The sequence below is a fragment of the Ranitomeya variabilis genome, chromosome 1 (genome assembly GCF_051348905.1).
Source record: "Ranitomeya variabilis isolate aRanVar5 chromosome 1, aRanVar5.hap1, whole genome shotgun sequence".
Classification (NCBI taxonomy): domain Eukaryota; kingdom Metazoa; phylum Chordata; class Amphibia; order Anura; family Dendrobatidae; genus Ranitomeya; species Ranitomeya variabilis.
Window position 1 is genome coordinate 328,536,950 of NC_135232.1, and position 144,179 is coordinate 328,681,128.

General features: G+C 47.0%; 2 protein-coding genes across 5 annotated transcripts; one reads left to right on the top strand and one right to left on the bottom strand.

The window, feature by feature from the left end:
- Window positions 1-21,664: 21,664 nt before the first annotated feature.
- On the bottom strand, window positions 21,665-31,255 carry DAD1 (defender against cell death 1). The gene is made up of 3 exons (XM_077298683.1): window positions 30,853-31,255; window positions 25,561-25,715; window positions 21,665-21,833 (listed from the first exon to the last, which is right to left on the bottom strand). Exons 1-2 carry the CDS (start codon window positions 31,061-31,063, stop codon window positions 25,585-25,587), a joined length of 342 nt encoding a protein of 113 aa, XP_077154798.1. The 5' UTR covers window positions 31,064-31,255; the 3' UTR covers window positions 21,665-21,833; window positions 25,561-25,584.
- A 12,443-nt stretch (window positions 31,256-43,698) lies between these two features.
- ABHD4 (abhydrolase domain containing 4, N-acyl phospholipase B) lies at window positions 43,699-93,406 on the top strand. Of its 4 annotated transcripts, XM_077298701.1 has the most exons (8): window positions 43,764-43,885; window positions 75,057-75,323; window positions 76,762-76,850; window positions 77,708-78,080; window positions 80,279-80,433; window positions 86,838-86,949; window positions 87,032-87,218; window positions 91,021-93,406. In XM_077298701.1, the coding sequence occupies exons 3-8, from the start codon at window positions 76,811-76,813 to the stop codon at window positions 91,108-91,110; spliced, it is 957 nt and encodes a 318-aa protein (XP_077154816.1). In that variant the 5' UTR covers window positions 43,764-43,885; window positions 75,057-75,323; window positions 76,762-76,810; the 3' UTR covers window positions 91,111-93,406. The 4 variants fall into 4 exon arrangements, with proteins under 4 accessions (XP_077154809.1, XP_077154816.1, XP_077154822.1 ...); XM_077298694.1 differs by lacking the exon at window positions 75,057-75,323 and having other exon boundaries at window positions 43,699-43,885; XM_077298707.1 differs by lacking the exons at window positions 43,764-43,885; window positions 75,057-75,323 and adding an exon at window positions 44,030-44,291.
- The last annotated feature ends 50,773 nt before the right edge of the window (window positions 93,407-144,179 follow it).

Here is a 144,179-nt window from a genome sequence, read left to right on the forward strand (position 1 = left end):
TTTAGCTGGAATACCCTTTTAAGACATAAAAACAATGGAGGTTCACACATATGCAATGTTTATCCATGTTTTACTCAGTATTTTGTCTCTTACATCAATTAAGGGGGGTTTCCCATGAACAAAGTTTATTTTAATCATTACATCGTGGAATAATAATAATTTCCACAATTGGATGTGTGTAAATAAAATGTCCCTGTGCTGAGATAATCTTATAAATGTGCCCCTGCTGTGTACTGTGTAATGGCTGTGTCTGACCGTACAGGAACATGGTCTGATCACACCACATCTTTTGGGCAGGAGGGGATCTTTTTTTTAGGTAAAACATTGCTTAAAAACAGGCAGGAAAATGTTTTGCTTCACAAAAAAAGAATCAGCTGTAATCCCCTGCTGTAATGTCTGTATTCTCGCTTCCTTTCCCCCTGCCCAGGAGCTGTGGTATGATCAGGTTCCTGCACGGTCAGACACAGCCATTACACAGTACACAGCAGGAGCACATTTATAAGATTATCTCAGCACAGGAATTTTTTTAATACATCCAATTGTGAAAATTATTATTATTGCAAAAGCTATAAATTAAAATTAAAACTTTATTCATGGAAAAACCCCTTTAAAGGGAACCTGTCACTAGATTCATGCAGCACAAAACTTGGGCAGCACGATCAGAGCCCAGCTGTGGGATCGCAGTCAGGTATGTTTTACTCTGGAATACCATGGGGCTTCAGAGAAGGCATAGTTTGAAAGGCTAATCAGGGACTTTGGGGAGAGATTTGACTAGTCCGGCCTGTGGCGGGCTTCTTTCCACTCTACGCTAGTTGACTGACTGTTCTCTCCTACATGTGTATTGGACTATTTAGGTCTCTCCCTATAGTCCCCGGTTGGTTGCTCAGACTATGTTTTTGCTGAAATGTTGAGTAATTTTGTAGAAAATCGTACCTGGCTGCAATCGTGACAGGTCCCCTTAATGGATCAGTTTTACTTATTGTTGTAAGCCAAAGCCAGAAATGGATCCTAAACACACAAAAATATAACACAAATATACTGTTTCAGTTTCTTGAATGCACTCCTGATTTTGGCTTACAAAATAGAGTACACATATCAGAGAATCGCCTTCTTGCTGCATTTCCCTCTTTTCAAGATTAAACAAATTGCTGAAGTGTCCGAAGATGTACACATAGAAACACCAAACTGTAGTATACTGTATATTAAAAAAATACATTTTACATTCAGTTGAAACAGAAACTATTACCTAGTGCACCTGTTATTAATACAGGCCGGAGCAAGCAATGTAACACTCTAATGGTTCACTATGACTTTATGCTGTGGAAGATGAACCTCCTTTTCAGACCATGAGGCGCTACACAAAGTGCAACTGAACTGCCTTGTTCCACAATTTATAAAGGAATGTTGAACAGGATCCCTTAAAGGCAGACTACCTCGGACACATAGAACTCATAGAGTAGCATTACACAGATATATATTGTCAATAAAGGTTTTCAACCCCTTTACGACCTTTTACATACCTATTTGTCATGGTCGGAAAGGGGTTCCTGACCAATGACGTACAGCTATGTCATGGCGAGCATGTGGACAGAGCTCCTTAAGTGATAGCTGAGCTCCAGCTGTAAAAGCCAGGGGTGGTTCCTGCACTGCCGACAACTGTTTAACCCCCTAAATGCCACAATTGATAGTCATCGTATCATTCAGAAGATTAGGGGAGGGGGGCTCCCTTACCATTTGATCACCAACCCCGTGACACAATTGTGGGGTGCCGATGGTAGTCATGGCAAGCCTAGATCACATGAAGACCTCTGGGTTAGTCTGAAAGGCGTTCTGCCAATGTAACACTGACAGCTATAATGCATTGCAGTGCTTGATGCAATGCATCATACCAGTGACCAAAGTAATAAAAGTTAATGTCCCAAAGAGGGAGTAGGTAAAAAGTGAAAATAAAAGTAAAATAAAAATGTAAAAATATAAAAGAAAAACATATTACAAAAGATGTAAAAAAAACAATGAATTTTTTTTTTTCCAATAAATACATATATTTATGGAAAAACACAAAAGTACACATATTTGTTATAATCGCATCCGGAAAGACCTGATCTATAAAACAGTGACACTGGTTAAACCCTTCAGTGAACACCGTGAAAAAAAATGTGCCAAAAAAATAATGTTTTTTCATTATATCGACGGAAAAGGTAGAATAAAAAGGTGATTGAAAAGTCGAATGTAAACAAAAATGGAATCACTGAAAACAACATCTTGTCCAGCAAAAAAAACAAGCTGCCATACAGCTCCGTCAGCGTAGAAATAAAAAAGTTATAGCTCTCAGAATAAAGTGATGCAAAAACATTTTTTTTCCTATGAAATAGGTATTTTTCTGTATAATCGGCAAAACATAATAAAACATATAAATGTGGTACCGCTGTAATTGTACTGACCCAAATAAAAAAGGTGTCTTACAACATTTACAATATGGTGAACGGCATAAAAAAAAAAAACACCAAACAAACAATTCCTGAATTGCTGGTGTCTGTTCATTCTAAAAAAAAAAGCAACTTTTACTGTGTTCTAGCAGCCAAACATAAAAGAACGAAATAAATCTGATATCGCTGTAATCGCACCGACCCAAAGAATAAAGTCGCCTAATCAGTTATACCACACGAGGAACGGCGTAAAAAATATGCTGAGCGCTTACACTGGAGTTTCCGTGTAAATCTTCAAAATACATGATTCAGACAGAACCTCTGGCGGAAGATTCCCTATAATGAGGCAGATGGAGGCACTGTGGATGCCATAGGACCTGTGATCTGGTGGTGTAAGTCTTTTTAGGAATCCATAAAAGTGTCGTTGGACACAGTTTTCTGCACCTCTGAAAAAAAGGAAACCGCTGAACAGAGGCCAGACGGAGTCCAGAGTAACTCTGCTGCCTCACTATAGTGAATGGATCCCTCGGAGGTCTCATCTGAATCACGTCACTGGAAACTTAATCGCTAAAAATGAACTGGAGTATAACTTGCTATGCATGTAAAATAGGAGCATGTTCACACTGGCCAATAAACAGACAAAACCTAGGACAGAAACAAAATTAACATATACCCTGCTGAAAGTAAATAAGTAAAAGCAATAGTGCATATAAATAACGTAGAGTACTTGGTAAACACCGTTTTTTATATAAAAAAAGCGTAAAAGTCATCCCACCATTGTCAAGTACTCAAATTGTGAAGGTCCTAACCTCTGGTATTAACACCTTACCATGTATCAATGTGACATCCATTGTGAATAAGCTCCTGCCCGTCCCTTATTCACAATGCGTTCACTTTGGCACATGGTAGCACAAAGGCTCTGGAAAAGCACTGTGGCTCCTCACCACCCCAAAAGAAATCCATCAAATTTTGCATTCCTAAATCCAAATGCCCCTTACCCTTCAGAGCCCCACGGTGTTCCTAAGCCACATTAACATCCACATATTTGGCATTACTGTAGCGATGAGAGCCCGCTTAATTTATGCTTGTTGTCTCCAGAGATATGAGCTGGGCATAATGTACGGGCACTACAATGAACTGGGCGCTGTCCGACTTGTCATGATATGGATATGTGGCACCACAAGATTAACACTTTGATTTTACAATTATGCTGGCAACTTTCCCTTAACATTGTGGTTGCTAGAAATCAGTGTTACATGACGAATGCTGCAGTGTAATTAGGTCATTGGGATAAATCCTACTGTCAGGTTCCCTTTATACAAATACAGTATATCTTTACTAATTGAAAGTGTGTACGATGTGGATATTCTTGTGAAACATGTTGATATTAGAGGCGTGTGATGTCATTTCAGAGTAGGATGGAGGAGAGGCTAGATCCTTATTATTGGGGCAGTTAGTAAATTAATTATGCTTGTGCTTGTATTACTCAAAATATAAAACCTTGGCAGCCCGAGGAAGGCCATACTCATGCCATAACTACCCTCCCTTCTGAGTCTCCCCCACACATGCACAGTCTGCTCGGCTGTTTATCCATGTGTATTCAATAGGGAGAGAAGAGAAAGCCGCTCGCAGACAGCCACCATGACGACTTATCTCAAGAACCAAAGGGTTGGGAGATTACATTCAAGCTACCCGTCCCAGTTGTTATCCGGGAAGATTTGAGAAGCCTCCACCTACATGATACTTTACTCCCATTCCACCCACATGGGCCGGTAAGGTAAACTTTAATCTAAATGTATGGTATTGGGGGCCTTATATTTTTAAGGAAAATTCTAAAGTGTCATCATGAAAGTCGAAAACAACAATAAAATATTTATTTTACTAGAAATACATTTTTATTTTAAACAACAATTTAGTAATGTCCACATCAGACTGGTATGTTGCACACAATGTATGTGGGTGGTGAGCTACAAAAACAAGAACTGCAACAAATTAGTGAATAAAAGAAACAGAATTTTAACAAAGTGTAAGTCCAAATTCAGATGTCCTTTTATCATGGTCCAAGTATGGACTGCGATGTGTGGACTGACCGGTCACATTCAGGTTGGGAGACCCACAGCCAGTCCAAAGATCGTGGTCCGTACTCAGACTGTAATATATGGATGTCTGAATTTGGCTTTAGTCCGGCTTTAAAAGTCCAAGAAACAAAGATGGTGCTCGGATCACAATATTCAGCTCAACCGCCCCTTCTCCTCACCGGAGCTAGCTACGTCCTATGGACGGTAATTCACATCTGTATGAGAGATGCGGCTGCTCTCACTTCCTCCGGATGTCTTGATTTGTCCATAGGAGAGTAGAGGAGAGAGAGGCCAGTGCTGATTGTCCACAGAGATTGCGTAACATTGTTATGTCACCCGTTCCCCCGGAGAGCTAGTGCCGACACTGCTGGAACGGCGCAGGAGGAAACACTACTGGAGAGAATTAAGTTAATTTTCTCCTCGCAGCGTTAGGCTAAGTGCGGGTGCCAGGCAGGAAAATAACGCAATTAGCCTGCAGATTTACCTCATATCTGCAGGTTAGTAGCATTTTTTTCTGAAAGAAACAAAGACATCAATAAATTCTTTTTGTAGAGGATGAAATATTCCTACATACTAATATGGCTAGGGATGATAGTGGGGTGACAGGAAATGTATTTGCAGAGATTAAGTAAAAGGGTTATCTGGTAACAAGAAGTTATCACCTCACCATAGGATAGGCGTCCAACAGTTGAGACCTCCACCGATCGCCAGGATAGGGCATGTGCTCAGGGCATCGGTGTGTGTGCAATTTCTTCTCTATGGGATTACCTTAGAACTGGTTATAGCATCCCAACCCCACTGTTCTAGAGGTTATCAACTATTCTGTGTTTTTACCAATAGAACAGTGTTGATGGCAAAGTTGGGTAATGAAATAGGCCTGATATCAGTGTTCAGGCTCGCTCACACAAGCGTATACATCAGTCAAGTCCTATTCGATGTTTTATCGGATAGCAGTCTGTCCAATGTCCATTGCTGATCAGCACTTTTTTTTTCTCAGCATCATGTGAGTTGCTGCGCAAATCAGCTCTCACCCATTCACGTCTATGCGTTCGAGGAAAACATCGGACTGCACTGGGGGATGACATCAGAATGCAGTCTGATGTCCGCACGCTCACACAAATGGAGAATCGGATCAAATTCTGATCAGTTTGATCTGAGTGTCATTAAGATAATTGATCCTATTCACTCACATGCATCAACGCTCAGGTGACCCCGGTCTTAGGCTAAGTTCACATTAGCGTCGGGCGACGCAGCGTCGGGCACCGCAGCGTCGCCGCATGCGTCATGCGCCCCTATATTTAACATGGGGGCGCATGGACATGCGTTGCACTTGCGTTTTGCGATGCATGCGTCACTGCGGCGCACGCGTCCGGGCGCAGAGGACACAGCAAGTTGCATTTTTGCTGCGTCCAAAATCAACCAAAAAAAGGACGCATGCATCGCAAAACGCAGCGTTTTGCATGCGTTTTGCTGCGTTTTTGTTTGCGTTGTGCGTTGCGGCGCCGACGCTGCGGCGCACAACGCGAATGTGAACATAGCCTTAGAAGGCAGCTAGGATCTTTACAGTGAGTCACATTAATTGTATGCAGACTAGATATGTCTACCGGCATTCACAATTATTAAACTGTGTGTTACGTTAAAGGGGTAGTCCAACATAAAAAGGGTCTGTGAAGGTATATAATGGTATAAAATAACAAATAAGGATGATTGTCATCAGATGTGGTAACATCATCCCTTACACACATCGGAACAGCTAGAGCAATTATATGACACACTTTAATAGGGCCCCTACTATAATGCGCTATTTCTAATGCTATGAACGCACATAAAAGGACTTATGTCCTATGTATTTGGAATACATGCATTATTTGGCATCTGTGAGCTGTACCCTGTGAATACAGTAGTTGCTGTCTCAGTGTTAAATGTGGTTATATCATTTTTCCACACAAGATTTGTTTTTTGAAGCTCATTACATATAGATATCCGGTGTGTTGAACGCCCGTGTCCACTCCATGACGTGGAACTTTCCGCTTAGACACTTCCTTGTTTCCACTGCTTAAAAATAAAAAATAGGTCAAGATTGGCGGTTTTGTAGGGGCGTTATGCAGGTGCACAAGACCAAGCCATTGTTCAGTCAACCGCTCCATGACAAAACTAGGCCGCCTTTGAAGCCTCTCTCAATTTGTCGGCCACATCCTCTTGAAAGTTGCAGATTTAGAAATACAGACTAAACAGTCAGATGTGATCAACAGGATGCACGTCATAGGCGAGCGCACGAGGCAGGTGGGCAACCACAAGGGCAGAGAAGTGTGCCATGACGTATGTGTGGTAAAGCCGCACGTAGTGAGGTGAGAACCTGAAACAATGCTATAGTGTAATGTTACTCGCGTCACAATCACCATGGCGATAACTCGTGTGAATAGATGAATAATTAATGTATACATGTAAATACACAGCAGAACAAGTCGGCCATCTTCAGAGGAAGCATATAGAAGTCAATGCTGAAGTATGTCAGGGACAAGATGGCCTGTGGTAAATGTGCGCAGAACTAACATCATAGATGTGACAGAGCAGTGTAACGTTTGGTCACATTAGCAAGCTTGGTCTATGGTGATGATAGAGTTAACTGTAAGGGAAGGAATATTTTTAGCTGCCTCTTTCTTTTACAGACTAGCTGCGGTTTATGCTTTTATAGCGCTTGTAGTGAAATGACACCTGCGCTACAGGTCAGACCAAGTGGTGGGCAACACCGCCACCTATACTTCTGAAAGGGAACTGCAGGATGGGTTCCCTGTCTCCATACTGCTGTATGGTAATAGCACGTGCCCGGACTGCCAGTGTGCGGGTCCTGGGCCTCAGCCACAGATAGGCAAGGGAGATTATGCTCCTGCAAAGCAGCACAACGATCTGAGGAAACCAGCTAGTTACCGGATGGATTCCATGTCCTAAAGGCTTTTACACAGTTTGGCCTAATTCACACGTCTGTGTTGCACGTAAATATTCTATCCGTTTTTTTCACGGATTCAACACATACTCATAATAATCTATGCTGCTATTCACATGTCCATGTTTTTTTAAAAGACTGTGTGTATGTGCAAAACTCACAGAGGCATGAAAATGGCTAATACAAGCCTATAGGTCCATGAAAAACATGTACCGTACATGGATGGCGTCTGTGTGACATCAGTGTGCTATCCATATTTATCATTGCAAAGAAGGAATGCAGAAGCTTACTAATTTATGTCTTTATCCACACTGGAAAACACTGATGGTAAAAACGGACACAAGGACCACACACTGATGGTACAAACAGACACACTAAGGCTATGTGCACAAGTTGCGGATTTTTCTGTGGGTCCGCAGCAGCTTTCCATGCATTTACTGTACAATGTAAACCTATGGAAAACGCAATGCGCAGTGCCCATGCTGTGGAAAAACCGTGCGGAAACGCTGCGGGTTACATTCTGCAGCATGTCAATTCTTTGTGCGGATTCCGCAGCGGTTTACACCTGCTCCATAATAGGAATCCGCAGGTGTAAAACCGCAAGTGGAATCCGCACAAAATCCGCATAAAAACCGCGGTAAATCCGCAGGTAAAACGCAGTGCCTTTTACCTGCGGATTTCTAAAATCTGCTGCGGAAAAATCCGCAGAGCTCCTTTCTACGTGTGCACATACCCTGATGGTAAAAACAGACACACTGATCCATAACATTTATGACACACTGATCCGAAACACTGATGGCACCGGTACCATTTTTTCATGTTCATGTTTAAACATAAACATGAGGCCTTAGGCCACCTTCACACATTCAGTATTTGGTCAGTATTTTATATCAGTATTTGAAAGCCAAAGTCAGGAGTGGAAGAATCAGAGGAAAAGTATAATCGAAACACGTCACCACTCCTGGTTTTGGATTACAAATACTGGGGTAAAATGCTGAATGTGTGAACGTGGCCTTTGTGTTTGCATGTGGTCCGTTTTTTAAGGACCGCAAATTTAGACACATGCAGACCCATTGTATTCAATGATAGTGTGCACATATCAGGTTTTTCACACAAACCGTGTGTGCGTTTGAAAAACCTGCAGATATGTCAGTTTTTTATCAGCAGCACGAACAATATGCGTGCTGCACACATGTCTACTGATGACACATACCGGCACCTGTGAAGAAGCAGTACAGTTTGCACTGTTCCCAGGTGTTGGCTGCTGAAGGCAGCTCTCACCATTGTCACCTGGTCTCCCTGTGATCAGTGCGACAATGATGGGAGTTGTATTTGCCTCACTGAAAATTATCATGCTACTGGTGACGTCAGTGATGTGAATGGAGTTCATTGGCCTTATTAACGTCACCGCGAGACACTGATGCTGCGCTATCAGGTGCAGATCAGCGTCTCTGCTGGAAGGCAGACTGATCAATCGCATCATGCCCACATTCAGCCTGGCATCTAGATGTAGCGGAGCTAGACTCGTCATGGGACAAATGGATTATCTTCACGTCGGACAGAGGAGAAACATGGTTGTTTATTTTTTTTAACAGGGGACATGGGCTTCAATGGATTTTAGGCGTAAAGTTGAGTATAACTTGTTTTTAGTTTTAAATATATGTGTAAAACAGGGTGTTGAGTTTTATTTCAAATAAAGGATTTTATTTTTGTTTGTGCTTATTTCCAAACTTACTATGGGGTTAATAATAGGGGTGTCTTATAGACACCTCTCTATTGCTAACCATTGGGCTTGATGTCAGTTGCCAATTCAAAGCTAACATCAATCCCAACCCTATTACCCCACTTGCCCCCACACTAAGTCAATTGGGAAGAGCAAGGCTAAGCGCCAGATTTGGCACATCTTTTGAAAGCGCCATTTCTGGGGCAGCTGAGGGCTGCTGTAGGTAGTCTGGTAGGGCAATATCTCTGACCCCTTGCCAGGCTATTAATATCAACCCACAGCTGTCTAGCGTAAATGTTGCATTTTTTTCTGCGACTTTTTTATTTGCATGAAAATACCCCAAACCAATATTCTCTAATTGTCCCTTTTTATGCATTTTCCCCTTATTTTTGGTGTAGATTTGAAAGGGTTTTTAATAAAAGTTTTGACTTTGCACTTAAAACCACCACTGTGTTTTTTATGCCTTTATTCAGTCTCCCTATGGAAGCCTGTAGTGAAACAATTCACTAAAACACACATCTGAACTGTGTCTATAGCAGCACAGGGCGGACAAGTTTTCATGACATCGCATCAACTTTGCTTGGACAGTTTACCGCATCGGATTTTATGCTGTAAAATCGATGCGGATTTTATTTTATTAGCATTTTTGCTAAGTTGGAACATGGCCTAAGCGGGATAAAATCACAAACCTTTTTAAAACCTACAGAAGAGGCCAATTGATTTCTTTGAGGCTGTATTTACAATCTAAGATATATAGATCTTGTACGTGTTGGTAACGCAGAACTGAATTCTAGAAATGGACTTCCCGTTTAAGTGTTGTGTAGGGAGCTTCTTCACTTTTTAACGGATTTGTTTTCTCAACTAAATTTGTTTTGTGTCCAGAAATTGTATAAATGTAATTTTATGTACAAAAAGCTTTGCAATTTTCCAGATTTCAGAATGTAACCCTAAGGCCATGTTCGCACTTTGCGGTGTGCTCTGCAGGTTTATCCCGCAGCGGAATTGATAAATCTGCAGGGCAAAACCGCTGCGGTTATCCCTGCAGATTTATCGCGGTTTGTTCCGCGGTTTCCGCTGCGGGATTACTCCTGTACTATTGATGCTGCATATGCAGCAATATGCAGCATCAATAGTAATGTAAAAAATAATAAAAATTGGTTATACTCACCCTCCGATGTCCGGATCTCCTGGGCGCTGCACCCGGCGGTCCGGTTCCAAAGATGCTGTGCCGAGAAGGACCTTCGTGACGTCACGGTCATGTGACCGAGGCGTCATCACGGTCATGTGACCGTGACGTCACCGCAGGTCCTGCTCGCACAGCAAACCGAAGACCGGACGGCCGCAGGCAGCGCTGAGAGGTGAGTATATCATTATTTTTTATTTTAATTCTTTTTTTTTTACACTATTTATGGTTCCCAGGGCCTGGAGGAGAGTCTCCTCTCCTCCACCCCGGGTACCACCCGCACATTATCCGCTTACTTCCCGCAACGTGGGCACAGCCCCATGCGGGAAGTAAGCGGTTCAATGCTTTCCTATGGGTGCAGAATCGCAGCGATTCTGCACAAAGAAGTGACATGCTGCGGGTTTTAAACCGCTGCGTTTCTGCGCGGTTTTTCCCGCAGCATGTGCACAGCGGTTTGCGGTTTCCATAGGGTTTACATGTTAATGTCAAGGTGAAAATGTATTTTCTTATATACCTTTGTACTTTTATATAAATCTTTATACTCTTTTTGTACTGCTATACTCTTATACTGAGAAACAATAAGTTTTTCCTATCTGCTAGCTAATGCAAATGTAATTGTATTTAAAAATGGTTGCCAGTGTTCAGTTTCGTTTCAGGTTAGTGACCGAAGGGTTAAGTCATTTCTTTGGAAATCGAAACTTAAGGAATGTGAAGAAGAGGAGGAATCCACCAGGAGACGTTCGACGAATCAAAAGGACTGAGCACTAGGCGTATACTGCTTAAACCCCACCTATTGCATTCCCTTTTTAGTATTGTGTATTGGAGAATAAAGTTAGTTGCTGCTCAGCTCCTCACTGAGGTGAACGCAAGAGCATCAGCAAAGATTGAATCAGCTACGTGTCTGAATCATTTCTTTTTCCGGTACCAGAAGTTCTGCGCTCACATTACAATTTGGAATGACTGGTGAATGAGGAGTAATTGTCGTTTTACGACCCCGACATTAATGTAAACGCTATGGAAACTGCTGCGGACCCGCAGCATCAAAATCGCCGCGGATCCGCGGTAAAAACTGCATAGTGTGAATATGGCCTAAATGTTCAGTATTAAAAGAAAAAAAAAAAAAAAAAAGATGAAATTGCTTTATTTTAGAGGCCCTGAAAATAAATCGTGATTCCTGGGAATCTACTCTAATCCTTGCACTGTTTGATATAATTCCTCACCATGTTTTGTGTGTCCATTTCTTACGGAAGTGCACTATATATCTGTATACGATTCATCTGATAATACACGGAGGCTGAAATCCTGATTCATTGGCAGAGGGAACAGCCATGAGACATGCAGGTGCGGACAGTCAACCATATTATTCGAGCACACCGAAGTTACTCGATTAGCACCCGAACATGCTCCGATAACACCTTATCTGAGAACGTTTGCTCATCACTTGTGCACAGCACAATGGAGAGACCAGCTATCCCAGGGTTAGGCAGCCGCAACACAAGTCACATAGCCAAAGATTTCTGCTACATCATAGTATAGTGCAAGTGAATGAGATGACACTGAAACCTACAAGGTAGCACAATTTGCAAAAAATCCAATTATTTTTGACTTTGCAACTTGTTTGTCACGGAACCTTGAAGGTAATGCAACCCCAATCACTCGCATTCCACTGCAAAATAGCAGCAGCATAAAGCACTATTTGGCGTTGAAACCTGTGTCACGGCCAGTTAGTGTGCAGCCCGTCTTATGGAAGACAGCTCAATCTCTACTCGCTTCCAGGGGTTAATTTCTTCAAATATGATGTGCTTGGAAAACTTGGTGGCTACAGATCACAGTCTCACACTCAACTAGGTATCTTTGGACCAGATTTAAAGGGGATATCCAAAGCTTCTGCTTCAAGAGGAGAGAAACGCTACTAAGGTGCTATCTACTGGCCTCTCGCATAACTGGCATGAGTCATGGACCTGGCTATAAATTAAAACAGGACGCATACACAATACCTGCCAAGAATTGGAAACCGTCAAGATCAGCAGCTCCGTTCGCACCCAGGAATGAGAGGCACTCGATTGCTCCTTTATGGAAACCATGCATTTCTTTATGTGGATTATTTGGCTCCCTTTTGAGGCATAGAGGTTGCGGGCGCATCCCCTCATCAATATACTGGACTTACATCTACAGTATGGGCAATGCGTTCTATGCACCTAGAGGCCTAAGATTGATACTACTTGTGCAGTTTTGGCTAATAAGAGTAAACGTGTCCCCATACTAAAATACCTAAACACAGGGAAGCACAATCTTAGGAAAAACCTGCTTTAATTAACATATGCTAAGTTAGGCAAATTTTGTTTTACATGCCATGAGAAAAAAAAAAACTACAATTAGACATACCGGTAATTCGGTTTCTAGGAGCCTTCCACGACGACTTACGGAGGTTGCCTCTTTGCCCTGATTGGGAACAGGAAATATGGAGAGGTTAAAAGGCCCTCCCACTTGCCAGTGACTTATAACTGAAAACCATAGCACTGGTTTACCTTTGAATCCCAGATTTTTATCCAGGAATATAGGGAGGGAATAAGCTCCGTCGTGGAAGGCTCCTAGAAACCGTATTACCAGTAAGTCTAATTCTATTTTCTCTAGTCACCATCCACGACGGCATACGGAGGAATACCAATTAATTTGGCGCTAGGGAGGGACAACGGCATGGAGAACTTTCCAGCCGAAGACTAAATCTTTATTGGGCAATATGTCCAATCTATAATGCTTGGAGAAAGTATGTAATGAAGACCACATAGCTGCCCTGCAGATCTGTTCTGCGGATGCGCCTGCTCTTTCTGCCCAGGAGACTGAAGTGGATCTGGTTGAGTGGGCCTTAATCCCTACTGGGGGTGTCTTCTCTTGAGCAAGATATGCTTCTGCTATAGCTCTCTTTATCCAGTTGGAAATAGTACTTTTCGCTACTTTTTTCCCTTTATTTTGTCCAGAGAGATGGACAAATAGATTTTGATTGATTCTGCAAGAGCTGGTTTGCTCTAAGTAATATAAGTACAATACGTCTGACATCAAGAGCATGGAATTTTTCTTCTTTCGGATTTGCTGGATTTTGACAGAAAGACGGTAGGACAATTTCTTGGGAGCGGTGGAATTCAGAGACTACCTTTGGAAGAAAGGAAGGGTCAAGACGAATTACTATGGAGTCATCCCTAATAGACAAATAGGGCTCTCTTATTGATAGGGCTTGGAGCTCTCCTACCCTCCTTGCCATGATTACAGCCACCAGAAAAATGGTTTTGTAGATAAGGTTTTGAGGGGAACAAGAGGATAAAGGCTTAAATGGTGGACCTGTCAGCCCCTGTAGTACTAGGATAAGGTCCCATAAGGGAACCATCAACTGTGTTCTAGGGTTCATTCTGCGGGCTGACGTCATGAACCTCTTAATCCACTGATGACCTGCCATCCTCCAATGGTAACTAGGATGGTGCTCAGACCTGTATTATTTCATGCCAAAAAGAAGTCAATGGTCAAATGGTAACAAATACCTCATTCAATAGATATATCATTAACTCCCCCATCAGGCACATAACCAATCATATAGTACCCCCAATCTGATATCTGGATATCCTATATCCAGGCGGCATGCGGCATCAATACCATCGCTTCCTCCTGATGAACCGTGAGAGCGGGGAAACGCGTTGAGGAGAGACCGGCATACGCTAAGTTCACCCTTACTTTTTATCCTATGATTTTTTCCAATGGCCGCTCTTTCATGCTTTATCAGATTGGGGGTACTATATGATTGGTTATGTGCCCGATGGGGGAGTTAATGATATATCTATTGAATGGGGTATTTGTTACCATTTGACCATTGACTTCTTTTTGGCATGAAATAATACAGGTCTGAGCACCATCCTAGTTACCATTGGAGGATATCATTAGTATAAGGGGGACTATTTGTCAATTATATATGCGTTGTGCCAAGAATTCTATTATATGGAGGTACCTATTCAGGTCCCGATTATGGTTTATATCATATAATTTATTATTTTTTTCACTACTGCACTTTCCCTATATCAGTGATGGGCAACCTTTTGAGCTCGGTGTGTCAAAATTCGCCAAAAAACCGAGCATAACTTGGGTGGTGTGTCACCTTGATAAAAAAAACATAATTTTGCGACATGTATAGTTTAAATAACAAATATGTATAATTAGAATTAACTTACCTGCTTAGTGACTTCTTTGTTCATCCGTCAGTTGGTTTCTTTTGTTGGTCTTGCTATTATTTAACTTGTGTGGGGTGCCGTGAACTAAGATAAGTGAGGGGGAGGGGGAATTCTTCCAGTGATGGCGAACCTGTGGCACTCCAGCTGTTGCAAAACTACAATTCCCATCATGTCTTCACAGCCAAAGCCTTTGCTTTGAATGGCCAGCCATGATGGGAATTGTAGTTTTGCAACAGCTGGACTGCCACAGGTTCGCCATCACTGATGCCTCCCTCTCACTTATCTCAGTAATGGCCAATGACACCCCACAGTTCACTGGATGATGGTTGCTGTAGTAGTCACAGGGCCTCCAGACAGCAATCACAGGGCCTGAGTCCAGACAGCGATCACAGGGCCTGAGTCCAGACAGCAATCACAGGGCCTGAGTCCAGACAGCAATCACAGGGCCTGAGTCCAGACAGCAATCACAGGGCCTGAGTCCAGACAGCAATCACAGGGCCTGAGTCCAGACAGCAATCACAGGGCCTGAGTCCAGACAGCAATCACAGGGCCTGAGTCCAGACAGCAATCACAGGGCCTGAGTCCAGACAGCTATCACAGGGCCTGAGTCCAGACAGCTATCACAGGGCCTGAGTCCAGACAGCAATCACAGGGCCTGAGTCCAGACAGCTATCACAGGGCCTGAGTCCAGACAGCTATCACAGGGCCTGAGTCCAGACAGCTATCACAGGGCCTGAGTCCAGACAGCTATCACAGGGCCTGAGTCCAGACAGCTATCACAGGGCCTGAGTCCAGACAGCTATCACAGGGCCTGAGTCCAGACAGCTATCACAGGGCCTGAGTCCAGACAGCTATCACAGGGCCTGAGTCCAGACAGCTATCACAGGGCCTGAGTCCAGACAGCAATCACAGGGCCTGAGTCCAGACAGCAATCACAGGGCCTGAGTCCAGACAGCTATCACAGGGCCTGAGTCCAGACAGCTATCACAGGGCCTGAGTCCAGACAGCTATCACAGGGCCTGAGTCCAGACAGCTATCACAGGGCCTGAGTCCAGACAGCTATCACAGGGCCTGAGTCCAGACAGCTATCACAGGGCCTCCAGACAGCTATCACAGGGCCTCCAGACAGCTATCTCCTCAGGCCTCAGAAGTGCAGCCTGGGACTTCTGGTCGGTGCAGCCTGGGACTTCTGGTCGGCGCAGCAGGGAGCAGCGCAATGTCGCCCAAACAACACAGATCCGACGCAGAGGCCTGGGACTTCCGGGAGCTGCGCCTGGCCTACCGGAAGTCCCAGGCCTAGACGCTCTGCACCAGAGCTCTGTTGTTTGGACCCACAGACCTCCTGCATGGCATCCGATCCGATAAAAAATCGGATCGGATGCCATTGTTTAGCATTCCGATACCGCAAGTATCGGGTATCGGCCGATATTTGCTGTATCGGAATTCCGATACCGAGATCCGATACTTTTGTGGTATCGGGTATCGGTATCGAAACAACATTAATGTGTGTAAAATAAAGAATTAAAATAAAAAATATTGCTATACTCACCTCTCCGACGCAGCCTGGACGTCCGCGAGGGAACCGGCAGCGTTGTTTGCTTAAAAATCGCGGTTTTCCTTCCTTACTTGAAGTCCCGGCTTGTGATTGGTTGCGTGCCGCCCATGTGACCGAGACGCGACCAATCACAGCAAGCCGTGACGTAATTTTAGGTCCTTCAGGATTTTAAAATTACGTTCCGGCGTTGTGATTGGTTGCGTGCGGTCACATGGGCGACGCAACCAATCACAACGCCGGAACGTAATTTTAAAATCCTGAAGGACCTAAAATTACGTCACGGCTTGCTGTGATTGGTCGCGTCTCGGTCACATGGGCGGCACGCAACCAATCACAAGCCGGGACTTCAAGTAAGGAAGGAAAACCGCGATTTTTAAGCAAACAACGCTGCCGGTTCCCTCGCGGACGTCCAGGCTGCGTCGGAGAGGTGAGTATAGCAATATTTTTTATTTTAATTCTTTATTTTACATATTAATATGGTTCCCAGGGCCTGAAGGAGAGTTTCCTCTCCTTCAGACCCTGGGAAAGAAGCAATTTCTATGGGGCCGCGGCCGGCGGCCGGCGTGTCATTGAAAATGACTACGCGTGTCAGCACTGACACGCGTGTCATAGGTTCGCCATCACTGCCCTATATTGTTTTCCTACCTGCACTGAGAGGGATATCGCAGGGGAGATAGGGGCAGTCTGCGTTGAGTGGGGGCGCCAAAAATCGTTTCTTAGGGTGCCAACCTCCACAGACAGGCAGGTGTTAGCAGTAGGTATATCTAGGACCTTAATAGGCTATTTTATATATTTTTGTGACTATTTTTTTCTCTATATTGGGTCTGGTTTTATATTGGTATACTATTAAAAGTGAAGTTTTAAGGGGTTATATGTACGTCATATTTCTGATTTTCCCCAACAATATTTAGTTTACGTTTAGCAACTCAGAGAGTGCGCCTGGGTGTTGGAATAGCCTTTCAAATGGACTGCTGTCAGTGACAGTAGGTATTTCTCTGTCCAGGAGCATATTCGGGTGGAGACGCTTTTTAAGTTGTTGAACTTTGTACTGCCCTGATGTCTGATATGAGCAACTGCAGTCATATTGTCCGAATATACTCGAACATGTTGCCCCATGATAAGCTGACCTGCTGCTAGAAGTGCCTCCTCTACAGCTTTCAGTTCTCTGAAGTTGGATGACTTCCTGCCCATTGCCTGGTCCCAGAGTCCTTGCAACGGGATGTTTATCATAGCTCCCCAGCCCCTCTTGCTGGCATCTGATGTGATTGTAGTAGTTAGAGGAACTTGAGTCCAGCTGACACCTTTGCAAAGATTTTTTAGGTTTATCCACCAAGCCAGGGAGGCTCTGACTCAACTCGGCGTGTATAGCCTTTTGTTTAAAGAGCTGGGATGGCAGTTCCAGTTCTCTAGAATATGAGCTTGAAGGACTCTGGAGTGAGCCTGAGCCCAGGGTACTGATTGGATGCAGGCTGTCATGGAACCCAGGAGCGTCATGTCTTCCGAGTGTAGGAGACCTCATGTCTCTGAATCTCTTGAACTTTGTTATTAAGGTTAGACGGTGGTCCTCTGGAAGAAAAGACATTTGTTTTGCACAGTCCAGGAGAACCCCCAGGAATTTCTTGGATTTGGAGGGCCATAGCTGGGATTTTTTCAGGTTCGGGACCCACCCTAGGGATGTTAGAACATCGAGTCTTTGATACGTGAGACTCTAGGATCGTCTTGGTGGGGGCCACTATCAGCAAGTCATCCAGGTAAGGCACTATACAGATGCCTTGGTTCCGGATGAAGGACACTACTTCCGCCAGTATCTTGGAGAAGACTCTTGACGCCGAGGAGATTCCAAATGGAAGGACGATGAACTGATAATGTTCTATTAGTTGCTTCCCTTGTACCGCAAACATGAGATCTTTTCGGTGTCTCGGGTGAATTGGAATATGAAAGTATGCATCCTTTAAGTCGATGGTCGGCATGAAGGAGTGAGGACCTATCAAAGGAATGGCAGATTTTACAGATTCCATTTTGAATCTGCGGTATTTTACATGTCGGTTGAGTACCTTCAAATTTATGATACGAGACTTGCCTGAAGGCTTAGGTACAAGAAATAGTCGAGTCATGTCCCAGACCCCTTTCTGATTCTGGAACTTGAGATATTACATTTGATCTTGTCAGGTCTCTGAGACCTACTAGCAATGCTGTTCGGTCTCTTAGGGAGGTGACCTTCAGACCCCGTGAAGGGGAGGAAATGAGCTCTATTAACAGACCCTCTTTTATGACATTGAGGACCCAGTGGTAAATGATGATATTTTGCCACTGAGAAAAGAATTTTAAGAGTCTCCCCCCACTGGGTCAGAGTCACCGCTTCTCCTGTTGGGGGATAAGAATATTCTTTCCTCCACCCTTTGGAGGCTTGGGGCTGTGAGGGACGAAAAAACCTTTTCTTAGGGGGTTTTTGTACTGAAAGAGCATTTTTCTTGTCTGTGGCTTTGTCCAAGATCTCGTCTAGAGAAGGCCCAAAGACAGTCTCCTTTAAAGGGTATGGCACATAATTTGGCTTTGGAGGTGATGTCACCAGACCACATCTTGAGCCAGAGGGCTCTCCTAGCCGAATTAGTTTGTACAAGTGACCTAGAGGCAACTGATGGTTTCCATGGAGGCATTCGCCAAAAAAACAGTACCCCTAAGAAGGCTGGGTAGAGTCCAGCAGTTCACCTCTGGAGGTACCCTGGGATATATGGGACTCTAGCTCCCCTAACCAGTGGGAGAGGGCTCTAGCAACACAGGTTGAAGCAATATTAGCTTTTAAGGCTACCGTAGAAGTCTCCCATGATTTTTTCAATAGACTTTCTATCTTCCTGTCCATCGGATCCTTCAGTTGTGAAGAATCTTCAAATGGAAGTGCGGTTCTTTTTGCAACTCTCGCCACCTGTGAGTCCACTTTGGGAATGTCCCATTTTACAGAATCCCATTCTAAGGGGAATCTGTGCTTCATCTCAGAGGGAATGCTGAGGCGTTTTTCCGGCAGCTCCTACTCTTGAGAAATCATGTCGAGTATATTTAGAGTGTTTTGGGAATCCTACACGTTTCCCCTTGGTACACGTTTCCCCTTGGTTATGCCGCCAAACATCTGGTCCTGAATGGACTGGGGTTCTGACTCTTCCTCCAGCCCCATAGTGCTGCGTACTGCAGATACTAGCTCCTCAATCCAATCCGAGGAAAAGATATTTCCTGGTTTCAGAGGCTATGGGTGACATGGTTTCCTCCTGCCTACCAGAGGGTGAAGCATAGGAGAGATCAGACTCGGACTCAGTCCTCAACCTGAATCTTCCTTTTCTTCCCTGGAGAAGGTGGTGGAGGGGTAAAAAGCCACCAAGGAAGACTGCTCCTCTTGCTTAACTAGCGAGCGGATCTCTTCCAAGAGGGAGGGTTGTTCTGCTCTATTTTGTCAGTACATGATTGGCAGAGTTTTTTTTATCCCATAATGAGGGCAATTTAATATTGCAGACGGCGCACTTTTTCTTTATAGAAGCTTTAGGGGTAGACTGGCCTCCCTGGAATGAGAGAGCAGTGTCAGAAAAGAGACACACTAGGTTATCTATCTAAGGACCCCCATCCCTGTAACACTTACTGTGGCAGCACTGGGCTCTGCAGGTGCAGGGCAGGTAATGCCTTCCATACTGAAAGACAGTCTTACCTGTGGCATCTTCAGGCAGGTTTTATACTAAAAGTAGCAGGCCCCCCAGCGACGATCGGGTTCCCTCCTCCCCCTCCTGGGTCCGAGAGTAGAGGAACTGCGTCCTGTACGAGGCGCCGCCGACGGAAGTGCTGCATAGCGCAAAGACCCAGAAGTGATGCGCGCGATCACCTCCTGGACGCCGGCTGAGCACGTGGAGGGAGAGGAGACCGGAGAGCTCAGGGAGGACTCCGGTCGGGATCGCTGCCCTGCTTTACGTTCGAGGGGGTGCAGGAAGGCCAGGAAGAGGTCCTGAGGTTACCGCAGCACGAAACGACGGGAGCAGCAAAAGGGGGAGACGAGACGCGACCACATGCTGCCCGGCAGGAGAGGCAAAGCCTAGAATAGTAATGTAGTTGCCAGCCACCAAAGCACATGGAACCTCTCTGTCCCATGGGGAACAGGAAAGACACTGGCAAGTGGGAGGGCCTTTTAACCTCTCCATATTTCCTGTTCCCCATCAGGGCAAAGAGGCAACCTCCGTATGCCGTCGTGGAAGGTGACTAGAGAAAAAGATGTTGTCCGAGCCCACTAGTTTTCGAGCACGCCAAAGACAATGTTCGAGTCCCAGGGGCTGTTAGGCAATTTCTGCATGTGTTGCAACTGTCGAACAGCCACGAGACATGCAGCCGCAGGGACTCGAACATAGATTATCTTCAGCGAGCTCAAAAACTACTAGCACCCCACCCAACTGCTGATCACTAGTCACGACTATAGTACAAATCTCCGCTACAGTCAATCACTGAGCTCAGCGGCTAGTACCATCTACATGGCAGAACTGCTAAGCTGATTGGCTGCAGCGGTGACAAGCTTTGCAGTCATGATATCACCGCTGCAGCCAATACACAGATTAGAACAGCGCTGGACCCGGGGAGGGAGATTACCATTTGATTTTATTATCTTTAACACCGTTGGTCAATAGAAGTCAAAACCATAAAAGTGGAAAACCTCATTAAAGCAAGATTTATATTTTGACATGCTAGGGTCTGACATACTCACATGGAAGTGTGCATTGTCCTGTGCCTATTCTACATATAGACCATAGTACACTGCGATAATATAGTGGTAGTAAGACACAAGGCTACGTTGCCACGATGAGTATTCGATGTTGAAGATTTTCTGGAACATTTCTGCATCAATTTGGTAAATTTGGCGACTTGCGGGCTTTTTTCTTTTACATACATTTTGACTCTGCGTTTGTCTTTTGTTGGTATATCAGGTTGTAAATAAAGCTGCTAGGTTTTTGATACTTTCTGGTATTTGGCGGTGTAAAGTCATGTGTGGATTACATGTGTTTCTAGTGCTTTTTCGCAGTGGAATCGCACTAAAAACACGTCTTTTTGCCTGCAGATTTTTCACATTTACTCTTCTGAAACTGTCAAGACGCTGTGTTTATTATGCAGCATCCAAAACTTACCAAAAACTCAAAGAAAAAACAAACACCTTAGTATTGGAATTTGAGGTTATCCTGCGGAATAAAGACAAGGTCTTCATTACCTGTGTCCATCTTTAGGCCTATAGTAACCTTAAGGTCATACATAAATGTTCTAGATATGGCTTCCTACCATTCACTATACTTGCCTGACCAACCCCTCTCCGAGAGGCTGCGGCTCTCCATTAGCCATGGTGAGGACATATCAGCTAATATTTCTAGTGATATCTAATGCAATATATAAAACATTCCTTTCCTGATGATGGCCGCCTCTCAGGTAACTGAAGTAATGGCGGCCAGGACCCTATATACAAACTTACTGCAGCTGTAGAACTATGTACACAGGACCCCCGAGTGTGGCAATAACAGGACAACAATGTAAGAAAGTCACAGATTTATTAACTATGTCATTTTTTATCACAGACTGGGGCTCCAAGTCATGTTCTTGGGGAGGCAACGTAGTATGAGGTCACAGAAAAATAATAATAATCCCGATGTCCAGCAATGTGTAAAATGCGTCCATTCCAATGAGGCAACAGTTCTAGAAACTAAAAGAAAAAACACAAAGAGTTACTGGGTTAAGAGCTTCAGTGTGGACATTTGCAATGCAAAGAGACTGCAGAAATAGACCCACCCCCCCTTCCAAAAAAAAAAAAAAAAGCTTCCACATATATTAGGTCATCGGCCAATCCCTGCAGTTTCAGCCAATAAGGGTCAAACTGCTCTGAAATTTGTCCTGGGCTATGAGGACAGCAGAGTGCTGGAGAAATGAAGGTTTACTGCACAGAGAAGGCAGACATTCATTGCAAGGTAGAGAAACATCGCCCTCTACTGGCTCAATCTAGTACAGTAGGAGAAAATACCAGCCGTTATAAACTAAAAGAGCCACCTTGTGCAGTAGTAATGCTGCATTCTGACAAGGTGGCTCTTTTAGTTATTGGTGCAGTCAAAGCAGAAATAAAGCGTTTTATAATTTCGCAAAAATACCTGTCTTTAGCCCTGGAGGCAGGTCTTAACCCCCCTGCTGCACACGCCACACTGCCGTCACTCAAGGCTTCTTCGGCGCCGGGCGCCGCCCCCTCCGCGCTGTTTTCAAATCAAATCCGGCGCCTGCGCTGTTTTGTTCTGCCTGGGGCAGGCGCAGTGAACGCTGCCCGTCTGACCTCCGATGCAGTCTCGCAGACTGCGCCTGTGCGGCCGCCCAGCTTGTGAATCCCAGCCCTGCAGTGTGCATAATGCATAACACACTGCGGGGCTGGGATTCACCGGATTTGATTTGAAAACAGCGCGGAGGGGGCGGCGCCCAAGAAGCCTTGAGTGACGGCAGTGTGGCGCGTGCAGCAGGGGGGTTAAGACCTGCCCCCAGGGATAAAGACAGGTATTTTTGCGAAATTATAAAACGCTTTATTTCTGCTTTGACTGCACCAATAACTAAAAGAGCCACCTTGTCAGAATGCAGCATTACTGCTGCACAAGGTGTCTCTTTTAGTTTGAAACGACATGGGGGGGGGGGGGTGACAGGTTCCCTTTTAAGTATGAATATTCCCTCTTCAAATGAGCATTTCATGGTCTGTACATCTCCTTACACTGGAATGTCACTCTCCACAAGGAGACGTTAACCCTTAGACCCAAGTCAAACAAAAATGAACACAGCAGCACATGTGCATGAATCTAGCCAATGTGAAAACACAGGCATTGAATATTCAATACAGATTATACTTCTCAAAAATATTTTTTTCGCAAATTGTTTCAAAATTTTTTTTTTTTTTATAAAACTTACAGTAATAGATGAAAATGAAGGTTCTTAGTGCATATTATTTCTCTTTTTTTTTTTTTTTTAACCAAAATTACTGTTTTGTTCACCTTGTTTTGTCATTTGTTCCCTAGATTGGCACCAATTAAAATAACAGTGCAAAAAAATAAGAGAAAGGTTTTTCTTTTTTTTTTAATTAAGGGGCTGTCCAATTCAAAAGATATATACTTTATTATGCTTAAAATAGCAAGTTCAGTTATCAAAGGTGCATTGAGCTTAAGGTATCCACAGTTTTTTTTAACTGGACAGACCCTTAACCCCCTCACGACATGCCCCGTACTAGTAATGCGCACGCATGTCGTGTCTCCCCCCTCCGGCGCTGAGCCCACATCAAAGTCGCGAAATGTTAGCTGTTTTGTACAGCTGACATGTGCGTGCAATAGCGGCGGGTGGAATCGCGATCCACCTGCCGCTATTAGTTAAATGCCGCTGTCAAACGCTGACAGCGGCATTTAACTACCGCTTCTGGTCCTCGGGCCGGGAATGCACGCATCGCCGACCCCAGTCACATGATCGGGGGTCTGCGATGCTTCAGCATGACAACCTGAGGTCTCCTTGAGACCTCTATGGTTGTTGATGCCGGCTTGCTGTGAGCGCCACCCTGTGGTCGGCGTTCATAGCAAGCCTGTAATTCTACTACATAGCAGCGATCTGATGATCGCTGCTATGTAGCTGAGCCGATCGAGTTGTGCCAGCTTCTACCCATGGAGGTTATTGAAGCATGGCAAAAGTAAAAAAAAAAGTTTTAAAAAAAAAAAATGAAAAAAATATTAAAAAATATAGTAGGCCAAGTTCACATTGCGTTAAAGTAGCCCGTTCAAAACATGCGTTAAACGGGCTGCGTTAACGCAAGTGCCGAAATGTGATCGCGCTAGCAGATGCTCCATCTGCGCTAGCGATGACGGACCCAGAAACGCTGCAGCCCACGTCCGAAGGTCCGTCACTCAATGACGGCATATCGCTAGCGCACGCCCATTTTGGGCTTGCACTAGCGATGCGTCCGACATAGGGCTTAATGGCGGCGTTAACGGACTGCCTATAACGTAAACGTGAACCCAGCCTAAAAGTTTAAATCACCCCCCTTTCGCCCCATTCAAAATAAAACAATATATATATATAAAAAAAAAAAAAAATCAAACATACACATTTGGTATCGCCGCGTTCAGAATCGCCCGATCAATAAAAAAAAAAAAAAAAAATTAACCTGATCGCCATACGGCGTAGCGAGAGAAAAATTAAAAAAGCCAGAATTACGTTTTTTGGGTCGCCGCGATATTACATTAAAATACAATAAAGGGCACGATCAAAAGAACGTATCTGCATCAAAATGGTATCATTAAAAACGTCAGCTCGGCATGCAAAAAAGCCTTCACCTGACCCGAGATCATGAAAAATGGAAACGCTACGGGTTTTTGCAAAGCTTGGAATTTTTTTTTCACCACTTAGATTATAAAGAACCTAGACATGTTTGGTGTCTATGAACTTATAATGACCTGTAGAATAAGAATGGCAGGTTAGTTTTAGCATTTAGTGAACCTAGCAAAAAAGGCAAACAAAAAATAAATGTGGGATTACACTTTTTTTGCAATTTCACCACACTTGGAATTTTTTTCCCATTTTCTAGTACAAGACATGGTAAAACCAGTGGTGTTGTTCAAAAGTACAACTCGTCCCGCAAACAATAAGCCCTCACATGGCCATATTGACAGAAAAATAAAAAAGTTATGGCTCTGGGAAAGAGGGGAGCGAAAAACGAAAATGCAAAACCGATAAAGGGCTGCGTCTTGAAGGGGTTAAAATGGGTGTAGTTGAAAAAATAGGGTCACTTTGATGTGGTTTCTACTGCACTGTGCTACCCAAGTGGCTGTGCCAACGCAGCATGGTGCCCAAACAACAAACAGAAAAACAGACAAATAGTGGTCCTTCCTTCTGGTCACTGTCGTGCCAAACTGCAGTTTACACCAATACTGGTATATGAGGCCCAGCTTTGTGTGTCTGTCGTGGCATCTATTTGTACCTGCTTATCGCAACTGTACCCGTTTGGATTGTCCCGAGGGTAAGTCAGCATACAGGCACATGTGAAGCAACAACCCCAGCGCTGATCTGACAGATGTTGGGGCTGGCTGCAACATTCAGCATCGTTCCATTCTACAATGCAGCCAAATTCAAGCTCCATGTGTTGTCAGGGAATGAAAACATTCGTGTCTACAATGAGCTGAACACCACGTCACGCCCCACTTACATCGATGCGAGGATTACTATACCAGATTTCATACAGTAACTAACTCTGCCCCTGTGTGAGCAGGTCATCTTCAGGATTCACCATGTACATGTGTTTCCATAAGTCAGCAATCAGATCTTGGATACAGTGAGGAATTAAACCAGAAGTTGTAAGTAATCTATCAACCAGCGTTGGATTAAAGGCAATGTAGTGCACCGGCCAAAGTGCAGAATATACCAACCTCAAGACACAGAAGAAAGGAAACTCATCCAACAAAGTTGATGACGACTAGATGCAGGATGGTGTTGGCAAAAAGGAAGTCTGCAAAGGCCCTTTCTGGAGAGATGCCCAAGAAGTCTCCTTTATTCTGGGGGTTGATCTGGATCCTTAAGCACACTGCAGGAAGAACAAGATGTTAACACCTGAATTACACAATAATACTTATGATACGATTTTCATCAGGGGTTTTAGACCCATTTTTACGAGTGGCAGAAAGTTTCTGCTGGGACTTTGGCAGGAAATCAGTGACAAAATCTTTGCATTGCTGTTAATAGACTTCAATGGAGACTGCAGTGTACACACACCACAGGGCTGCTTCGCCTCGGCTGTTCCTTCACTCTATTACTGTGGCCGTCTCATGTTCATGAATGGTAACCAGCCACATGTGCAGTCTAACAGCAGCGGTCGGTCTCCTGAGCTCTATGATGTAACTTGCAAGCGCTCCTCTGAAGTTACAGCAGCAAAGCACACAGTTCAGACTAGCGCTACAATCACGTCACTGGTCCAAACTGTCAGTCTTCAGGAGCGCAACACCCCGATCAACCAGGAAACATAGGAGCGATGCCCTGCTGAAGATGAACCCCCCTGAAAGACAATTATGGGAGTGTACAGGATTTATCTAATATATAATTGTCTAAGGGTCACTTCCGTCTGTCTGACTGTCTTTCTGTCCCGGAAATCCCGCGTCGCTGATTGGTCGCGGAGCAGTCCGGACGAGAATTAGTCCCTCCCTACTCCCCAGCCGTCAGTGCCCGCTCCATACTCCCCTCCAGTCAGCGCTCACATAGGGTTAATGGCAGTGTTAACGGACAGCGTTACGCCGCGGGTAACGCACTCTGTTAACGCTGCTATTAACCCTGTGTGACCAACTTTGCTATACACTGCGCGGGCTGCGCTATACACTGCGCGGGCTGCGCTATACACTGCGCGGGCTGCGCTATACACTGCGCGGGCTGCTATATACTACATGGGCAGTGTTATATACTAAGTGGCTGCTATATACTATGTGGGCAGTGTTATATACTGCGTGGGCTGTGTTATATACTGTTTGGTACATGGCCTGTGCTATTTACTATGTGGCTGCTATATACATACATATTCTAGAATACCCGATGCGTTAGAACCGGGCCACCATCTAGTATCTTAATATTTGGATTGAGGCCTACCAGACATTTTACCATGCTGTCAGTGACATAGTGCTGCCCAGTACACCCCTACATTGGGCCATTTCTCAGGCGAGATTATTCAGAAATGTCACCTTGAATATTTTCACTTCTTTATACCTTATGCATAAGATCAGTGAAAACATGCCGATTAGTGGGGGTCTAACCCCCGAGACCCTACTGATAGCAAGAACAGGGTTCTGCTGCAGAGGTCCAGCATGTGCACAACAGCTCCATTCATTCTCAGTAAGCCTGCCAGGAATAGAGGGGCCTGTACCCACTACCTCCAGCAAAGCGCCATCGAGAATAGTAAGCCTGCCAGGAATAGAGGGGCCTGTACCCCCTACCTCCAGCAGTGCCATAGAGAATAGTAAGCCTGCCAGGAATAGAGGGGCCTGTACCCCCCTACCTCCTGGAGTGCCATAGAGAATAGTAAGCCTGCCAGGAATAGAGGGGCCTGTACCCACTACCTCCAGCAGTGCCATAGAGAATAGTAAGCCTGCCAGGAATAGAGGGGCCTGTACCTCCTACCTCCAGCAGTGCCATAGAGAATAGTAAGCCTGCCAGGAATAGAGGGGCCTGTACCCACTACCTCCAGCAAAGCGCCATAGAGAATAGTAAGCCTGCCAGGAATAGAGGGGCCTGTACCCACTACCTCCAGCAAAGCGCCATAGAGAATAGTACGCCTGCCAGGAATAGAGGGGCCTGTACCCCCTACCTCCTGGAGTGCCATAGAGAATAGTGAGCCTGCCAGGAATAGAGGGGCCTGTACCCCCTACCTCCAGCAGTGCCATAGAGAATAGTACGCCTGCCAGGAATAGAGGGGCCTGTACCCCCTACCTCCAGCAGTGCCATAGAGAATAGTGAGCCTGCCAGTAATAGAGGGGCCTGTACCCCCTACCTCCAGCAGTGCCATAGAGAATAGTGAGCCTGCCAGTAATAGAGGGGCCTGTACCCCCTACCTCCAGCAGTGCCATAGAGAATAGTACGCCTGCCAGTAATAGAGGGGCCTGTACCCCCTACCTCCAGCAGTGCCATAGAGAATAGTAAGCCTGCCAGGAATAGAGGGGCCTGTACCTCCTACCTCCAGCAGTGCCATAGAGAATAGTAAGCCTGCCAGGAATAGAGGGGCCTGTACCCACTACCTCCAGCAAAGCGCCATAGAGAATAGTAAGCCTGCCAGGAATAGAGGGGCCTGTACCCCCTACCTCCTGGAGTGCCATAGAGAATAGTGAGCCTGCCAGGAATAGAGGGGCCTGTACCCCCTACCTCCAGCAGTGCCATAGAGAATAGTACGCCTGCCAGGAATAGAGGGGCCTGTACCCCCTACCTCCAGCAGTGCCATAGAGAATAGTGAGCCTGCCAGTAATAGAGGGGCCTGTACCCCCTACCTCCAGCAGTGCCATAGAGAATAGTGAGCCTGCCAGTAATAGAGGGGCCTGTACCCCCTACCTCCAGCAGTGCCATAGAGAATAGTACGCCTGCCAGTAATAGAGGGGCCTGTACCCCCTACCTCCAGCAGTGCCATAGAGAATAGTAAGCCTGGCAGGAATAGAGGGGCCTGTACCCCCTACCTCCAGCAGTGCCATAGAGAATAGTAAGCCTGCCAGGAGTAGAGGGGCCTGTACCCCCTACCTCCAGCAGTGCCATAGAGAATAGTGAGCCTGCCAGGAATAGAGGGGCCTGTATCCCCTACCTCCAGCAGTGCCATAGAGAATAGTGAGCCTGCCAGGAATAGAGGGGCCTGTACCCCCTACCTCCTGGAGTGCCATAGAGAATAGTACGCCTGCCAGGAATAGAGGGGCCTGTACCCACTACCTCCAGCAGTGCCATAGAGAATAGTACGCCTGCCAGGAATAGAGGGGCCTGTACCCCCTACCTCCAGCAGTGCCATAGAGAATAGTAAGCCTGCCAGGAATAGAGGGGCCTGTACCCCCTACCTCCAGCAGTGCCATAGAGAATAGTACGCCTGCCAGGAATAGAGGGGCCTGTACCCCCTACCTCCAGCAGTGCCATAGAGAATAGTAAGCCTGCCAGGAATAGAGGGGCCTGTACCCCCTACCTCCAGCAGTGCCATAGAGAATAGTACACCTGCCAGGAATAGAGGGGCCTGTACCCCCTACCTCCAGCAGTGCCATAGAGAATAGTAAGCCTGCCAGGAATAGAGGGGCCTGTACCCCCTACCTCCAGCAGTGCCATAGAGAATAGTGAGCCTGCCAGGAATAGAGGGGCCTGTACCCCCTACCTCCAGCAGTGCCATAGAGAATAGTAAGCCTGCCAGGAATAGAGGGGCCTGTACCCCCTACCTCCAGCAGTGCCATAGAGAATAGTGAGCCTGCCAGGAATAGAGGGGCCTGTACCCCTACCTCCAGCAGTGCCATAGAGAATAGTACGCCTGCCAGTAATAGAGGGGCCTGTACCCCCTACCTCCAGCAGTGCCATAAAGAATAGTAAGCCTGGCAGGAATAGAGGGGCCTGTACCCCCTACCTCCAGCAGTGCCATAGAGAATAGTGAGCCTGCCAGGAATAGAGGGGCCTGTACCCCCTACCTCCAGCAGTGCCATAGAGAATAGTACGCCTGCCAGGAATAGAGGGGCCTGTACCCCCTACCTCCAGCAGTGCCATAGAGAATAGTGAGCCTGCCAGGAATAGAGGGGCCTGTATCCCCTACCTCCAGCAGTGCCATAGAGAATAGTACGCCTGCCAGTAATAGAGGGGCCTGTACCCCCTACCTCCAGCAGTGCCATAGAGAATAGTGAGCCTGCCAGGAATAGAGGGGCCTGTATCCCCTACCTCCAGCAGTGCCATAGAGAATAGTAAGCCTGGCAGGAATAGAGGGGCCTGTACCCCCTACCTCCAGCAGTGCCATAGAGAATAGTGAGCCTGCCAGGAATAGAGGGGCCTGTACCCCCTACCTCCAGCAGTGCCATAGAGAATAGTGAGCCTGCCAGGAATAGAGGGGCCTGTATCCCCTACCTCCAGCAGTGCCATAGAGAATAGTACGCCTGCCAGTAATAGAGGGGCCTGTACCCCCTACCTCCAGCAGTGCCATAGAGAATAGTGAGCCTGCCAGGAATAGAGGGGCCTGTACCCCCTACCTCCAGCAGTGCCATAGAGAATAGTAAGCCTGCCAGTAATAGAGGGGCCTGTACCCCCTACCTCCAGCAGTGCCATAGAGAATAGTAAGCCTGGCAGGAATAGAGGGGCCTGTACCCCCTACCTCCAGCAGTGCCATAGAGAATAGTGAGCCTGCCAGGAATAGAGGGGCCTGTACCCCCTACCTCCAGCAGTGCCATAGAGAATAGTAAGCCTGCCAGGAATAGAGGGGCCTGTACCCCCTACCTCCAGCAGTGCCATAGAGAATAGTAAGCCTGGCAGGAATAGAGGGGCCTGTACCCCCTACCTCCAGCAGTGCCATAGAGAATAGTGAGCCTGCCAGGAATAGAGGGGCCTGTATCCCCTACCTCCAGCAGTGCCATAGAGAATAGTAAGCCTGCCAGTAATAGAGGGGCCTGTACCCCCTACCTCCAGCAGTGCCATAGAGAATAGTAAGCCTGGCAGGAATAGAGGGGCCTGTACCCCCTACCTCCAGCAGTGCCATAGAGAATAGTAAGCCTGGCAGGAATAGAGGGGCCTGTACCCCCTACCTCCAGCAGTGCCATAGAGAATAGTGAGCCTGCCAGGAATAGAGGAGCCTGTACCCCCTACCTCCAGCAGTGCCATAGAGAATAGTGAGCCTGCCAGGAATAGAGGAGCCTGTACCCCCTACCTCCAGCAGTGCCATAGAGAATAGTGAGCCTGCCAGGAATAGAGGAGCCTGTACCCCCTACCTCCAGCAGTGCCATAGAGAATAGTACGCCTGCCAGGAATAGAGGAGCCTGTACCCCCTACCTCCAGCAGTGCCATAGAGAATAGATGGAGCGGTGATGACATATAGGGGGGTCCCAGTAAGCACGCGCCTATCCCGACTACACCTGCACTGGGGGAGCACAGAGCGCTGTAATGTCAGTGACAGGCGACATGCAGGACCCCCATAGGGATAATGTATGGGGGCACATACACGCCCGACCTCCCAGCACTGCACCTCTTACCGCCCAGGATGAAGGAGCCCACGCAGGAGGTGAAGCCGGACAGGAAGGAGTTGAATGGGAAGGTGCCCACCAGCAGGCAGTACAGGAACTGCATGGCGCCGGTCAGCAGGATGTACAGCAGGTAGGCGTCCAGCAGCTTCAGCCGCTGAGGAGTGGAGCCGACATACTCCTCCAAGAAGCGGGACACCACGGACACCACCGACACCGACATGTCTGCAGGAACGGAGGCGGAAGCTTCCCGCCGGAAACCCGCTCCAAAGAGACGTGGCGGTGCCGCAGTGCGGTGACGTCATCAGCGCCCGCCGGAAGGGAACGTCAGCGGCTGTCAGGTGGACGGTAAACACGCGTGGCCGCCCGGGAGACCCAGTGACCCACAGCCCCCGGGAGACCTGTGACTGTAATCGTCATGTGACTGGCTGTGCTGGCGGTATGTGCCCTGGCTGCCTGGTGGTCGCCTGGAGACCAGGACCCCCGAGCCCTAATCCCACAGGACTGAGAGCAGCAGCGGGGACCTCACTGTTAACCCCTGAAGGGCCAGGCAGTTTCTAGTAACTGTCCTTCTCAGTTTTCCCACCACATGGCCGCATGTAATCTGCAGGACGTTTTGTGCAGTTGCATGTCACCGTTCACTTTACAATAGAAGGTGCTGAAAAATGGGAAAAAAAAGTCTAAGTAGGAAGAAATGCAATTCCTCCATTATTTTTTATTTCATGCTCATGGCGTTCATTGTATAGTGAAAGCCAGCGCGCCGCTCGGTTCTCCAGGTCCGTGTGAACACGGCCATACAACACAGAGGTTTTTTTATTATTTTTTTTGTGATTAAAAAATTCAGAACTTTTGTAAAAAAAATAAAAAGTTGTCATTTATTGAGTGAGAGCCATAACTGTTTTTATTTTTTTAAAGTTTTGTGTGGGGAGCTGGTGTTTTATTGTTACCATTTTGCTGTGAATGATATCACTTTTTTTGTAAAATATGAGTCACCAGTATAACTGGCATTTCAGTTTTCTGTGTGTAAAATGCCGAGTGGCGCCAAGTATTACAGGGTTAATATAACTGCTGTGAAAACAACAATCACCACCTAAGATTGTATTTAACAGAAAAACAGCCTAAAAGGATATACAAATGTATAGCTCAGTGTTTGCGCTGATGCAACCCTATAAGGATAGGATCAGCTGTGACAGTCCATGAGATACAAATGAAAATAGTCAATCAATAAATAAAATAACCGCTATGGTAGTTCATGCAATAGCTAAAATGGCTCCTTCCATAGATTTTCCTTTTGGTGCTGTACCATGAAAAACTTAAAGTTGATAAAGTTCTTACCCGGATAGGAAGTCCGCACAGGTGAAGGAATACTTTGCTGAAAACTGCGGTCCAAGTGTTCGGCTAGCAAGCGATAGCTGCCCCGGCCGGTGACAGCATATCGCTCCTCTGAGCCCCACATGTGGCGGCGTTCAAGCAGGCAGGCACCCCTGAGAACGACGCTGGAGTAGGTAGGACCTGCGTGCCGGAGTGAGCAGCGTGACCGCGCACGTGACCAGAGGCTAGGTACGGATGGCGGTAGGGACAAACAACCAACGCGTTTCAGAGACGTCTGTCTCCTTCCTCAGGGATGGCCCCTGCCCCCTAGTGGCAGTCCTTATATCCGCCATCCGCACAGAAGATCACTGAAAGCCAAACAGTTCGATACCACTGTTCAGTCCTCTATGGATAATGGTGTCCAGAACAAAAATCCATCTTGTCTCAGCTCTCGACATGGTTTTAATAAAATTTCCTCCTCTCCAGTGTGGATCTATTTTCTCAATGCCTACAATCTCCATATGTTGTGTTATTCCATTATGGTATTCAATGAAATGCTTTGAAAGGGGATGACCTAAATTTTTTTTCTTGATGTTTCGAATATGCTCACTAATTCTTACTCGCAGGGGTCTTTTAGTGTGCCCAACATATACCTTTTTGCATGGGCATGTTATGGTATAGATGACCCCTGTGGTGGAGCAAGTAATAAATTCCTTGATGATAAATTCGGTGTCATCTTTACAGAACTTCATTTGTTTCCGTGTTTGGACCTGTTTACACATATTGCATTTTTGACACGGAAAAAAACTTTCAAGATATCCTGGGAAAGAGTGGTTTGTTTAAGATTAAATTTATTTTGTATCGTGGGGGCGATTACATTGCCCAAATTGCGGATTTCCCAAAAGGAAAATCTATGTTAACCCTGAAGGAGCCATTTTAGCTATTGCATAAACTACCATAGCGGTTATTTTATTGATTGACTATTTTCATTTGTATCTCATGGACTGTCACATCTGATCCTATCCTTATAGGGTTGCATCAGCGCGAACACTGAGATATACATTTGTATATCCTTTTAGGCTGCATTTCAGTTTTCTATCTTTACAGTGTGGGTTTATTAAATATATTGATAGATTTGACTTTTACAGATGAGGCAATGACAAATGTTTATTCATTTGTTTGTACACTGTGTTCCAAATTATTATGCAAATTGGATTTAAGTGTCATAAAGATTTAATTGTTTTGTTTTTCAAATAAACTCGTGGATGGTATTGTGTCTCAGGGCTCAATGGATCACTGAAATCAATCTTAAACACAAGTGATAATTGGTTTTCCAGGTGATTCTAATTAAAGGAAAACTACTTAAAAATGATGTTCCACATTATTAACCCCTTCACCCCCAAGGGTGGTTTGCACGTTAATGACCGGGCCAATTTTTACAATTCTGACCACTGTCCCTTTATGAGGTTATAACTCTGGAACGCTTCAACGGATCTTGGCGATTCTGACATTGTTTTCTCGAGACATATTGTACTTCATGATAGTGGTAAAATTTCTTTGATATTACCTGCGTTTATTTGCAAAAAAAATGGAAATTTGGCGAAAATTTTGAAAATTTTGCAATTTTCCAACTTTGAATTTTTATGCCCTTAAATCACAGAGATATGTCACACAAAATACTTAATAAGTAACATTTCCCACATGTCTACTTTACATCAGCACAATTTTGGAACCAAAATTTTTTTTTGTTAGGGAGTTATAAGGGTTAAAAGTTGACCAGCAATTTCTCATTTTTACAACACCATTTTTTTTTAGGGACCACATCTCATTTGAAGTCATTTTGAGGGGTCTATATGATAGAAAATACCCAAGTGTGACACCATTCTAAAAACTGCACCCCTCAAGGTGCTCAAAACCATATTCAAGAAGTTTATTAACCCTTCTGGTGCTTCACAGGAATTTTTGGAATGTTTAAATAAAAATGAACATTTAACTTTTTTTCACAAAAAATTTACTTCAGCTCCAATTTGTTTTATTTTACCAAGGGTAACAGGAGGAAATGGACCCCAAAAGTTGTTGTACAATTTGTCCTGAGTACGCCGATACCCCATATGTGGGGGTAAACCACTGTTTGTGCGCATGACTGAGCTCGGAAGCGAAGGAGCGCCATTTGACTTTTCAATGCAAAATTGACTGGAATTGAGATGGGACGCCATGTTGCGTTTGGGGAGCCCCTGATGTGCCTAAACATTGAAACCCCCCACAAGTGACACCATTTTGGAAAGTAGACCCCCTAGGGAACTTATCTAGAGGTGTGGTGAGCACTTTGACCCACCAAGTGCTTCACAGAAGTTTATAATGCAGAACCGTAAAAATAAAAAATCACATTTTTTCACAAAAATTATTTTTCGCCCCCAATTTTTTATTTTCCCAAGGGTGAGAAGAAATTGGACCCCAAAAGTTGTTGTACAATTCGTCCTGAGTACGCTGATACCCCATATGTGGGGATAAACCACTGTTTGGGCGCATGGGAGACCTCGGAAGGGAAGGAGCGCCGTTTGACTTTTCAATGCAAAATTGACAGGAATTGAGATGGGACGTCATGTTGCGTTTGGAGAGCCACTGATGTGCCTAAACATTGAAACCCCCCACAAGTGACACCATTTTGGAAAGTAGACCCCCTAAGGAACTTATCTAGAGGTGTGGTGAGCACTTTGACCCACCAAGTGCTTCACAGAAGTTTATAATGCAGAGCCGTAAAAATAAAACAAAAATTTTTTCCCACAAAAATTATTTTTCAGCCCCCAGTTTTGTATTTTCCCGAGGGTAACAGGAGAAATTGGACCCCAAAAGTTGTTGTCCAATTTGTCCTGAGTGCGCTGATACCCCATATGTGGGGGGGAACCACCGTTTGGATGCATGGAAGGGCTCGGAAGTGAAGGAGCGCCATTTGGAATGCAGACTTAGATGGAATGGTCTGCAGGCGTCACATTGCGTTTGCAGAGCCCCTAATGTACCTAAATAGTAGAAACCCCCCACAAGTGACACCATGTTGGAAAGTAGACCCCCTAAGGAACTTATCTAGATGTGTGGTGAGCGCTTTGACCCACCAAGGGCTTCACAGAAGTTTATAATGCAGAGCCGTAAAAATAAAACTAAAATTTTTTCCCACAAAAATTATTTTTCAGCCCCCAGTTTTGTATTTTCCAGAGGGTAACAGGAGAAATTGGACCCCAAAAGTTGTTGTCCAATTTGTCCTGAGTGCGCTGATACCCCATATGTGGGGGGAACCACCGTTTGGATGCATGGGAGGGCTCGGAAGGGAAGGAGCGCCATTTGGAATGCAGACTTAGATGGAATGGTCTGCAGGCGTCACATTGCGTTTGCAGAGCCCCTAATGTACCTAAACAGTAGAAGCCCCGCACAAGTGACCCCATTTTGGAAACTAGACCCCCCAAGGAACTTATCTAGATGTGTTGTAAGAACTTTGAACCCCCAAGTGTTTCACTACAGTTTATAACGCAGAGCTGTGAAAATAAAAAATATTTTTTTTCCCACAAAAATTATTTTTTAGCCCCCAGTTTTGTATTTTCCCATGGGTAACAGGAGAAATTGGACCCCAAAGGTTGTTGTCCTATTTGTCCCGAGTACGCTGCTACCCCATATGTTGGGGTAAACCCCTGTTTGGGCACACGGGAAAGCTCGGAAGGGAAGGAGCACTGTTTTACTTTTTCAACGCAGAATTGGCTGGAATTGAGATCGGACGCCATGTCGCGTTTGGAGAGCCCCTGATGTGCCGAAACAGTGGAAACCCCCCAATTATAACTGAAACCCTAATCCAAACACACCCCTAACCCTAATCCCAACAGTAACCCTAACCACACCTCTAACCCTGACACACCCCTAACCCTAATCCCAACCCTATTCCCAACCGTAAATGTAATCTAAACCCTAACTGTAACTTTAGCCCCAACCCTAACCCTAACTTTAGCCCCAACCCTAACTGTAGCCTTAACCCTAGCTCCAACCCTAGCCCTAATGGGAAAATGGAAATAAATACATTTTTTTTTTTCCCTAACTAAGGGGGTGATGAAGGGGGGTTTGATTTACTTTTATAGCGAGTTTTTTAGCGGATTTTTATGATTGGCAGCCGTCACACACTGAAAGACGCTTTTCATTGCAAAAAATATTTTTTGCGTTACCACATTTTGAGAGCTATAAATTTTCCATATTTTGGTCCACAGAGTCATGTGAGGTCTTGTTTTTTGCGGGACGAGTTGACGTTTTCATTGGTAACATTTTCGGACATGTGACAGTTTTTGATCGCTTTTTATTCCGATTTTTGTGAGGCAGAATGACCAAAAACCAGCTATTCATGAATTTCTTTTGGGGGAGGCGTTTATACCGTTCCGCGTTTGGTAAAATTGATAAGCAGTTTTATTCTTCGGGTCAGTACGATTACAGTGATATCTCATATAATTTTTTTATGTTTTGGCGCTTTTATATGATAAAAACTATTTTATGGAAAAAATAATTATTTTTGCATCGCTTTATTCTCTGGACTATAACTTTTTTATTTTTTTGCTGATCATGCTGTATGGCGGCTCGTTATTTGCGGGACAAGATGACGCTTTCAGCGGTACCATGGTTATTTATATCTGTCTTTTTGATCGCGTGTTATTCCACTTTTTGTTCGGCGGTTTGATAATAAAGCGTTTTTTGCCTCTTTTTTATTTTTTTTTCTTACGGTGTTTACTGAAGGGGTTAACTAGTGGGCCAGTTTTATAGGTCGGGTCGTTACGGACGCGGCGATACTAAATACGTGTACTTTTATTGTTTTTTTTATTTTATTTAGATAAAGAAATGTATTTATGGGAATAATATATATATATTTTTTTTCATTATTTTGGAATATTTTTTTTTTTTTTTTTTACACATTTGGAAAAATTTTTTTTTACTTTGCCCCAGGCGGGGACAATACAGATCAGTGATCTGCCAGTTTGCATAGCACTCTGACAGATCACCGATCTGAGAGAAGTGCAGGCTGCTTCACAGTGCCTGCTCTGAGCAGGCTTCTGTGAAGCCACCTCCCTCCCTGCAGGACCCGGATCCGCGGCCATCTTGGATCCGGGTCTGGAGCAGGCAGGGAGGGAGGTAAGACCCTCGCAGCAACGCGATCACATCGCGTTGCTGCGGGGGGCTCAGGGAAGCCCGCAGGGAGCCCCCCTCCCTGCGCGATGCTTCCCTGCACCGCCGGCACATCGCGATCATGTTTGATCGCGGTGTGCCGGGGGTTAATGTGCCGGGAGTGGTCCGTGACCGCTCCTGGCACATAGTGCCGGATGTCAGCTGCGATAGGCAGCTGACACCCGGCCGCGATCGGCCGCGCTCCCCCCGTGAGCGCCGCCGATCGCGCTGGACGTACTATCCCGTCCGTGGTCATGGCGGCCCACCCCACCTCGACGGGATAGTACGTCCGATGTCAGGAAGGGGTTAAGCAGGTCACAGTTTTCAAGTAACATGGGAAAGGAAAAGGATCTCTCTGCTGCTGAAAAGCATCAAATAGTGCAATGCCTTGGTGAAGGGATGAGAACATTAGAAATTTTCCAAAAACATAAGGGTGATCATCGTACTGTTAAGAGATTTGTGGCTGTATCTGAGCACAAATGTGTTTGTGCTGATAAAGGCATAATGAGGAAGGTTTCTGCCAGGCAAGTTCATCGGATTAAGAGAGCAGCTGCTAAAAAGCCAATACAAAGCAGCAAACAGATATTTGAAGCTGCTGGTGCCTCTGGAGTCCCTCAAACCTCAAGGTGTAGGCTCCTTCAAAGGCTTGCTGTGGTGCATAAACCTACTATTCGGCCACCCTTAAACAGTGTTCACAAGCAGAAATGGTTGTATTGGGCCCACACATACATGAAGACTAATTTCCAAACAGTCTTGTTTACTGATAAGTGTTGAGCAACCCTGGATGGTCCAAATGGATGGAGTAGTGGATGGTTGGTGGATGGCCACCATGTCCCAACAAGGCTGCAACATCAGCGAGGAGGTGGAGGAGTCATGTTTTGGGCCGGAATCATGGAGAAACAGCTGGTAAGGCCCTTTAAGGTTCCTGAAGGTGTGAAAATGACCTCTGCAAAGAATATAGAGTTTCTGACTGACAACTTTCTTCTATGGTCTAAAAAGCAGAAACGTGCCTTCAGGAGCAAAATCATCTTCATGCTGACAATGCCCCATCTCATGCTGCAAAGAACACCTCTGAGTCATTGGCTGCTATGGGCATAAAAGGAGATAAACTCATGGTGTGGCCACCATCTTCCCCTGACCTCAACCCTATAGAGAACCTTTAGAGGATCATCAAGCAAAAGATCTATGAGGGTGGGAGGCAGTTCACATCCAAACAGCAGCTCTGGGAGACTATTCCAACTTCATGCAAAGAAATACAAGCAGAAACTCTCCAAAAACTCACAAGTTCAATGGATGCAAGAATTGTGAAGGTGACATCAAAGAAGGGTCCTATGTTAACATGTAACTTGGCCTTTTGGGATGTTTTGGCGTTAAATAGCTTTTTGTTCAGTGAATGTGACCTCCTAATGCTGCAAATTCCACAAATGAGCGTTTTCAGTTCTTTAGAACATAGCAAATGTTTAGAAATTCTACTGTGCATAATAATTTGGAACAGTGCATTTTAAGATTTTATTCATTTTGGAGATTATACTGTTATCATTGGGAGGTTTCTTCAATAAAATTCAATGTATAATCTAACGGGTGATGACTTCTATTAGACTGACTGTCATTTGCACCGACCATTTAGGAAAATCCGATAAAAATGTAATTTGCATAATAATTTGGAACATAGTGTAATCAGAGAAAAAGGATGATTAAAATTCTTTATATTTTTAAAAATGAGTTTATTTTTTACTTTTTCATCAGTTCAGGGACTTGAACCTGTGACCCTTTGATCAATTCAGTATTTTCTTGCTGAAACGTCTGCATGGTTTCTGCATCTCTTGGCAGCAAAAACACTGCTGCAAAAATTTGCGTCTTGCCGCGATCTTTGGTGTGTTTTTGTACCACAATGAAGGCTTTTCTGAGCTGAATAAATATATTTTAAAAATTTTTTGAAATATAATTTCTTGGTTCAACACCTTTTTCATGATAATGCAGCAGCATCAGGGTAACGGGATTAGGGTTGGTGTCAGTAGCTGTCATTGACACCAAGCCCTAGGCTTACTAATGAAAAGGAGTCAGCCTCACACCCTCATTACTAAGCCAATAAGTAAACACACACATTGTCACCAGCCTATGTAGGAGTGTTAACAGAACGAACCTATATAGGCTGTAACCAAACAGCAACTCTTAATTAAAAAAAAAAAATAGTGTGGGCTCCCGCATAATTTTCATAACCAGCAGAGGGAAAGCCGATGGCTGAGCGTTGATGTTAATATTCTGGGAAGGAGCCAATAGCCATAAAGGTTCCTAGGCTATTAATATCAGCTCACAGATGTCTGCTTAGTTTTTACTGGCTAGTTTACTGGGGGATCCCAGAAAAAACAGGATCCCCCCAATAAAATCTAACCAGCAAAGGCTACACAGACAGCTGTGAGCTGATATTAATACCCTATGTAGGGGCCATGGATTTGTTCCATCCCTGACTAAAAACATTAGCTCTCAGCCGCCCCAGAAAAGCAAATCTGGCACTTAGCCTCGCTCTTCCCATTTGCCCTGTAGCTGGGGCAAGTGGGGTAATGGTTGGGGGGTTGATGTCACCTTTGTATTGCAGGGTGGATTGATTTAAATCACGCCGATTTAAATCATGATTTAAATCACGATTTAAATCAAAATATTTTTTTCTATTTAAATCGGATCGATTTAAATCATGATTTTAATCATGATTTAAATCACTGATTTAAATCAAAAGGTTTTTTTTAATATAAATCACAATTAAAATGAGAAGTGAGAGCAGTGCGCATGTGCGCCCATAGTTACACGGACGAAACTAGGGGCAACGATCTAACGCCAGGGTGAGGGGGGGACCCCAAAGTAAGTAAAAATCTTTTTTGTTTTACTATATGGCAATAGGTAGGTGTTTAAAAGCAGCATGTCTTGATTGTATAAACTATTAATAGCCTCCACATTTTGTTCATACTGCCCCTTTAATTCCACACTTCTAGCTTGGTTTCACTTTTGGTTTAGTTTCTTTTTCCATTCAGTTGACATGCCCAAACATGCAAGAGCAAAGTGCAAATACTGTCAAAAGGATATCCAAGGACTTGTTTGCCGTTTGAAATCACATTATGAAAACTGCAACCAGAAGGGAAATGAAGATGTTGATAGTGAAGTGTTTCTTTGGTCATCTTCATCACCGCACTTCTCATGATGTTGCCTCATTCACGCCACCAGGCCTTGCATCTCTTTGTTGCATCGTTTGCATTTTGCACGCATGCCTGCCTTACCGATAGGCGAAGGAGCTTCATTAAAATATTCCCAAACTGGGTCTCTTTTACGGCCTGCTGCCATTATAAGGAAAGAATGTAATAAACCTCAGATCGTACACACAAACAGATCCAGACTTGTCTGTCTGTGGCTATGCTGCAGTATTGTGCTCAAAGTTTCACTTTCATTTTTTTGTCTGCTTGCCCTTCCTCCTCAAAACACTTAGATTCACATTCTTCTTGTGTTGTGCAGATCTATTCCACTCCAAACAATCAGAAACATATTGTCTAACTTCTTGGACTTGGCACTGAAGGGGTTGATTCTGTATTCATAGGTTTGTAGAACAATAGGATTAAGGTCTTTTTCTCAACTCTGTTCATGTTGTAACATTTTTGCCATGAAGAAGAGGCTGGGACCTCTGCGGAGTCAAATTCAGTTTTGAGAACTGCGTAAGTAAAGCGAGCGTCTGTGATAATATAGGAGAGAAACTGCCCACTAATCCTACAGAAACCTCTGGAAGAGCATGGCATTGTGAATGTTACACATATACAGCCTTTATTCTACTGAGTTAAACAACTCAGCTTTATCTCATGATGGAAGAACCTTTGGATGGTAAAATATTTTCCTCAAAAAGCAGTTTATTGAAAAAAATCCGATTTAAATCAAAAAAATCCGATTTAAATCAAAAAAATCCGATTTTTTTGATTTTTTTTAAAAAACATTGATTTTTATCCACCCTGTTGTATTGTCAGGTGACATTAAGCCCACAGGCCAGTAATGGAGAGGCGTCTATAAGACGCCCCATTACTAACGCAATAGTGATATTTTAAAATCACATACGCCCAGAATAAAGTCCTTTATTTCAAATGACACCGATTATTGAAACTAAATTAAATAGAAACTCACCGAACGCCTAATCCACTGAAGCCAACGTGACATATTCCTTTAAGTACCGGACTTGGTGCCGAGTACCCCACGGCCCTGGCGGGCGTTCCAGCTCCAGTGTTTGCGGAAGCGAGCCGGAGGTCACTTTTCAGTGTAAGTGTATGAGAGCCAGAATGAGGCCAGAACGATGCTCTCATAGACTTACACTGAGAGCTTCAGACTGTTACCTCTGAATTCCGTGTAGTCAAAATTCACAGCACTCTCAATAGTCCACGTGATGCAAAGAAATTTTGTTTATTTAAGACCGTGAAAACGGGAAAAAGGCGCAAAAAAGGTGATAATATTACTAAGCGACTGCTCAAATGTAGACGTTTCGACAAGTCCTGGATCTTATTCATTATGGCGCTGAAAGATTAAATGAGTGACATATTTATAGACACATAATGTAGTGCAGAAAGAGGACTGGAACTTAATTGTGAGGTAAAAAGACACAGTTCATACATAAAACACAGTCCCAATCTTTATGCATGTTATCAGCATAACAATGATGTAACCTGGAGATGTATATGGGAGACTGGTTATGTATAAAGTAGGAGGGGGGATATACATGTCCAGAATAATATGAGGGATAAATGGCTGGCCGCTGCGGCCGACCTGTATGTATAAGGACATGTTGTGATGAAGAATGCTTGTGGACTTGTTTGTCGCTGGAGATAAGGAGAGCTGCACTATAAACGGAGGTATACTTCAGTATGTCCGCCCAGGACACTATACTTATCTTATGTACTCAGTCCTGCTACCTTCAAGAGTTATAGACTGTGGGCCTTTCGGCTAGGCGTCCTCTTCCAGGACCCGTCTCCATTAGATCCCTTCTGTCTCTGGATCTTGCTATCTCTTTCCTTCACTCTCCTCTCACTTCAAGGACACCCAGAATGCAGCACTGATTACAATGGACCTTAGGTCCTCTTTCTATGCAATCCAGCCCTATCAGAGATTCCTTAACCTTCAGATGGCCCTTCTCACTATGGGCTAGTTCCAGCCATTAAATGGAATCTGTCACCCCTTGGACGCATTTAAGCCATTACTATGGGCAAACAGGTAATAGAATGGATAAAATATTCTTACCTGTCTGCCTCAAAGCTGCGGGGGAGTTGTGGAGAAAATAATCTTTTATGTTATGTTTCTTCCAGGCTCCAGGGCATGTGGTGTGTGGAAGACATCTCTGCCTCCTTTCATTATCATACCACCCTGCACTCGCGCGGTTCTAGGTGCCCTATCCGCCATTCCCTGGGCAGTGTCTTTTGATTCGCCGGTGCCTGCACAGAAGCAGGATGAAGACACTGCCCACAGAAGGGCGGATAAGGCACCCAGAACAGTGCGAGTGCAGGGCGCAGGATTACGGCGCCACAACATGCAACAAAAATTGCCCACTTTGTGGCCAGTTCTGATGCCCAGAGCGCGTTTGGGCCAGGCTGTCTTGACCTAAATTTGATGTGAGGGTGTCACTGTGTACTGGTGGTGTGAGATCAGCGGCCAAGGTTATTTAACCCCCCTATAGCACCTTCAGGTGCACGTTGATGCCTATTTTATACTTTTGGTAGCTTCTGTCACGTGCATTCACATTAGGGCTCCGGACTGTAGTATTATTATAGTTCTGAATAAAGCTGCTTTCACACATCAGGTTTTTGCCGTCAGGCACAATCCAGCGAATTTTGAAAAAATGGGTCGGGCAAAAGTCGTCGCCAAACTCTATCCCCAGGTAAAAAAAAAACAAAAAAAAAACAATCCAGCAAAGAACGGATCCGTCGCATCAGTTTTTCACAATTTGCGCTGGATCCATTTTTTTCTAAATTTGCCGGATTGTGCCTGATGGCAAAAAACTGATGTGTGAAAGCAGCCTAAAAATCAACCTCAGCATAAGAATGTCATCAGTGTTTGCTTCCTGGGCACAGATGCCCCTTCCCATAACAGACCCCACCATGCCTCACCATGACAGACCCCACCATGACAGACCTCACCATGACAGACCCCACCATGCCTCACCATGACAGACCCCACCATGCCTCACCATGACACAGCAGGATCCAGCAATGACGCAAGGAGCAGAAACAACACCGCCCCCTCCCTGACAGCTTGTGTAACTCTCTCCGCCCCGCCCACACTGGCCCCGCCCACTCCTGCTCATTACCTCATTACACTACAGACAACGGGCAGATTCCCTGATGTGGGCGGCGGCATCTCCTAGACACGCCCTCCACCCTGATAGCACCGCCCCTACTGTCATAGCCTTCCCGCAGGCTCCGCCCTCCGCAGTCAGATCGGTCGGTCCGGTGAGGAGCAGCGTTTATCACGGCCGTGTGATGCCCGGACTCCAGGAGAGCGACCCTGTGATGGCCGAGCAGCTGGAGGAGCGGTGAGTGGCCGCGGCGGGCGGCACATGGACAGTAATGGAGGCCGCACCGTACACAGGTCGGGCCTCAGTGTGTAAACAGCTACAGGTGGCTGATGCCTGACTGCCAGGAAACTACAACTCCCAGCAAGCACTGGGAGACCGCCTGTGCCTTCCCCGGCTGGCCCTGCGTCGCCCTGTCATTGCTGCCTGCTGGAACCCTCTTTGTAGTCAGGGCAGGCACGGCCATTGCGGAGCGGGCAGGATGGGGTTACATGTAGAGGCACCTGCATAACTGGTCCGACTCCCTTCAGGGGAGCTTCACTAAGGTTTCACCAGAGGTAGACAGCCCCTTTACCGGCCCCATGTCCCCTGTTACCGAGAGCGGAGACTCCGTGGTGTAATGTGGGCGGCCAGCACCTCGGACAAGGCAAGTATTGTGCCCCTAACCCTGGAGTCCCGCCCCGAGTGGCCCATTCAAGTATGCGCCCTTAAAGGGAATGTGCTGTGTCCCCAATTACATAACCTGCAGACTAATAGCGTTACACTGCAGTCCGGTCACTTAAGAGGCAATTTTATTCCTCCTTGTGGGCTATCAGTCAGTGGTGGGGCGTGCTTACATACACTGCTCTCTGTGTGCCCAGCTATCAGTCAGTGGTGGGGCGTGCTTAGATACACTGCTCACTGTGTGCCCAGCTATCAGTCAGTGGTGGGGCGTGCTTACATACACTGCTCTCTGTGTGCCCAGCTATCAGTCAGTGGTGGGGCGTGCTTACATACACTGCTCACTGTGCCCAGCTATCAGTCAGTGGTGGGGCGTGCTTAGATACACTGCTCACTGTGTGCCCAGCTATCAGTCAGTGGTGGGGCGTGCTTACATACACTGCTCACTGTGTGCCCAGCTATCAGTCAGTGAGGGGGCGTGCTTACATACACTGCTCACTGTGCCCAGCTATCAGTCAGTGGTGGGGCGTGCTTACATACACTGCTCTCTGTGTGCCCAGCTATCAGTCAGTGGCGGGGCGTGCTTACATACACTGCTCACTGTGCCCAGCTATCAGTCAGAGGCGGGGCGTGCTTACATACACTGCTCTCTGTGTGCCCAGCTATCAGTCAGAGGCGGGGCGTGCTTACATACACTGCTCACTGTGTGCCCAGCTATCAGTCAGTGGTGGGGCGTGCTTACATACACTGCTCACTGTGCCCAGCTATCAGTCAGAGGCGGGGCGTGCTTACATACACTGCTCTCTGTGTGCCCAGCTATCAGTCAGTGAGGGGGCGTGCTTAGATACACTGCTCTCTGTGTGCCCAGCTATCAGTCAGTGAGGGGGCGTGCTTAGATACACTGCTCACTGTGTGCCCAGCTATCAGTCAGAGGCGGGGCGTGCTTAGATACACTGCTCTCTGTGTGCCCAGCTATCAGTCAGTGAGGGGGCGTGCTTAGATACACTGCTCACTGTGTGCCCAGCTATCAGTCAGAGGCGGGGCGTGCTTACATACACTGCTCTCTGTGTGCCCAGCTATCAGTCAGTGGTGGGGCGTGCTTAGATACACTGCTCTCTGTGTGCCCAGCTATCAGTCAGTGGCGGGGCATGCTTACATACACTGCTCTCTGTGTGCCCAGCTATCAGTCAGTGGTGGGGCGTGCTTAGATACACTGCTCACTGTGCCCAGCTATCAGTCAGTGGTGGGGCGTGCTTAGATACACTGCTCACTGTGCCCAGCTATCAGTCAGTGGTGGGGCGTGCTTAGATACACTGCTCACTGTGTGCCCAGTTATCAGTCAGTGGCGGGGCGTGCTTACATACACTGCTCTCTGTGTGCCCAGCTATCAGTCAGTGGCGGGGCGTGCTTACATACACTGCTCTCTGTGTGCCCAGCTATCAGTCAGTGGCGGGGCGTGCTTACATACACTGCTCTCTGTGTGCCCAGCTATCAGTCAGTGGTGGGGCGTGCTTACATACACTGCTCACTGTGCCCAGCTATCAGTCAGTGGCGGGGCGTGCTTAGATACACTGCTCACTGTGTGCCCAGCTATCAGTCAGTGGTGGGTCGTGCTTACATACACTGCTCACTGTGTGCCCAGCTATCAGTCAGTGGCGGGGCGTGCTTACATACACTGCTCACTGTGTGCCCAGCTATCAGTCAGTGGCGGGGCGTGCTTAGATACACTGCTCACTGTGTGCCCAGCTATCAGTCAGTGGCGGGGCGTGCTTAGATACACTGCTCACTGTGTGCCCAGCTTTCAGTCAGTGGCGGGGCGTGCTTAGATACACTGCTCACTGTGTGCCCAGCTATCAGTCAGTGGTGGGGCGTGCTTAGATACACTGCTCACTGTGCCCAGCTATCAGTCAGTGGTGGGGCGTGCTTAGATACACTGCTCACTGTGTGCCCAGCTATCAGTCAGTGGCGGGGCGTGCTTAGATACACTGCTCACTGTGTGCCCAGCTATCAGTCAGTGGTGGGGCGTGCTTAGATACACTGCTCACTGTGCCCAGCTATCAGTCAGTGGCGGGGCGTGCTTAGATACACTGCTCTCTGTGTGCCCAGCTATCAGTCAGTGGCGGGGCGTGCTTAGATACACTGCTCACTGTGCCCAGCTATCAGTCAGTGGTGGGGCGTGCTTAGATACACTGCTCACTGTGTGCCCAGCTATCAGTCAGAGGCGGGGCGTGCTTACATACACTGCACACTGTGTGCCCAGCTATCAGTCAGTGGCGGGGCGTGCTTAGATACACTGCTCTCTGTGTGCCCAGCTATCAGTCAGTGGTGGGTCGTGCTTACATACACTGCTCACTGTGCCCAGCTATCAGTCAGTGGCGGGGCGTGCTTACATACACTGCTCTCTGTGTGCCCAGCTATCAGTCAGTGGCGGGGCGTGCTTACATACACTGCTCTCTGTGTGCCCAGCTTTCAGTCAGTGGCGGGGCGTGCTTACATGCACAGCTGGGCACACAGAGAGCAGTGTATGTAAGCACGCCCCACCACTGACTGATAGCTGGGCACACAGAGAGCAATCAGTCAGTGGTGGGGCGTGCTTACATACACTGCTCTCTGTGTGCCCAGCTATCAGTCAGTGGTGGGGCGTGCTTAGATACACTGCTCACTGTGTGCCCAGCTATCAGTCAGTGGTGGGTCGTGCTTACATACACTGCTCACTGTGTGCCCAGCTATCAGTCAGTGGCGGGGCGTGCTTACATACACTGCTCACTGTGTGCCCAGCTATCAGTCAGTGGTGGGGCATGCTTACATACACTGCTCTCTGTGTGCCCAGCTATCAGTCAGTGGTGGGGCGTGCTTAGATACACTGCTCACTGTGTGCCCAGCTATCAGTCAGTGGCGGGGCGTGCTTAGATACACTGCTCACTGTGTGCCCAGCTATCAGTCAGTGGCGGGGCGTGCTTACATACACTGCTCTCTGTGTGCCCAGCTATCAGTCAGTGGCGGGGTGTGCTTAGATACACTGCTCTCTGTGTGCCCAGCTATCAGTCAGTGGTGGGTCGTGCTTACATACACTGCTCACTGTGTGCCCAGCTATCAGTCAGTGGCGGGGCGTGCTTACATACACTGCTCACTGTGTGCCCAGCTATCAGTCAGTGGTGGGTCGTGCTTACATACACTGCTCACTGTGCCCAGCTATCAGTCAGTGGCGGGGCGTGCTTACATACACTGCTCTCTGTGTGCCCAGCTATCAGTCAGTGGCGGGGCGTGCTTACATACACTGCTCTCTGTGTGCCCAGCTATCAGTCAGTGGCGGGGTGTGCTTAGATACACTGCTCTCTGTGCCCAGCTATCAGTCAGTGGTGGGGCGTGCTTACATACACTGCTCTCTGTGTGCCCAGCTTTCAGTCAGTGGCGGGGCGTGCTTACATGCACAGCTGGGCACACAGAGAGCAGTGTATGTAAGCACGCCCCACCACTGACTGATAGCTGGGCACACAGAGAGCAATCAGTCAGTGGTGGGGCGTGCTTACATACACTGCTCTCTGTGTGCCCAGCTATCAGTCAGTGGTGGGGCGTGCTTAGATACACTGCTCACTGTGTGCCCAGCTATCAGTCAGTGGTGGGTCGTGCTTACATACACTGCTCACTGTGTGCCCAGCTATCAGTCAGTGGCGGGGCGTGCTTACATACACTGCTCACTGTGTGCCCAGCTATCAGTCAGTGGTGGGGCGTGCTTACATACACTGCTCTCTGTGTGCCCAGCTATCAGTCAGTGGTGGGGCGTGCTTAGATACACTGCTCACTGTGTGCCCAGCTATCAGTCAGTGGTGTGGCGTGCTTACATACACTGCTCACTGTGTGCCCAGCTATCAGTCAGTGGTGGGGCGTGCTTACATACACTGTTCGCCCAGCTATCAGTCAGTGGTGGGGCGTGCTTACATACACTGCTCACTGTGTGCCCAGCTATCAGTCAGTGGCGGGGCATGCTTAGATACACTGCTCACTGTGTGCCCAGCTACCAGTCAGTGGCGGGGCGTGCTTAGATACACTGCTCACTGTGTGCCCAGCTATCAGTCAGTGGTGGGGCGTGCTTACATACACTGCTCACTGTGCCCAGCTATCAGTCAGTGGCGGGGCGTGCTTAGATACACTGCTCACTGTGTGCCCAGCTATCAGTCAGTGGTGGGGCGTGCTTACATAAACTGCCCAGTGTGTGCCCAGCTATCAGTCAGTGGTGGGGCGTGCTTAGATACACTGCTCACTGTGTGCCCAGCTATCAGTCAGTGGTGGGGCGTGCTTACATACACTGCCCAGTGTGTGCCCAGCTATCAGTCAGTGGTGGGGCGTGCTTAGATACACTGCTCACTGTGTGCCCAGCTATCAGTCAGTGGTGGGGCGTGCTTACATACACTGCCCAGTGTGTGCCCAGCTATCAGTCAGTGGTGGGGCGTGCTTACATACACTGCTCACTGTGTGCCCAGCTATCAGTCAGTGGTGGGGCGTGCTTACATACACTGTTCGCCCAGCTATCAGTCAGTGGTGGGGCGTGCTTACATACACTGCTCACTGTGTGCCCAGCTATCAGTCAGTGGCGGGGCGTGCTTACATACACTGCTCTCTGTGTGCCCAGCTATCAGTCAGTGGTGGGGCGTGCTTAGATACACTGCTCACTGTGTGCCCAGCTATCAGTCAGTGGTGGGGCGTGCTTACATACACTGCTCACTGTGCCCAGCTATCAGTCAGTGGCGGGGCGTGCTTAGATACACTGCTCACTGTGTGCCCAGCTATCAGTCAGTGGTGGGGCGTGCTTACATACACTGCCCAGTGTGTGCCCAGCTATCAGTCAGTGGTGGGGCGTGCTTAGATACACTGCTCACTGTGTGCCCAGCTATCAGTCAGTGGTGGGGCGTGCTTACATACACTGCCCAGTGTGTGCCCAGCTATCAGTCAGTGGTGGGGCGTGCTTAGATACACTGCTCACTGTGTGCCCAGCTATCAGTCAGTGGCGGGGCGTGCTTACATACACTGCTCACTGTGCCCAGCGATCAGTCAGTGGTGGGGCGTGCTTACATACACTGCCCAGTGTGTGCCCAGCTATCAGTCAGTGGTGGGGCGTGCTTACATACACTGCCCAGTGTGTGCCCAGCTATCAGTCAGTGAGGGGGCGTGCTTACATACACTGCCCAGTGTGTGCCCAGCTATCAGTCAGTGAGGGGGCGTGCTTACATACACTGCCCAGTGTGTGCCCAGATATCAGTCAGTGAGGGGGCGTGCTTACATACACTGCCCAGTGTGTGCCCAGCTATCAGTCAGTGGTGGGTCGTGCTTAGATACACTGCTCACTGTGTGCCCAGCTATCAGTCAGTGGTGGGGCGTGCTTACATACACTGCTCTCTGTGTGCCCAGCTATCAGTCAGTGGTGGGGCGTGCTTACGTACACTGCTCTCTGTGTGCCCAGCTATCAGTCAGTGGCGGGGCGTGCTTACATACACTGCTCACTGTGCCCAGCTATCAGTCAGTGGCGGGTCGTGCTTACATACACTGCTCACTGTGTGCCCAGCTATCAGTCAGTGGCGGGTCGTGCTTACATACACTGCTCACTGTGCCCAGCTATCAGTCAGTGGCGGGGCGTGCTTACATACACTGCTCACTGTGCCCAGCTATCAGTCAGTGGTGGGGCGTGCTTACATACACTGCTCACTGTGTGCCCAGCTATCAGTCAGTGGCGGGGCGTGCTTACATACACTGCTCTCTGTGTGCCCAGCTATCAGTCAGTGGTGGGGCGTGCTTACATACACTGCTCTCTGTGTGCCCAGCTATCAGTCAGTGGTGGGTCGTGCTTAGATACACTGCTCACTGTGCCCAGCTATCAGTCAGTGGCGGGGCGTGCTTAGATACACTGCTCTCTGTGTGCCCAGCTATCAGTCAGTGGCGGGTCGTGCTTACATACACTGCTCACTGTGCCCAGCTATCAGTCAGTGGTGGGGCGTGCTTAGATACACTGCTCACTGTGCCCAGCTATTAGTCAGTGGTGGGGCGTGCTTAGATACACTGCTCACTGTGCCCAGCTATCAGTCAGTGGTGGGGCGTGCTTAGATACACTGCTCACTGTGTGCCCAGCTATCAGTCAGTGGCGGGGCGTGCTTACATACACTGCTCACTGTGCCCAGCTATCAGTCAGTGGTGGGGCGTGCTTAGATACACTGCTCACTGTGTGCCCAGCTATCAGTCAGTGGCGGGGCGTGCTTACATACACTGCTCACTGTGCCCAGCTATCAGTCAGTGGTGGGGCGTGCTTAGATACACTGCTCACTGTGCCCAGCTATCAGTCAGTGGTGGGGCGTGCTTTGATACACTGCTCACTGTGCCCAGCTATCAGTCAGTGGTGGGGCGTGCTTCGATACACTGCTCACTGTGTGCCCAGCTATCAGTCAGTGGTGGGGCGTGCTTACATACACTGCTCACTGTGTGCCCAGCTATCAGTCGGTGGGTCGTGCTTACATACACTGCTCACTGTGTGCCCAGCTATCAGTCAGTGGTGGGGCGTGCTTACATACACTGCTCACTGTGCCCAGCTATCAGTCAGTGGTGGGGCGTGCTTAGATACACTGCTCTCTGTGTGCCCAGTTATCAGTCAGTGGTGGGGCGTGCTTACATACACTGCTCACTGTGCCCAGCTATCAGTCAGTGGCGGGGCGTGCTTACATACACTGCTCACTGTGTGCCCAGCTATCAGTCAGAGGCGGGGCGTGCTTACATACACTGCTCACTGTGTGCCCAGCTATCAGTCAGTGGTGGGTCGTGCTTACATACACTGCTCACTGTGTGCCCAGCTATCAGTCAGTGGTGGGTCGTGCTTACATACACTGCTCACTGTGCCCAGCTATCAGTCAGTGGCGGGGCGTGCTTACATACACTGCTCTCTGTGTGCCCAGCTATCAGTCAGTGGCGGGGTGTGCTTAGATACACTGCTCTCTGTGTGCCCAGCTATCAGTCAGTGGTGGGGCGTGCTTACATACACTGCTCACTGTGTGCCCAGCTATCAGTCAGTGGTGGGTCGTGCTTACATACACTGCTCACTGTGTGCCCAGCTATCAGTCAGTGGTGGGTCGTGCTTACATACACTGCTCACTGTGCCCAGCTATCAGTCAGTGGTGGGGCGTGCTTACATACACTGCTCTCTGTGTGCCCAGCTATCAGTCAGTGGCGGGGCGTGCTTACATGCACAGCTGGGCACACAGAGAGCAGTGTATGTAAGCACGCCCCACCACTGACTGATAGCTGGGCACACAGAGAGCAATCAGTCAGTGGTGGGGCGTGCTTACATACACTGCTCTCTGTGTGCCCAGCTATCGGTCAGTGGCGGGGCGTGCTTAGATACACTGCTCACTGTGCCCAGCTATCAGTCAGTGGTGGGGCGTGCTTAGATACACTGCTCTCTGTGTGCCCAGCTATCAGTCAGTGGTGGGGCGTGCTTACGTACACTGCTCTCTGTGTGCCCAGCTATCAGTCAGTGGCGGGGCGTGCTTACATACACTGCTCACTGTGCCCAGCTATCAGTCAGTGGCGGGTCGTGCTTACATACACTGCTCACTGTGCCCAGCTATCAGTCAGTGGTGGGGCGTGCTTACATACACTGCTCACTGTGTGCCCAGCTATCAGTCAGTGGCGGGGCGTGCTTACATACACTGCTCTCTGTGTGCCCAGCTATCAGTCAGTGGTGGGACGTGCTTACATACACTGCTCTCTGTGTGCCCAGCTATCAGTCAGTGGTGGGTCGTGCTTACATACACTGCCCCGTGTGTGCCCAGCTATCGGTCAGTGGCGGGGCGTGCTTAGATACACTGCTCACTGTGCCCAGCTATCAGTCAGTGGTGGGGCGTGCTTAGATACACTGCTCACTGTGTGCCCAGCTATCAGTCAGTGGCAGGGCGTGCTTAGATACACTGCTCACTGTGCCCAGCTATCAGTCAGTGGTGGGGCGTGCTTAGATACACTGCTCTCTGTGTGCCCAGCTATCAGTCAGTGGCGGGGCGTGCTTACATACACTGCTCACTGTGCCCAGCTATCAGTCAGTGGTGGGGCGTGCTTACATACACTGCCCAGTGTGTGCCCAGCTATCAGTCAGTGGTGGGGCGTGCTTACATACACTGCCCAGTGTGTGCCCAGCTATCAGTCAGTGAGGGGGCGTGCTTACATACACTGCCCAGTGTGTGCCCAGCTATCAGTCAGTGAGGGGGCGTGCTTACATACACTGCCCAGTGTGTGCCCAGCTATCAGTCAGTGGTGGGTCGTGCTTAGATACACTGCTCACTGTGTGCCCAGCTATCAGTCAGTGGCGGGGCGTGCTTACATACACTGCTCACTGTGTGCCCAGCTATCAGTCAGTGGCGGGGCGTGCTTACATACACTGCCCAGTGTGTGCCCAGATATCAGTCAGTGAGGGGGCGTGCTTACATACACTGCCCAGTGTGTGCCCAGCTATCAGTCAGTGGCGGGGCGTGCTTACATACACTGCTCACTGTGTGCCCAGCTATCAGTCAGTGGCGGGGCGTGCTTACATACACTGCTCACTGTGTGCCCAGCTATCAGTCAGTGGCGGGGCGTGCTTACATACACTGCTCTCTGTGTGCCCAGCTATCAGTCAGTGGCGGGGCGTGCTTACATACACTGCTCACTGTGTGCCCAGCTATCAGTCAGTGGTGGGTCGTGCTTACATACACTGCTCACTGTGTGCCCAGCTATCAGTCAGTGGTGGGGCGTGCTTACATAGACTGCTCTCTGTGTGCCCAGCTATCAGTCAGTGGCGGGGCGTGCTTACATACACTGCTCACTGTGTGCTCAGCTATCAGTCAGTGGTGGGGCGTGCTTACATACACTGCTCACTGTGCCCAGCTATCAGTCAGTGGCGGGGCGTGCTTACATACACTGCTCACTGTGCCCAGCTATCAGTCAGTGGTGGGGCGTGCTTACATACACTGCTCTCTGTGTGCCCAGCTATCAGTCAGTGGCGGGGCGTGCTTAGATACACTGCTCACTGTGTGCCCAGCTATCAGTCAGTGGCAGGGCGTGCTTAGATACACTGCTCACTGTGTGCCCAGCTATCAGTCAGTGGTGGGGCGTGCTTGGATACACTGCTCACTGTGTGCCCAGCTATCAGTCAGTGGCGGGGCGTGCTTGGATACACTGCTCACTGTGTGCCCAGCTATCAGTCAGTGGTGGGTCGTGCTTACATACACTGCTCACTGTGCCCAGCTATCAGTCAGTGGTGGGTCGTGCTTACATACACTGCTCAGTGTGTGCCCCGCTATCAGTCAGTGGCGGGGCGTACTTACATACACTGCCTAGTGTGTGCCCAGCTATCAGTCAGTGGTGGGTCGTGCTTAGATACACTGCTCACTGTGTGCCCAGCTATCAGTCAGTGGCGGGTCGTGCTTAGATACACTGCTCACTGTGTGCCCAGCTATCAGTCAGTGGCGGGGCGTGCTTGGATACACTGCTCACTGTGTGCCCAGCTATCAGTCAGTGGTGGGGCGTGCTTACATACACTGCTCTCTGTGTGCCCAGCTATCAGTCAGTGGCGGGGCGTGCTTAGATACACTGCTCACTGTGTGCCCAGCTATCAGTCAGTGGCTGGGCGTGCTTAGATACACTGCTCACTGTGCCCAGCTATCAGTCAGTGGCGGGGCGTGCTTAGATACACTGCTCACTGTGTGCCCAGCTATCAGTCAGTGGTGGGGCGTGCTTACATACACTGCTCACTGTGCCCAGCTATCAGTCAGTGGTGGGTCGTGCTTACATACACTGCTCAGTGTGTGCCCCGCTATCAGTCAGTGGCGGGGCGTACTTACATACACTGCCCCGTGTGTGCCCAGCTATCGGTCAGTGGCGGGGCGTGCTTAGATACACTGCTCACTGTGCCCAGCTATCAGTCAGTGGTGGGGCGTGCTTAGATACACTGCTCACTGTGTGCCCAGCTATCGGTCAGTGGCGGGGCGTGCTTACATACACTGCTCACTGTGCCCAGCTATCGGTCAGTGGCGGGGCGTGCTTACATACACTGCTCACTGTGCCCAGCTATCAGTCAGTGGCGGGTCGTGCTTACATACACTGCTCACTGTGCCCAGCTATCAGTCAGTGGTGGGGCGTGCTTACATACACTGCTCACTGTGTGCCCAGCTATCAGTCAGTGGCGGGGCGTGCTTACATACACTGCTCACTGTGCCCAGCTATCAGTCAGTGGTGGGGCGTGCTTACATACACTGCTCACTGTGTGCCCAGCTATCAGTCAGTGGCGGGGCGTGCTTACATACACTGCTCTCTGTGTGCCCAGCTATCAGTCAGTGGTGGGGCGTGCTTACATACAGTGCTCTCTGTGTGCCCAGCTATCAGTCAGTGGTGGGTCGTGCTTACATACACTGCCCCGTGTGTGCCCAGCTATCGGTCAGTGGCGGGGCGTGCTTAGATACACTGCTCACTGTGTGCCCAGCTATCAGTCAGTGGTGGGGCGTGCTTACATACACTGCTCACTGTGTGCCCAGCTATCAGTCAGTGAGGGGGCGTGCTTACATACACTGCTCACTATGTGCCCAGCTAGCAGTCAGTGGCGGGGCGTGCTTAGATACACTGCTCACTGTGTGCCCAGCTATCAGTCAGTGGCAGGGCGTGCTTAGATACACTGCTCACTGTGTGCCCAGCTATCAGTCAGTGGCGGGGCGTGCTTGGATACACTGCTCACTGTGCCAAGCTATCAGTCAGTGGTGGGGCGTACTTGGATACACTGCTCACTGTGTGCCCAGCTATCAGTCAGTGGCGGGGCGTGCTTACATACACTGCTCACTGTGCCCAGCTATCAGTCAGTGGTGGGGCGTGCTTAGATACACTGCTCACTGTGCCCAGCTATCAGTCAGTGGTGGGGCGTGCTTAGATACACTGCTCACTGTGCCCAGCTATCAGTCAGTGGTGGGGCGTGCTTCGATACACTGCTCACTGTGTGCCCAGCTATCAGTCAGTGGTGGGGCGTGCTTACATACACTGCTCACTGTGTGCCCAGCTATCAGTCGGTGGGTCGTGCTTACATACACTGCTCACTGTGTGCCCAGCTATCAGTCAGTGGTGGGGCGTGCTTACATACACTGCTCACTGTGCCCAGCTATCAGTCAGTGGTGGGGCGTGCTTAGATACACTGCTCACTGTGCCCAGCTATCAGTCAGTGGTGGGGCGTGCTTAGATACACTGCTCACTGTGCCCAGCTATCAGTCAGTGGTGGGGCGTGCTTAGATACACTGCTCTCTGTGTGCCCAGTTATCAGTCAGTGGTGGGGCGTGCTTACATACACTGCTCACTGTGCCCAGCTATCAGTCAGTGGCGGGGCGTGCTTACATACACTGCTCACTGTGTGCCCAGCTATCAGTCAGAGGCGGGGCGTGCTTACATACACTGCACACTGTGTGCCCAGCTATCAGTCAGTGGCGGGGCGTGCTTACATACACTGCTCACTGTGTGCCCAGCTATCAGTCAGTGGTGGGTCGTGCTTACATACACTGCTCACTGTGCCCAGCTATCAGTCAGTGGCGGGGCGTGCTTACATACACTGCTCTCTGTGTGCCCAGCTATCAGTCAGTGGCGGGGCGTGCTTACATACACTGCTCTCTGTGTGCCCAGCTATCAGTCAGTGGCGGGGTGTGCTTAGATACACTGCTCTCTGTGTGCCCAGCTATCAGTCAGTGGTGGGGCGTGCTTACATACACTGCTCACTGTGTGCCCAGCTATCAGTCAGTGGTGGGTCGTGCTTACATACACTGCTCACTGTGTGCCCAGCTATCAGTCAGTGGTGGGTCGTGCTTACATACACTGCTCACTGTGCCCAGCTATCAGTCAGTGGTGGGGCGTGCTTACATACACTGCTCTCTGTGTGCCCAGCTATCAGTCAGTGGTGGGGCGTGCTTACATACACTGCTCTCTGTGTGCCCAGCTATCGGTCAGTGGCGGGGCGTGCTTAGATACACTGCTCACTGTGCCCAGCTATCAGTCAGTGGTGGGGCGTGCTTAGATACACTGCTCACTGTGTGCCCAGCTATCAGTCAGTGGTGGGGCGTGCTTACATACACTGCTCACTGTGTGCCCAGCTATCAGTCAGTGAGGGGGCGTGCTTACATACACTGCTCACTATGTGCCCAGCTAGCAGTCAGTGGCGGGGCGTGCTTAGATACACTGCTCACTGTGTGCCCAGCTATCAGTCAGTGGCAGGGCGTGCTTAGATACACTGCTCACTGTGTGCCCAGCTATCAGTCAGTGGCGGGGCGTGCTTGGATACACTGCTCACTGTGCCAAGCTATCAGTCAGTGGTGGGGCGTACTTGGATACACTGCTCACTGTGTGCCCAGCTATCAGTCAGTGGCGGGGCGTGCTTACATACACTGCTCACTGTGCCCAGCTATCAGTCAGTGGTGGGGCGTGCTTAGATACACTGCTCACTGTGCCCAGCTATCAGTCAGTGGTGGGGCGTGCTTAGATACACTGCTCACTGTGCCCAGCTATCAGTCAGTGGTGGGGCGTGCTTCGATACACTGCTCACTGTGTGCCCAGCTATCAGTCAGTGGTGGGGCGTGCTTACATACACTGCTCACTGTGTGCCCAGCTATCAGTCGGTGGGTCGTGCTTACATACACTGCTCACTGTGTGCCCAGCTATCAGTCAGTGGTGGGGCGTGCTTACATACACTGCTCACTGTGCCCAGCTATCAGTCAGTGGTGGGGCGTGCTTAGATACACTGCTCACTGTGCCCAGCTATCAGTCAGTGGTGGGGCGTGCTTAGATACACTGCTCACTGTGCCCAGCTATCAGTCAGTGGTGGGGCGTGCTTAGATACACTGCTCTCTGTGTGCCCAGTTATCAGTCAGTGGTGGGGCGTGCTTACATACACTGCTCACTGTGCCCAGCTATCAGTCAGTGGCGGGGCGTGCTTACATACACTGCTCACTGTGTGCCCAGCTATCAGTCAGAGGCGGGGCGTGCTTACATACACTGCACACTGTGTGCCCAGCTATCAGTCAGTGGCGGGGCGTGCTTACATACACTGCTCACTGTGTGCCCAGCTATCAGTCAGTGGTGGGTCGTGCTTACATACACTGCTCACTGTGCCCAGCTATCAGTCAGTGGCGGGGCGTGCTTACATACACTGCTCTCTGTGTGCCCAGCTATCAGTCAGTGGCGGGGCGTGCTTACATACACTGCTCTCTGTGTGCCCAGCTATCAGTCAGTGGCGGGGTGTGCTTAGATACACTGCTCTGTGTGCCCAGCTATCAGTCAGTGGTGGGGCGTGCTTACATACACTGCTCACTGTGTGCCCAGCTATCAGTCAGTGGTGGGTCGTGCTTGCATACACTGCTCACTGTGTGCCCAGCTATCAGTCAGTGGTGGGTCGTGCTTACATACACTGCTCACTGTGCCCAGCTATCAGTCAGTGGTGGGGCGTGCTTACATACACTGCTCTCTGTGTGCCCAGCTATCAGTCAGTGGTGGGGCGTGCTTACATACACTGCTCTCTGTGTGCCCAGCTATCGGTCAGTGGCGGGGCGTGCTTAGATACACTGCTCACTGTGCCCAGCTATCAGTCAGTGGTGGGGCGTGCTTAGATACACTGCTCACTGTGTGCCCAGCTATCAGTCAGTGGTGGGGCGTGCTTACGTACACTGCTCTCTGTGTGCCCAGCTATCAGTCAGTGGCGGGGCGTGCTTACATACACTGCTCACTGTGCCCAGCTATCAGTCAGTGGCGGGTCGTGCTTACATACACTGCTCACTGTGCCCAGCTATCAGTCAGTGGTGGGGCGTGCTTACATACACTGCTCACTGTGTGCCCAGCTATCAGTCAGTGGCGGGGCGTGCTTACATACACTGCTCTCTGTGTGCCCAGCTATCAGTCAGTGGTGGGGCGTGCTTACATACACTGCTCTCTGTGTGCCCAGCTATCAGTCAGTGGTGGGTCGTGCTTACATACACTGCCCCGTGTGTGCCCAGCTATCGGTCAGTGGCGGGGCGTGCTTAGATACACTGCTCACTGTGCCCAGCTATCAGTCAGTGGTGGGGCGTGCTTAGATACACTGCTCACTGTGTGCCCAGCTATCAGTCAGTGGTGGGGCGTGCTTACATACACTGCTCTCTGTGTGCCCAGCTATCAGTCAGTGGCGGGGCGTGCTTAGATACACTGCTCACTGTGCCCAGCTATCAGTCAGTGGTGGGGCGTGCTTAGATACACTGCTCTCTGTGTGCCCAGCTATCAGTCAGTGGCGGGGCGTGCTTACATACACTGCTCACTGTGCCCAGCTATCAGTCAGTGGTGGGGCGTGCTTACATACACTGCCCAGTGTGTGCCCAGCTATCAGTCAGTGGTGGGGCGTGCTTACATACACTGCCCAGTGTGTGCCCAGCTATCAGTCAGTGAGGGGGCGTGCTTACATACGCTGCCCAGTGTGTGCCCAGCTATCAGTCAGTGAGGGGGCGTGCTTACATACGCTGCCCAGTGTGTGCCCAGCTATCAGTCAGTGGTGGGTCGTGCTTAGATACACTGCTCACTGTGTGCCCAGCTATCAGTCAGTGGCGGGGCGTGCTTACATACACTGCTCACTGTGTGCCCAGCTTTCAGTCAGTGGCGGGGCGTGGTTACATACACTGCCCAGTGTGTGCCCAGATATCAGTCAGTGAGGGGGCGTGCTTACATACACTGCCCAGTGTGTGCCCAGCTATCAGTCAGTGAGGGGGCGTGCTTACATACACTGCCCAGTGTGTGCCCAGCTATCAGTCAGTGGTGGGTCGTGCTTAGATACACTGCTCACTGTGTGCCCAGCTATCAGTCAGTGGCGGGGCGTGCTTACATACACTGCTCTCTGTGTGCCCAGCTATCAGTCAGTGGCGGGGCGTGCTTAGATACACTGCTCACTGTGCCAAGCTATCAGTCAGTGGCGGGGCGTGCTTACATACACTGCTCTCTGTGTGCCCAGCTATCAGTCAGTGGCGGGGCGTGCTTACATACACTGCTCTCTGTGTGCCCAGCTATCAGTCAGTGGCGGGGCGTGCTTACATACACTGCTCTCTGTGTGCCCAGCTATCAGTCAGTGGTGGGGCGTGCTTACATACACTGCTCACTGTGCCCAGCTATCAGTCAGTGGCGGGGCGTGCTTAGATACACTGCTCACTGTGTGCCCAGCTATCAGTCAGTGGTGGGTCGTGCTTACATACACTGCTCACTGTGTGCCCAGCTATCAGTCAGTGGCGGGGCGTGCTTACATACACTGCTCACTGTGTGCCCAGCTATCAGTCAGTGGCGGGGCGTGCTTAGATACACTGCTCACTGTGTGCCCAGCTATCAGTCAGTGGCGGGGCGTGCTTAGATACACTGCTCACTGTGTGCCCAGCTTTCAGTCAGTGGCGGGGCGTGCTTAGATACACTGCTCACTGTGTGCCCAGCTATCAGTCAGTGGTGGGGCGTGCTTAGATACACTGCTCACTGTGCCCAGCTATCAGTCAGTGGTGGGGCGTGCTTAGATACACTGCTCACTGTGTGCCCAGCTATCAGTCAGTGGCGGGGCGTGCTTAGATACACTGCTCACTGTGTGCCCAGCTATCAGTCAGTGGTGGGGCGTGCTTAGATACACTGCTCACTGTGCCCAGCTATCAGTCAGTGGCGGGGCGTGCTTAGATACACTGCTCTCTGTGTGCCCAGCTATCAGTCAGTGGCGGGGCGTGCTTAGATACACTGCTCACTGTGCCCAGCTATCAGTCAGTGGTGGGGCGTGCTTAGATACACTGCTCACTGTGTGCCCAGCTATCAGTCAGAGGCGGGGCGTGCTTACATATACTGCACACTGTGTGCCCAGCTATCAGTCAGTGGCGGGGCGTGCTTAGATACACTGCTCTCTGTGTGCCCAGCTATCAGTCAGTGGTGGGTCGTGCTTACATACACTGCTCACTGTGCCCAGCTATCAGTCAGTGGCGGGGCGTGCTTACATACACTGCTCTCTGTGTGCCCAGCTATCAGTCAGTGGCGGGGCGTGCTTACATACACTGCTCTCTGTGTGCCCAGCTTTCAGTCAGTGGCGGGGCGTGCTTACATGCACAGCTGGGCACACAGAGAGCAGTGTATGTAAGCACGCCCCACCACTGACTGATAGCTGGGCACACAGAGAGCAATCAGTCAGTGGTGGGGCGTGCTTACATACACTGCTCTCTGTGTGCCCAGCTATCAGTCAGTGGTGGGGCGTGCTTAGATACACTGCTCACTGTGTGCCCAGCTATCAGTCAGTGGTGGGTCGTGCTTACATACACTGCTCACTGTGTGCCCAGCTATCAGTCAGTGGCGGGGCGTGCTTACATACACTGCTCACTGTGTGCCCAGCTATCAGTCAGTGGTGGGGCATGCTTACATACACTGCTCTCTGTGTGCCCAGCTATCAGTCAGTGGTGGGGCGTGCTTAGATACACTGCTCACTGTGTGCCCAGCTATCAGTCAGTGGCGGGGCGTGCTTAGATACACTGCTCACTGTGTGCCCAGCTATCAGTCAGTGGCGGGGCGTGCTTACATACACTGCTCTCTGTGTGCCCAGCTATCAGTCAGTGGCGGGGTGTGCTTAGATACACTGCTCTCTGTGTGCCCAGCTATCAGTCAGTGGTGGGTCGTGCTTACATACACTGCTCACTGTGTGCCCAGCTATCAGTCAGTGGCGGGGCGTGCTTACATACACTGCTCACTGTGTGCCCAGCTATCAGTCAGTGGTGGGTCGTGCTTACATACACTGCTCACTGTGCCCAGCTATCAGTCAGTGGCGGGGCGTGCTTACATACACTGCTCTCTGTGTGCCCAGCTATCAGTCAGTGGCGGGGCGTGCTTACATACACTGCTCTCTGTGTGCCCAGCTATCAGTCAGTGGCGGGGTGTGCTTAGATACACTGCTCTCTGTGCCCAGCTATCAGTCAGTGGTGGGGCGTGCTTACATACACTGCTCTCTGTGTGCCCAGCTTTCAGTCAGTGGCGGGGCGTGCTTACATGCACAGCTGGGCACACAGAGAGCAGTGTATGTAAGCACGCCCCACCACTGACTGATAGCTGGGCACACAGAGAGCAATCAGTCAGTGGTGGGGCGTGCTTACATACACTGCTCTCTGTGTGCCCAGCTATCAGTCAGTGGTGGGGCGTGCTTAGATACACTGCTCACTGTGTGCCCAGCTATCAGTCAGTGGTGGGGCGTGCTTACATACACTGCCCAGTGTGTGCCCAGCTATCAGTCAGTGGTGGGGCGTGCTTACATACACTGCTCACTGTGTGCCCAGCTATCAGTCAGTGGTGGGGCGTGCTTACATACACTGTTCGCCCAGCTATCAGTCAGTGGTGGGGCGTGCTTACATACACTGCTCACTGTGTGCCCAGCTATCAGTCAGTGGCGGGGCGTGCTTACATACACTGCTCTCTGTGTGCCCAGCTATCAGTCAGTGGTGGGGCGTGCTTAGATACACTGCTCACTGTGTGCCCAGCTATCAGTCAGTGGTGGGGCGTGCTTACATACACTGCTCACTGTGCCCAGCTATCAGTCAGTGGCGGGGCGTGCTTAGATACACTGCTCACTGTGTGCCCAGCTATCAGTCAGTGGTGGGGCGTGCTTACATACACTGCCCAGTGTGTGCCCAGCTATCAGTCAGTGGTGGGGCGTGCTTAGATACACTGCTCACTGTGTGCCCAGCTATCAGTCAGTGGTGGGGCGTGCTTACATACACTGCCCAGTGTGTGCCCAGCTATCAGTCAGTGGTGGGGCGTGCTTAGATACACTGCTCACTGTGTGCCCAGCTATCAGTCAGTGGCGGGGCGTGCTTACATACACTGCTCACTGTGCCCAGCGATCAGTCAGTGGTGGGGCGTGCTTACATACACTGCCCAGTGTGTGCCCAGCTATCAGTCAGTGGTGGGGCGTGCTTACATACACTGCCCAGTGTGTGCCCAGCTATCAGTCAGTGAGGGGGCGTGCTTACATACACTGCCCAGTGTGTGCCCAGCTATCAGTCAGTGAGGGGGCGTGCTTACATACACTGCCCAGTGTGTGCCCAGATATCAGTCAGTGAGGGGGCGTGCTTACATACACTGCCCAGTGTGTGCCCAGCTATCAGTCAGTGGTGGGTCGTGCTTAGATACACTGCTCACTGTGTGCCCAGCTATCAGTCAGTGGTGGGGCGTGCTTACATACACTGCTCTCTGTGTGCCCAGCTATCAGTCAGTGGTGGGGCGTGCTTACGTACACTGCTCTCTGTGTGCCCAGCTATCAGTCAGTGGCGGGGCGTGCTTACATACACTGCTCACTGTGCCCAGCTATCAGTCAGTGGCGGGTCGTGCTTACATACACTGCTCACTGTGTGCCCAGCTATCAGTCAGTGGCGGGTCGTGCTTACATACACTGCTCACTGTGCCCAGCTATCAGTCAGTGGCGGGGCGTGCTTACATACACTGCTCACTGTGCCCAGCTATCAGTCAGTGGTGGGGCGTGCTTACATACACTGCTCACTGTGTGCCCAGCTATCAGTCAGTGGCGGGGCGTGCTTACATACACTGCTCTCTGTGTGCCCAGCTATCAGTCAGTGGTGGGGCGTGCTTACATACACTGCTCTCTGTGTGCCCAGCTATCAGTCAGTGGTGGGTCGTGCTTAGATACACTGCTCACTGTGCCCAGCTATCAGTCAGTGGCGGGGCGTGCTTAGATACACTGCTCACTGTGTGCCCAGCTATCAGTCAGTGGTGGGGCGTGCTTAGATACACTGCTCACTGTGTGCCCAGCTATCAGTCAGTGGTGGGGCGTGCTTAGATACACTGCTCACTGTGCCCAGCTATCAGTCAGTGGCGGGGCGTGCTTAGATACACTGCTCTCTGTGTGCCCAGCTATCAGTCAGTGGCGGGTCGTGCTTACATACACTGCTCACTGTGCCCAGCTATCAGTCAGTGGTGGGGCGTGCTTAGATACACTGCTCACTGTGCCCAGCTATTAGTCAGTGGTGGGGCGTGCTTAGATACACTGCTCACTGTGCCCAGCTATCAGTCAGTGGTGGGGCGTGCTTAGATACACTGCTCACTGTGTGCCCAGCTATCAGTCAGTGGCGGGGCGTGCTTACATACACTGCTCACTGTGCCCAGCTATCAGTCAGTGGTGGGGCGTGCTTAGATACACTGCTCACTGTGTGCCCAGCTATCAGTCAGTGGCGGGGCGTGCTTACATACACTGCTCACTGTGCCCAGCTATCAGTCAGTGGTGGGGCGTGCTTAGATACACTGCTCACTGTGCCCAGCTATCAGTCAGTGGTGGGGCGTGCTTTGATACACTGCTCACTGTGCCCAGCTATCAGTCAGTGGTGGGGCGTGCTTCGATACACTGCTCACTGTGTGCCCAGCTATCAGTCAGTGGTGGGGCGTGCTTACATACACTGCTCACTGTGTGCCCAGCTATCAGTCGGTGGGTCGTGCTTACATACACTGCTCACTGTGTGCCCAGCTATCAGTCAGTGGTGGGGCGTGCTTACATACACTGCTCACTGTGCCCAGCTATCAGTCAGTGGTGGGGCGTGCTTAGATACACTGCTCTCTGTGTGCCCAGTTATCAGTCAGTGGTGGGGCGTGCTTACATACACTGCTCACTGTGCCCAGCTATCAGTCAGTGGCGGGGCGTGCTTACATACACTGCTCACTGTGTGCCCAGCTATCAGTCAGAGGCGGGGCGTGCTTACATACACTGCTCACTGTGTGCCCAGCTATCAGTCAGTGGTGGGTCGTGCTTACATACACTGCTCACTGTGTGCCCAGCTATCAGTCAGTGGTGGGTCGTGCTTACATACACTGCTCACTGTGCCCAGCTATCAGTCAGTGGCGGGGCGTGCTTACATACACTGCTCTCTGTGTGCCCAGCTATCAGTCAGTGGCGGGGTGTGCTTAGATACACTGCTCTCTGTGTGCCCAGCTATCAGTCAGTGGTGGGGCGTGCTTACATACACTGCTCACTGTGTGCCCAGCTATCAGTCAGTGGTGGGTCGTGCTTACATACACTGCTCACTGTGTGCCCAGCTATCAGTCAGTGGTGGGTCGTGCTTACATACACTGCTCACTGTGCCCAGCTATCAGTCAGTGGTGGGGCGTGCTTACATACACTGCTCTCTGTGTGCCCAGCTATCAGTCAGTGGCGGGGCGTGCTTACATGCACAGCTGGGCACACAGAGAGCAGTGTATGTAAGCACGCCCCACCACTGACTGATAGCTGGGCACACAGAGAGCAATCAGTCAGTGGTGGGGCGTGCTTACATACACTGCTCTCTGTGTGCCCAGCTATCGGTCAGTGGCGGGGCGTGCTTAGATACACTGCTCACTGTGCCCAGCTATCAGTCAGTGGTGGGGCGTGCTTAGATACACTGCTCTCTGTGTGCCCAGCTATCAGTCAGTGGTGGGGCGTGCTTACGTACACTGCTCTCTGTGTGCCCAGCTATCAGTCAGTGGCGGGGCGTGCTTACATACACTGCTCACTGTGCCCAGCTATCAGTCAGTGGCGGGTCGTGCTTACATACACTGCTCACTGTGCCCAGCTATCAGTCAGTGGTGGGGCGTGCTTACATACACTGCTCACTGTGTGCCCAGCTATCAGTCAGTGGCGGGGCGTGCTTACATACACTGCTCTCTGTGTGCCCAGCTATCAGTCAGTGGTGGGACGTGCTTACATACACTGCTCTCTGTGTGCCCAGCTATCAGTCAGTGGTGGGTCGTGCTTACATACACTGCCCCGTGTGTGCCCAGCTATCGGTCAGTGGCGGGGCGTGCTTAGATACACTGCTCACTGTGCCCAGCTATCAGTCAGTGGTGGGGCGTGCTTAGATACACTGCTCACTGTGTGCCCAGCTATCAGTCAGTGGCAGGGCGTGCTTAGATACACTGCTCACTGTGCCCAGCTATCAGTCAGTGGTGGGGCGTGCTTAGATACACTGCTCTCTGTGTGCCCAGCTATCAGTCAGTGGCGGGGCGTGCTTACATACACTGCTCACTGTGCCCAGCTATCAGTCAGTGGTGGGGCGTGCTTACATACACTGCCCAGTGTGTGCCCAGCTATCAGTCAGTGGTGGGGCGTGCTTACATACACTGCCCAGTGTGTGCCCAGCTATCAGTCAGTGAGGGGGCGTGCTTACATACACTGCCCAGTGTGTGCCCAGCTATCAGTCAGTGAGGGGGCGTGCTTACATACACTGCCCAGTGTGTGCCCAGCTATCAGTCAGTGGTGGGTCGTGCTTAGATACACTGCTCACTGTGTGCCCAGCTATCAGTCAGTGGCGGGGCGTGCTTACATACACTGCTCACTGTGTGCCCAGCTATCAGTCAGTGGCGGGGCGTGCTTACATACACTGCCCAGTGTGTGCCCAGATATCAGTCAGTGAGGGGGCGTGCTTACATACACTGCCCAGTGTGTGCCCAGCTATCAGTCAGTGGCGGGGCGTGCTTACATACACTGCTCACTGTGTGCCCAGCTATCAGTCAGTGGCGGGGCGTGCTTACATACACTGCTCACTGTGTGCCCAGCTATCAGTCAGTGGCGGGGCGTGCTTACATACACTGCTCTCTGTGTGCCCAGCTATCAGTCAGTGGCGGGGCGTGCTTACATACACTGCTCACTGTGTGCCCAGCTATCAGTCAGTGGTGGGTCGTGCTTACATACACTGCTCACTGTGTGCCCAGCTATCAGTCAGTGGTGGGGCGTGCTTACATAGACTGCTCTCTGTGTGCCCAGCTATCAGTCAGTGGCGGGGCGTGCTTACATACACTGCTCACTGTGTGCTCAGCTATCAGTCAGTGGTGGGGCGTGCTTACATACACTGCTCACTGTGCCCAGCTATCAGTCAGTGGCGGGGCGTGCTTACATACACTGCTCACTGTGCCCAGCTATCAGTCAGTGGTGGGGCGTGCTTACATACACTGCTCTCTGTGTGCCCAGCTATCAGTCAGTGGCGGGGCGTGCTTAGATACACTGCTCACTGTGTGCCCAGCTATCAGTCAGTGGCAGGGCGTGCTTAGATACACTGCTCACTGTGTGCCCAGCTATCAGTCAGTGGTGGGGCGTGCTTGGATACACTGCTCACTGTGTGCCCAGCTATCAGTCAGTGGCGGGGCGTGCTTGGATACACTGCTCACTGTGTGCCCAGCTATCAGTCAGTGGTGGGTCGTGCTTACATACACTGCTCACTGTGCCCAGCTATCAGTCAGTGGTGGGTCGTGCTTACATACACTGCTCAGTGTGTGCCCCGCTATCAGTCAGTGGCGGGGCGTACTTACATACACTGCCTAGTGTGTGCCCAGCTATCAGTCAGTGGTGGGTCGTGCTTAGATACACTGCTCACTGTGTGCCCAGCTATCAGTCAGTGGCGGGTCGTGCTTAGATACACTGCTCACTGTGTGCCCAGCTATCAGTCAGTGGCGGGGCGTGCTTGGATACACTGCTCACTGTGTGCCCAGCTATCAGTCAGTGGTGGGGCGTGCTTACATACACTGCTCTCTGTGTGCCCAGCTATCAGTCAGTGGCGGGGCGTGCTTAGATACACTGCTCACTGTGTGCCCAGCTATCAGTCAGTGGCTGGGCGTGCTTAGATACACTGCTCACTGTGCCCAGCTATCAGTCAGTGGCGGGGCGTGCTTAGATACACTGCTCACTGTGTGCCCAGCTATCAGTCAGTGGTGGGGCGTGCTTACATACACTGCTCACTGTGCCCAGCTATCAGTCAGTGGTGGGTCGTGCTTACATACACTGCTCAGTGTGTGCCCCGCTATCAGTCAGTGGCGGGGCGTACTTACATACACTGCCCCGTGTGTGCCCAGCTATCGGTCAGTGGCGGGGCGTGCTTAGATACACTGCTCACTGTGCCCAGCTATCAGTCAGTGGTGGGGCGTGCTTAGATACACTGCTCACTGTGTGCCCAGCTATCGGTCAGTGGCGGGGCGTGCTTACATACACTGCTCACTGTGCCCAGCTATCGGTCAGTGGCGGGGCGTGCTTACATACACTGCTCACTGTGCCCAGCTATCAGTCAGTGGCGGGTCGTGCTTACATACACTGCTCACTGTGCCCAGCTATCAGTCAGTGGTGGGGCGTGCTTACATACACTGCTCACTGTGTGCCCAGCTATCAGTCAGTGGCGGGGCGTGCTTACATACACTGCTCACTGTGCCCAGCTATCAGTCAGTGGTGGGGCGTGCTTACATACACTGCTCACTGTGTGCCCAGCTATCAGTCAGTGGCGGGGCGTGCTTACATACACTGCTCTCTGTGTGCCCAGCTATCAGTCAGTGGTGGGGCGTGCTTACATACAGTGCTCTCTGTGTGCCCAGCTATCAGTCAGTGGTGGGTCGTGCTTACATACACTGCCCCGTGTGTGCCCAGCTATCGGTCAGTGGCGGGGCGTGCTTAGATACACTGCTCACTGTGTGCCCAGCTATCAGTCAGTGGTGGGGCGTGCTTACATACACTGCTCACTGTGTGCCCAGCTATCAGTCAGTGAGGGGGCGTGCTTACATACACTGCTCACTATGTGCCCAGCTAGCAGTCAGTGGCGGGGCGTGCTTAGATACACTGCTCACTGTGTGCCCAGCTATCAGTCAGTGGCAGGGCGTGCTTAGATACACTGCTCACTGTGTGCCCAGCTATCAGTCAGTGGCGGGGCGTGCTTGGATACACTGCTCACTGTGCCAAGCTATCAGTCAGTGGTGGGGCGTACTTGGATACACTGCTCACTGTGTGCCCAGCTATCAGTCAGTGGCGGGGCGTGCTTACATACACTGCTCACTGTGCCCAGCTATCAGTCAGTGGTGGGGCGTGCTTAGATACACTGCTCACTGTGCCCAGCTATCAGTCAGTGGTGGGGCGTGCTTAGATACACTGCTCACTGTGCCCAGCTATCAGTCAGTGGTGGGGCGTGCTTCGATACACTGCTCACTGTGTGCCCAGCTATCAGTCAGTGGTGGGGCGTGCTTACATACACTGCTCACTGTGTGCCCAGCTATCAGTCGGTGGGTCGTGCTTACATACACTGCTCACTGTGTGCCCAGCTATCAGTCAGTGGTGGGGCGTGCTTACATACACTGCTCACTGTGCCCAGCTATCAGTCAGTGGTGGGGCGTGCTTAGATACACTGCTCACTGTGCCCAGCTATCAGTCAGTGGTGGGGCGTGCTTAGATACACTGCTCACTGTGCCCAGCTATCAGTCAGTGGTGGGGCGTGCTTAGATACACTGCTCTCTGTGTGCCCAGTTATCAGTCAGTGGTGGGGCGTGCTTACATACACTGCTCACTGTGCCCAGCTATCAGTCAGTGGCGGGGCGTGCTTACATACACTGCTCACTGTGTGCCCAGCTATCAGTCAGAGGCGGGGCGTGCTTACATACACTGCACACTGTGTGCCCAGCTATCAGTCAGTGGCGGGGCGTGCTTACATACACTGCTCACTGTGTGCCCAGCTATCAGTCAGTGGTGGGTCGTGCTTACATACACTGCTCACTGTGCCCAGCTATCAGTCAGTGGCGGGGCGTGCTTACATACACTGCTCTCTGTGTGCCCAGCTATCAGTCAGTGGCGGGGCGTGCTTACATACACTGCTCTCTGTGTGCCCAGCTATCAGTCAGTGGCGGGGTGTGCTTAGATACACTGCTCTCTGTGTGCCCAGCTATCAGTCAGTGGTGGGGCGTGCTTACATACACTGCTCACTGTGTGCCCAGCTATCAGTCAGTGGTGGGTCGTGCTTACATACACTGCTCACTGTGTGCCCAGCTATCAGTCAGTGGTGGGTCGTGCTTACATACACTGCTCACTGTGCCCAGCTATCAGTCAGTGGTGGGGCGTGCTTACATACACTGCTCTCTGTGTGCCCAGCTATCAGTCAGTGGTGGGGCGTGCTTACATACACTGCTCTCTGTGTGCCCAGCTATCGGTCAGTGGCGGGGCGTGCTTAGATACACTGCTCACTGTGCCCAGCTATCAGTCAGTGGTGGGGCGTGCTTAGATACACTGCTCACTGTGTGCCCAGCTATCAGTCAGTGGTGGGGCGTGCTTACATACACTGCTCACTGTGTGCCCAGCTATCAGTCAGTGAGGGGGCGTGCTTACATACACTGCTCACTATGTGCCCAGCTAGCAGTCAGTGGCGGGGCGTGCTTAGATACACTGCTCACTGTGTGCCCAGCTATCAGTCAGTGGCAGGGCGTGCTTAGATACACTGCTCACTGTGTGCCCAGCTATCAGTCAGTGGCGGGGCGTGCTTGGATACACTGCTCACTGTGCCAAGCTATCAGTCAGTGGTGGGGCGTACTTGGATACACTGCTCACTGTGTGCCCAGCTATCAGTCAGTGGCGGGTCGTGCTTACATACACTGCTCACTGTGCCCAGCTATCAGTCAGTGGTGGGGCGTGCTTACATACACTGCTCACTGTGTGCCCAGCTATCAGTCAGTGGCGGGGCGTGCTTACATACACTGCTCTCTGTGTGCCCAGCTATCAGTCAGTGGTGGGGCGTGCTTACATACACTGCTCTCTGTGTGCCCAGCTATCAGTCAGTGGTGGGTCGTGCTTACATACACTGCCCCGTGTGTGCCCAGCTATCGGTCAGTGGCGGGGCGTGCTTAGATACACTGCTCACTGTGCCCAGCTATCAGTCAGTGGTGGGGCGTGCTTAGATACACTGCTCACTGTGTGCCCAGCTATCAGTCAGTGGTGGGGCGTGCTTACATACACTGCTCTCTGTGTGCCCAGCTATCAGTCAGTGGCGGGGCGTGCTTAGATACACTGCTCACTGTGCCCAGCTATCAGTCAGTGGTGGGGCGTGCTTAGATACACTGCTCTCTGTGTGCCCAGCTATCAGTCAGTGGCGGGGCGTGCTTACATACACTGCTCACTGTGCCCAGCTATCAGTCAGTGGTGGGGCGTGCTTACATACACTGCCCAGTGTGTGCCCAGCTATCAGTCAGTGGTGGGGCGTGCTTACATACACTGCCCAGTGTGTGCCCAGCTATCAGTCAGTGAGGGGGCGTGCTTACATACGCTGCCCAGTGTGTGCCCAGCTATCAGTCAGTGAGGGGGCGTGCTTACATACGCTGCCCAGTGTGTGCCCAGCTATCAGTCAGTGGTGGGTCGTGCTTAGATACACTGCTCACTGTGTGCCCAGCTATCAGTCAGTGGCGGGGCGTGCTTACATACACTGCTCACTGTGTGCCCAGCTTTCAGTCAGTGGCGGGGCGTGGTTACATACACTGCCCAGTGTGTGCCCAGATATCAGTCAGTGAGGGGGCGTGCTTACATACACTGCCCAGTGTGTGCCCAGCTATCAGTCAGTGAGGGGGCGTGCTTACATACACTGCCCAGTGTGTGCCCAGCTATCAGTCAGTGGTGGGTCGTGCTTAGATACACTGCTCACTGTGTGCCCAGCTATCAGTCAGTGGCGGGGCGTGCTTACATACACTGCTCACTGTGTGCCCAGCTATCAGTCAGTGGCGGGGCGTGCTTACATACACTGCCCAGTGTGTGCCCAGATATCAGTCAGTGAGGGGGCGTGCTTACATACACTGCCCAGTGTGTGCCCAGCTATCAGTCAGTGGTGGGTCGTGCTTAGATACACTGCTCACTGTGTGCCCAGCTATCAGTCAGTGGCGGGGCGTGCTTACATACACTGCTCACTGTGTGCCCAGCTATCAGTCAGTGGCGGGGCGTGCTTACATACACTGCTCTCTGTGTGCCCAGCTATCAGTCAGTGGCGGGGCGTGCTTACATACACTGCTCACTGTGTGCCCAGCTATCAGTCAGTGGTGGGTCGTGCTTAGATACACTGCTCACTGTGCCCAGCTATCAGTCAGTGGTGGGTCGTGCTTACATACACTGCTCTCTGTGTGCCCAGCTATCAGTCAGTGGCGGGGCGTGCTTACATACACTGCTCACTGTGTGCTCAGCTATCAGTCAGTGGTGGGGCGTGCTTACATACACTGCTCACTGTGCCCAGCTATCAGTCAGTGGCGGGGCGTGCTTACATACACTGCTCACTGTGCCCAGCTATCAGTCAGTGGTGGGGCGTGCTTACATACACTGCTCTCTGTGTGCCCAGCTATCAGTCAGTGGCGGGGCGTGCTTAGATACACTGCTCACTGTGTGCCCAGCTATCAGTCAGTGGCAGGGCGTGCTTAGATACACTGCTCACTGTGTGCCCAGCTATCAGTCAGTGGTGGGGCGTGCTTGGATACACTGCTCACTGTGTGCCCAGCTATCAGTCAGTGGCGGGGCGTGCTTGGATACACTGCTCACTGTGTGCCCAGCTATCAGTCAGTGGTGGGTCGTGCTTACATACACTGCTCACTGTGCCCAGCTATCAGTCAGTGGTGGGTCGTGCTTACATACACTGCTCAGTGTGTGCCCCGCTATCAGTCAGTGGCGGGGCGTACTTACATACACTGCCTAGTGTGTGCCCAGCTATCAGTCAGTGGTGGGTCGTGCTTAGATACACTGCTCACTGTGTGCCCAGCTATCAGTCAGTGGCGGGGCGTGCTTGGATACACTGCTCACTGTGTGCCCAGCTATCAGTCAGTGGTGGGGCGTGCTTACATACACTGCTCTCTGTGTGCCCAGCTATCAGTCAGTGGCGGGGCGTGCTTAGATACACTGCTCACTGTGTGCCCAGCTATCAGTCAGTGGCGGGGCGTACTTACATACACTGCCCCGTGTGTGCCCAGCTATCGGTCAGTGGCGGGGCGTGCTTAGATACACTGCTCACTGTGCCCAGCTATCAGTCAGTGGTGGGGCGTGCTTAGATACACTGCTCACTGTGTGCCCAGCTATCAGTCAGTGGTGGGGCGTGCTTACATACACTGCTCTCTGTGTGCCCAGCTATCAGTCAGTGGCGGGTCGTGCTTACATACACTGCTCACTGTGCCCAGCTATCAGTCAGTGGCGGGTCGTGCTTACATACACTGCTCACTGTGCCCAGCTATCAGTCAGTGGCGGGGCGTGCTTACATACACTGCTCACTGTGCCCAGCTATCAGTCAGTGGTGGGGCGTGCTTACATACACTGCTCTCTGTGTGCCCAGCTATCAGTCAGTGGTGGGTCGTGCTTACATACACTGCCCCGTGTGTGCCCAGCTATCGGTCAGTGGCGGGGCGTGCTTAGATACACTGCTCACTGTGCCCAGCTATCAGTCAGTGGTGGGGCGTGCTTACATACACTGCTCACTGTGCCCAGCTATCAGTCAGTGGTGGGGCGTGCTTACATACACTGCTCTCTGTGTGCCCAGCTATCAGTCAGTGGTGGGTCGTGCTTACATACACTGCCCCGTGTGTGCCCAGCTATCGGTCAGTGGCGGGGCGTGCTTAGATACACTGCTCACTGTGCCCAGCTATCAGTCAGTGGTGGGGCGTGCTTAGATACACTGCTCACTGTGTGCCCAGCTATCAGTCAGTGGTGGGGCGTGCTTACATACACTGCTCACTGTGCCCAGCTATCAGTCAGTGGTGGGGCGTGCTTACATACACTGCTCACTGTGCCCAGCTATCAGTCAGTGGTGGGGCGTGCTTAGATACACTGCTCTCTGTGTGCCCAGCTATCAGTCAGTGGCGGGGCGTGCTTAGATACACTGCTCACTGTGCCCAGCTATCAGTCAGTGGTGGGGCGTGCTTGGATACACTGCTCACTGTGCCAAGCTATGACTGGAGCTGCCTCTGACTCAAAGCCGCACTGTCAGTAAGGTGGCCTTACAGCATTATAACACTATTAACCCTATAGCTGCAGGCCAATAACATTTGGAGACATAACCGGTTCGCTTTATAAACTGTTTTATGAGTGATTGCTCCCAAAATATCTATGGCCGCATCCCACAGAAACTGAGGTTTCTACTCTCCGAATCCTCTTCTCCCCACAGAGCTGGCCATCACGTGGTACCAGGCAGTGCCCTCTTTGTGCCCCCTGCGTCAGGACTCTGCCGTCTTGTGGGCCTATTAGATGGTGGGAGATCCTGTTCGTCCACAGCATCCTATGTGATCCTGACAGTCTTGTATAGTCCAGCAGACAACACGGGTCATTTCCTGCTTGTGGCTGTCCCGTTATTGAACAAGAGGGTGGGGCTCCGCGTGCTTTTCCTCACTGCTCACAGGGGGCAGCGGTGGGCTTCTGCTCCTGCCAGCTGTCTTACTGCCACACACCAGGCAGTTGAGTAGTGCATGGATTTCCTCCTGGGATTCCCAGAAGTCTGTAATTTTATTTTTCAGTTTTATAGAGGTATTCTGGTAAGAACAAATCAGTGATATCCTCGCTGACCGCCCTCCGTTCTTGGTGATGAACGCGTGTGTCTGCGGCTCCATTACTCTCCTATGGGGCTGTAATCCACGAGTCCTCAGTGGGGACATTGGCCACCCAAAGCACACGGATCCCCATTCTGATGATTGTTGAGGGCTCCCAAATATCTAGAAGTTTTCATCTATCCAGGTAATAGGTAATTTATAATCCTGTGGTAATCTAGCACCATCATATTCCACAGCACTTTACAGTCATCATCCTTGTCCCCATTGGAACCAGTAGGAAACCTACAAACTCCTTGGTGGGATTTGTACCCCCGCTCTGCACAACAGCCGTGCTAATCACTGAGCCATGTGCCTATTTAACTGTAATAAAGGACAAAATAGGATAAAAGCAAAGGAGGCGAGTATGAAAGGACGGGCCGGGAAGGTCTTTAATTCCTAGTTGTCCTGCGTTGCTACAATAAGGCGCTGGCTGTATCCAGTTCCCTGCCTATAATAACTAGTTCTCTGGTGTGGATGGGCCGGCTCCCCGTGTGCTCGGAGTCACCGCTGAGTCACCACGGTGCTGCTAGAGCCTGTGCCGGCTCCCTCCTGACCCCAGTGCAGGTGACTTCTGTACCACAGCCCCGCACAAGGAGAACTCCTGTGTATTCCCTGCAGTCTGTATACCTTTGTGTCACGTATCGGGTTCCAAATAGGATTTTTTTTTATCTATTTGTTTTGGTTTTTGTTAAAGGGATCCTGCCCAAACCAGCAGAGCCTGGCTGCACCATTGCAGTCAGGTATTTTTTTTTCTTTGAAACTCTCCGGGGTGGGAGTCTCGTCCCTTTACCTGGAATAGATTATATTTCTTGTTTTATTTAGAAATCTTTTTTTTTTCATAGTTTTCCTTTAGTTTTTCTTACTAGTTTTTTGTTGATGGGACACTAACAATCGGTCTTAAAGGCAAACGGTCACAGTCTAGAAAAACCCGATTCTCCTGATCAGTTCTGTTCCCCACACATTGCATACAGTGGCCGCCATTTGTCACATCTGTATGAAGACTTGCGTTTTGCCATTAAAGAATCATGATTCTGTAAAGTAATGGATGAATGGCGCCATAATACTGGTTACATTAATGGTGAAGAAATCCGCTTTGTAGTTCTTCTGTAATCACCATGCTAATTACCGTAGGTTTTGGTGCCCAGGGGCCGGACTGTACACGTGGTCTTCTCCTCCACGCTGCTTTCTCAGTGGTCTGCCTTCTCCTTGGGCAGCACATGCTCCCATTGAGTTCTAGGCTCGGCTGTAATGGAATGGCGCAGTCATTGCCGAAAGGGATCAGTTTGATCTGTATTGCAGCCACGTCTTTACTTTAGATCCCAGTTTCAGTGCAAACCTTGAGTCACACAGTATAACTTTATACTTACTGTTATTTACTTCTTTGTAGTTGGCCGTACTCTTCAGTACTAAAAGAATTCCAAATTTAAACCAAAAGGACACCGATCTAGCACATAGATACTCTGATAAAGCCTATCCCGGAGGGAGACATTGGACACTGGCGAAGGCCTCATTGTTGGTGTAAACACAGTTCTATCTTCCTGCACAAATTTGGCCAAGTCATATATGCATGTTACTGAGGAGCTACTGACGTCTGATGTTACTGAGGAGCCACTGACGTCTGAATCTGGCCCGAGGGTGAATTCACACGCCACAGGTTTGTTGCAGACACTTGTAGGATTTTATCCAATGCAATTAGATGAATTTTTGTAACCCCCCCCCCCCCCCCCCCATCCCAATACAATGAATAAATTAGATATTTCCTCCACAAATCTGCTGAGTGTGAATTCACCCTTAGGCCACATTAAGAAGTGCAGGAATTGTTCCAGATTTTTAATGTGTATACAACTATATTATTTGATACAAAAAGGAGGACACAAGGTCCATTGAGCACTGTGGTCCTTCAGATTTTTCTGGCCACGTAGCCACTGATAACGTGGGCACTGCCTGTGCATGGGGGCATTGGTAAAGGGGATCACTTTCACTGTTTCATTACTTTTCTCTTTCCTCTCCTTTTCTTTCAGGTGCCTTTGACTAGTTTCATGGCATCAATCTTATTCTCTCATTTCCTGAATATCTCTGTGCAGTTGGGCTGGGTAAAGCAAGGTACTTACTAGTAGGATCAAAGAAACTGAGATGTGTACTGGTCTAGGTCCTGGCATCAAACCCTGTGTACAACCTTGTGTAATTGAGTAAAGGTGGACTAATAGTCCAGAAACTGCAGTAGTCCATGAGCATTGGTCAAGTCAGTCAGGCCAGGTGGCAGAGCGGTGCGGAGCGCGGCCAGGTGGCGGAGTGGCGCGTGGCCAGGTGGCAGAGCTAGTCATTCTGTTTCTGGAAGCATTATTTCTAATAGAGTACAGCCATTCTAGTTAGTGATATAGCTTAAAGGACATGGAGACCTTAGGGAGCAATTATTTTGACTCAAATACATTTTTTTTTGTTGTTGCAAAAATGATTTCTAGTATAGGGCTTCATTAATAATCTTGAGCGTTTTGCATGCAGCCTCTGGGTATTTAGTACATATCAGACTGCAGAATGAGTTACCATCAGAACAAGACTGACTGGTATCTCTCCTTTAGGCCGGGATCACACATGCGAGAAATACGTCCGAGTCTCGCATGGTAATACCCGGCATTGCCGCCGTCTCTGGAGCGGAGTGTGCGGCTCCTTGTATTGCTATGCGGCTGCACTCTCCGCTCCTGAGTGACGGCGGCAATGCCGGGTATTACCATGCGAGACTCGGACGTATTTCTCGCATGTGTGATCCCGGCCTTACCCAGATTTATGACCACATCAAAGTTCAACTGGTCTTAAATCTGCTTGGAAGCTGATCCAGAAGAAGGGCTGAAGTACCTGCAATATAAGCAGCTTAATGCAAAGCACTGTGGACAATAATATAGACCCGACAGGTGCGAGAATTGTTTGTATCTGCCATTTTCAGACTGTACACCTAGAATTTGCCATCAGCAATGTGTACAAAAGTAGTATGATGTAAAGGAAATGCATTGATTGATCTGTATCAGCTGAACCAATTTTTTGAGAACTTCTACTTATGTCTTATTCAATTTTTTCTTTTTTTTTTTTTGCCACAGGCCTCAGAGTTGGTTGACTGGCTGGATCCCATCTTGGTGCCCCACCTCCATGTCTCAGTTAAAGGCTGTCGAGTCCAGGATTCTTCAGTGTAAGGAGCGAATATCAGTAGAACTTATTCCCTTTAACAATTCAGAAGTCATCAGTCAACAGATTTTTGCTATGTAATCTGACAGTAGAATGAGGAAGGGACGGAGACCCTGATTCCAGCGATGTGTCGCTCATTAATATACTGGGTGCAGCAGATCTAGCTGCAGATCTAGCAGTGCTCGGTTGTTGCGCTGTGTATAACGCGCCCACGCCACAGCTTTCTGTGCACATTGTATGATGACAGAGAGCTGTTAATTAGTGCTGTTGGCTAGGTTGGACTAGTAGGCGCAAGGCCAGTTGTCCTGGAGTGATAATCTCCTCCTGATAAAACACTGATTGTATTGAAACAGCAGCACACAGCCGAGTGACACATCCGTGGAATCGGGGTCTCTGCTCGTACATTATGGTGCCCTCAGATTACATGGCAAAATCCTGGGGACAGATTCCCTTTCAAAACTGATAAGTTCGTACAGTGAAAACTTTCCAAAAGAAAAAGAGCTCCTTTGTTAATATGACCACTTTCAACTACAGACCAGATTTCCTGTTTGAGTTTCAGTTCCATCTTTGTAAGCATATTGGCCATCTTCATGGGGAAGAAACTGTTCTAATTCTATTTTGGTTGGCTGTAATACAGCATCGATTTACTGGGTAAAGATGACAATGACCTTTATCAGTGAAACCTTTTGTTCCATTTTGCATGACATGACACTCTGACTGGGAGGGCCCCTAGGACCTTGAGAATGAATGGGCTGTAGGGCTGCTTTCCTTTCTCAGGTTTTCTCATTGCAGAAAACCTATTTAGGAGTGTGATTTCTTTGATCTTTTCATTTCCCCATTCATATGCTTATTCTCACTTAGGTATCCGGAACAGATTTTCTGCTCGCTATGTCTCTCTACCGGATCAGAATAAGATATGGACTCTGACTGTGAGCCCTGAGGTCCGAGACAAGACTCCCCTGGTGATGGTTCATGGATTCGGTGGAGGAGTGGGACTCTGGATCCAGAACATAGACCATCTGAGTACTGGACGAACCCTTCATGCTTTCGATCTGTTGGGATTTGGCCGCAGCTCCCGACCAAGCTTTCCTGGTGATCCTGAGGGCGCAGAAGAGCAATTTGTTTCCTCCATTGAGCAATGGCGGCAGGAAATGGGGATCAACGATATGATTCTTCTGGGTCACAGTTTAGGGGGATTTTTAGCTACGTCCTACTCCATGAAATTCCCTCAGAGGTGAGAAAACAACTTGTAATTGTTCAGTATACTAAAATCTACTCTGTGTCCAATGATCAAAGGAGAAATTGGCCAAAGGATATGTTTTATAGATTAGAGTAAGGATCTTTATCCTGAAGTTCGGAGTTTTTATGGTACTATAGAATAGTGGCGATCACGGCTCTGCTGCTGTTTCCACTGGTTCCCGTGATCTTCAGGAAATAAGTCTGGTGACCGAGCTGCTGGGTCCAAAGGTGTTCATACACATTAGATAAAAGTATTTTCATGATTAATCAACCATTGGGCAAACAATCGCCTGGTGAACACCATCTTATATATCTAAGTCCATGTTCCCTGAAACAGTCTAATCCTATTTCAGAAATATTCTTTTAGCGAAAGTTTGCTCATGGCAGAAAGATATTTAGGATGAAAAATGTAGACACCGCTGACTTTCCAGGTGATTTATGGTCTGTGATGTGGTAATGAAGACCGTAAGGCCTTTAGAAAAATATTCCAGAATGTTTCCTCCTAGAAAGTGAAGAATGGAACACCTACGGTGATATCAGTAACGGAGATTGGGGCAGAACTGTCTTCATCCTCTACTTTCCCCTGTTGTAATTTTTTGCTTTCATCACCTTCTATACTTGTTATCTTTATGGATGTATATCCTTTCATATCTGTTTAACCACTTAGATGCTGCTGTCAAAATTGTCTACATCATATAAATGGTTAACAGAGTGTGGGGGCTTTCTATTTAACCCCATCGGCGCCCTGAGATCATGATTGTGTGGTCCATATGTTTGCCATGGCAATTCACGGCCAGATAGTGACCATACAGTCTCCTGGCTATAGCAGCATGTTTTGAAGATAGCGGCATTTATGTGGTAAAAATACACATTTTCATTCCTGTCATGTCACTTTGCATTAATTCCTGAAAATCACCTGAAGGGTTAATAAACTACCTGACAGCAGTTTTCAATATGTCAGGGGGTGCGGTTTTTAAAATGGTATCACTTTGGAAGGTTTCCAATATATAGGACCCTCAAAGTGACTTCAAACCTGGATTGGTCCCTAAAAATATAAATTTTGTACATTTCCTTGAAAAAAGTAAAAATTACTACTACATTTTTAAACCTCCTAAAATGCTAACAAAATAAAATGGCATTTTACAAATGATGCTGATGTAAAGCCGACATGTGGGAAATGTTATTTATTACTGTTTCTCTGTGGTATGACTATCTGGATTAAAGGGATAAGCATTCAAAGTTTGAAAATTGCACATTTGTTAAGATTTATATCACATTTTTGATGTTTTGTGTTTATTTATAAAAAATATCAGCCAAAATGTAATATCATAAATTATAATGTGGCACAAAAAAACAGTCTCAAAATCACTGGGATATGTTGAAGCGTTCCAGAGTTATGACCACAAAGTGACACCGGTCAGATTTAAAAAATTTGGCTCCGTCAGTAAGTAGTTAAGAATATGATTATGTTATCAAAGGTGCTATTAATTTACAGAGCACCCCTCTTGTCTCAGGTTCGGCAGACCCTCTTTTGGCTTATCTATTCACTGGCTATGACAGAAAAGGGTTGAATAGCTGTTAAATTGGTAATAGAACTACCAGGACCAGATAGACCTGTGCACTTACAAAAGGTGCTAAATTAATAGGGTTGTCCTATACTTTAGTATTGATTGCCTCTAGGTTAGGTCCTTAATACCTAATCAATGGGGATGCAACGGCCGGATCCTCACCGATCAGCTGCTCGCAGTCCTGGCTGGTTGTGATCAGTTGCAGAGATGCTCGGCACATCTCCGATAACTGCATAGTGGGGTACTGCAGATCCACCCTTATTAATTTTTAATTTGAGAAGATACACAGAACCTGCCCTTGGCAACTGTACAGTTAATGGAGCTGTGCCATGCAACTCTGCCACTGATCACATCCAGGCGATATGGGGAACAGCTGGTTGGCAGGGTAGTCTGGTCCTTTCCAAGGATATGGTACTAAAGCCTATCCTAAGGATAGGTAATCTGTATTACAGTGCTGAGAAACCCCTTTAAGTCTTCTTCTGTAAGATGTATATGTTGCTTAATTGATATTTCTTTTTGTCTATTGCAGGGATTTTGCTTTTCACTGTTCATTACAGTAATATTCATCCATGGCTGTGATCATCTTTCTTCCCAGTGTACTAATACAATCTGTTTTAATCTTCAGAGTGAAGCATCTGATTCTTGTTGATCCCTGGGGCTTCCCTGATCTACCTACAGACCCCAATGAAATTCGTTCACCCCCAGCCTGGGTGAAGGCTTTGGCAGCTGTGCTTGGGCGATCCAACCCTCTGGCAGTTGTCAGAGCAGCAGGACCTTGGGGTAAGTGCACGTCGTGTGGTCCTCTTCCAGATAGATAAAATAGATGTTTAGAATAAAGAAAAAACTAAACTTTTGTTGCAAAGCAAGACCCCCTAATATGTGCTAACAAAACAGCCAAGACACTGCTTATGTTGATCATGCATTCAGATAAAAGTGAAAAGCGGCACTTACTGGGTATGCCATTCATAAATCCTTTATTTCCAGTTAATTGGAACAAAGATTGGCAAAGCGGAGGGCAGGGAGTGTGCGGGGGAGGAACAGAGAAGAGCGACCGTTCCGCGTAGCTGCGCTTCAACGGGGTCAGCTACTTGGTAGGGTAGGTAGGTAATGCCATGCCTTGCAGCAGAGGGTGGCACCCTAAAGAGCGATATGGCGCCCCCACTCAGTCTGCTTTCCCTCAATGACCCTAATACGTCCTTTCAATATGACACCAAGTTTTGCAATAAATGTAAAAGAATATATATGTAGCAAAGGTCACACCAAGCAATGTTTGGACAGTCACGTCTAAAAAATCATTAATATCTTCTATATATCCTATTGACCATTAATATAGAATATGAGCGACATAAAAGGATAAAAAGATTTTTACCTGCATGTCATATAACCTAAGAAGCTATGCTATTTTATAACTAGCTTCCATCACAATAAAGCAAACAAAATAAACAAAGATGATCATTCCCCCAGAGATATTACCGTATATACTCGAGTATAAGCAGAGATTTTCAGCCCATTTTTTTAGGCTGAAAGTGCCCCTCTCGGCTTACACTCGAGTCATTGTCCCTGGGGGTCGGAGGGGGAGCGTCAGGAGTGGCAGCTGTCACATCATATTCCCCCCTCCACCTGATGCGTCTCTGCATGTCCCTACTTCTCAGATGGTCTCTGGCGCCTGCAGCTCTTCCTGTGTTCTGCGGTCACGTGGTACCGTTCATTAAAGTAATGAATATGGACGCGCCTCCACTCCCATAGGCATGAAGCACATTCATTACTTTAATGAGTGGGGCCATGTGACCGCTGAACACAGGAACAAGCTGCCGGTGCGCGCCAGAGACCATCGGAGAAGCAGGGACTTGCAGAGACCGCGCCAGGAGGGGGTGAGTATGACGGGGAGGGTGAGCCATGCGATATTCACTTGTCCCCGTTCCACTTCCGCGCTGTCTCTTCCGGGAATTCTGGCTGTGATGTTCAGGTCAGAGGGCGCAATTTGGTTAGTGCGCTCCCTCTGCCTGGACAGTCACTGCAAAGAGCCGGAAGACAGCGGCGCGCGGTGGTGGAACGGGGACAGGTGATTATCGCAGGTGCCAGGGGCCTGAGCCAGCGGCGACTCCGGCACCTGTCCCCCATAGTGCGCCGGTGTCCCGCCTGCTCATTTTTTTTTTATTATTATTTTTTTTTTTTCTTAATCACAGCAGCAGCATATGGGGCCATCAACCTTTATGGAGCAGCATATGGGGCATATTATTCTATGGAGCATCTTATGGGGCCATCATTAACCTTTGTGCAGCATTATATTGGGCATATTTTAATATGGAGCATCTTATGGGGCCTATCATGAGCTTTATGGTGCATTATATGGGTCGTATTTTGTATGGAGCATCTTATGGGGCCATCATTAACCTTTGTGCAGCATTATATTGGGCATATTTTAATATGGAGCATCTTATGGGGCCTATCATGAGCTTTATGGTGCATTATATGGGTCGTATTTTGTATGGAGTATCTTATGGGGCCCATCATGAACTGTATGGAGCATTATATGGGGCATATTTTGTATGGAGCATCTTATCGGGCCCATCATGAACTGTATGGAGCATTATATGGGGCTCCTGATTCAATATGGATATTCAAAAACATTTAACCTACTGATGTCTCAATAAGGTTTACTTTTATTGGTATCTATTTTTATTTTAGAAATTTACCGGTAGCTGCTGCATTTCCCACCTTAGGCTTATACTCGAGTCAATAAGTTTTTTCAGTTTTTTGTGGCAAAATTAGGGGGGTCGGCTTATACTTGGGCCAGCTTATACTTGAATATATACGGTATTTATTTATAGTACACCATTGATTCCATGGTGCTGTACATGAGAAGGAGTTACATACAAATTACAGATATCACTTACAGTAAACAAACTAACAATGACAGACTGATACAGAGGGAAGAGGACTCTGCCCTTGCGGGCTTACATTCTACAGGATTATGGGGAATGTTGGGGGGGATATCAGAAAGTACACGCATACAGCTGTGTGAAAAAGTGTTTGCCCCCTTCCCGATTTCCTATTCTTTTGCTTGTTTGTCGCACTTAAATGTTTCAGATCAACAAACAAATGTAAATATTACAGAAAGATAACCGCACAAGTAAACACAAAATGCAGTTTTTAAATGAAAGTCTTTATTATTAAGGGGAAAAGAAATCCAGGCCAACAGAGCCCTGTCTGAAAAAGTTGGGACACCCTTAGCAGCAACAACTGCAATCAAGCGTGTCCTATAACCGGCAATAAGTCTTTGACAATGCTCTGGACGAATTTTGGCCCATTAATCATTGCAGAATTGTAATTCAGCCACATTGGAGGGTTTCCTAGCATAAACTGCCTTTTTTAAGGTCATTTCACAGCATCTTAATTGGATTTAAGTCAGGACTTTGACTAGGCTACATCAGTCTTAATTTCGTTTTTCTTAAGCCATTTAGAGGTGGACTTGCTGGTGTATTTTGGATCATTGTCCTGCTGCATAACACAAGTGCGCTTCAGCTTGAGGTTGCGAAGAGATGGTCAACATTCTCATTCAAGGTTGTTTGGTAGACAGCAGAATTCATGGTTCCATTTACCACAGCAAGACTTCCGGGTCCTGAAGTGGCAAAACAGCTCCAGACCATCACACTTCCACCACCATATTTTACTGTTGGTATGATGTTCCTTTTCTGAAATGCTATATTACTTCTATGCCAGTATTAATGGGACATACACCGTCCAAAAAGTTCAACTTTTGTCTGGTCAGAGTATTCTCCTAAAGTCTTGGGGATCATCAGAGTTTTCTGGCAAAACAGATGAGCCTTTGTTCTTATTGCTCAGCAGTGATTTTAGTCTTGGAACTCTGTCAAGCAGGCCATTTTTGTCAAGTCTCTTTCTTATGGTGGTGTCATGAATACTGACATTAACTGAGGCCTGCAGTTCTTTGGATGTTGTTGTGGGGTCTTTTCTAACCTCTTGGTTGAGTCTTTCCTGTGCTCTTGGGATAATTTTGGTTGGCTGGCCACTCCTGGGAAGCTTCACCAATGTTCAATGTTTTTTTCCATTTGTGGATTATGGCTCTCACTGTGCTTTCGTTGGAGTCCCAAAGCTTTAGAAATGGCTTTATAACCTTTTCCAGACTAATAGATCTCTATTACTCTGTATCTAATTTGTTCCAGAATTTATTTGGATCGTGGCTTTATGTCTAGCTTTTGAGGTTCTTTTGGTCTACTTCACTGTTAGGCAGAACCTATTTAAGTGATTTCTTGATTGAGATCAATTGTGGCAGTAATCAGACCTAAATGGTTAGGGAATTTGAACCCATCTTCCCAAAAATGTTGTAAACCACAGTTAAATTTATGTTTTAAGGTGGGGGTGGCAATTACCTTTTCACACAGGGTCCTGTAGGTTTGGATGTCGGACACCCTCCCTTTGTTGTGGGCTCTGGCGCTGTGCCCACATCTTTCCCGGCACCTATCAGCTGTTGTGAACAGCTAACATGTGCCCAGAATAGCCGCGGGTGGAATTGCGATCCACCCGCAGCTATTAACCCATTAAATGCCACTGACAGCAGCATTTAACTTGCGCTTCCGGCCATTGGGCCGGAAACCCACCCATCGGTGACCCCCGTCACGTGATCGCGGGTCACTGGTTCTTTGTCATGACCTCTATGGTTGCCACTGCCGGATTGCTGTGAGCGCCACCCAGTGGTCGGCGCTCATAGCAAGTGAGTAATTCTACTACATAGAGGAGATCTGATCATCGCCTCTATGTAGCAGAGCCGATCGGGTTGTGGCAGCTTCTAGTCTCCTATGGAGATTATTGAAGCATGCCAAAAGTTTAACCCCTTTCTGCCAGCTGACAGAATAGTACGTCAGCTGGCAGTATCTCGTATCTCCCACTTTGAGGTGGGCTTCGGCGGTGAGCCCACCTCAAAGCCGCGACATGTCAGCTGTTTTCAACAGCTGACATGTGCCCGCAATAGGCGCCAGCGGAATCGTGATCTGCCCGTGCCAATTAACTAGTTAAATGCCGCTGTCAAACGCTGACAGCGGCATTTAACAAGCACTTCCGGCCACCAGGCCGGAAATACCCGCACCGCTGAGCCCTATCACGTGATTGTGAGCGTTGCCATCACAGCCACAGGTCTCCTGGAGACCTTTATGGTTGTTGATGACTGATTGCTATGAGCGCCACCTTGTGGTCGGCGCTTATAGCAATGCTGTAATTCAGCTACATAGAGGTGATCTGTGCATCACCTCTATGTAGCAGAGCCAATCGGGTTATGGCAGCTTCTAGTATCCCATAGAGGCTATTTAAGCATGCTAAAAGTAAAAAAAAAAATGTTTAAAAATATAAAAAAAAACAAAAAAAAAAAAACTGAAGTTCTAATCGCCCCACTTTCACCCCATCAAAATAAAACCATACAAAATTCAAACATACACGTATTTGGTATCGCCGCGTTCAGAATCACCCAGTCGATCAAAAAGATCGATGAAAAAAGATTAACCTGATCGCTAAACGGCGTAGCGAGAAAAAAAATCAAAAAGCCAGAACTACGTTTTGTTTTTTTTAAGTGCAATAACGGGCGATCAAAAGAACGTATCTGCACAAAAGTGGGATCATTAAAAACGTCAGCTCAGCACGAAAAAAATATGCCCTCACACAACCCAAGATCACGAAAACTGGAGACGCTACGGGTAACAGAATTTTTTTTTTTTTTTAAGCAAACTTTGGAATTTTTTTCACCACCTAGATAAGAGAACCTTGGCATGTTTGGTGTCTATGAACTCGTAATGACCTGAAGAATCATAATGGCCGGTCAGTTTTAGCATTTAAAGACCCTAGCAAAAAAGCCAATAAAAAAAACAAGTATGGGATTTCCCTTTTTTTGCAATTTCACTTCACTTAGAATTTTTTTCCCGTTTTCTAGTACATGTCATGGTAAAACCAATGGAGTCTTTCAAAAGTACAACTCGTCCCGCAAAAAACAAGCCCTCATATGGCCATATTGACGGAAAAATAAAAAAGTTATGGCTCTGAGAAGAAGGGGTGCAAAAACGAAAACACAAAACCGAAAATTCCTCCGGGGGTTAAAGGGGCATCTGGGACTTTAAAAAAAAAAAAAAGTACCTAAACACTACAGGCCTTTAATTCCAGCTTAGTTGCCTGTTGTGCCCTGCACCTTTCTTCCCCAGCGCAGAGCGGTCACCAATATATTTCTATATCGGACCATTCACCCTCTGTTTGTTCGCTTCCTGGGACATTTTAGATCCATCATTTGGGGAAAAGGTTCCAGGCAGCTTATTGATCACATGCATGAAGAGTATGCAGGGAATCCAGACTTGGTGACATTTGCAGGATTGGAACAGGTTTTTTTTTGCCTCTTCAAGGGGATGATCTCCATAGGCTATTGTTGCAAAAGGAATCCAGATGGATTCTGTGCACATGCACGCAGGGTCCCTCTGGACTTAACGACAAAATAGACATGACGATATTTTTGTAGAATGTTTTTGTATATTTTTCGTTTTTTATCTGAATGAATATTACAAACACATTTTTAAATGTCTTGAGGTTCATTTTCTGTTTTGTTTGCCATTTTGTGTTGGGAGGAGTGACTTTTTGCGTTACCTCACAGGTGATTCTAACACCCATTAGTGTATTTCCCTCACTTAAATAGGGTACCTCATCACTTCCTGCCAGGATAGGGCAGGTTGAAGCGCAGTAAGCGCGAAACGGCCATCGTCCACAGAAGGCATCCACCTCTCCCCCGCTGTACCCGTTTTATCGAATTGAATAAAGGTGCCTGCAGTACATTCTCCTTTACGTACAAACTGCAGATATTTGCTGAGTTTTAAAGATGAACTGTGATGTATGGCATAATAAGGGACATTCTGAAGTTTCTGCTCTGTCCAGTGAGAATTCATTTATGGGTACAGGTTTTACATTCAGAAGGAAACGGTTCTGTATTAGAATGAATATCCAAAGAGACCACCTCTGGTTACCAGCACTGTGAACTGCCTTCCAGTGATCCTCAGCCAAAGGAATGGGGTTGCCTTGCATTTGTCATGGATGCCCTATATTCATTTCGGACCCTTCCACCTTAATGTCTGTTTTTTTGATTTCTACTTTTGCTAAAACTGTAATAACTCAGATGCTATAAAACTGTGTTCCACCAGGTCCCAGACTGGTGCAGAGATTTCGTCCAGATCTGAAGAGGAAATTTGAAGAGTTTTTTGATGATGACACCATCATGGAATATATTTACCATTGTAATGCCCAAAGTCCAAGGTATGGTGGTTGCCATGTGTGTTTAGTAATTTATCTTGATATTTTATCCTTTGTTCAACTCATTCCTTTATTTTTCTGATAGTGGTGAAAGTGCCTTTAAAACCATGATGGAAAGGTTTGGCTGGGCCAAGCGCCCAATGATGCCGCGTCTCCAATTAATTCCAAAGGACCTTCCAATCACATTTATCTATGGAGCGGAGACCTGGATTGATCAAAATACAGGTGAAAAGGCCAAGATTCTCCGACCGGACTCCTATGTGAACACTTTGGTAAGTGTTGCATGAGACCGAGGAGTTCTCCACCCATGTTTGGGGCTGTACTTAACGGGGTTGACTCATGAACAATGTGCATTTTAATCAATAGTTCTTGGAATAATAACAAGTTCCACAATTGGATGTGTGTAAATAAAATGTTCCTGTGCTGAGATAAACTTATAAATGTGCCCTTGCTGTGTACTGTGTAATGGCTGTGTCTGAGGGTATGTGCACACGTCAGGATTTCTTGCAGAAATTTCCTGAAGAAAACCGGAAATTTTCTGCAAGAAATCCGCATTTTTCTTTTTGCGTTTTTTTTCCCGTTTTTTTCGCTTTTTTTTTTTTAGCATTTTGCAAGCGAAATTAGCTTGCAGATTGCTAAAGTTTTCCAAGTGATCTGTACCATCGCTTGGAAAACTGACAGGTTGGTCACACTTGTCAAACATAGTGTTTGACAAGTGTGACCAACTTTTCACTATAGATGCTGCCTATGCAGCATCAATAGTAAAAGATAGAATGTTAAAAATAATAAAAAAAATAAAAAAAATGGTTATACTCACCTGCAGACAGCCGATCTCCTCAGCGGCGTCCGTTCCTGTAGATTGTGTGTGTGTGCAGGACCTTCGATGACGTCGCGGTCACATGAGCAGTCACGTGAGTGGTCACATGAGCGGTCACGCGACCAATCACAAGACCGCGACGTCATCGCAGGTCCTTCACACACACCATCTATAGGAACGGAAGTGTCAGCATGCACCGATGAGAGGCGGGAAGACTCCGGGGGCCATCGAAGGTGAGTATATCACTATTTTTTATTTTAATTCTTTTTTTTTTTTTACCAAGTCTCCTCTCCTTCACCCTGGGTACCAACCGCACATGATCTGCTTACTTCCCGCATGGTGTGCACAGCCCCGTGTGGGAAGTAAGCAGATCAATGCATTCCTAGGTGTGCGGAATCCCCGCAATTCCACAAATTTAATGAACATGTTGCTTTTTTTTCCGCGATGCGATTTTTTTCGCGGAAAAAAATGCAACATTTGCACAAGAAATGCGGAATACACTGTAAATAATAGGAGGCATATGTAAGCGTTTTTTTCGTGTTTTTTTTCGCGTTTTTATAGCGAAAAAACGCGAAAAATACTGAACGTGTGCACATGGCCTCACTGTACAGGAACATGATCTGATCATACCACATCTCCTGGCCAGGGGAGGAAGGAAAAGAGACTATACAGACATTACTGCAGGGGTTTGCAGCTGATTCTGTGAGGTGAAGCATTTATCTGCCTGTTTTTAAAAAATGTTTGCAGCATGGGATAAAAATAATTCTTTCTTTGAGGTAAACATTTTTGAAAAACAGGCAGGGAAATGCACCAAGTGGCAGGACTTAGGTTTAAAGGGAACCTGTCACCACGTTTTTGGAAGATGGGATAAAAATAGCGTTAAATAGGGGCAGAGGTGGGCGTTACATTAGTGTGTGTGTTATGCGTTTATTACCCACCTAAGTTGCCGAAATAACTTTGCAAAGTCTCCGTTTTCGCCTGTCAATCAGGCTGGTCAGGTCACATGGGCGTGGTGTCTTCACCCAGATTTGGCGTAGTTTTCCGTTGGTGGCGTAGTGGTGTGCGCATGCCCAAAGTCCGGAATCCTCTTCCAGGGGATTTAAAATAGCGCGGTGTTCGTTATTGCATTGGTGATCGGTGGGCGCGGCCATCTTCCTTTGGCCGCGCGTGCGCAGAAGCGGCGCTCTGCTGGCCGCGGCTTCAGGAAAATGGCCGCCGCGATATCCATCTGCGCACGCGCGGCATCCCGCGGCCATTTTCCTGAAGCCGCGGCCAGCAGAGCGCCGCTTCTGCGCACGCGCGGCCAAAGGAAGATGGCCGCGCCCACCGATCACCAATGCAATAACGAACACCGCGCTATTTTAAATCCCCTGGAAGAGGATTCCGGACTTTGGGCATGCGCACACCACTACGCCACCAACGGAAAACTACGCCAAATCTGGGTGAAGACACCACGCCCATGTGACCTGACCAGCCTGATTGACAGGCGAAAACGGAGACTTTGCAAAGTTATTTCGGCAACTTAGGTGGGTAATAAACGCATAACACACACACTAATGTAACGCCCACCTCTGCCCCTATTTAACGCTATTTTTATCCCATCTTCCAAAAACGTGGTGACAGGTTCCCTTTAACAGTCATCCTGTTCTGACAGAGTCTCTTTAATTTACTAGTGTAGAATAGGGAGGGAGTAAATCTATTATTGGTGTCTCTGTAGTGTGTAGTATACACACAGCTCTGCTACATGCATGTGTAGTATACACACAGCTCTGCTACATGCATGTGTAGTATACACACAGCTCTGCTACATGCACATACAGACATACACACAGCTCTGCTACATGCATGTGTAGTATACACATAGCTCTGCTACATGCACACAGACATACACACGCAGTACATTATCACATTTTGCAGTTCCTTATCGGGACCTGAACAAGCTAAACAGCTGAAGCACCATCCACACAAGTCAAGGACCTTTCAGGTCATGTGAGCAGTCACGTGACTTGAAAAGTCCTTGAATTAATGAGCTGGAAGATCCTTCAGCTGCTTTTCTCCTGTATACGCCAATCCTCTGCTGCTCTTCACCACTCACAAGACAGTAGCTTTGTGATCGGTAAGGACACAGTGTCAGCGTTCTCCTCTATCACAGGAAGCTTCCTCCAGACTGTTAAGACACACACGCTCTAACAAGAGTTTTTCTTGTTACGTGTATCTTGTAGTCTGAAAAATACAGCCATTTTTTCTTTTGCTGTGACCTATTACTACAACCTGTCACAACTGAGCGCTGCTCCCCACCCTGTTCGCTTGCATCACCAATCGCCTGACTTTCAGGGATGGCTTACTCCTCAATTACGACTCTTTAAAAAGGCACATTTACAATATACTCCAGCTCCCCAGGAATGATGTGTTTTCTATGCCTGAAAATTTTTCTGCACAAATATTTGGGACATTTTAGTGAAACATGCACTAAAAATTACAAAACTGTTTAAAGCCGTGTGCCTACAGAGTCTTTAGTACATTTTTGACTTTGCGTATTTTCACTGCGGCAAAAAGGCAGCATCTTACAATCTCCTGTCCACTGCACGTTTTTCATTTTTTACTTTTAACAGTGTAAACCAAGCTGTTGTGCGTGTTTCAGATCCGCAACCTTTCAATTTCTCTCGCGAGTACGCCAAGTTTTCTGTGCAGATTTTTCTCATAGACCTGCACTAGATGCATTGAAAATGCATGAAATCCGCTCATAACTATATCAATAATGTTTTGTAAAGCCAAATACCAGGAAGTATGAAAAAAAAAAAAGCAGCTTTATTTGCTATACGGCATACCAAACAAAAATGATGTAAAAAAACAAAACAATGAAAAAAACTGTAAGTACCTAGTTTACATAATAGGCCCAGCAATTCAACAACATCAAAAACATACCAAAATCTCATCAGAGGAACATAGCCTAAAGGCAGAAATGAAATGCTCTTTTGACTGGGAGCAAAATTAAATTTTTGCTTTTAAGGATTGCTTGCCACTTGGTGTATTTCTAAGGTCTGCAGCTATGGTGTGGTGATCAGAATGCATTGGTAGTTCTACAAGCTCCTAGTAATAATCTGTAATCCTGGTGAATAAATGGCGGTCTGTACGGTTTTGGATATATACACTGGTTTACAATTTCTTAGTAAAAAGTGATAGAAAATTCATTTCTCTTGGAATAAAGAACTACGTTGAATTCTTCCTTAACTTTCCTGTAATTGTGTTCTCCTCAGGCCATCAGAGGCGCCTCTCACCATGTCTATGCAGACCAGCCGGGAGTCTTCAATGCCATGGTTGAGGAGATCTGTGATGCTGTGGATTGAGAAAGCTGAAAGAAATCTGTCTTCTAATGCCGACAAAATGATGTACCACATAGGCAGACTGTTCGCTGACCTGTCTGCTGGTGACTGGATAGAAGAGTCTTCTTACAGTGCCATAGTGATGTCCCTCTAAGCATCAGCACCCGTTTTTGGTGACATTCACCAACCTCTCTGCTTCTTTTCAGCTCTGTGTCTTAAGAGTGGGGTGGGCTGCTCTTTTTGAAAGTTTCTTACTGAACGGAAATCCGAATCCACACTACTGATGTAAGAAAAAAATCAAAAATATATAGTGCTATCAATATTTGGCAGTTTAGCACTTGAAGCACTAAATTTAAAAAAATGGTTTTAAAGCTGCTGCTTTTTCGCAGATAGTCCTACTTTTGACCAAGTTACTAAAAGAAGCACAAAAAATGGTTCTTGAATGAAGGATTTGTACTGTAGGTAAAAAGCTGTCCCTAACCTGAGGGTCTCACCATGATTGTTGATTGAACTACCTCTTTTAAGGTATCAGTGATTGTACAAATCAACGTTAAAGATGGATATTGTGCCATTTATTGTCAGTTTGCCACGTATTGTGTGTTTTGTGAGTTCATTATGCCAGTTTTTACCATTTGTAATCCTGCTGTCTTTAGCGTTGAAGGTCGCCAGCTAAATCAAACCCTTTCTATCACCCTCCGGCTGCAGATGGGGCACTGACTGGATTAGCGGAACATCTTAAAGCACCACTTTAGGTTTTTTGTTTCCCAGCACTGGCGTGGCAAGACCAATGTAAGGTCCCTGACCCTAGTATTATACTTACCAACTGCTGTCATCAGCTCTTCCCGGGCCAGTCTGGTCCTCTACCACCATCTTCTGATCACAGCTTCTGACTGACCGTAAGTTAAAGGTAAAAGTCACTAGCTCTCTAAGTAAATCTATAAAGTTCTCATAGACTTAGATTGTGATGTGACTTCCAGGTCGTCCACCAAACACTGGAGCGATCCGGCAGATCACAACCTGCAGAAGACTGACCAGAGCGGCACTGAGAACAGATGAAGACAGCAACTCGAAAGTATAATACTAGGGGCAGGGAACTTAGATTAATGACATCACTCCAGCGGTAAAATAAAGAACCAGTCCAGAATTTATTTATTTTTATTTTTTTTAAGACACAAGCTTGAGTCATTTCCATTAATATAATCCTTTTGACCACAAGTGATGACCTCTAGTGTGTATTACTGCATTAATAGAGCCCATATTTGCACTTACATGTATAGTTATACTGATCATTTAATATTTCGTCCCACAAAGGGTGTCTATCCAGTTTTCCCCGTAGCCATAGCACTTGGTCTACCTACCTCTATAATGTAGCAATCTTCGGCCCATACTGTCTCGCCATCTCAGGGCATTATTCCAGAGTGCCTTGAATATCGCAAACGCTAAGTAAGTGCTGTTGCTACTTCTGCACAAATACTTTGCTACAGGACTTTCCTCCGACTTGTATGGTTTCTTAGCTGCCAGAATGTGCCAGTAACCTTGTTCCATTTCATGAAAGATAAAGGCATAGATTGGGCACTACTTTCAGACTAGCTGCAGACCTCTCTTATAATATGTCATGGATTTGTCACAGATTTGCAGGCAAGTCTGTGGCTGAAGTTCTGGAACTCTTCAAAGCCCGGTTTCGCACATCTGTGTGTCGCAGTCAGTGTACAGACAGTGATGCACAGACCAGCTGTGGGGCTCCTGACCTGAGCTCAGCAGCCCCATGTAAGCCATGTGGGAAGCTGTCGAGTTTGGGTCAGGAGACCTACATAGAGTCTGTGCATCATGGTCCAAGCTTGGACTGCGAAACAGATGTGTGATACCGGCCTAAGAGTTGTTTCCTACAAAACCTGCGGCATATTTCTGCCAACTTGCTGCATCCTTGTGGTAGTTATTAGCCAATTGCAATTGACTAAATTCTTGTTCCCAGAAATCTTGGCAGTTTTTCTTCCGAATTTTGTGCCTGGTTGCGACGTTGATAACCACTAACGAAGATATAGAATATGGAAGAAATTAGTTGTTAACTTAAAGTTAAAATAAGCACTTAATAGGTTTTAAGTAAATAATAAGTTATATTACTTTGATATTTTGATGAATACTGCAGTTTTTGGTAATATGCAGTACAAAGCCAGTGGTAAAGTGATCTTTTACGCATGATACAATCTACATGTGCTATTGGTATTGCTTATTTGTGATAACAATACAATTCTCACGGTGCATTGTACAGTTTTGTTAACTTTCTATTAATATGTATTCCAATAAAGTACTTGTAATTGTATGTAATGCTTTCTTCATTACAAATATACAAACGGAACAAATTAGTTGGAATTATTATTTTTATTTTCTTTGCACATTTATAATATGGTTTGTGCCCTACTCCTGAATGTACAGTGTTACCTTCCCTAGTCCCCAAGGTGAAAGTAGTAAATTTTTTTCCTTAGAATTCATTCTTTCACTAGTGTACAATCCCGCTCATCGTTATTGGCACCCATGAAATGTAAGTACACAATGTGGAATATCTCAAGTGAAAGTTTTTTTTTTTTTTGTATAGAATGCTCGTGTTTAATACTAGAGAGCAAATGATAAACAATAATTTAAAACAAAACAATGGGAGGGAAAAATAGAAAAACCTAAAGCTTGCCCTGACACTGGTATTGGCACCCTTAAATTAGTATGGAAACACATTTTGACTCACCGGTGGTAAATCACAAATGAGAATCGCCTGTGATTTGTCGGTGCCGTTGTGACATGAATTGGCCAATTAATGTGAATGATGAGTTCAGTATTTTAAAAATCCACATTGTAGGCCCTGTTCCTTTATCACAATGGTGAAGACAAAGGAGCCGTCTGGGGACAGCAGTACTGCTATTATTAGCTAACACAAGACCTCCAAATGGTATAAGGCCATCTCCAAAGACCTTGGTATCTCTGTTTCAACAGTGCGCAATGTTAAGAAGTTTGCAAAAACCCGAATAATATAGACAAGGGTCTATCAACAGAACAACCACAGAAAGAACCCTTAAAAAATAACTTATATTGGTATTTTATTTAAAAACCACGGGAACCCGAAATTACAATAAACCAGAGTGGTAGAGGGTCTAGACCAACAACAGATTACAATTTTCATATTTAGTTTATCTAATAACAGATCCGAGAGAATATCTAGGAGAGCCTGGTGGTCTAGCCTTAAATTACCCTTCCTAACAGCAGAGGTTAGCGCCCTAGAAATTTGTCAGTGCCCCTGCTCAACGTAGGCTTAACCTACCGGATGTCCATAAAAATACCCATGTCTCAATAAAGTGCTAGAGTGCAAAAAATAGTAAAAGTATAATCTGGCTTAGGCAATTGGGTCTAATGAACAGAGTGCCGTGAGGGGTTTTGGCACACTGTTCATATTGTTAGATGACTCAAGTGTATGTCTGGTAGAAAAGAGATTCTAGAATAGAATGAGATTAATAACTTTCTAATCTGTAGTCAAATAAAGGAATATATGATCTACATATATCAAAAATAAACTGATGTTCTATATTCTATTAATACAAAATCAATAGCCATATGGGATTATTAACCATCAATCCCAACGTAGTCATAATAGGATTAGAACAACAATACACAGGTGGATTAAATGGCCAAAGTCAGTCATCAACCCAGACCAGATATCATTGTAGTCAAAAAGATGCTAGAATTCAACATTTCTATAATAGGATTTAGATTATAAATGTAAACACCCAACATACTATAATGCCAATAGCAATTTCAACGCAGTTCAGCCAGATTATTTAACATACCAATTAATAGAGTTAATTGAAAACTGGGTACAGAAAAACACAACCCATCATAGCCGTGTACTTACCTTTAGGTACAGTACCCCATCCTGATGTGGTTTCCCCCTTAGCTGAAGAAAGTGGTTCATCAAGGGAAGTAATCTCAGATGAGCGACAGTGCTACCATGGAGCCACTGCCTTCCGGGCAGCATGTGTCAAAAATGGAACCCTGCGTGCATTCCAGTGATTACGGATCCATTTTAGATGTTTCCGTTGGCCACCTTCCGGAAATAGGCTTAGTTAGCTGCTGGAACGCATAGTGCGTTCCACAATGAGCACCGCGTCATCGGAAGTGACGTGTATCGGCGGTGGAACGTAAATGCTGTCCACCAAAGGAGATATGGCAAAGTGATGTTTTTACTGCAGCGCATATAGAAAAATATATTGGTAAGGTAAGGGGGAGATGGATATAGTCAGCTCACCAGTCTACGAGTCTTCATTAGGTTCTAAGGTTCATCCACGCACAGAGCCGGCCTGATCAAAGGCGTAGTAAATTTGCAAGCAGAAAAAAAGGGTTGTCTCCAGCGTAGAAGATGCTGGGGACAACCCTTTTTTTCTGCTTGCAATGTAGAAAAGTATGTGGCTTAGTTACCTGCATGTATATCAGCATAATAAAGAGAAGATCCAGACCACTGTACCACCAATTGGAACGACACAAGATTGGATAAATTGAATAGTGGCAAGAGGACTTTAGAAAACCTATATACAAATATCATAGACAAAATCCCATCAATGGATGATATTTATTAACGCTGTCGTGGTCTGTCTGGACCAATATGACCAGGCATTGTTTAACTGTATATACGGTAGATTGTGAACACCTATCCCATGTAGCTAGTGACGCTGAGCTGCTCGTTAATCCCATCTGGACTCGGATTACAGCCAAAAAATCCATCTTGTTTCTCTTTGGATAATTCTTTTGTCCCAATCACCCAGTCTCTTGGACTGTGGTGTGACTTCAATAACTAAATAAAGAGACTTCATGTCCCCCTTATGTACGTTGACTTTGTATGTGAATAATATGTCCAATATGTTCACCTATTCTTACTTTAAGGCTATGTGCACACTTTGCGGCGTCCTCTGCGGGTTCTCCCGCAGCGGATTTGATAAATCTGCAGGGCAAAACCGCTGCGGTTATCCCTGCAGATTTATCGCGGTTTGTTTTGCGGTTTCCGCTGCGGGTTTACTCCTATACTATTGATGCTGCATATGCAGCAATATGCAGCATCAATAGTAATGTTAAAAATAATAAAAAATGGTTATACTCACCCTCTGACGTCCCGATCTCCTCGGCGCTGCACGCGGCGGTCCGGTTCCAAAGATGCTGTGCGAGAAGGACCTTCGTGACGTCACGGTCATGTGACCGCGACGTCACCGCAGGTCCTGCTCGCATAGCAAACCTGAGACCGGACGGCCGCGTGCAGTGCTGAGAGGTGAGTATATCATTATTTTTTATTTTAATTCTTTTTTTTTTTTTTTTACCACAAATATGGTTCCCAGGGCCTGGAGGAGAGTCTCCTCTCCTCCACCCCGGGTAGCAACCGCACATTATTCGCTTACTTCCCGCATCGTGGGCACAGCCACATGCGGGAAGTAAGCGGATCAATGCATTTCTATGTGTGCAGAATCGCTGCGATTCTGCACAAAAGTGACATGCTGCGGGTTGTAAACCACTGCGTTTCTGCGCGGTTTTTCCCGCAGCATGTGCACAGCGGTTTGCGGTTTCCATAGGGTTTACATGTAACTGTAAACGCTATGGAAACTGCTGCGGACCCGCAGCATCAAAATCGCCGCGGATCCGCGGTAAAACCCGCAAAGTGTGAACATGGCCTAAGTGGTCTTTTAGTTTTTCCCACATAGTCTAAAGGGCAGGTACATGTACACAAATAAACAACCCCTGCGGTTTTACAATTTGCAAAGTCCCTAATGTTATATGTCCTGCCAGTAACTACACTTGTAAAAGTTTTGCAGATGTTGATATATTTACAAGAGCCACATCTTAGGCCATGTGCACACGTTCAGGATTTTTCACGTTTTTTTCGCTATAAAAACGTGATAAAAACGCGAAAAAAACGCTTACATATGCCTCCTATTATTTAGAGGGTATTCCGCATTTTTTGTGCATTGCGGAAAAAAAAGCAACATGTTCATTAAAAAATGCAGATTGCGGGGATTCCGCACACCTAGGAGTGCTTTGATCTGCTTATTTCCCGCACGGGGCTGTGCACACCATGCGGGAAGTAAGCAGATTATATGCGGTTGGTACCCAGGGTGGAGGAGAGGAGACTCTCCTCCACGGACTGGGCACCATATAATTGGTCAAAAAAAAAAAGAATTAAAATAAAAAATAGTCCTATACTCACCCTCTGATGGCCGCCGAAGTGTTCCCGCCTCTCCGGTGCATGCTCTCTCTTCGGTTCCTATAGATGGTGTGGTTCAGGACCTGTGATGACGTCGCTGTCTTGTGATTGGTCGCGTGACCGCTCATGTGACTCACGCGACCAATCACAAGCCGTGACGTCATCACAGGTCCTGAACCACACCGGCATCTATAGGAACGGACGCCGCTGAGGAGATCGTCTGGGTGAGTATAACCATTTTTTTAATTATTTTTAAACATTCTATCTTTTACTATAGATGCTGCATAAGCAGAATCTATAGTAACAAGTTGGACACACTTGTCAAACAGTATGTTTGACAAGTGTGACCAACTTGTCAGTCAGTTTTCCAAGCGATGCTACAGATCGCTTGGAAAACTTTAGCATTCTGCAAGCTAATTACGCTTGCAGAATGCTAAAAAAAACGCGAAAAAAATGGAAAAAAAAACGCAAAAAAAAATGCAGATTTCTTGCAGAAAATTTCCGGTTTTCTTCAGGAAATTTCTGCAAGAAATCCGGACGTGTGCACATACCCTAAAAGTTCCTTTTGGTCCAGCCAGGTGCCCATTGGTTTAGGAGCACTATAGTGGCTATGTGTAACAGTCAAGAACAGATTTGCCCCTTCTAAATGTGACTGATAGTTTGATAGACTGATAAGGAGAAACCTTACCCCTTAGACCCCAGTCCAGAGCCTCTCACCTAGCCAAATCAGTTCTCATGCTTCGCACTGACGAGGGCCAACAGCCCGAAACACCGTGTCTGCGAATTGAGATACTGATTTGGCTTTTATCCTAAGTCATATTGCACGACTCTTTAAAGGGTTGATTGTGACTTGTAGGATCGCTACTTCCAACAGGTGGTGCTATAGAGTTAAGTCCTCTTTTTCTCAGAAGAGGCAATTTGCACATTGATAGTTTTGAAGAGATCAAATCCAAAATGTCGGGATCAGCCCTTAGAATGCCCCAATTCTTTTTCAAGATGTTTGATTTTATTGTTTTGATCATCATAGATACCTATCAATCGCGTAACCTCATTGGAGGGATCTTTAATTTTAGGGGTGAGAAGCTCTATACAAGTAATTGAGCTGGGTATAAACACTCCCTTAGTAGTCTAAGGGAGTGTTTAAACCCAGCTCAATTACTTGTGCTGGATGTACTCGATTGTGAAATCTCTTTAGGTTGTTAGCCTTTGCAATCCCTTAGTGAAGAGCAATTTCTTCTAAATCTCAAGAATTGTCCATTAGGGATACCCTTCCTGAGGCTTAAAGGGTGATAAATTTCCACCTTAGCAAGCTGTTAGATGCTGTGGGTTTTCGAAAAATAGACGTGTTCAGATAGCCCTCCGCACCCCTCATGATGAAGTTGGCCAAGAACGCAATACTGTCCCCACCCTTCCTGAGGTTTAAAGCGTGATAAATTTCCACCTTAGCTGTCTGGGGTTGTGGTTTCAACAAGTACCATGTGCCGCACATTAAACCAAGCAGACCTTTATGGGCGAATGCTAAGAAAGAAACCAATGCTGAAGAAAAGACATAAAAAGGAACAACTGATCTCTGCCAAAGTACCTTGAGAAACCTCAATCCTGGGAAATGTTCTGTGGACAGATGAAACAAAAATAGAGCTTTTTGGCATTGAAAAACAACAGTTTGTTTACAGATGGCATAATGAAGCTTATAAGGAAAAGAACACACTACCAACAGTTAAGCATGGTGGAGGAGCCATAATGCGGTGGGGTTGCTTTGCTGCATCTGGTACTGGAGGCCTTGATCATATCACAGAAATCATGAAATCAGAGAATTATCAAGAAATTTTAGAGCAAAATGTCCTACGCAGTGTAAGTAAACTTTGAGTCGAAGATCATAGGTACTCCAGCAAAACGGTGACCTTAGGCACACATACAAAAGGAATACACAGGAATGGTTGAAAAAGAAAAAATGGACTGTTTTAAAATGGCAAGAAGGGAGTCCTGATTTCAATCCCATTGAAAATCTTTAAGGTGAGCTGAAATCTACTATTGGGAAAGAGAACCCTGCAAACATTCAAGACCTTGAACAAACTACAAAGGAAGAGTGGTAGAAAATACCATCTGAGAAGTGCAAGAAGCTTATAGGTGGCTACAAGAAACATTTGGGGGCTGTTATCAATGCCAAAGGGGATGCAACCAAGTATTAATTAGGGGTGCCTTTATTGCTGCACATGCTGTTTATTCTGTTTCTTCTTTGAAATTGCAATATGTAATATGTCATATTTTATTGTATTACTTTGAACTACTAATTAAAAAATCCTGAGGATATGACTTTGGTACATTTACACTTATTTCTGAAGATATTGTACAATCTGTGAAAAAAAGAGTGCCAATAATGGTGAGCAGCACTGTATCTATACAGTATATACAATTCAGTTAGTATTACCTCATTTACCTGCCCCTTGTTTTTTAAAAATGAATGGTATACTTATTTTCAGTTGGGTCTTTGTATCTCATGGCTACCTAATAATACGAATTTCATTATGTTCTCTGAAGGTGGCTCAACTTCAGTCAACAGAACTTCCTGTAATGAGACCCATATATCAACCTGAAAAATCCAAAGGCTCTCCTAGTAAACCTTGAAAAAACCTATAAAGATTAGTGTTGAGCGAATATACTCGTTACTCGAGATTTCTCGAGCACGCTCGGGTGACCTCCGAGTATTTTTTAGTGCTCGGAGATTTAGTTTTTCTTGCCGCAGCTGAATGATTTACATCTGTTAGCCAGCATAAGTACATGTGGGGGTTGCCTGGTTGCTAGGGAATCCCCACATGTACTTATGCTGGCTAACAGATGTAAATCATTCAGCTGCGGCAATGAAAACTAAATCTCCGAGCACTAAAAATTACTCTGAGGTCACCCGAGCGTGCTCGAGAAATTTCGAGTAACGAGTATATTCGCTCATCACTAATAAAGATCTAAGGAGTACAGAGCTACAGATATATTATAATAATTTTTATTAGTACAAAAGAAAGAGAAATATTCACAACATTGATAATTGGAGATATAGGACGGAGCTAAATCAAACCAAGGGTATGTGTGCAGATAAAATGTTCAAAAAGTAATCAGCGGTCTGAATTTAAATGAGGTCTGCACCCATGGAGTCTGAATGATGCTAAAAAATGTGTGCAATGGGAACCCCAAGGATATGTAGATGCACAGAAAATATACCAGCGCTATGAGGGTGTGTGGGAAGTAAATTAGTCACAAGGGGAGATATGGAATGATATTCAATTACACACCACCATCAATATGTTTTAGCATTTGTCACATGTACATAAAGCCTAATAAAGTGTAAGCAGTGCAGGAAAATTCAATAGTGGAGAAAGTTCCATGCAAAAGGCTATGTGCACATGTCCGGAATTGCCGTGGAAATTTCCCCGGCAATTCCGGAACTCCCTGCCGCGGGAAAAACTCATGCGGAATTGGCATGAGTTTTCCCGCTAAACACTACTAGTGTTTTACAAGCGTAATTGGTTTGCAGAATGCTAGCGTTTTCCAAGCGATCTGTAGCATCGCTTGGAAAACTGATTGACAGGTTGGTCACATTTGTCAAACATAATGTTTGACAAGTGTGACCAACTTTTTACTATTGATGCTGCCTATGTTAGTAAATTTATTGCTTTTTGTGTCTTGCACAAAGCCTAATGAAGGTTATATGAAACAAAAAAACAACAAATATCACATGAAGCATAACTAAACCTTCTACAGTGATGTTACTTTACATTGGATTATATGATGATATATGATTGACACTGGGAGAGCCAGGTGGCCGGCTCCTTGGGCATGCTATCAGATGATTACACCCACTTACATAGTACCTCAGAGAAAAAAAGTAATATTACCACATCAGGCAGAAGATGGTACCATCTGCCTATGTCACTCTGAACTAATCACCCCAGTCCAGAGCCTCTCACCTAGCCCAATGAGTTCTCATGCTTTGCACTGGCGAGGGGCAATACCCTGAAACTCTGTGTCTGCAAATTGAGATTCTGATTTGGCTTTTATCCGAAGTCACGTTTCAAAGCCTGTTAAAAAGGATCTATAGTGACTGTTAGGATTGCTGCTTCCATCAGGTGGCGCTATAGAGTTCAAGTCCTCTTCCTCTCTGAAGAGGCAATTTGCATATGAAATTTCCCAAAGGAGCATTGCACGGCGAATAAGCCTATTTACTTGGCATGCCAGCGTAGGTATGTCTCTCTCCCTAAAGGAGAAAATTTACCCTTGAAAAAATGAGAAATTGCTGATAAACTTTAAGGGCATAGAAATGAAAATTTGCAAAATTTATCGATCACCCAGGACAGCACCACGAGAGAGAGGAATCACCCACCTAGGAAAGAAAACCTACAGGTTAAAAAGGGCAGCACCTCTCCCACCAATCAGTTGGTTCCTGTCCTTGACTGGGAATCTCATGCAGGCATACCTGTACTTAGAAGAATGAAGGCTGATTTTTCCCATCCCAGGCCTGGCCTGCCAGCTCAGGGATCCCTTCTCTGCCTCGGCTGGTGCAGGGTTCCTGGAAGCGCCATGATGGGTTGAAGGGGACGTTCACAAGTGTGCGGATGAAAGTGAGTGGCATCCCTGGGCAGTAAAGAACGAGGACACAGGATTGCAGTCTCTTTGCCTGGTTTACTGAAGACTTCAGGCAACCGCAGTCCAGGGCACCAGAACACAGGTACAGGCAGGGTCCGGCCGGCTTGGAAGTGAATTCAGTGTCCCCTTTACCAGGTGGAGTTAAAAGCCTTCCTCAAAGCGCGGTGGTATTGTAGTCCCTTACTGCCTATGGCTTCTGATAAGGTCCTCAGTTCTCTCTGTCCTCCATAAAGGTGGGACATAAACCTGTATGGCTGGTGACTCAAGCCTTTTTACAGGATCTCTATCATGACCCGGGCTCTCTGTGTCACTGTGCCTCCTGGGTATTAGGGCGAACAGGTGATGTGTAATCCAGCTGTCCTGCCGGTTTCTGCTGTCAGTCTTAGAGTCCCTCACAACCTCGGTGTTCCGGCTACTGGTGATCTGCGCCAGCCAGGGAGGTAGCTAATTCACTGCTCTGCTCCACTGGTGTTCCTTCTCCTGTGCTTCGCTCTCCCACATGCTCACTACATTCTGTTCGACTTTTGGTATTATCTCTGTCCAGGAGCTGCAGCACTTTCTCGTGGCTGCACGGCCCCTCATACGTTCTTCCTGCCTCAGACTGCTCCAGTCTGCTGTCCGGCACTATCTGACTGACTTTCCCTCCAAACCACAATATATATAGGGGAGTCACCTAGGAATAGGATCAAAAGCTCCCCCTTGTGGCCTGGAGTGTGAACATGTTGCATGTTTGTGTTACCTGGTGAGAGTTATCCTTCATCGCTTCCAAGCGTGACATCACTCTCCCCGTGAGGAAAGCAATGCCACTGTAATGACCAGGACCCTGGGGCGTCACACTCATGCAGTGTCTGCCATTACTATGTAATAGTTGGAGGGCAGTGCATGAACAAATACAGTGTCTGCCATTACTATATAATAGTGGAAGGACAGAGCATGGGCACATACAGTGTCTGCCATTACTGTATAATAGTGGGAGGACAGAGCATGGGCACATACAGTGCCAATAATATGCAATAGTGGGAGGACAGAGCATGGGCACATATAGTGTCTGCCATTACTGTGTAATAGTGGGAAGACAGAGCATGGGCACATACAGTGTCTGCCATTACTGTGTAATAGTGGGAGGACAGAGCATGGGCACATACAGTGTCTGTCATTACTGTGTAATAGTGGGAGCAGGGGTGGATTAAGGGTAGCTAGGGCCCCGGGCTGTTCAGACACTGTGCCCCCCCCCCCCCCCCGGTCATGTGACGGGGGTCATGTGATACCTGAACCAGATTATTCCAGAAAAATGGCCGGGCCCTACTCTACTGTAACCTATTAAATATTTGTTAAAATATGCAATACAATTTAGGTATATTTTGATTTATTTTTCAATTTTTAAAATGACCAATATCACATACTAGGAACAAATACCACCGCACCATGACCAGACCACAAATTACAACCACAGTGATCAAATAATGTCACATACAAGGAACAAATACCACCGCACCATGTCAAGACCACATATTACCACCACTTGGTGACCAAATAGCACATACAAGGGACAAATACCACAACACCATTTCCAGACCACATATTACCACCACATAGTGACTGAATACTACAATACTGATCAGTAATAAAAAAAACAAAAAACACAATACTATCACCATAAGTGCCAGTATTCACAGGAGATCTGTACTTAGTATGCAGTGTCTGTGTAGAGGTAATACAGAGATCACTGGTGACATTATACACAGGAGCTCTGTATATAATGTATAGGTAATACAGTGATCACTGGTGACATTGTACACAGGACCGCTGTATATAGTATACAGTGTATAGTGTCAGTGTATAGGTAACACTGACTCACCAGTGACGTCTCTAGGTGAAGTCCTCCATCTTTCATCCAGCACAGACCGCCATCATTTCTTCCAGCCAGGACTCGTTTCTGCAGGAAATAACACAGTTATCTCGAGCTCCGCTTGCAGAACGCATTACTTAGTTTTTCACAACTTCTACATTACGCCACATGAAGAAAAAAAGGCGACATAGTATCACTCTGCACAGTAACAGGACCGCCCCCCCATTTTAAACAGTATACTCAAAAAATAAAAATAAATACATCACTGCAGTAATAATATCCCTTAATTAGCCCCTATGGTAATAATATTCCCAATCCTGGCCCCGTGTATCTCATTCCTGGCTCCTGCAATATGTTCTCGCATCCTGCACTCATGAGTATCCATTCTACCCCATATGATTTCCCCATCCTGCCCCATCTATCTCCATCCTGCCCCATGTCTTTCATTCTGCCCCATGCCTCCAATCATGCCCCATATCTACATTCTGCCCATGCCTCCAGTCCCGCCCCCAGTGTGTCCAGCATATTACCCCCAGTGTGTCCAGCAATCTGCCCCAGTATGTCCAGCATATTGCCCCAGTGTGTCCAGCATTGCCCCCAGAAAGTGTGTCCAGCAATCTGCCCAGCAATCTGCCCCAGTGTGTCCAGCATATTACCCCCAGTGTGTCCAGCATATTACCCCCAGGTTGTCCAGCAATCTGCCCCAGTGTGTCCAGCATATTACCCCCAGTGTGTCCAGCAATCTGCCACAGAGTGTCCAGCATTGCCCCCAGACAGTGTGTCCAGCAATCTAACCCAGTAAGTCCAGCATATTGCCCCAGAGTGTCCAGCATTGCCCCCAGTGTGTCCAGCAATCTGCCCCAGTGTGTCCAGCAATCTGCCCCAGTGTGTCCAGCATATTACCCCCAGTGTGTCCAGCAATCTGCCCTAGTGTGTCCCGCAATCTGCCCCAGTGTGTCCAGCATTGCCCCCAGTGTGTCCAGCAATCTGCCCCAGTATGTCTAATTGTCCAGCATTGCCCCAGTGTGTCCAGCAATCTGCCCCAGTGTGTCCAGCATTGCCACAATGTGTCCAGCAATCATCTGCCCCAGTGTGTCCTCCAGCATTGCCCCCAGTGTGTCCAGCAATCTGCCCCAGTGTCTCCAGCATTGCCCCAGTGTCTCCAGCAATCATCTGCCCCAGTGTGTCCTCCAGCATTGCACCCAGTGTGTCCAGCAATCTGCCCCAGTGTCTCCAGCATTGCCCCAGTGTCTCCAGCATTGCCCCAGTGTCTCCAGCAATCATCTGCCCCAGTGTGTCCTCCAGCATTGCCCCCAGTGTGTCCAGCAATCTGCCACAGTGTCTCCAGCATTGCCCCAGTGTCTCTAGCATTGCCCCAGTGTGTCCAGCATTGCCCCAGTGTCTCCAGCATTGCCCCAGTGTGTCCAGCTATCATCTGCCCCAGTGTGTCCTCCGTCTCCAGTATATTGCCCCCAGTCAGACAGTGTCACTGACTGTCCAGCATTCTGGCCTGCCCGGATTGCCGTTAGGTTATAAAAAAAAAAAAGAAAAAAACAAACCGAGTTCTCCTCACCTGACCAGCGCTCCAGGCGGCGAGCTCCCTCCAGCAGCGCGCACTCGCAGGCGACTGACAATGACGTCAGACGCCGGCGACGTGTGCGCTGCTGCGCCTGCGGCCGACTTCAGCTGCCAGCCTCCAATTGGCTGGCGGCTGTTGTTAACTATTGACGTGCGGGTGCGAGCCCGCACGTCAATAGGAAACCGCCGCGGCGCCGGTAGGGGCCCGGTGAGCAGATGAGACGGGGCCCCATGCGGGCCCCCTCTCTCTGCCCACCGGGCCCATAAATGATACGCCAGTCTGACAGGGGCACGGGCAGTAATGCCCTGATGGCGGCGGCCGGCGGGCAATCTGTGCATTAGCCCAGGGCCCCCCCACACCACTGGGCCCTGGGCTACCGCCCAGATTGACCCTCTTATATTCCGCCCCTGAGTGGGAGGACAGCATGGGCACATACTGTATAGTGTCTGCCATTACTATGCTCTCTATGGTGGAGCTGGGCAGTCACATGTACTAGATACTGGTGAGAGGGGAGTAGTCGGGGGACGGTATATGTATGATGATGAGAGGCTGCACTTCATGTCAGTGCTGTGTATAGTACTGACCCTGCTGTGTGCTGATTATCCCCCCTTCCTATTTATGGAGTCTGGTGGCCTGTATTTGACCTTATCTCTGCTACATACTGATGATGCTGTGTGTACAGATTCTGTGTATCCAGGTTATTTTCCTCACTATATATATATATATATATATATATATATATATATATATATATATATATATATATACACTCACCGGCCACTTTATTAGGTACACCATGCTAGTAACGGGTTGGACCCCCTTTTGCCTTCAGAACTGCCTCAATTCTTCGTGGCATAGATTCAACAAGGTGCTGGAAGCATTCCTCAGAGATTTTGGTCCATATTGACATGATGGCATCACACAGTTGCCGCAGATTTGTCGGCTGCACATCCCAAAGATGCTCCATACAAGGCAGGATGGATCCATGCTTTCATGTTGTTTACGCCAAATTCTGACCCTACCATCCGAATGTCGCAGCAGAAATCGAGACTCATCAGACCAAGCAACGTTTTTCCAATCTTCTACTGTCCAATTTCGATGAGCTTGTACAAATTGTAGCCTCAGTTTCCTGTTCTTAGCTGAAAGGAGTGGTACCCGGTGTGGTCTTCTGCTGCTGTAGCCCATCTGCCTCAAAGTTCGACGCACTGTGCGTTCAGAGATGCTCTTAGGCCTACCTTGGTTGTAACGGGTGGCGATTTGAGTCACTGTTGCCTTTCTATCAGCTCGAACCAGTCTGCCCATTCTCCTCTGACCTCTGGCATCAACAAGGCATTTCCGCCCACAGAACTGCCGCTCACTGGATTTTTTTTCTTTTTCGGACCATTCTCTGTAAACCCAAGAGATGGTTGTGCGTGAAAATCCCAGTAGATCAGCAGTTTCTGAAATACTCAGACCAGCCCTTCTGGCACCAACAACCATGCCACGTTCAAAGGCACTCAAATCACCTTTCTTCCCCATACTGATGCTCGGTTTGAACTGCAGGAGATTGTCTTGACCATGTCTACATGCCTAAATGCACTGAGTTGCCGCCATGTGATTGGCTGATTAGAAATTAAGTGTTAACAAGAAGTTGGACAGGTGTACCTAATAAAGTGGCCGGTGAGTGTATATATATATATATATATATATATATATATATATATATATATATATATATATATATATATATCTAGGTACAGGCTCCGTCTCTGTGCTGCATGCTTATCATGTATGCAGACCTGTGGTACAGGTTATCACTCCTCATTATATATATGGCATTTGTATGTGACGCCCATCTCTGCTATATCCAGAACATGCTGTGTATACAGATCCTGTGTATGCAGGTTATTTTCCTCACTGTACAGATAATCTGTAAATGATGTCCAGCTCAGTGCTTTATTTCTGGAGATATGGCAGCCTTTAGTCCTCTTATGTTACATGCTGTCCTGCCTGATATATCCATCCTGTTTCTGTATATTGCCCCCTTCACATGTTTGCAGGATCAGTGTATAACCACCAAGTGCTTGTTTTATATTACCTAATATGATGGATAGCACAGGCCTGAGTGGATTAGCTGGAGCCTTATCATATATGTTTTATCATATATAAAATAAATATTTGGGGAGTAACTCAGCACATGGCGGGCGGTAAGTGGGCACTAATAACTCAGCACATGGCGGGCGGTAAGTGGGCACTAACAACTCAGCACATGGCAGGGCGGTGAGTCTGCACTAATAACTCAGCACATGGCGGGCGGTAAGTGGGCACTAACAACTCAACACATGGCGGGGCGGTGAGTCTGCACTAATAACTCAGCACATGGCGGGTCAGTGAGTGGGCACTAACAACTCAGCACATGGAGTGGCGGTGAGTGGGCACTAACAACTCAGCACATGGAGTGGCGGTGAGTGGGCACTAACAACTCAGCACATGGAGTGGCGGTGAGTGGGCACTAACACATACCTCCCAACCGTCCCGATTTCAGCGTGACAGTCCCGCTTTGGCACCGGGGTCCCGCTGTCCCGCTTCGGGCATTTAAAATCCCGAATTTGCGGCCGCCGGTGAAGCCCCGCCCACTTCCGGGACGTAGAGAGAGCCCGATTAGTACCCGCTGTTCGTTCCGTTCCCTGGGACTGCGTTGTAGCCACGCCCCCTTGAGTTGCCTCACCGCCCGCCTCCGGCTTCCTCCTCAACTATAGACGTGGGCGGACTCTGAGGACAGAGCGGCAGCACCCGGACTGGTTTCTGGCACGGGGGCAGAGTTGTGAGACACTCCGTGTCTGTGTGACCGCGGGAGCAGCGAGCGGATCTCCAGACTTAAGTGAATGTATGTGTCTCTCCCCCTCTCCATGCAGCGCTGCCCTGCTGCGGTTACAGCAGAGACTCTGACAGCATAGGAGGACTGACAAACTAAACTTTGTCTCCCCATGGCATGCAGCGCACCCCGCTCCCACTCTCCCCCTGGTACCCATCCATCGGATTCTCCACCAACCTGGTGCAGCACCCCTTACATTCTATGGGGGCTGCCACCTGCCTGCGTTACATTCTATGGGGGCTGCCACCTGCCTGCGTTACATTCTATGGGGGCTGCCACCTGCCTGCGTTACATTCTATGGGGGCTGCCACCTGCCTGCGTTACATTCTATGGGGGCTGCCACCTGCCTGCGTTACATTCTATGGGGGCTGCCACCTGCCTGCGTTACATTCTATGGGGGCTGCCACCTGCCTGCGTTACATTCTATGGGGGCTGCCACCTGCCTGCGTTACATTCTATGGGGGCTGTGCAGCATTATATTCTATGGGGCTGTGCTGCATTATATTCTATGGGGCTGTGCTGCATTATATTCTATGGGGCTGTGCTGCATTATATTCTATGGGGCTGTGCTGCATTATATTCTATGGGGCTGTGCTGCATTATATTCTATGGGGGCTGTGCTGTATTACATTCTATGGGGGCTGTGCTGTATTACATTCTATGGGGACTGAGCTGTAATGCTGGATACGGCAGTCAGCGGCGCAGCTGGATGACACCATTCAGCGCCGTGGGAGTGGAAGCTGCCGGCTGCTGCGAGGGAGCGCGGTGAAAGGTGTTTGTGTGTACTGATGGAGAAGGCAATGATGGGGGTGGGGTAACCATGTGTGGCCATTATACTGCACCCAGCATTGTGTGGGGCCATTATACTGTACCCAGCATTGTGTGGCCATTATACTATACCCAGCATCGTGTGGGGCCATTATACTGTACAAAGCATCATGTGGCGCCATTATACTGTATGGACCATCACGTGGGGCAAGTATACTGTACGCAGCATCATGTGGGGCCATTATACAGTATGGAGCATAATGTGGCCAATGGCCATTGTACAGTATGGAGCGTCGTGTGTGGCCATATTTTTTTGTTCATAATTATTGTTAACGAAACATTGTGATCAGAAGTGCTAAATGGGTGTGGTTGGGGCGTGGCTAGTTGTGAAATGGGTGTGGCCTAAAATTTGCCGCGGCGCGCGTAGCGCGCCGCTGACTTTGTCCCTCTTTCCCTTCCCCTAAAGTTGGGAGGTATGACTAACAACTCAGCACATGGCAGGCAGTGAGTGGGCACTCCTAGTGTGATGCACCTTGCTCTGGAGAACACATCATGGGCCCATTCTTCAGCCCTTTCTCTCGTCTATTGTATCTAGGTAGTGTGACTGACTGGTGTACAGACCTTCCAGTCGTCTGCACATACACCTATGGCTGCAGGCATAGGTGTACTATTATTATATGTATATATGTATTACTATTTATGTGCTGCTGATGATTAGAAAGCCTGTCTTTAACTGCTGTAGAGGAGCAGGCGGCTTCTTCTCATTTATTGTTACAGCATATAACACAGCATTGCCCATCACTGACTATATAACCTTATGATGGGATATTTTCCAGTATCAACCTGTTGTATACCTTGGTTGTAAACTCTAACTTATATGTACACATATGCATGTGTTTCATCCTCACTTACCCCACATGTTATCACATGAACTGAATAAAAAAAAAATGGTTGTGTGGGTAAAGATTTCTCAAAACTAGTGTTTAGTGAAAGATACCTACTTTTTCAATTAAACTTCACAATAAGCTGCCATGTGGATACACACTATATGTGCGTGCAGCCCCTTTATGGCTGTCTGTCCTGGTGCTGTATGTCAGACAGCTGGGGATATCACAGTACTTGTGAATCCCAATGTACTAGCACTTGACCTGACTCCTACTGTGATTGTTTTAATCTTGTGATTTAAATAAAGCTGTGGCCATTTTGACAACCAAAATAATGTGTTTTGTGTATTTATTCTAGTGCCTAGGTTTACTGTAGTTATGGTTGTATTAAGATGGAGTGGGGGGTCAGTCCCATCTCCAAAAGTCAAGTGGAATTGTGACATTGCGCACATCGCATAAGGTCACAATTCTGCGGTTAGTGACTACAGACTTTTCTTGTCAGTCAGAACAACCCGTGTTGTGAATGTTTTACCAGGTTGATGAACTTTAACTATTGAAGTTATCCCTACTTTGCACTAATATACCTGTCTGGGGTATGTAAGGAGGTGGCGGGGAACCTCACGTGCATCCTTTCTTCTGGACACTGTTCGCTTCTTCACATGCGGCACCTCACTGTTTATTAATGCTTTTATATTGTAGTGTCCTGGATTGTAATGCAAAATGTATTACGTGTTGCTGTATTGTGTACTGCATAGAATTAGGGTTAAGTTAGGATCCTAGTTAGTATAGAGCCATAGGGGTTACAGTAAAGGGGGCATCAGAGAGTTAAAAAATAGAAAAGGATAGAATAGCATAGAATAGAGCAGAAGGTAGGCAGCACAGGGGTTAACTAAGGGGAAGGTACAGCACAGAGCAGGGAGGTATAGGACGGGTACTTCCTGATTAGAAGCAGATGCCCGAGCGGCCTAGTCCAGGGCAGGGTGCACGCAGGGTATGAGACAGCTACAGGTGGTGGGGATGAAGCTGCAGACTGCAGTAAGGGGCCCCAGGCAGGAAAAGATTGCAGTCGGGCACCAGCTCAACAGAATCATCCTCAGGACAGATCCGGGGTCTAAGACTGGGGCGGGAGTCAGTAACATGGAGCTCCTGGCACCTTTCCCAGATGGAACTGGACGAGGGGCTGACAGGCAGCTGGTGGCACAGGAAATATGGAAGGGACACGGATTGTCCACAGAGATGGCAGGGATTGTTGGAATAGAAGGAGGAGAGGTTACAGAGGAAATGGAGTCTGCTCGGAAGGCAGGGAAAGTGCAGGGAATAAAACTCTGTGTGGAATGTGCTGCCAAAGTGATGAGTGCCCATGTTGTCAGTAAAGATGAACTGTTTAAAAAGGACTGTGACTCTGCAGTGTTTTATGGAACCTGAAATCCTGCAGCTGGAGTGACAGAGACTGTGAGGACTCCAGCGACTAAAGTGAGTACTCTGCTGCACTCATCCCACACATTACAGAAAAGACTTTGCATTTCCTCTGTGGGGCGCCAGGGTGTGGGAACAGAACAGACCGTTACCAACGACTACCACCCTGGCCACCTTACAGGTACATCTTAAAACTTGCACGGCACACCCAATTTATGTAATCTGCAACAGCCCCTTTATGGACAGATTTGTGGTTTTTATTTCTTCAACTTCAAACAGCATCCATCAGTAGCACTTGAATTCTTAGTACAAATTTTCCACAATAGTTAGTAAGTTAGAAGGTTGAACATCCGACTTTATTGCCTCTCATCACACCAGAACGGCGACATAACACTGGCTCAGTGTGGGAGATGCCTGATTCTCCCCTCTTGGGCTATTGCTGGGAAACTTGCCCCTTCACCTTGGAGACCTGCCTTCAGTTGCCCCCAGTAGTTTGTGGCTCACACTGTAGGTGATATTGCCTCCATTCTTTTCTGCTGCTGAAAAAAGCTTCTGATATCAGAGAATAAGGCTGTCTTCTTACCCATCTCAAGTTTAATGGGTTTGGCAATTTGTAATCATTCACCTTAATGTACTCATTAAATCTTGCAAAACTAAAGATGATGAAATGGGCGTCTGACCTTGTGCATCCATCTGAGCTGGGAGATCACGCACAGCCTGGACTCCCTCCCATTGTCTCCCAGCACACTGACTTATTAGTTCAGACAATTCATCAATTGCAATCGCACAAGGTATTGATGTCACTGCACTTTTGGGATCCATGACCTGAGTATTCCGTTATGTCTCACATAGTGATGAGGATCCTGGATGCCCCTTGTCCAGATGAGCAGTTGTTATGCAGCACGGACAGATGACATTGGTGCAGCAGTGACATCCACAAGCTGTGGTGGCAGAACAGCAGCAGGAAGAGCAAAAGAGGAGTAGAAGAGGCTCAGTGATAAGAAACCAGGGGTACAGACAGGGGCTGGCTGGCAAGTTTTGGCCTGGGGGGCAAGTACACAGCAGTGGCCCATTAGCAGCGGCACATCCTTAGGGTACGTGTCCACGGTCAGGAAACGCTGCGTGGTTGACGCTGCGTGGGGCCGCAGCGTCATACACGCAGCGTCCAGATGTTCCAGCATAGTGGAGGGGATTTTTTGAAATCCCGTGTCCACTATGCGTGGAAACACGCACGCGGCGGCCCTGCGACTCCGGACATGCTGCGCGTCTTTTCAGATCGCAGCATGTCCGTGTTCCTTGCGGCGACGCTGCATCGCCGCAAGGAATAACACAGGGCCCTATGCGAGGGGTGCGATGATGCCGGATGTGTACAATGAACACATCCGGCATCATCGCGTCCCAGAAGGGGGCGGGGCTTAGCGCGGAGCGGGTTTCCCGCTCCGACGATACCGCCGGCCATCCTGATTGTGGACACATACCCTCATTGTGTTTACCTCTGGCTGATTTTAAAAGGGAGTAGAGGTTACAAGAGTTTGAAAAGATAAAGTCGGAGTAATGATGGGATAGTTGTGGTCAAATGCTGACTAGATTCTCATCCACTTCTCTCAGTGAGCTACTCAGAGAGTTGTCTCAGACTCTAGTCTGCTCGTGAGCATCGCAAGTATGCAAACTCATACTTGCAATCACTACGCTGGCAATTCCAGGGAATCGTGACCATGTGTACAGTGCTCTATCATGATTCAGTAACGTGCCATCCCACAGAATCACTGCAGAAAATGATCTAGAGCCCAGGAAACAGTGTTGGAAAAAAAGAAGTGTGTGGCTTGGAAATTGCATTTTGTCCTCATAGAATTGATTCATATATACTCACCTCCATTGTAAAACAAACAAAACAGTCCACCTTAAGAAACAGTCATCAACTTTTTCTTTAAATCTGTGTAAGGCTATGTGCACAAGTTCAGGATTTTTCACTTTTTTCCCCTATAAAAACACGATAAAGACTCTTAAAAAACGCATACATATGCATCCCATCATTTATAATGCATTCCACAATTTGTGCATACGTTGCGTTTTTTTCCACTAAAAAAGCACATCGCAGTAAAAAACGCAGCATGTTCATGAATTTTCCGCTATATAATGCATTGGGAAAGCTCCGGAATAAAAAACGCAAAAAAAACCGCAAGCGGATTTCCTGCAGAAAAAGTCCAGTTTTGTTTAGGAAAATTCTGCAGAAAATCCTGACGTGTGCACATAGCCTAAATGTTAGTTTAGTGCAGTGTCAGTGTGTTAATGGACTCACAGATCGCAGTCTTCTCCAGTATACAGCGTTGCTCCTCTTCTAAGTCACCTGAGGGCTATTCAGACTCTATGGGTCACACTGTGCTCTGTGACCCATAAGTGGCTTTTACAATATAAGTCTATGGAGCATGAGAACCAGGCTCAAAATGAGGATCCATAGACTTACATTGTAAAGAGACTGACAGGTCATATACAGGAGCTTCTCACAAAATTACAATATCATCAAAAAGTGAATTTATTTAATTTCTTCGATACAAAAAGTGAAACTCCTATATTATATAGAGTCATTACACACAGGAGGATTCTTTTAGGGTGCGTGTCCACGGTCCGGATTGAGCGGAAAACCCGCTCCACCCAAAGCCCTGCCCCCTTCTGTACGAGCGGTGATTCCGGATGTGTTCATTGCACACATCCGGAATCACCGCACCTCACACATAGGGCCCTGTGTTTTACCTTGCGGAGACGGATCATCACCGCAAGGTGAACAGACATGCTGTGTTCTAAAAAGACGCGTCGCGTGTCCATAAACGCAGGGCCGCCGGGTGCATGTTCGCACGCATAGTGGAGACGGGATTTCATAACATCCCCTCCACTATGCTGTAACATCTGGACGCTGCGGGTTGAACACTGCGGTTGTACGCAGCTTTCAATCTGCAGCTAATCCGGATGTAATCCAGCCCGTGGTATGTGATATATCAGTTACATATCATCTGTATACACATCAAATATAATTTCTCAGAGGGGCCACATGACAGACCATGACTGTCGTGGAGGCCAAACCAATAAGCTGAAATTAATTCTGCTCAGGGCAGAGCAAAGTTCTGCGTATGTGCGGGCAAAGGCCAAAGAGCGCTGACGCATGCGCATTATACAGTAGTACTGTGCTGTGCCCTCAGCAGGGCAGACAGAAGGGCGCCTGCACAGCAGGAGCACAATGGGGAACACTGTGTGGATGACATAGGATGCATCACCCAAACGAAGGAGGGAAGGAGAACACCATCGCAAGATGAGAGGAGGCACAAGACCAGCGGCGTCCATCGGACCGGACTGCCCAGTAGGTGAGTATAATAAAACCTATTTTTTTACGTCACAGGGCGTCATATACACAGCATTAGAACACTGTCACATGGGGCTGAAAGGTGGTGGTCATAGGTTATATGGTAATAACCTGGTGACAGGTTCCCTTTAAGTATACTGACATCTCCCGTATATACAGTATGAGTCCACACACAGCCCGCCATATGAGGTATGAGCCTCCACATAACTTCTTTATCTGCAGCATGAGCTGTCACATAACCCCTTATATGGAGTGTGAGCTCAACAGGTTCCCCCTATATACAGTATGAGCCCTCACATAGATCCTTATATTTAGTGTGAGTCCTCACATAGCCCACTATGTACAGTATGAGCCGCCTCATAGACACTTAAAAAAAATGTGAGCCCCCACATGTCCCTCTATGTTTCGTATGAGCCCTCACATGGCCTCTCTATATACAGTATGAGCCCCAAATAGCCCCCTATATTCAGTATGAGCCCCTATATAGTATGAGCCCTCACATATCCCCTATATATAGGCACACGTCCTACATATTAATGTATTTTAGCCAAGGTTTTGGGCAATAGATACTATTTAGACTCATGCTGCTATATCGTATATCTATGCTGCTAAAATTCTAAATTATATGAGTTAATTTGCCTCAGTTTTCTTTCAGTACCATTTCCTGTTTTAAATCATTTTAATATTGAAATAATAATTTATATTTTTAATACAAGTTTTTGTCACTTCTATTTTATACCAGCAACCAATTGGTGCTTTAGGTATAAAGGTTGTATAGACATGAGATGATGTATATTACAGTGATGGCGAAGCTTTTAGAGACCGAGTGCCCAAACTGCAATCTAAAACCCACTTATTTATCACAAAGTGCCAACACGGCAATTTAACCGCAATACTGAGGTTTTATATTAGAAAGACAACTCCTACATTAGCGCCCTATAGTGTCTATACTATAGAATAACAAAGAATGATGACCCCATCACAGTGTGATTTTCCAAAGGTAAACCCAACACAGCTCTCCATACAGTATAATCTGCACAAAATGTCCTCCATACAGTGTAATGATTCCACATAGTCCTCCATACAGTGTAATGGGCCTCACATAGTGCTCTATACAGCATAACGGGGCTCTGCATTGCCTTCCATACAGAATTATGGTCCCACATAGTGCTTGATACAGTATTGTGGTCCCAAATGATGCTCCATTCTGTATAATGGCCCCACATAGTGCTCCATACTGTATAATGGCCACACATGATGCTCCATACTGTATTCCATACTGTATAATGGCCACACATAGTGCTCAATACTGTATAATGGTCCCACATAATGCTCCATACTGTATAATGGCCCCACATGAAGCTCCATACTGTATAATGGCCACACATTGTGCTCCATACAGTATAATAGCCCCACATGATGCTCCATACTGTAAAATGGAACCAGATGATGCTCCATACTGTATAATGCCCCACGTGATGCTCCATACTGTATAAAGGCCACACAGTGCTCCATACTGTATAATGGAACCAGATGATGATCCATACTGTATAATGGCCCCACTTGATGCTTCATACTGTATAATGGACACACATAGTGCTCCATACTGTATAATGGCCACATATGATGCTGCATACAGTATAATGGCCACACATGATGCTGCATACAGTATAATGGCCACACATCATGCTGCATACAGTATAATGGCCACACATCATGCTGCATACAGTATAATGGCCACACATCATGCTGCATACAGTATAATGGCCACACATCATGCTGCATACAGTATAATGGCCACACATCATGCTGCATACAGTATAATGGCCACACATCATGCTGCATACAGTATAATGGCCACACATCATGCTGCATACAGTATAATGGCCACACATCATGCTGCATACAGTATAATGGCCACACATCATGCTGCATACAGTATAATGGTCCCATGTGACGCTGCATATAGTATAATGGCCTCACATTAAAAAAAAATCCACTTACCTCTGCCCGTTCCAACGCTGATCTGGTCTCTTCATCTATCAGTCCTACCTGTGGGCACGAGCGCCATCTTGGCAATAGTGCCGCAACCACTCTTCTCAGCCCGCACGCCATCCTCGTCCTCAGCCCGTGCGAGATCCCCGTCCTCAGCCCGTGCGCAGACTGATGGAACGGCGCGTGGCCTGATGGGGGAGTTAGGAGCAGAGGAGAGTGGCTGCAGCACCGACGCTAGGGAAGAGAGTGGTGGCAGCGATAGTGCTGAGATGGCGCACGTGCCCATCTGGAGGGCTCTGTGTGCCCCCTCTGGCATGCGTGCCATAGGTTCACCACCACTGGTATATTACACACCAGTCATACACTAATCTGTGTAGTAATGTCCTATACTATGAGCACATGCCTGCAGTGTTATATGCACTGATCACACCTGGAACTGGCTGCAGACCTCATATTATAATGTATGGAATTATATGTGACATATAATGTTCTGGAGCCAGGCTCAGGAGCAGTCAGTGCAGGATGACTCTGTATACTGGGGTCTGACCCTGACTGGGAGTTATTGCTGCAGTTTGAACTTTCCTGCAGATCGGGTGACGCTGGAGCCTATGACTCCCACTGACAGATCGACCTGAGCTGCATGAAAGTTCACACTGGTGCAATAAATCCTCACACCGTGCTTCAGAGCCTCCGACGCAGGATCCGGCCCTGTCCCTGACCTCTGCCCCGGTCCCCCTGCTGACCTCTTCTCTGAAGCTGCTCTGTCTCATACCGGAGGATGGCAGGAAGCATCCTGGCCAGCACGCTGCTGAGGTGATATCAGAAGACACGCCCACACAGTGTGCAGAAGAGTGGGCGTGTCTACAACACAGGGATGGCCGCCCGGCATTTGTACACGTTAGTACAGTGCCACTAGACTTCTTCTAGGCAGCAAAGGGCCAGGCGTCCCACAACTGCTGCCGGGGGGACCGGCCCGCAACTGCTGCCGGGGGGACCAGCCTGGGGGGCACTTGCCCCTTTGCCACCTGGCCCAGTCCGCCCCTGGGTACAGAGAAGAGTTTGTCACAAAGTCCCATGTACACACGTGGTCAAAATTGTTGGTACCCCTCATATAATGACAGTAAAACCCACAATGGTCACAGAAATAACTTAAATCTGACAAAAGTAATAATAAAAAATCTATGAAATGAACAAATGAAAGTCAGACATTGCTTTTCAACCATGCTTCCACAGAATAAAAAAATAAAATAAAACTCATAAAATAGACCTGGACAGAAATGATGGTACCCTTAACTTAATATTTTGTTGCACAACCTTTTGAGGCAATCACTGCAATCAAATGATTCCTGTAACTGTCAATGAGACTTCCGCACCTCTCGTCAGGTATTTTGGCCCGCTCCTCAAGAGCAAACTGCTCCAGTTGTCTCGTGTTTGAAGGTTGCCTTTTCCAGACGGCATGTTTCAGCACTTTCCAAAGATGCTCAATAGGATTTAGGTCAGGGCTCATAGAAGGCCACTTCAGAATAGTCCAATGTTTTCCTCTTAGCCATTCATGGGTGTTTTTAGCTGTGTGTTTTAGGTCATTATCCTGTTGCAATACCCCTGACCTGCGACTGAGACCAAGCTTTCTGACACTGGGCAGCACATTTCTCTCTAGAAACCCTTGATAGTCTTGGGATTTCATTGTACCCTGCACAGATTCTAGACACCCTGTGCCAGATGCAGCAAAGCAGCCCCAGAACATAACAGAGCTTCCTCCATGTTTCACAGTAGGGACAGTGTTCTTTTCTTGATATGCTTCATTTTTCCATCTGTGAACATAGAGCTGATGTGCCTTGCCAATAAGTTCCATTTTTGTATCATCTGTGCATAGGACATTCTCCCAGAAGCTTTGTGGCTTGTCAACATGTAGTTTGGCAAATTCCAGTCTGTTTTTTTATGATTTTTTTTAACAATCGTGTCCTCCTTGATCATCTCGCATTAAGTCCACTTTGGCTCATACAACGATGGATGGTGCAATCTGACACTGATGTTCCTTGAGCTTGAAGTTCACCTTTAATCTGTTTAGAAGTTTTTCTGGGCTCTTTTGTTGCCATTCGTATTATCCGTCCCTTTGATTTGTCATCAATTTTCCTCCTTCGGCCACGTCCAAGGGAGGTTGGCTACTGTCCCATTTATCTGAAATTTCTGAATAATATGTGCAACTGTAGTCACAGAAACATCAAGCAGTTTGGAGATGGTCTTATAACTTTTACCATGTTTAGCTATAATTTTATTTCCAATCTCCTGAGACAACTCTTTCCTTCGCTTCATCTGGTCCATGTTGAGTCGGATACACACCATGTCACCAAACAGCACAGTGAGTATCTGTAGCCCTATATACAGGCCCACTCACTGATGCCAAGATTGTAGACACCTGTGATGCTAGTTAGTGCACACACCTTGATTTAACATGTCCCTTTTGTCACATTATTTTCAGGGGTACCATCATTTCTGTCCAGGTCTATTTCGTGAGGTTTATTTATTTTTTTTAATTCTGTGGAAGCATGGTTGAAAAGCAATGTCTGGCTTTCATTTGTTCGCTTTCATAGATCTTTTATTTATTATTACTTTTGTCAAATTCAAGTTATTTCTGTGACCATTGTGGTTTTTCTGTCATTAAACGAGAGGTACCAACAATTTTGACCATGTGTGTAGAGATGGCTGGCATACAGCACAACTGACTCAGTGATGGCTGAGCTGAGTTGACCCAGTTTGCCACTCCTAGCCACCGCCTGTATGCCGATAAACCTAAAACCTGCTTGCCCACTGCAGATTCCTCTCCTCCCATGACTGATGATCCTCTCTGCAATCTGCTGGAGGTATGCAGGTGAATGTCTATATTTGTAACAAGGGATGATTTGAGTGTCCCAGATCAAGAGCTGCTTATACTGACCTGCTCTCCAAGTTGTGTGATGTTTGAATCTAGAAGAGCATGTGCAAGTTATTGTTAATGGTGTGTCCTAGAGCTCGTTCACACTTGTTTTTATGCTTAAAAATGCAGCATTTTACAGAAGACATGTTATATTACAGCATTAATCAATGCAATAATAAATATTGTTGTCTGCCCTCGATTGTTTTTCTAATTTCATCAGTGGAAAAAAACAAGGTTGTTGTTTCAAAACATCAAACCACTGGAAACAGATTTGCAGTTTTTTCATCATGAAACATAGGCGTCGCTTAAGGATGAGCGAATCCGAACTGTAAAGTTCGGTACTGAACCCCGAACACAGACTTCATACTGTACGTGTTAGGCTGCCGTCACACTGGCAGTATTTGGTCAGTATTTTACATCAGTATTTGTGAGCCAAAACCAGGAGTGGAACAAATAGAGGAAAAGTATAATAGAAACATATGCACCACTTCTGTATTGATCACCCACTCCTTACAGATACTGAGGTAAAATACTGACCAAATACTGCTAGTGTGACAGCAGCCTAATAAAGCTTGTTGAAAGGCTCCAGCAGAGCCAGTCAACAAGCTTGAAGGCTATGGGCACTTCTGGCCCCATCAGAGCCATGCCAAGTAATGACATGGCTGTGACTGGCACCACGTTACCTGGCCTAACAATTTAAAATAAATAAATAATTTTGAAAATGAAGTGCTGTTTCCCTATTGTTATAAACAATCAAGGGAAAGCATACAGTTGTGAGTTGCTGGTCTTATGCTGGGATGGGCAAATATCCATCGCACTTCCCAGTCTATTAATATCAGCCCCCAGCTATCTGCTTTGCCTTGGCTGATTATTAAAAATGGAGGGCCCTAAAAAAAATTGTGGGGTCCCCCCAATTTTTAATAACCAATATTTCAACAAGTGAACCTTTTCCACAGTTCCTAGCAATGTTTACATCATATCTCCTGACCTCTGGTCCATCTGTTATGGGTAGGTCAGAAGCTGCAGAAAGTTGCACTGCATCTAGCTGCAGAAGGTCTCTGCGTTTGGCTTTGCAGACACCCTCTTAATTCCCCTGATTCTTTGACCCAGTGGCAACCTTTTTCCAGCTCTAATTGAAACATCTGGACCGGGGTGTTTATAGACTCCAAGCCTGATGCTGGGAGTCGCTGGTGATATATCCATTTCCCCCTGTTGAGGCTTGGAGCTATAGCAGTCAGCTATCTTCCTCTTTGGTGTTGCTGGAGGACATCTGTGTTGAATCTCTGAGTCTTCTCAAGATAAGTGTTCCTCTTGTTTGTCTATCCCAGTTGTCTTTAGTGGTAGTGGGGATTGACTAGTTTTCATTCCGTCCTTCCTTAAGCAGGGCTTATCGCCAGGGTGAGGCTGGGATTAGGTTCCTGCTCAGCGATAGGTGAAGAACCTATATAGGGATGTTTAGAGCTGATAGTGACTTTAGATCTGCTTCGGGGTCTCCTCTCCCCCTTCCCTAGTGTTGGGCACCTTCGTGTTGCATTTAGTCTTTCATAAACTGTGGGTGACACCACAACCTCCACTAGCAGCCTTCCAGTTGGCTTCCGCCCCACTGAAGAGGCATCAGCTTACGCCTTTGGTCCCTGAGATTCCAGCATAACAGCACTGCTAATGCCCTCTGGTCTCTCAACTCCTAGACATACTCCTATAATGGTGCAACAGAGTAGTGTAATTTGAAGCTTGTGGGCCTCAATGCAAAATCTCCAATGGGGACTCGATACTAACACAAATCTTTTCTACCAATAGTCTTTTCATATGGGGCAAAGGGACCTTTGTGGACCCCTAGTCACACGGCTAACTCTTGCACCTATGATAGGTACACCACTGGTGCCAAACCTCCTTATATGAGCTGAGCTCTCATTACAACACTTTGTACCCCAGCAAAGACCAGGCACTCTATGGGCCCTAACAGCCCATAAAACCCATAGTGGTTGTCCCCCAGAAATCTCTCTTTGCTTTACCCAGTCACGCAGACAGTATCGCTGCAGCATACCATCAACCAACCTCTAGCCAGACTTTTAAATATATACATGGACATTCATGGTACAAATAGACAGCTGGACAGCCTCTCTGTAAAATCAGGTCCTTGAAGGGACAATTACAAGGATCTAGGGTCAATTTATAGTCGGCAGCAATTGTCATTTTCATATTTCATTCTACTTACGCAATTTTTAATGTAATTTTTTGAGCCAAAAAAGAACTGTGGACATTAACCCCTTTCTGACATTGGACGTACTATCCCGTCGAGGTGGGGTGGGCCCGTATGACCACCGACGGGATAGTACGTCCAGCGCGATTGGCCGCGCTCACGGGGGGAGCGCGGCCGATCACGGCCGGGTGTCAGCTGACTATCGCAGCTGACATCCGGCACTATGTGCCAGGAGCGATCATGGACCGCCCCCGGCACATTAACCCCCGGCACACGGCGATGAAACATGATCGCGATGTGCCGGCAGTACAGGGAAGCATCGCGCAGGGAGGGGGCTCCCTGCGTGCTTCCTTGAGACCCCCGGAGCAACGCGATGTGATCGCGTTGCTGCAAGGGTCTTGTACCTCTCCTCCCTGCAGCAGGCCCGGATCCAAAATGGCCGCGGCATCCGGGTCCTGCAGGGAGGGAGGTGGCTTACCAAGTGCCTGCTCAGAGCAGGCGCTGGTAAGCCTGCAGCACTGTAAGTCAGATCGCCGATCTGACAGAGTGCTGTGCAAACTGTCAGATCAGCGATCTGTGATGTCCCCCCCTGGGACAAAGTAAAAAAAAAAATTTCCACATGTGTAAAAAAAAAGAAAAAAAAAATTCCTAAATAAAGAAAAAAAAAAAATATATTCCCATAAATACATTTCTTTATCTAAATAAAAAAAATCAAACAATAAAAGAACACATATTTAAAATTGCCGCGTCCGTAACGACCCCACCTATAAAATTGTCCCACTAGTTAACCCCTTCAGTGAACACCGTAGGGGGGGAAAAAAAACGAGGCAAAAAACAACGCTTTATTATCATACCGCCGAATAAAAAGTGGAATAACACGCGATCAAAAAGACAGATATAAATAACCATGGTACCGCTGAAAACACCATCTTGTCCCGCAAAAAATGAGCTGCCATACAGCATCATGAAAGAAAAAATAAAAAAGTTATAGTCCTCAGAATAAAGCGATGCCAAAATAATTATTGATTCTATAAAATAGTTTTTATTGTATAAAAGCGCCAAAACATAAAAAAATGATATAAATGTGGTATCGCTGTAATCACACTGACCCGAAGAATAAAAATGCTTTATCAATTTTACCAAACGTGGAACGGTATAAACGCCCCCCCCCCAAAAGAAATTCATGAATAGCTGTTTTTTTGTCATTCTGTCTCACAAAAATCGGAATAAAAAGCGATCAAAAACTGTCACGTGTCCGAAAATGTTACCAATAAAAACGTCAACTCGTCCCGCAAAAAACAAGACCTCACATGACTCTGTGGACCAAAATATGGAAAAATTATAGGTCTCAAAATGTGGAGACGCAAAAACTTTTTTGCTATAAAAAGCGTCTTTTAGTGTGTGACAGCTGCCAATCATAAAAATCAGCTATAAAAAAAATGTTATAAAAGTAAATCAAACCCCCCTTCATCACCCCCTTAGTTAGGGAAAAATAATAAAATTAAAAAAATGTATTTATTTCCATTTTCCCATTAGGGTTAGGGTTAGGGCTAGGGTTAGGGTTAGGGCTAGGGTTAGGGTTAGAGTTTGGGCAAGGGCTAGGGTTAGGGCTAGGGTTAGGGTTAGGGTTAGGGTTAGGATCCCTAGGGTTAGGGGTAGGGTTAGGGTTAGGGTTGGGGCTAGGGTTGGAGCTAAAGTTAGGGTTAGGGTTGGGGCTAAAGTTAGGGTTAGGGTTTGGATTACATTTACGGTTGGGATTAGGGTTGGGATTAGAGTTAGGGGTGTGTCAGGGTTAGGGGTGTGGTTAGGATTACCGTTGGGATTAGGGTTAGGGGTGTGTTTGGATTAGGGTTTCAGTTAGAATTAGGGAGTTTCCACTGTTTAGGCACATCAGGGGCTCTCCAAACGCGACATGGCGTCCGATCTCAATTCCAGCCAATTCTGCATTGAAAAAGTAAAACAGTGCTCCTTACCTTCCGAGCTTTCCCGTGCGCCCAAACAGGGGTTTACCCCAACATATGGTGCATCAGCGTACTCGGGACAAATTGGACAACAACTTTTGGGGTCCAAGTTATCTTGTTACCCTTGGGAAAATATAAATTTGGGGGGCTAAAAAATAATTTTTGTGGAAAAAAAGATTTTTTATTTTCATGGCTCTGCGTTATAAACTGTAGTGAAACACTTGGGCGTTCAAAGTTCTCACAACACATCTACATAAGTTCCTTGGGAGGTCTAGTTTCCAATATGGGGTCACTTGTGGGGGGTTTCTACTGTTTGGGTACATCAGGGGCTCTGCAAATGCAACATGACGCCTGCAGACCAATCCATCTAAGTCTGCATTCCAAATGGCAATCCTTCCCTCCCGAGCTCTGCCATGCGCCCAAACAGTGGTTCCCCCCACATATGGGGTATCAGCGTACTCAGGATAAATTGGACAACAACTTTTGGGGTCCAATTTATCCTGTTACCCTTGTGAAAATACAAAACTGGGGGCTAAAAAATCATTTTTGTGAAAAAAAAAATAGAATTTTTATTTTCACAGCTCTGCGTTATAAACTGTAGTGAAACACTTGGGGGTTCAAAGCTCTCAAAACACATCTAGATAAGTTCCTTGCGGGGTCTACTTTCCAAAATGGTGTCACTTGTGGGGGGGTTTAATGTTTAGGCACATCAGGGGCTCTCCAAACGCAACATGGTGTCCCATCTCAATTCCAGTCAATTTTGCATTGAAAAGTCAGTGGTTTACCCCCACATATGGGGTATCGGCGTACTCAGGACAAATTGCACAACAACGTTTGGGGTTCAATTTCGTCTCTTACCTTTGGGAAAATAAAAAATTGGGGGCAAAAAGATCATTTTTGTGAAAAAATATGATTTTTTATTTTTACGGCTCTGCATTATAAACTTCTGTGAAGCACTTGGTGGGTCAAAGTGCTCACCACACATCTAGATAAGTTCCTTAGGGGGTCTACTTTCCAAAATGGTGTCACTTGTGGGGGGTTTCAATGTTTAGGCATATCAGGGGCTCTCCAAACGCAACATGGCGTCCCATCTCAATTCCAGTCAATTTTGCATTGAAAAGTCAAATGGCGCTCCTTCCCTTCCGAGCTCTGCCATGCGTCCAAACAGTGGTTTACCCCCACATATGGGGTATCAGCGTACTCAGCACAAATTGTACAACTTTTGGGGTCCATTTTCTCCTGTTACCCTTGGTAAAATAAAACAAATTGGAGCTGAAATAAATTTTGTGTAAAAAAAAAAGTTAAATGTTAATTTTTAATTAAACATTCCAAAAATTCCTGTGAAACACCTGAAGGGTTAATAAACTTCTTGAATGTGGTTTTGAGGGGTGCAGTTTTTAGAATGGTGTCACAATTGGGTATTTCCTATCATATAGACCCCTCAAAATGACTTCAAATGAGATGTGGTCCCTAAAAAAAAAAATGGTGTTGTAAAAATGAGAAATTGCTGGTCAACTTTTAATCTTTATAACTCCCTAACAAAAAAAAATGTTGGTTCCTAAATTGTGCTGATGTAAAGTAGACATGTGGGAAATGTTACCTATTAAGTATTTTGTGTGACATATCTCTGTGATTTAAGGGCATAAAAATTAAAAGTTGGAAAATTGCGAAATTTTCAAAATTTTTGCCAAATTTCCGATTTTTCTCAAATAAACGCAAGTTATATCGAAGAAATTTTACCACTATCATGAAGTACAATATGTCACGAGAAAACAATGTCAGAATCGCCAAGATCCATTGAAGCGTTCCAGAGTTATAACCTCATAAAGGGACAGTGGTCAGAATTGTAAAAATTGGCCCGGTCATTAACGTGCAAACCACCCTTGGGGGTAAAGGGGTTAAGGGTAAAAGACATACTAGTGTAGTGTTTCCTTCATACTCCCCCCCCCCCCCCTTTCTGGATCCATACCTGTGATTATCTCATTAAACTCTAAAAAGCTGCAGAAAGGAAAATATAACATACGAAATATTGTACCAAATAGAGGTAAGGACCCCCTGACGAAGGCTGACGCCGAAACGCGCGTCGGGGTCGGGCACATCCAGGAGACGGTCTCCACACCATCCACAGGTAATTTGTGGCTTTAATCTCGTTGTTATTATAATATACGAATTGTTAGCACTGCAGGCACTTTATTCATTGAATAGTTATTAGCGGTGGCTACCATTTTGAGTCACCTTTGCACTGGCACCTTACTGTGTCTACAATGTATCTCTATCTATATACCTGCCGCCCTTTTCCCTGTGGTCATTCATATATACTTATTCATTTATGATTTATTTCTGTTAATGGTGTTATATATTTATTTATTTATTTCAATTGTTTCAGTACTATGAATCACTGGAGTATTTTATAGTCATATGTTTCCGTCTCCTGGCTCAGTGCCCCTCTTTTTTGGTATCTCTCTTCCCCTCCCCCACCAGTTGTTTTTTTTCCATTTCAAACAAACGTATTATTTTCTAATTTGGGCATGTTATCGGTGTTTTTGTTCTTTCCCTGTGGTCAAATAGAGGTAAGAGTCTATAGAATCACACTGCTCTATTGTGGCATGCCAGCAAACAGCAGCTCCTGGATGTATGTTTTTTTTTGGGGGGATTGGGGGGAGATCAGTGGGAGGGTGTAAATATTCTGTAACTTTTCATCAAGCAAGCTAAGGGAAATGAACCCAATAATGAATAACAGAAGTAAAACTAGATTTTATGAAAAGAACCCACAGATTATATAGCTCTGGCAAAAATTAAGAGACCACTGCAAAATTTTCTGTTACTTTATTTTTTCTCTTTATAGCTATATTTTTGTGTAAAATGTAAATTGTTCTTTTAGTCTATGAATTTCTGACAACATATCGCCAAATTTCCAAGCAATAAATGTTGTATTTTTTTTCTGAAAAGGTCAAAATAAAAAAAATAAAAAACAACAGTGCTTTCAGACCTCAAATAATGCAAAGAAAACAAGTTCATAATCATTTAGAATCAACAATACTAAAGTTTTAACTCAGGAAGAGTTCAGAAATCAATATTTTGTGGAATAACCATGATTTTTAATCACAGCTTTCATGCTTTCAGTGTATCGCCGGACGCTGGGTAGAGCATTCTACACGTGAGATCGTCATGGGACAAACGTTATTAAATGGATTATGGCAGAAAGGTAAGTATATGTTGGTTTAGTATTTTATTTTTGTTGCAGGAGACGCGGGCGTCGGGGATTAGGTGTTTGGTGAGTATGAATTTTTTTTTGTTTTACAATTGAACACAGTCGCCGGATGATGGGACTACTGTCCCATCATCGGCTCATGCTGTCATTGTTATATGTGACAGCAGATGAGTCGCCTGCCAGGGCTGTGGGGTACCCGGTACCAGGTCCAGTGTTCACAGGGGGATGTCACAGTGGCGACCCGGTCCATGGCCCTGGACGCCCATGTAAAAGGGAAATTGAATAAAGTTTATGTTCGTGACTAGTGTTGAGCATTCCGATGCTGCAAGTATCGGGTATCGGCCGATACTTGCTGTATCGGAATTCCGATACCGGGATTCCGATACTCTTGTGGTATCGGGTATCGGGTATCGCAACAACATTAATGTTAAAATGTGTAAAAGAGAGAATTAAAATAAAAAATATCGCTATACTCACCTCTCCGACGCAGCCTGGACCTCAGCGAAGGAACCGGCAGCGTTGTTTGTTTAAAATTCGCGCTTTTACTTGGTTATGTGAAGTCCCAGCTTGTGATTGGTCAGGGCGGCCATGTTGCCGGGACGCGGACCAATCACAGCAAGCCGTGACGAAAATACGTCACGGCTTGCTGTGATTGGTCCGCGTCCCGGCAACATGGCCGCCATTAACCAATCACAAGCCGTGACGTCACGGGAGGCTGGACACGCGCTCATTTTAAAAAGGGCGCGTGTCCAGCCTCCCGTGACGTCACGGCTTGTGATTGGTTGCGTCGCGGTCAACCAATCACAAGCCGGGAGGCTGGACACGCGCCCATTTCAAAATGAGCGCGTCCAGCCTCCCGGCTTGTGATTGGTTGACCGCGGCGCAACCAATCACAAGCCGTGACGTCACGGGAGGCTGGACACGCGCCCATTTTAAAATGAGCGCGTGTCCAGCCTCCCGTGACGTCACGGCTTGTGATTGGTCAGGGCGGCCATATTGCCGGGTCGCGGACCAATCACAGCAAGCCGTGACGTAATTTCGTCACGGCTTGCTGTGATTGGTCCGCGTCCCGGCAACATGGCCGACCTGACCAATCACAAGCCGGGAATTCACGTAACCAAGTAATAGCGCGAATTTTAAACAAACAACGCTGCCGGTTCCCTCGCTGAAGTCCCGGCTGTGTCGGAGAGGTGAGTATAGCGATATTTTTTATTTTAATTCTTTCTTTTACACATTTATATGGTTCCCAGGGCCTGAAGGAGAGTTTCCTCTCCTTCAGACCCTGGGAACCATCAGGGATACCGTCCGATACATGAGTCCCATTGACTTGTATTGGTATCGGGTATCGGTATCGGATTGGATCCGATATTTTGCCGGTATCGGCCGATACTTTCCGATACCGATACTTTCAAGTATCGGACGGTATCGCTCAACACTATTCGTGACGCCACCTGTGGTATTCAGTCAGTGGTGACCGACGCTGCTTTAAGGGGTCCTCTGGGGTGATGTTATGGCAGCTAGATGTTATAACTTCCCACAGGTGAAGTAGGTCCCCAGGGCTCCCGGTGTGTAGATGGAAGATGCTGAATGGTGCAGTAAAGAGCGAGGACACAGATTTGCAGTCTCTTTACCTTGTTTACTGAAGACTTCAGGCAGCCACAGTCCAGGGTACCAGATCACAGGGCAGGCAGGGTCTGGCTGGCTAAGAAGCGAATCCAGAGTCCTCTTTACCAGATGGAGTTAAAAGCCTTCCTCTAGCGCGGTGGTGTTGTTGTCCCTTACTGCCTATGTCTTCAGATAAGGTCCTCACAGTTTTTCTCTCTGTCCCCCATATAGGATAGGACAATACCTGCATGACATGTAACTCGAGCCTTTGTACAGGGACTCTATCACGCCCCGGGCTCTATGTGTTACTGTGTCTTCAGGTGTGTGTGGCAGACAGGTAACTTGCAATTCAGCTGTCCTGCCGATTCCTGATGTAAGTCCTAAAGTCCCTTACAACCTTGGTGTGCCGGCTACCGGTTATCTGAGCTTTGCCAGGGAGACAGTCTGCTTGCTGCTGTCCTCCCCCTGGTGTCCTCGCCTGTGCCTTGCTCTCCTGCACGCTCACTGAACAATGTTCTTTCCTTCTGTATGTCTCTTTCTCCAGAGGCTGTAGCACTTCAGACTACACAACCTTTTCAGACCTTCTGACACTCTATGTCGGTCTGTCTCTCTGACATAATGAACTGTCTTTCCCTCCAAACCACAATATATATAGGGAAATCACCTAGGAATAGGATCAAAAGCTCCCCCTTGTGGCCTGGAGTGTGAACATGTTGTGTGCATTGTGATTACCTGATAAAAGATATCCTTCATCGCTTCCAAGCGTATCACTCTCCCGGTGAGGAAAGCAATGTTACTGTGACGACCAGGACCCTGGGGCGCCACACATACATAGCCAGATGGGAGTAGTAGTCACATTAGACGATGCCTGGCTATACACACACACAGACACCCGCAGACAGACACCCGCAGACAGACACCCGCAGACAGACACGCACATATTCTCAGCTCACACACATTCTCTGCTCACACACATATTCTCTGCTCTCACACATATTCTCCGCTCACACATATTCTCCGCTCACACATATTCTCCGCTCACACATATTCTCCGCTCACACATATTCTCCGCTCACACACTCTTCCTCCTTCCTTTCTGCAGCGTTTTTGGCATGCAAATCCGCAGCAAATCTTTTTGCACCTACTGTTTAGCTGCAGATACACTGCAGATCCGCAAAAAGAACTGATATGCTGCGGAAAATAAAACGTTGAGAATCAGTGCAGAATTTTCCGCAGCATGTGCACACCAATTCTGGATTCCCATTGATTAATGTTGCTTGAGCTACCCTTTGTGGACTTGGTGCAATTCCACATGGAAAAAAAGCTGCGGGTCTGCAACAAAATACGCAGTGTGTGCACATAGCCTAGAGGGAAACTGTCACCAGACACACTGTAAAAGCAGAGACCCTAATTCCAGCGATGTGTTACTGAGCTGCTTGCTGTAGTTTTGGTAAATCACTGTTTTATCAGCAGGAGATGCCATATAGTTATTCATATTCATTAGCTTTGAATAACCCCACCCCAACCACTGATTCACAGTATACACAGAAATATACCAATCAGTGGTGTGGGCGGCGTTATACAGAGATCACCATTCACAGAACTGGTAGATCTGCAGCAGATAACAGTTGTTTTATCAAAACTGCAGCAAGTAGCCCTGTAAGTGAAGAGCTGGAATTGCATTCTCTACATCTGCATCATGATGCTCTCAGACGTGTGAGCAAAAACCTGGTGACCGATTTCTTTTAAATGTGATCTAATTTATTTAGTAATTGAATGTACAAAGCAAGAATACAATTAATTGGAAGAAAAGTAAGCAAGTATCTAAATTGGCTCTTTCTAGTAAGTAACCTTTTCTTGTTAACTATCCCAGAGAAACAATAAATGACAACATCATTGGTGATCAACATCAGTGCAGAAAAACCCTCAGGTATATACACAATGGCTAAGGTCAAATTCATAATAGCATATAAATAACTGGTGGGAAAAACAGTCTTAAAGGGAATCTGTCAGTAGGATCAGCCCTCCTAATGGACATGTAGATCATAGAAAGCTGAAGAAAATTGTACCTTGATATCTGAAATCTGATGTCTTGTTCCAGAGAAAGCCACATTTATCTTGTATGTAAATGAGTTGTTCAGGCTATTGGCCAGATCCGTATGAGCATCTGCCTCCAGAGCTTACTTTACATGAAGGGGCATTAACAGTGCGATGTGTAATGGCTGCTCTCCTGATCTCACTGCAGAGCTGTGTGTGATTATACCTGACACATCTGCAGGTTCCTCTCAGCTTTATCTTCTGTGTCACAGGCAGTCAGGGCTGCAATACTGCAGAGCTGTAAGAGCTGCAAAAAATGTGTTTGCAAAAAGACAAATTTCAGCTCTATTGTTCTGTGTTAATTACTTGACTCACACTGGTAACTCTTCCTTTCATTTACAATAATCACTGGAGACAGATTCTCATACAGATAGATGTCCTCAACAGCTCACTTATATAACAAAAACATAGATATCTCTGGAATCAGACATCGTATGGATGGATGGATTAGGAGGGTTGATCCTACTGACAGATTTCCTTTAAGGAACATATCAGAAATGGATACAACAGGACTGTAAAATATTAAAAGTGCAATTTGGTAGTAATAAATAACAAATAATAAAAGTTAGGAAAGAGTCCAACAATATATACTGTCCCTCCAAATGCACCCTTACAAGTTAATAGGGATTATAAAGTATCAATATAAATATTAGTAGCGAATTACTGGTGAAAGCAGAGGGGTCAGTGGCCCCAGACCCCTCATTTGAAGGGGCTCACCCTAAGAGACCGCCACTCTTAACTGTATCGGTGGGTCCATCATCCCAATACAGTTAAATGCAATGGTCACTGTGGACCACAGCATCTAAAGGGTCTAAACCAAAATACCTAATGACAGTAGCAACAATCTCACAATGATGGAAGCAACTGTCATCAAAGTTACTAAAAAAGGACTCTCAATAAAAATCTAAACTAATTCAATGTAATTAGTACAAGAAAGAAGGTGTATTGTTTCAAAAATATAGTTTAATTAAAAAAATCTTTGACTTTATTCAGAAAATATCAATGTAAAAAATTGCAATAAAAACTTCCAATGTGCAGTCGGTCAAATAAGAAGAACTAGGGCGACATCTCCTGGCCAATAATGAATATTACATTTATGAATAAACCTTATGAAGTCAAGATCCCTGCCGTTGGTAGATACAATTGAAATAAAGGGCCAAAGTGTACATAAAACTTAAAGGGATTATCCCTGCAACTGCCATCATGGCTCTCATTGCTGATCATTGATGCCAGTAGTATGGCACGTGACCACTGATTGCCAGCACAAGCCAGCTGTAATAGAGGCAGGTACTTAGTGGGAGAGAATAGGTAAGTAGATACTTTAGTTATTTTACAATATTGGCAGCTGTTTTTATTGTATATGTAGTATAATAAATCCCTTTCCTAGAATTGGTCATGCTGCCTTAAGCAATTTCTAGCCAAACTTAGCAGTTCGAGATCACATTGCAGCCTACGTGATATAAGTACTTAGGCCTTTCTTCATGGAGCATTTCAGTTTCGGGCCGCGCCTTTAATAATTTGTTTTGCGATATTGCAGCAATGCTGAAACTGATTTTTGAGATGTCAGTCTAAAAAAGTCGACAAAGATCTCATCTTTTTCTTTTATACCCTTAAAGGGAATCTGTAATTTTCATTAACTTGTAATCCGAGTGCAGCATGATGTATGGACACAGACCCTGATTGCAGCGATGTGTCAGTTACTGGGCTGCTTAGTGTAGGTTTAATAAAATCAGTGTTTTATCAGCAGCAGATTATCACTAGAGGACTACTTGGTCTGCTGCCAGGTAGTCCAACCTCACCCCCAACGCTAGTTGGCAGCTTTCTGCCTATGCACAGTGCTGCCAATCAGTGGTGTGTGGTTATACAGAGCTCAGCATTCAGAGAACTGTTAGATCTGCAGTAGATGAAGTTTATCTGACAAAAACACTATAACTTAGCTTTCCTGGCTCCTCGGCTCTGTCCAATCCTTGAAGAACTTTAATAACTGGAACTGTAAAAATAAGAACTTGACCTAGTCCTACGATATGGCGGAACGATGACGCTTTATACTGGAATGGACACTAGAAATATAAAGCAAATATGGAATTATTCATCAGAGTTTCGGTATTTTAGTTATTGCCAAGAAGGCTGAGATTCTTTATTCTAGACAAATGAAAAACATCCATACAGGGGTAAAAATGCCCTAAATAAATGGGAGCTAGCCATTTAGTGACCATGAAAAGATCTAAGAAAGGACAATAAAGTAAGTGACACATCGCTGGAATCAGGGTCTCTGCCCCTACATCATGCATCTCAGATGGGGTAGCAAAGACCTGGCAATAGATGCCCTTTAATAATAGCAGTGTTATCTTGCACTTTCATTGTCTATAACATTATGAAGACACTATTATCTAGAGAAAACCGTCTCTGCCTGTGCGTTCCACCTCACTATGGAGTCCAATGTCTTTAGTAGTGCCATACACATACAGATGCTGTAACTTTTTCAGAGATTGGATCTCTATTTTTCCAATACAGTAGTCCTATACTTCTGCTTTCTTTTCCTCCCTCAGTCATAAAGATGATCGCTAATATTCTGCCTGCCTTGTCACTACTACATGTGCTCAGCCGATAGGAGTTTAATACTCAAGAATCTGTGCATGGCATGTGTTTAAGCACCCTCTGGTGGCTGTTGTAGGCATTGCAACACCCAGGTCCTGAGATTGTTATTATTACTATTATTAATAAATGGGTTGTCCTCTTATCCTACTTGTAAGAAAAAACAACTTCCTTTACTCACCCTCCTTGAGTCCAGCGCTGTCTCTGCTACTGCTCCCAATGAAGGGTTGCCAACTCTCCAGAAACTCTCCAATCTCTCCTGGACAGTTCGTAAAGATAGTGCACTTGTTTCTCCTGTTTTTAAAATATATTAGATGCATCCATGATTTTTTGGAAGCTGTAGAAACTTGTACAGATTACTATGACTACTTAACATCATTCTACAGTTCACAGAGTGTGCAGCTAAGGTTTTACTTTCTTCCTTTTTTAAGACTGGTGGTAGACTTCAAGTTTAACCTATAGCTAAACACGTTGAGCCAGAGGAAGGCAAAAATTCCTATGGGGCAGAAATTAGGAGACCGTTCAAATGTACCAGGTAGAACAGAGAGCGAGAGGTGCATGGATTCCGGGGTGCAGTGGGTATTCCAGGTTAGGAGACTGTTCAAATGTACCAGGTAGAACAGAGGGGGAGAGGTGCATGGATTCAGGGGAGCAGTGGGTATTCCAGGTTAGGAGACTGTTCAAATGTACCAGGTAGAACAGAGGGGGAGAGGTGCATGGATTCAGGGGTGCAGTGGGTTTTCCAGGTTAGGAGACCACTCAAACGTACCAGGTAGAACGGAGGGGGAGATGTGCATGGATTCAGGGGAGCAGTGGGTATTCCAGGTTAGTAGACCATTCAAACGTACCAGGTAGAACAGAAGGGGAGATGTGCATGGATTCAGGGGTGCAGTGGGTATTCCAGCTTAGGAGACAGTTCAAACGTACCAAGCAGAACAGGAGGAGAGAGGCGCATGGATTCAGGGGTGCAGTGGGTATTCCAGGTTTGACCGTTCAAACATACTAGGTAGAACAGAGGGGGAGAGGTGCGTGGATTCAGGGGTGCAGTGGGTATTCCAGGTTAGGAGACAGTTCAAACGTACCAGGTAGAACAGAGGGGGAGAGGTGCGTGGATTCAGGGGTGCAGTGGGTATTCCAGGTTAGGAGGGAGACCATTCAAACGTACCTGTGGATGGAAGCAGATGGGTCAGGGCATGGCAGCATGAAGGAGAATATACCATGGGTTACCATTGTGGCATATTTCTGACGATACACTTAAAAGATGTCACTTCAAATGATGTCACATATTTATCCATATAGGCATCCAGACCCTTCTTGTACTTTTGTAGTGAATCAGCCATTACATCATCATGTGGTAGAGAGTTCCATAGTCTCACTGCTTTTACAGTAAAGAATCTGTATCTGTGTTTATGATTAAACCTTCTTTCCTCTAAACGTAGAGGATGCCCCCTTGTCCTCATCACTACATCGCAGACCTAAGTGTAAAAAGATCATTAGAAGAATCTCTATACTGTCCCCTCATATAGTTGGTTGTACACTGTAATAAGAACGCCCCTAAGCCTTAGTTTCTCCAAACTGAATAACTAGTGTTGAGCATTCCGATACCGCAAGTATCGGGTATCGGCCGATACTTGCGGGTATCGGAATTTCCGATACCAAGATCCGATACTTTTGTGATATCAGGAATCGGTATCGGGATTAATATCAATGTGTAAAATAAAGAATTAAAATAAAAAATATTGCTATACTCACCTCTCCGACGCAGCCTGCACCTTACCGAGGGAACCGGCAGCCTTCTTTGCTTAAAATGCGCGCTTTTACTGCCTTCCTTGACGTCACGGCTTCTGATTGGTCGCGTGCCCCCCATGTGACCGCAACGCGACCAATCACAACAAGCCGTGACGTAATTTCAGGTCCTGAATGCCTAATTCTAGGCATTCAGGACCTGAAATTACGTCACGGCTTGTTGTGATTGGTCGCGTCGCGGTCACATGGGCGGCACGCGACCAATCACAAGCCGTGACGTAATTTTCAAATCCTGAATGCCTAGAATTAGGCATTCAGGACCTGAAATTACGTCACGGCTTGTTGTGATTGGTCGCGTCGCGGTCACATGGCCGGCACGCGACCAATCAGAAGCCATGACGTCACGGAAGGCAGTAAACGCGCGCATTTTAAGCAAAGAAGGCTGCCGGTTCCCTCGGTAAGGTGCAGGCTGCGTCGGAGAGGTGAGTATATCAATATTTTTTATTTTAATTCTTTATTTTACACATTAATATGGATCCCAGGGCCTGAAGGAGAGTTTCCTCTCCTTCAGACCCTGGGAACCATCAGGAATACCGTCCGATACTTGAGTCCCATTGACTTGTATTGGTATCGGGTATCGGTATCGGATTAGATCCGATACTTTGCCGGTATCGGCCGATACTTTCCAATACCGATACTTTCAAATATCGGACGGTATCGCTCAACACTATGAATAACCCCAAGTTTGATAACCTGTCTTTGTATTGCAGACCACCCTGTACTCTAATAACCTCTCTAATAACCTTGGTTGCTCTTCTTTGCACCCGCTCTGGTTCACTTATGTCCTTCCTATATACTGGAGGCCAAAATTGTACACAGTATTCTAAGTGTAGCCGTAATAGTGACTTATATGGAGCAAAACTATGTTCTCGTTATCAACATCTATGCCTCTTTTAATGCATCCAATTATTTGATTAACCTATGCAGCAGCTGCCTAACACTAGGCACTAAAGTGGAGTGACACCCAAGTCGTTTTCAGTGTCAGCTTTAGGCCTCTTTCACACGTCCTGATATCAGAGTCTGTGTGTAAGTGTGTGCAATACTTGTGGCAATCGTGTGCTGCCCATGTGCCACATCAGTACCACACATATCGGCACCTAGGAAGCAGCAGTACTGTTCGTGCTGTTCCCCATTGCCGGTTGCTGAAGACAGCTCTCATCATTCTACCCTGCTGGTGTTGCGACCAGACAATGAGACAATGATGAGAGTTGTATTCAGCTGATAACAGCGAGAGCAGGTGGCGGCTGATGGGAATATTCATTAACCGCCGCCTGCACTATATATAAATAAATAAAAAAATTGTGCAACCTCTAGCTGCCTGCTTCAGCAAGTCTGGTTATCAAGAATAGAGGAGTCCCCACACTATTTTTTTTTTTAATTATTGCAATAAACAATTTAAAAATTGACTTGGGTTTCCCTCCATTTTTTATTAGATGCACCATTTCTGGCACATTGCCCGTATCTTTCCACTTGCCCTGTGGCGGTGGCAAGTGGGGTTAATATTTGTGGGGTTGATGTCACCTTAGTATTGTCTGGTAACATCAAGCCCATGTGTTAGTAATTGAGAGGCATCTATAAGAAGTATAAAGCTTTTTATTTGAAATAAAAACAAAACACACTTTTCCATTTTTATTTAAAAATAACAAACACAGTTATAATCACATAAAGTCCATTCCTTTGAAGCCCTTGTCTCCTATAATAAAAAAAAACAAAAAACAACCATATCCCTCACCTGACTGATATTCTATCCCATGCTGTAATACATGTCTGCAGATAAATAGTTTTCAACCTTGATGGTCCAGGCTGAGAGTTACTGATGTATGAGCTGCTGAGAGCACAGAATCTGTGACTAGCTGTGACATCATTGAGGTTACCACAGGTCACTGGGGCTGCGTTCCCAGCCGAGCTGAACTGCGGTGACCTCAGAACCATAAAAAAAAAGTCAGTGAGTTCACCGCAGATCACTCCCATCAGCCGGTGTCTGCTCTCACTGTTATTAGCTGCAGCAGGTGTAGGCTGATGGGAGCAGTAGTCCCATCAGCCGCCATCTGTTATCAGTTGAATACAGCTCTCAACATACTACCCTGCTAGTGCTGATTGTGTTTTTCAGTAGGTCTAGAGACTTAAGCTGTTGATCGTGAGCCTGAAAATTGACTATTTAATTGAAGTTTGTTGCAGCTTATTGTGTTGCTATCCTTGGAGTACAGGGATGCTAGGTATTGAACAATTGATATTTGCTAATATGTTGATTACCCATTCTACCAGTCCAAGCAGCTTGTTGACCTGCAATCACTGAAGGATAATCTATGCAGATTGATTGGATAATCGAACAATGAGAGATGACCTTCCCCCTGACCTGTGGATGATGTTGGCCTGAAGGAGAGCTGTGAAGTATAAAAGGGGGATCTGCCTATGTTCCCAGAGACATTCTATGGAATGCTAGCTTAAGGGACCATGGCCCAAACAAGAGGAATACAGATCTGCTCCATTGACCATCACTGAACCCTCAAAGATGTTTGGAGAATCCTTGTTGGGACAGTCCGGTCACCTGACCATATATCTCACTGCATTCGGTCAGCTTCCTAAGCTTGCTGCTACCTCCTCTCTATGGGTGCCTGCCCAAAACAGGGTGCTACTGGTTGAAATAGTAGGCTCTGAATGCCCCAAAGTCAGAAGGGTGAGACCCTGTATTTTGCACCATGTTGTGTCTTTGCTGGGACTGCAGTATACAGTACAGACCAAAAGTTTGGACACACCTTCTCATTTAAAGATTTTTCATGACTATGAAAGTTGTAAATTCACACCGAAGGCATCAAAACTATGAATTAACACATGTGGAATTATATACTTAACAAAAAAGTGTGAAACAACTGAAAATACATATTCTAGGTTCTTTAAAGTAGCCACCTTTTGCTTTGATGACTGCTTTGCACACTCTTGGCATTCTCTTGATGAGCTTCAAGAGGTAGTCACCGGAAATGGTCTTCCAACAATCTTGAAGGATTTCCTAGAGATGCTTAGCACTTGTTGGCCCTTTTGCCTTCACTCTGCGGTCCAGCTCACCCCAAACCATCTCAATTGGGTTCAGGTCTGGTGACTGTGGAGGCCAGGTCATCTGGCGTAGCACCCCATCACTCTCCTTCTTGGTCAAATAGCCCTTACACAGCCTGGAGGTGTGTTTGGGGTCATTGTCCTGTTGAAAAATAAATGATGATCCAACTAAACACAAACCGGATGGAATAGCATGCCATTGCAAGATGAGCCAGTTTCTTTGTAGCGCTTGATGGTTTTTGCAACTGCGCTTGGGGACACTTTCAAAGTTTTCCCAATTTTTCAGACTGACTGACCTTTATTTCTTAAAGTAATGATGGCCACTTGTTTTTCTTTACTTAGCTGCTTTTTTCTTGCCATAATACAAATTCTAACAGTCTATTCAGTAGGACTATCAGCTGTGTATCCACCAGACTTCTGCACAACACAACTGATGGTCTCAACACCATTTATAAGGCAAGAAATCCCACTTATTAAACCTGACAGGGCACACCTGTGAAGTGAAAACTAATTCTGTTGACTACCTCTTGAAGCTCATCAAGAGAATGCCAAGAGTGTGCAAAGCAGTCATCAAAGCAAAAGGTGGCTACTTTGAAGAACCTAGAATACAAGACATATTTTCAGTTGTTTCACACTTTTTTGTTAAGTATATTACCACAATCTGGTAAATACAAAATTAGCACAATAAATGGACTCAAACCAATGGAATATTTTGCAAAAAAGTGTTTTGCATTTAGCTGATGAGAGTTTTTTCACGGACTTTGGATCATTTTGCAATGGATTACTTTGGGGACTAGCGGTGGAACTGCCTTAAAGACATTAACATGTATTTGCATTTATGTGCATTCTGAGAATAGAGATGAGGGCAATTGCTTGGGTTCCCTCTTATTCGATCCTCCCAAGACCTCCTACTCTCCTCCACACTTACTTGTTCCTCACACAATCGCCTCCAAGATTTCTCCCGAATATCCCCCATCCTCTGGAATTCCACGACTCAACATGTCCAATTATCCACCACCCTTGGATCCTTCAGATGGAACCTGAAAACCCATCTCTTCAGGAAAGCCTACAGCCTGCAATAACCATTCTGCCGCCTCCCCAACCACCTGAGTTGCCTCCCCACCAACCACCCGAGCTGCCGCCACGTCACCAACCACCTGAGCTGCCGCATCGCCATCGCCAGAGCTGCCGCCTCACCACCACCAGTGCTGCAGCACACCGACCTCCTGTCTCTTCACCATTATCCTGTAGAATGTAAGTCGGCAAGGACAGGGTCCTCTCCCCTCTGTACCAATCTGTCATTGTAAATTTGTTTACTGTTACTGATATCTATAACCCTGTATGTAACCCTTTTCTCATGTACAGCATCATGGAATTAATGGTGCTATATAAATAAATAATAATAATAATAACAATTATTCGGCAAGCTATAGCGTTTGCCGAATAAGGGAACCTGAGCAAATTCGTTCAACTCTATCTGTGAATTGCTACTATTATTACCTATATTACGTTGTATGTGAAAGAAAAAGAAAAATATTAGCACTTTTTTTAAAGTATTATATGGGTTTGTGCCCTTTCTTTTCTTCTTTTATTTCTTTTTTTTGTTTAGCCACACATTTACCCATAATTGTTAGCCACCAATAATGAGTAAACCTGTAGCGTGCCAGCTTTGAGAGTATTTATGTGTGTCCAGTGACCAGAGTGAAAACTGCAGTATTTATTTTATTGGGTATTATTATTATTTGTTTTTAATTCATGGTGCTGATTCCATGTTGCTGTACATAAGGACAGGTTACATACAAAGCACAAATAGAAAATACAATTGTGGCGTTCTCATGTGGTGTACGGCTGAGGGTTGTACTCCTGACAGGGTATGATGTATCTTAAGGTACCGTCACATTTAGCGACGCTGCAGCGATCTAGACAACGATGCCGATCGCTGCAGCGTCGATGTTTGGTCGCTGGAGAGCTGTCACACAGACCGCTCTCCAGCGACCAACGATGCCGAAGTCCCCGGGTAACCAGGGTAAACATCGGGTTACTAAGCGCAGGGCCGCGCTTAGTAACCCGATGTTTACCCTGGTTACCAGTGTAAATGTAAAAAAAAACAAACAGTATATACTTACATTGCCGTGTCTGTCGTGTCCCCCGGCGTCCGCTTCCCTGCACTGTGTGAGTGCCGGCCCTAACAGCAGAGCGGTGACGTCACCGCTGTGCTTTGCTTTACGGCCGGCACTGACACATTCAGTGCAGGAAGCTCTGAGCAGCAGCGCGGACGCCGGGGGACGTGACAGACATCAGAGGGTGAGTATGTACTGTTTTTTTTTTACTTTTACAATGGTAACCAGGGTAAATATCGGGTTACTAAGCGCGGCCCTGCACTTAGTAACCCGATATTTACCCTGGTTACCATTGTAAAACATTGCTGGCATCGTTGCTTTTGCTGTCAAACACAACGATACACGCCGATCTGACGACCAAATAAAGTTCTGGACTTCTAGCTCCGACCAACGATATCACAGCGGGATCCAGATCGCTGCTGCATGTCAAACACAACGAGATCGCTATCCAGGACGCTGCAACGTCACGGATCGCTATCGTTATCGTTGGAAAGTTGGTCAGTGTGAAGGTACCTTTAGGTAGCCAAGTTTTCTGTCAGGAGAACAGTCTTTCCTTTTCAAATTACACACACACAGGAAACTCCACAATACAATCTTTGCACATTAACTGCCTCTAGGCAGAAGATGATGATGGTGGTATTAGTTGGTGCATTTGAGCTCCAGTCATAAAGCAGCCGTAAGAATTTAAAACAGACATTTTTTTACGGAAGGTAATGGGACAAATTATTATTTCCAAACAGCAGAAAACTGAGGTACAGAATTACACTCAGGGTTGATGATTGCCAGGCCCAGATTTACGGGGGCCCAAGGGGCCCGGGCCCTGAGCCACCCACCAAGCAGGGGCCTCCCACCAATATAGCGATACATATCTCAAAACATGTAAAATACACGTCTCTTTGCTGTGAACCGTTTCTAATGATAAGTAACATTTAACAAAAAAACTATTGAAAGTGTAGGGACCTGGCTACGGTCCTACATCTCAGTGGCTGGCGCAGAGCAGCAGAGTCATGGTAATTTGCCAATTTATTCACAGACAAGGAGCCAAAAGATATCAGCACTGAACTTTTCATGTTCAAGCTTATCATGGAAAAAGGTGTGCAGGACACTTTCCCAAATATTGAGATAGCTCTAAGGTTATATCTAATTTTGATAGTAACAAACTGCAGTGGTGAGCGTTCCTTCCCATAACTCAAATTAGTTGAAAACCTGTCACCTCAAATTGGCAGGATATTTAAATGAGTTCTTACCGGTCCGATGGGCGGCGTTTCATCTTCATTTCTCCACCCCGTCCGTCCCTGTTGTCCGCAATATGTTAGTGAATTAGGGTATGTGTGCGCCATAGTTGGTGCGTGCGCAATGCAATCTTCGGTCGCGCACGTGCAGTATGCTTTGCCCAACTGCGGGCAAAGCCGAAAAGCATTAGTGAGCATGCGCCAGTGCACTATGTCCCAGAAGTATTTTGCTGTGTTGCGGGACATAGTGCGCGGGTGCATGTGCAGTAATTCTTTTCGGCTTTGCCCGCAGTTGGGCAAAGTATACTGCGCTTGCGCGAGCGAAGATTGCATTGCACATGCTCGAACTATGGAGGACATGTACTCTAGTTCACTAACATATTGCGAACAACAGGGACGGACGGGTTGGAGAAATGAAGATGAAACGCCACCCATCGGACCAGTAAAAGCCCATTTAAATATCCCGCCAATTTGAGGTGACAGAGTCCCTTTAACCTCTTTCTGACCTCGGACAGGATAGTACGTCCGAGGTCAGATCCCCAGCTTTGATGCAGGGCTCCGGCGGTGAGCCCGCATCAAAGCTGGGATATGTCAGCTGTTTTGAAGAGCTGACATGTGCCCGCAATAGCGGCTGGTGAAATCGCGATTCACCCGCCGCTATTAACTAGTTAAATGCCGCTGTCAAACGCTGACAGCGGCATTTAACCGGCGCTTCCGGCCGGGCGGCCGGAAATGATCGCATCGCCGACCCCGTCACATGATCGGGGGTCAGCGATGCTTCTACAGAGTAACCATAGAGGTCCTTGAGACCTTTATGGTTACTGATACCAGATAGCTGTGAGCGCCACCCTGTGGTTGGCGCTCATAGCACACCTGCAATTCTGCTGCATAGCAGCGATCTGATGATCGCTGCTATGCTGCAGAGCCGATCGCGTTGTGCCAGCTTCTAGCCTCCTATATATAAAAAATAAAAAATATATAAAAGTTTAAATCACCCCCCTTTCGCCCCATGCAAAATAAATCAATAAAAAAAAATCAAACCTACACATATTTGGTATCACCACGTTCAGAATCGCCCGATCTATCAATAAAAAAAAGCATTAACCTGATCGCTAAACAGCGTAGCGAGAAAAAAATTCAAAACGCCAGAATTACGTTTTTTTGGTCGCCGCGACATTGCATTAAAATGCAATAACGGACGATCAAAAGAATGTGTCTGCACCAAAATGGTTTCATTAAAAACACCAGCTCAGCACGCAAAAAATAATCCCTCACCCGACCCCAGATCACGAAAAATAGAGACGCTATATATATGGCGCAATTTTTTATTTATTTTTTTTTTAGCAAAGTTTGGAATTTTTTTTCACCACCTAGATAAAAAATAACCTAGACATGTTAGGTGTCTATGATCTCGTAATGACCTGGAGAATCATAATGGCAGGTCAGTTTTAGCATTTAGTGAACCTAGCAAAAAAGCCAAACAAAAAACAAGATTGGGATTGCACTTTTTTTTGCAATTTCACCGCACTTGGAATTTTTTCCCGTTTTCCAGTACACGACATGCTAAAACCAATGATGTCGTTCACAACTTGTTTCGCAAAAAATAAGCCCTCACATGGCCATATTGACGGAAAAATAAAAAAAGTTATGGCTCTGGGAAGGAGGGTAGCGAAAAACGAACACGGAAAAACGGAAAATCCCAAGGTCATGAAGGGGTTAAGGATATCGATGAAGCAGGAACGACTTGTAAATTTGGCTATCATGAGCTTCGAGTCAGAAATACTGCGTGAATTGGACTTTAGTGACATCATTAGTAGTGTTGAGCATTCCGATGCTGCAAGTATCGGGTATCGGCCGATACTTGCTGTATCGGAATTTCCGATACCGAGATCCGATATTTTTGTGATATCGGGTATCGGTATCGAAACAACATTAATGTAAAAATGTGTAAAAGAAAGAATTAAAATAAAAAATATCGCTATACTCACCTGTCCGACGCAGCCTGGACCTCAGCAAAGGAACCGGCAGCGTTGTTTGTTTAAAATTCGCGCTTTTACTTGGTTACGTGAATTCCCGGCTTGTGATTGGTCAGGGCGGCCATGTTGCCGGGACGCGGACCAATCACAGCAAGCCGTGACGAAATTACGTCACGGCTTGCTGTGATTGGTCCGCGTCCCGGCAACATGGCCGCCATTAACCAATCACAAGCCGTGACGTCACGGGAGGCTGGACACGCGCGTTTTTTAAAAAGTGCGCAAGTCCAGCCTCCCGTGACGTCACGGCTTGTGATTGGTTAATGGCGGCCATGTTGCCGGGACGCGGACCAATCACAGCAAGCCGTGACGTAATTTCGTCACGGCTTGCTGTGATTGGTCCGCGTCCCGGCAACATGGCCGCCCTGACCAATCACAAGCCGGGAATTCACGTAACCAAGTAAAAGCGCGAATTTTAAACAAACAACGCTGCCGGTTCCCTCGCTGAGGTCCAGGCTGCGTCGGACAGGTGAGTATAGCGATATTTTTTATTTTAATTCTTTCTTTTACACATTTATATGGTTCCCAGGGCCTGAAGGAGAGTTTCCTCTCCTTCAGACCCTGGGAACCATCAGGAATACCGTCCGATACTTGAGTCCCATTGACTTGTATTGGTATCGGGTATCGGTATCGGATTGGATCCGATACTTTGCCGGTATCGGCCGATACTTTCCGATACCGATACTTTCAAGTATCGGACGGTATCG

Bases quoted from the DNA above. Each gene is read 5' to 3' on its own strand.
- DAD1 (XM_077298683.1), bottom strand. From the start codon at position 31,063: ATGTCGGTGTCGGTGGTGTCCGTGGTGTCCCGCTTCTTGGAGGAGTAT. The intron at 25,716-30,852 runs GTAAGAGGTGCA...TTCTTCCTGCAG, and splicing joins GGGCTCCTTCATCCTGGGCG to TGTGCTTAAGGATCCAGATC.
- ABHD4 (XM_077298694.1), top strand. From the start codon at position 43,833: ATGCCCGGACTCCAGGAGAGCGACCCTGTGATGGCCGAGCAGCTGGAG. The intron at 78,081-80,278 runs GTGAGAAAACAA...TTTAATCTTCAG, and splicing joins TCCATGAAATTCCCTCAGAG to AGTGAAGCATCTGATTCTTG. The intron at 87,219-91,020 runs GTAAGTGTTGCA...TGTTCTCCTCAG, and splicing joins ACTCCTATGTGAACACTTTG to GCCATCAGAGGCGCCTCTCA.